This window comes from Aythya marila (assembly GCF_965140915.1).
Source record: "Aythya marila genome assembly, chromosome: Z".
Classification (NCBI taxonomy): Eukaryota; Metazoa; Chordata; class Aves; order Anseriformes; family Anatidae; genus Aythya; species Aythya marila.
Window position 1 is genome coordinate 29,651,601 of NC_139080.1, and position 143,197 is coordinate 29,794,797.

At 49.0% G+C, this 143,197-nt stretch overlaps 1 protein-coding gene across 1 annotated transcript; it reads left to right on the plus strand.

Annotated features, from left to right (window-relative positions):
- The first annotated feature begins 4,485 nt into the window (after positions 1 to 4,485).
- On the plus strand, positions 4,486 to 67,030 carry SLC1A1 (solute carrier family 1 member 1). Its single transcript, XM_082782487.1, has 12 exons — positions 4,486 to 4,666; positions 21,359 to 21,499; positions 41,472 to 41,564; positions 42,832 to 42,946; positions 44,942 to 44,984; positions 46,332 to 46,439; positions 47,752 to 47,936; positions 49,913 to 50,020; positions 57,973 to 58,095; positions 58,626 to 58,820; positions 59,363 to 59,497; positions 63,472 to 67,030. Exons 1-12 carry the CDS (start codon positions 4,576 to 4,578, stop codon positions 63,716 to 63,718), a joined length of 1,584 nt encoding a protein of 527 aa, XP_082638613.1. The 5' UTR covers positions 4,486 to 4,575; the 3' UTR covers positions 63,719 to 67,030.
- Positions 67,031 to 143,197: the final 76,167 nt, after the last annotated feature.

Sequence of the window (143,197 nt, forward strand, 5' to 3'; positions counted from 1 at the left end):
ATATCCCTGTTTGTGAGGTGACAATCCTCATCAAGTATTGGACTATCGGATCAATGTTTGCTCTGGTCCTCCTTTTTCATTAACATACTTAAAAAAAACCATTTTTTATTGTCCCACAAACTTCTGGCCAGCTTCAACCCTAAATGAGTTTTGGCAGCCTGGATTCTCTCTCTACAAATGTGAGCAGCATCCCTGTAGTCCTCCCATGTCACCCAACCTTGCTTCCAGCAGCCATACGCTTTCTCTTTCCACCTAAGCTCTTGAAGAAGATCCCTGCTCAGCCAAGCCAGACTTTTTCCTCTCCTGCTTGACTTCTGATACTTGGGAATTGCCTGATCCTGTGCTCTTAGGAGGTGGTGCTTAAAAACTGACCAGCACTGATGGACCCCAATATCTTTAAAAGCAGTTTTCCAGGGAACCATACTAACTAGTTCCTTGAGCAGTCTGAAGTCAGCTCTCCCCAAATCCAGGGCTGAAGTTTTGGTGGCAGTTTTCCTCCTATCACCAAAGATTTTGAATTCAACTACCTCATGGTTGCTATGGCCAGGGCAGCCACTTATCACCACTTCACCCATCACCCTGATAAGGTTTAGTGTATGTTTGGAAAATATTAGAAAAAAATATGTAAATGGAAGATAAAGCAGCTACTGGCAATCTTGCTGGAAGTTATAAGTAGATAACATGGACCGTTCTGTGTATTCAGAACCAGCTACACCAATAGGAGATTTGGTACCTCAGATATAACCTGCATTGGATTAAACAAGTTCTCTGTGTGCAAAGATAGTAGTGCCATGAAACCTGTACCCTAAAAAAAAACAACCAACCAACCAAAAAAAAAAACAACAGCTCTGGAGCAGCTCTGCCCCTGGCTACAGTCAAAGCATCTGTCAAAGAAGTCTTGTTTATCTACCTATTTTAAAGGTCAGCTCAGCACCAGAATTATTTTGGCTGATCCAGCTATATTAAATAGTAAACATGGCAGTTAAGCTTTGAGGCCAGATGTCATGAGGTGCAGATGCCAAGATATAAGGAAAGATCCTGCAATGTTGAGCGCTTAGTTATAGTAAAGCATTCTTAAACATGTAAGGTAAAGCTTTGTGCACTTCCTGGAGCCTCATTTGGCTCTTCCCTGAACTTTGTCCAGTAACACACTTTTCATTTCTATCTGTAATTACAGCCTTTGCATCTGGCTAGAAAGCTAAAGAATGGAACCAAAGCAAGGCAACTTTGTCAGTAGCCCAATTCTGGACTTTGGAGAAAAAGCACTATGCTTGGTGGATTATGCTTAGCTAACTGCACAAAGATCATAGCCTTCAAGTTATTGTATTTCAAAGACAAAAGAATTTCAGTTACTCTAATGATAAAAGAAGGTAGTGCAGCAAGTTGGTCCAGTGCCATAGGATGACAACCGGACATGTTTATGGTACTTATAAATATCATCCTTTTAATTGCATAATTTTCTTATTAAGACTATATGTATTAGACAAAAAACAATTAGTCTGTTATTTTGAAATTTCCTATGTGCTCCCTGGCTTTATGGTATTAAAAAAGCAGTTGCAAACTTTCCATCTGGTGGGTTTGTCCCAAGTTAAAACAAAAACAAAAACAAAAACAACCAACCAACCAAACCAACAAACAAACAGAAAACAACCCAGTTAGACTACCTGCACTCTACATAGAATATTAGCACTGATTTTTAGAATTCTTTGCTAAATATTTTTGTTATATCAATGCATTTGAAAAATGCAATACAAACAACAGTGAAAGGGCTCCCCATAAATTCAGCATTTTTTCATTACGCAATTTCATATATGTAATTTCTAAGGTGTATGTAGAGGCAATCTTGCTATGCTGTGCATTACATTGTGCTCTATATGTTTATGTAGGACCTCCCTGCCTTTCCCAGAACCGGAACTTTCAAATGCCTCAAAATGTTGAAAATATTCCTAGCCATGAAATTACTTGTGTTCCTAAGTAATTCACTTAAGATGCTGTTCAGACAGTTTTACAGATTGGAAATGAATGCTGAGACCCAGAGATAAATACATACCAGGTCAACACAAGTGGTAATAACCGATGAAATAACAGCTATTCATGCACTTCTGTATGATCCTAGGTCTACAACAAAGTAACCTGGATTAGTTTAACCATCAAGAATCACACATGCAACTCCCAGAAAGAGGCTGTAATTTCCAGGTCTTATTCCTCTGTACCTTCCATCAGAAAAAAAATAAAAAAATAAAAAAAAAAATAAATAAAATAAAATAAAATAATACAAAAACCAAAACCATATTGTCAATCATACAGATTTACCCACAGTATACTCTGAGGACTTTGTAACAGCAATCTAGTTAAAGACTATATTCTATCATCTACATTCTTGAAGTGCATTGACATTTTTTCACACGTATATCCTACCCACTTCATAGTTATTGCATATGAAGTATTGCATAGTTATATGCCTTGAAATAATAAAATGCTAAAAAACATTTAAATTAGATTTTTTTTTTTTTGCTACTGTAGTATGCTCAGTAACTATATGAACAGCTAGTCTCACAAAGTCTCACATAACTTCAACATTTCAAGAGTGATCCATGCGCTTGGGTACATTTGATTCTTTTCCATTTTATTGGGACATTTTTATTAGTTTTTTTTTTTTTTAGCTTCCCATACTTAAACTGCCAACTTGACTCTATATCCAGGATCAAAGCCAATGTCTGTCATTTTATAATAGGAAGCATCAAGTAAAAAACAGTTTGCACATCAGAATGTTTTAAAAAAAAACTTTGCTTCACCTATTTTTATTTTTATAATGTTTCTTCCAGTTTCTTCAGAGTTATCAGCTCCTTTTCTTCAAGGTCATGTTCAAACCAAAAAAATATGGACTGTGTGGCACTGAGGACCAGGACCACAGCTCTTCTGCACTGGGTTAGCCTGGCCCTACTCACCCTGAAACCAGATGCCTTTTTCTTCCTACGTTTCATTGATGCCAGTAATACTTTGCTACATTTCTTTACTGCATTCTAGGTGCCAACACGCTATTTCTTACTGTTTCCTTGCATTAATTATTTTTGTTTCACTCTTTCTTTTTCTTTGTATCATGGTAATATGCCAGCTTTTCTTTTAAGTGGTCTTCAACCTTTTATGATTTAATTAAGCTAAAATGATACTTAATCATCTGCTTCCTTCTACCTCTAGGCTTCCTTTTACTTTTTTAATTAAATTTGCCTAATAGTGACAGAAGCAGACAAATTACTGCAGGTGCTCAACACATTAGAAAAATAAGGCCACCTTTTTAGAAGTCTTAATAGAAATGTATGCAGCTGACTCTAGGTTTTATTACTTGGAACAGCTGATGGCACTTGCTTCTCAGCCAGGTGGATTTCAGTGCTCTTCCTTGTCTCAGCAGGGTCTTTCCCCAGGCTGTCACTCAGAACCACCAGATCCATGTGAAGAGGCAACGTGCAGGCATTTCAATAGCATTTTCTGTCGACCTCCCTCAGGCTGTAGTTACCAAGTCATCACAAACAGAAATCTCACAAGCTTCACTTGCATGTTTTTTGGAATGTGTAGTGTCAAGTGTAATAAAGATAAATTAAACTTTCTTTCTCCACTAGCCTTCTACTTATTAGCCCCTCACATAATTTCTGTAAGACAACGGCAGTCTTACAGCCTTTTTGTTTTTTTCCGTTTTTTTCCTGTTGGCTTTTATTTACCAATTGATTTTAATGCTCGAAAATTAGAATCCACACGTATATAAAGAAGTATTGAAAACCCTGCTATAACCCCACAGGGAACTGGTCCCACTATAATATAAGCTTTGGTAGTTCTTACAGGGTGAGGGGAAAGGATGTCATTGCCAAGAAGCTACATGGAGAAATTAATGCTTCTCTGCATGTAAGATACTTAAACTCACCGGGGAAAATCCCAGTGGGAAAGCCTGTGAAGCATTTCTCTAATCCCTTCCCTCGATTTTCCCACCAGGAGTACAGGGCAGAATATTCCACCTGGATATTTAATCAGAGGCTATCCCCGGTGCAAGTGCTGCTGGCTTGCCAGCAGCCACCAACACCCTGCACCACCTCTTCTGCCCTGAGATGCAGGGCCTCTTCCAGCTCCCTTGCAGAGCTCCAAGCCGTGCCGCGAGACAACCTCCCCTCTGCCGGGGGGTCTGCCACGAAACGCGGGGGCCACCTCGCTCCTCTCTTTACCCTTTCCTCACCTCGCCTAGCCCTGCGAGGCTTGGGAGGGTGTCAGAGGGGAGAACCCAGCCCTCCCCGCACCCCAGGCCGCCAGGAGGGGGCTGCAAGCCGAGGGGGCAGCGCGGGGGGGGGGCCGCGGTGCGGTCGGGGCGGCTCGGTTCGGCAAGGGGCGGGCAGAGGAGCTGGGAAGGCTCGGGGCGGGCGGAGGGCCGGGCTTTCCCGTTGCCAGGTGAGCGCCCCGGCTGCGCCGCCCCTCTGAAAGCGCGCAGCGGCGCGGAGCGCACGGAGGCAGGCGAGCGGGCGGGCGGGCGAGCGAGCAGGCAGCGCCCCTCGGCTCGGCGCTTCTCGGCGCACCCCAGGCCCCTCCGCTGCTATGGCGAAAGCGGGCAGGAAGGGATGCAGCTGCCCAGGCTTCCTGAGGAAGAACTGGCTGCTGCTCAGCACGGTGGCCGCCGTGCTGCTGGGTGAGTGAGGGAGAGAGGGAAAACGGGAAAAAGGGAGGGAGCGCGGCGCTGTCGCCCCCCGCCCGGCACGGCACGGCCCTGCCTGCCTTAGGGCTACTGCAGGGCCAGGCCGGCGCCCGATCAGCGCCAGCGAGGAGGTGGGGAGGGGGACGGTGGGGCCGGGGTGCGGCGCAGCCCCGGCTGCCGAGAGCGGGTCTGCAGGGACAGGGCGCCGCGGCGGCAGGCTTCGGGGCTTGGCCCGGCCCGGCCCCGCGCCGCCACCTGTCGTCGTTAGCGCTTGTCACAACGAGGGGATCATTAGCGGGGTAAAGCCGCCGTAGGAGAGAATCTGCGGGAGCACCGCGCCGCCGGACAAACGGGAGCCCTTGGTGCAGGGCGCCCTGGTCAGCCCAGGGCTGCCTTTGCGCAGCTCGGGGGGCACGGCGTGCTCGACCGGGGTCCCCACGGGGACCCAGCCGGGGTCCTGGTGCCTGCTCTTAGGCTGAAGGTGGGAGCCTGGTTGCGGCTGAGGCCGCTGCAGGAGAGCGTTGTAGCAGCTCTGGGGTGCTTGCAGTGGCCTAGGAGACCAGGAAAGTTTGGCAGTGGCACGCCTCTTTCAGTGAGGGTTTCTGGGGTGCCATTTTAAAGATGAGATTGCTCCACTGCTTGCTGGGCAAGTTCCTGAGGAATGAATGAGTTAAATGCCATCTGATGAACAGGGGGGCAGAATGGCCAAGAGAAGCTGTTAAATGACTCGGCCAGAGACACTTTTCCGTAGAACATAATTTTCATCCTAGCCACACACCTTCTTTGTTTCCTTCTGGAGATTATTTTCACACTAAGCAAAGAGACCTTCCTTTGCATCATTGCTTCTGTAGGGAAGGGCTGCTTGCACGGCTTCATTAGTGGCATTTGCTGTTTGATACTTCTCTTTCAGGTGACATTTCTTCTGATTTGCATTGTGGTTGGAATGTATCCATTTCCGCGCATGCTTGTTCAGGAGAGAATTAGCCTTTAGGAATTCTACTCAGCTATTTATAAGCTGTGATCAGAGGTATACATATGTATACATGTTCAGTATTTGAAAGACTTCTTTTCCACCTCTGTAATGTGTGGAAAGATTTCTCTGAGTGCTGTATACCAATTGCCAAGAGCTAACATTGAAAATCTGTTCATCACAACTGGAGGACTGTGTATTTGTGTCCCTGTTTATCTGTGTACAGTCACTTTCTCAGGTACACTTCTTCAAGCTGTCAAACTTATTTCCCAATTATAGAAGCGGACAAAAAAGTTCCCTTTCACCATTTTCAATGAATGTTGGTAGAACTGAAATGTGTGGTATGATCCTACAGGCTGATCATACTGAAATGTGATTTCCCTAACTGAGTACCACAGAGCCAGAGCCTGGCAATGTGTGAACTATGGGAACAATTTTCCCTTAGTTCCCTTAATACCCAATGGGCTTGCACCTTGAGAGAGTGTGACAGACACACAGATCCCTCTGGTGTCTTTGAACTTCTCTGCCTGCTATACTATAATTAACAGTCGTGAACTCAGGGGAGCTCTATAATATGACAGAATTAGTCTCTATAAATAATCCTTGATTTTTGGACCAAATGACATGCAACAAGCTATGTGTCAGTTGTATTTTCAATATGTCTAGAAGGTGAAATAAATTATACAAGGAGAATAGTGAAACACCTGTTAGGATGGCTTTAATTACGTTGCATGTCATCTTTTACAGGTTTGGGAATATTTCTAAGATACCTGGAGTCCACAAATACTTTGTAATCAAACTCATGTATTTATTCTTTTTTAATATACTCTCAAAAATTGCTTTGAGGCTTATTTATTGACTTAGTCTGGAGGATCAACATTCATAAGCAGAAGAATATCACATGATTTTGAAGGCAGAAAATATGTTCAGACAATTCTTAAAAAGTATGCATGAGTGAGGACTGGAAATACCAAAAGAAGCATGTTGTAGAAACCTAATGTAAAAGTTGTCCAGCTGTATTGGAAAGTATCTGATATTCCATCACTATCATGAAATCAGGAGTTTTGCTTATTACTATCAAAGCTGTAGTCAGCATCCTAGCAAGGTATGCCTGTCTTTGCTCATAGCCTTGTTATGCTGAAATTTTTTCCTGATTGCTTTTTGTGCTCATCTCTGAAGAGGCAGGGAGACCCCCTCAGAACTTCAAGCACTTCTTCCTTTGAGGGTAATTACTTTGTGTGTTGCATTTGAAGCTTTCAACTGTATGTTGCCGTTTACATTTTTGAAAACATTGGACTTTCTTTTACAAAGCAGTCGACAGTGGGGGAATGATTTAAAGTCTGTACAGAAAGTATCTTAACAATGCAATGTCTTTTTGGTGAAAATACCTGTTTATGTATAATTCTCAAAGAAAACACCACTTGATACTTGAAAGCTTATGTCATACCTTCACAGAGATTCTGTTTCAGACCACCAAACTGATGCAGAGAAACCTCTGAACTCAGATTTGGAGTCTAAAATTAACTGAATTTCAGATTTGGGGCTAATTCTGAGACTTAGGGATTGTATAAATACAGTGAGAGATTTGGCAGAATATTTGGTCTCGGAAGTTCATTGTTCATTAGTTCTTAGCACATACTGGAGGCATGCACTGGATCCTCTGTGCAGACCACTGACTCAGAGATGAGGGTTGGATGCATCTGTGCCTCCTCTGACTCACTGCGCTTTTCTAGGAAGCAGAAGAAGAGGTGCAGGACAGTAGCAGCCTCGTGTAGATAACTGCAGGAGGGATGTCTTACATCTTCTTGCTCCACTGACCTTATTGAACCCAAAGCAGCTGAGCTAACAAAAGCAATTTAGAAGTCAGCTTACTTCAAGTGTTCCTTCTGCCTTTAATAAAGAAAGTTATATTGCTTTGAGTTTGCACAATCAAGTCACGGTAAACCAGAAATATCCCTGAAAGTTACTCACCCTGAAACAGGTTTCCAAAGGACAATTGAAAAGAGAGGGTTTAAGTCACACTTCATAGGATTCTCAGAGAGCATCTATTTTTAATCATTACTTCATCTCTGAGAGGCCACTGCTGCAATACCGCCAAACCAGTCATGAAGGTAAACAGCTGGTGATGTGTAAATACTTACTCATTGATTAGTCTGTGGGTCATAGCCTAATAGCATGTATTCCTGAACAATTCTTCTGCAGAACAGGTTTTCTTTTCTTATAGTGAAAAGTGTAAGTGATTGAGTGGATGTGGTAGTAGACCTTGAGTTGCAATAGCAATCTGCAAAGGTCTTTCTCCATACTCCGAACTAAAACACAAATAGGTTCACAAATAGGTTGCTTGTTCTTTTTTTTTCTTTTTTTTTTTTTTCTTTTTTTTTTCCCTAATGCAAGTATTAATCATATCTGCTAGGACAGTATCTTTTTGCAATACTTCTTCGGTTGGAAAATATGACTGAGGCATTTGGCTTTCATAAATTTGCTTTTTGTATGTGTGTGGTGAGTGTGGCTTTTGAAACAAATTTGGATCTTGAGGTACCTGTGAGCTTGCCTATAGCTGAAGGTTTATTTTCAACAGCATGTATGGGCTAAGAAATTCTTCAAATAATCCTAAAACAGATACAGTAAATACAATATCTAGTTTGCTAGATCCATTAATCAAGAGGAGCTGTGAATGACAGGTATCCTTTCTACAGCCAGTCAAAGAATCATGTTTATCAAAGGTGTTTAAGAGCTATTTATGTTGAAGGCAACAAAAAATCTTTTTGTACTCTGCCATTAACTTCCTCCTTTGTTTTTCTTTGTTCTTCTGTTCATATATATATATATATAGCTCGCAGCAGTCATACTTCATGCTTCAGATTTTAAGAAAAAACAGGATTTTTTGTCATTGCTATGTGGAGGGAGACGTGTGGTGCTGATGGGAGGGAGGACGACAGAGCTGTGGCTGATGCAGGAGAGCTCTAGGAGCTGTCCAAGGTGGCTAATGGGCACAGCCCTGGGGAAGGGGCAGCCAGAGAATGGGTGAAATGCAGAGCTAAAGAAATTAGGAATTTTGAAACATTGGCATCAGGTAGAGATGAGGTGCCTGAGAGAGGAAGGAGGTGTATAAAATATACATAGTTCCCATCTGCAACATAAGTGTTGCAGAAAATTTGAGCAGTGCAACTGTACATTTTTTTTCAGGATTTGATGAATGCAGCATCCGTCAGAGCTTTTCTTATGTGCTTTATGATATCACCATAGCAGTCTATATGCTAAAAACTTGCTCTTTTTAATTTTAATTAAAATTGTTGTATTCTTTTACAGTACTGAGTTGTAGCATCTTCCTATAGTAATATTTTTGGTCCTTCAAAGGTCTCTGTTTAAAATAAAAAAATAAATTCTGGTGTATTCAACTGTAGCTAGAAAAGCTTAGCTCCTCCTACAATCAGATACAAGAGAATGTGACTGCTTCCTTTAAAAGCAGTGGTTCTTTTAAAATTCACCCATATCAGAGCAGGGTCTGCACATACTGGCATTACTGGAAGTGCATTCTTACAAGGATGAATGCCTTCTTACAAGGATGAATGCCTTACAGGTTGAAGACAACAAGGGAAACAGTAACATATGACTGTTGATGACGTCTTGCAGGTGAGAGACTGCCTTGAGTCCAGGGACCACAACATACTTCTCAGGGTGAAAAGTTTCTTGTACAAATGTAGCCCAGAATCTCAACCTCATAAACCTGTAATATTTTTCAGGTTCTTCCCATAAGTTATTTCTGTCCCTGACAGGAGCAATTTAAAAATTAAGAGCCCATTCTGAAAATAGATTAATGCTTCACTCATTCTATTTCCACCCCCTCATACCTTTACAAAAAAAGTGGCTCCTGTAGCATTTGTCTTTGCTTAAATAATACAGTGTCAGTGTTATAAACAATGAAGCAGATTAATTGACCCTTGAAGTACACTAGCTCATTGGGCTCTTTTATTCATAGCAGAAAAAAAAATGGTATTTACTAAAACAAGAGAATTATTATCCTGGTGATTTCCGAGGAGTATGAGCGTACTGCAAATATCTGTTTTCTTTCTTGAATTCTGAAGCATAGCATTTTATTAATTCGAATTGAATAACAGGTGAGGATGACATCCAGTATCAACTGTGGTAGCATGAAAATTCAGAAGACTGCTTTCCTGCTGTGATTTCATATAATCATAGAATTGCTTGGGTTGTGAGGGACATTAAAGATCATATAATTCCAGCACTCCTGCCATGGGGATGGATGCCTTCCACTAGGCCAGGTTGCTCAAAGCACCATCCAACCTAGCTTTGAACACTTACAGGAATGGGGCATCCACAGCTTCTCTGGACAACCTGTTCCAGTGCCCCACCACCCTCATAGTAAGAAATTTCCTCCTTATATCTAATCTAAACCTAACCTATTTTAGTTTAAAGCCATTACTCCTTGTCCTCTCACTACACTCCCTGACAAAAAGTCCCTCTCCAGCTTTCCTGTAAATCCCCTTTAGGTATGGGAAGGCTGCTATAAGGCGTCCCTGGAGCCTTCTCTTCTCCAGGCTGAACAACCCCAACTTTTTCAGCCTGTCTTTGTAGGAGAGGTGCTCCAGCCCCTTGATCATTTTTGTGGCTCTATCAACTGGACTTAATTCTAATACATCCGTGTCCTTCTTATACTGAAGGCCCCAGAGCTGAATGCATTATTCCAGGTGAGGTCTCAGGAGAGCAAAGGGGGAGAATCACCTCCTTCAACCTTCTGGCCACGCTGCTTCTGATGCAGCCCAGCATATGGTTGGCTTTCTGGGCTGCATGCGCACATTGATGGCTCATGTTAAGCTTCTTGTTGAGCAACACCTCCAGATCCTTCTCACTGGCTACTCTCCATCCATTCTCCCCCCCAGCGTGTATCTGTATTTGGGATTGCCCTGACCCAGACCCTTGCACTTGGCCTTGTTGAACCTCCTGAGGTTTGCAGAGGCCTACCTCTTAGGCTTGTCCAGGTCCCCCCGGATGGCATCTCTTCCCTCCAGTGTATTGACTACAGCTTGGTGTCATTGGCAAAATTGTTGAGGGTGCACTCAATCTCACTCTCTGTGTCACCAACAAAGATGTTAAATAGTGCTGGTCCCATTACTGACCCCTGAGGAACAACACTCATCAATAATCTCCACCTGGACATTGAGCCATTGACCACAACTTTTTGTGTGCAACCATCCAGCCAAAGCCTTACCCACCAAGTGGTCCATCTGTCAAAGCCATGTCTCTCCAATTTAGAAACAAGGATATTATGGGGGACAGTGTCAAATGCTTTGTGCAAGTCCAGGTAGATGATGTCAGTTGCTCTTCCCGTATCCACCAACACTGTAACCCCATTGTAGAAGGCCACCAGCTTTGTCAGGCACAATCTGCCCTTAGTGAAGCCATGCTGGGTGTAACCAATCATGTCCTTATTTTCCATGTGTTTTAGCATAGCTTCTAGGAGGATCTGCTTTAATGCTTTTTTAATGCCTGTTCTTCTCTATCACACTTTGTAGTTTGACACAGGACGGGTTCTGCTCAGAAATGTGAGAAGCCCTCCAACTCTGAAAGAATGTCTGACTTCAGTATAGAAAGTAAAATGCAGAATAGCCAGTGGCTTCATCTGAGTTTCACATATTTCTGATGATCAAAATGTGCTGAGACCAGAAAATCAGTTAACAAATACAAGAAAGCTGAAGCAATGCATTGTCCCTTCTGTAAACTAATAACTCTTGAACTGCTTTTAAGCAAATTAAATCCAACATTTTTTCCTTCTTTTAGCATATAAGGTGTTTTCCTCTTGTCCATGGGTTTTGTGTCCCTTTTTTTTCTTTAACGTAGAAAAATATGTGTTTTAACATAAAACTTATTTTTCCCTTTATGTGAGTGAAATGAAACAGTCACTAAAATCTGAGCCTTTAAACAAATGAAGCTTTAGAAGGAGTTAGCTTCTGGGTTCTTTGCACTTAGCCAGTAAAGCTAACAAATAAGTGAAATACACCGTCCTATTTGAAACAATAACACCATTACTAATATCAGCTAAATATTTCAGTTTCTGTTGTGTTTTTTTTTTTAATATTATTTAAGGGAAAATACTGAGATGTACATACAAAAATATTTTTTGTTTTCCATTACATCTTAATTAAGTATAAAGACACTTTTTCGTAATACATTCTAAATACAGGCAATGTTGAGGTTGAGATTACTCACAGACAATATATGTACTGTTTATAAATCTTATAGAAGCCTCTGAGAGCCTGTGGAAGGGTTTCTTCCTCCTCCCCCCCCCCCCCCTCCCCCAGTCAGTATCTCATGCTGTGAGCATACATATTTGTTTGTCTATAGTGTTTAGAAGTGCTGAAGACCATCACTGTATCATATATTAAGGTGAAGATCTGGGCTGTATTGGACTTGATGTTCCAGATTCATTTTTCTGTCTACCTTCCAAGTATTGCACATTCCATGAGAACCTGATAGCATGTTAGATTAAATGTGACATATGATGAAAATTTTCCAGGGTTATAGGTAATCTAACACTATTCTCACAATATGTTTCAAAATAGCCATTCTTGTTCCTTTAATGCTTTTGGAATGACAACCAACCTGGCCTTGCTTAATCTGAACTAATTTTCTAGGTCGTATCTCTGATTTCTTAACATTGTGATGTCTAAATTAGTTTCAGAATAACGATGTTTCTGCATGTCACTATCAATCTCTCTTTAGATACCACTAAATTGCCTTTCGGGCTGCTTATCTCAATTTATTACAGTCAGAATCTTTCCACTGTCCTTCCAGCAAGGGGACAGCTAGAACAGTCTGTCCTGTTTACTGTCCTTTCCTCTCATCATAGTTTAAAACAGAAGCTGTAACAAGGGGCAGAATCTGGCGAGTCTTTCCAATTACTAGCCTTTCACCTTTCTCATACCACGGCTAACCATTTAGTTTCTTGTGTGTTTCAGTGGTCTTAACTGAAGATAAGTTTTTTCTGATGTGTTCTATTGAGCTAATAAACCAGATATATGAAGGTGCTGAAACAGTTTTAGCAGAGTATGTAAATATTATAGAAAGAGAACAGATGATCACTGGGTTTTTACAGGAAGGAGTGAGGATTTGTAATTTATTAGGTGGTATTGGAATGATATTGTTTGCAGGGTAATATGCTAGGACACATAAGCAATGTGTTAGGCACCAGGAATGCCAGAAGTGAGTACATGACAATGTCTGAAATGAGTTGTAGAAGGGGTCCAAGTGAAACACATAGCACTGCTATATGAAATTGTGGATTTGGATACATTGAGGAAGAAAGAAGATCTGGATGTTTCTAGATGACTGCAGAAGAGAGAGTCCATAGTCAAAGAGGGCTCCCAAATTATAGATGGCTGGGGTGGAGGAGAATGGTATTGTTTTTTGAAGTGACAGTTAAAAAGAGTCATGGGGAAGGTCTGCAGAAGAAGAAGAGCAAGTTACCATTGTCACATTGCATTTCACTTTTACAGTAAACATGGGAATGTGAGACTGAAAGATACCTCTTGCGTTACCACATCTTGTCTGCTGCTGCTTCAGGTCACATCATTTTTTATAGACTTTCTACTCCATATCATACTCTACTTTAAAGATGGATGGGTTTCCTGGTGCTGCATTTAGTTTTGGGAAGATAGGTTTGTCATCTGATTGTTGCAATTTCGAGCTTAAAAAATGTATTGAGGTTCAATATGTACACATTAAGTGTAGATCTGTATTTTCACAGTATTCGCCAACAGAACAGTACCTTCACCAAAATACATCCAAGCGCATTAGGAAATGTAGGTTGTATAGCTGCTGGGAAACAATTGTATTTCTTCCCCAGATCAATTAATTTATAACATAATCTTTATAGTATGATATTTATTATGCTAGATTTGTGAGTCTTATACTTCAGTCTTATACTGAGTTTCTGGAAAAACTATGAAAGAGCCAAATTGTATATCTGATGCAGCTTCACTTATCTGAAGAGAGTTAAGGACTAACTGAGGAATGGATTATTCACACTTCTCTGTATTTCTTCAGTATTTTAATGGACCGTGTAGTTAAGTTCTGTAAGGCAGTTCTTACTAGAGCACTGATATGTATATAGAGATAAAACACTAAAGTTTTTTTCTTCAACTATTCTTTTATTATGACTTTCTCAGATAGAAACTACATCTGCGTACTGAAAACATTTGGAACATACTTATCCATGAAGTTCACCTACAGTACACAGAAATAAAATGAAAGAAACTTAGACTCCAATAGGAAAGATTTTTAGGTTATCATACTGTTTTTCAGTTTGTGCATTGCAGTTCTTTGGGATCACTGGTTCTGCATAACTGTGATCAGTTGAAATTGCAGAAGACAAGACTACCTGTTATTTCCCTTTTCCTGGCTGAGTGAAATACATTCTTAATATAACCACCCTTGGTTTGACTACAGGTGGAGTGGCTCTTGTGCAGGGCTTCAGTGAGAGTGGCTGGTCCACCTAATCAATGACACTGCCGCAGGCTCCTGCAACACAGAAAGTAGAAATTACACGATTTTAATGGTTGCAAAACCCTTCATACCTGCTGTGAGCAGTTGGGGGGATATGCCACACTGGAGAAGCTGGTTATTCTCCTCTGGCCAGTACTCCACCTTGCCTTCATTCCTACAGGTCCATCACAGGGAGTCATTGCCCACCTGAACTTTCTTCACTCTGCAATCAGTTGACATTGTGTTGCTTGTGTAAAGGAATTTACAACCCACAGCAGGTTAATCACCAAGAAGACCCAGGGGGTCTCACCGCAGGTGAGGAATGAGCATACCTTCCTCAGTACATTCCGGCTAAACATTTTTCAGTAGACCATGGTCTGACTTAGGGACTGTATTCTTCTGGAAGGTTTTGCGAGAGGACTTTTCTTTACTCATCTTTGCAATTAAGACGATAGCCTGGGCAACACCAGCATATGAAGAGTTAAGCTCTGTTGCCATACAATTAAACCTGGTAACTCTAAATCCTACCTTAGTAGTTGCCTACAGTTTTCTAAGAATCTTGTTTTTTCTTCAGCCAACATCACTTTGTTTTTTAGAAAGAATATTAACTGTCAAGTAAAATGTGAAACGGTGTGAAACGCATAATGTTACAAAGGGTTAAAATTAATCCAAAGAGTTACATTAATAGTTTTACTGTAATATTCTACACCCTCCATTTGACTGTTTTGAGGTTAGGTACTTTGTACTCCTTTGTAGTTAAGAAACAGCCAGTAATATTACAGTAACTTTAGAGAGAGCAGAAACAAAACAGATATTATAAAATATTGCTAAAAGACTCTGTCAGTATCACAGATTCCAAATATATTGCGCTGCAATTTGTCATGTTTATATTGAATGTTTTGTATTGTGTTTCAGACTAAGTCAGTGAACTTTGTTTGCCAGCTTTATCTGTCTTGTGAATCATCTGCTATAAAGATAACACAATTAAGACCCACAAGTATTTTAGTCTGTCATGTGAACAGCATATGAAAATATAAAGAGTTTTATCACTTTGTTGCTACAGTACAATTAAATAATATCAGAATTGAACCACACCCACATTTTTTAATCTTTCTTTTAACCATTGTCAGAGTTGAATAATTCTCCCACTGTCTATCAGCATCAGACAGAATCTCTATCTCTGCTCCATTGAAAAAGAGTTTCTACATGCCGAAATTACAGGCAAACAGGAAAAAGAAGTACCATGTTGTGTTTTTTTTTTCAGAGAGGGGCATGGTGTAATTCAGTCATTTACAAAATGACTGGTTGTTCTCCAGAAATATACACTGGATTTATTTATTTATTCCCTCATCTTCTTCATAGCTCATTCTTAAGGATCCTTCCAATGATAACGCAGTGAGAGTTGGAGATGATTTGCAGTTTCTGTGGTGTCATGCACACTGGTGGAGTGAGAAATCCTCTCAATTAACATCATGCAGCCCTGTGTCAGTGTTGTCATCCGTAAGTGCAAATAACATAATAGGGAGTCCTACCTGTTAAGTATTGAATTTTGGCTTATGTTCTCTTCCAATCAGATGTAGAACCAGGCATGTCTTTGCATGGGCTTTGCTTACTTATTTCTAAATTCTGAGTTTTTGGCCTGTGAGTGAAAGTAAAGAAAGTCAAGCCACAAAATGTCTTGTCATCTTGTTCTCCAAGATACCATGTTCTTCAGAGTGTTTAAGCCACAATGATAATAACATAAAACAGTTAACTACAGTCACTTCATACTGCATGTCCTGACTGAATTCAACTACTCTAGTGGTTCTGAGTTTTTAAATTTGAGATCTGACTTGTGTTGAATCCCAAGTTGTTATGGCTAAGTCCTTAAGTTTTTTTCTGTATCACTGTCTACGATACAGAAAAAATTGCAAGTAGTCTCTACATGCAGTGGCTCACATGGCTGCTGAGGACAGCATGTTTTGGCAAGTTTACAGTAACTGTAGTATTATCTGTGACATTCCCCATGTAAGCTAGTACAGATAAGCCCAGAGATTATGAAATTTGTTTAAACAAGGGGGTGTTTCTTTTCTTACTCATTTCCAAATCTATGTCATGAACTGCAGCATACTACTATAAGAGAAATGTAATAATTCTGTAGTCATTCCCATGCAAATAATATGCCATTTTCCATAGAGAAAGTTTCAGGGAAGGAAAAAACAAAACCAAACAAAAACCACAGCAATATGGAAAAAGACATACTTTTACTAGTTAGGTGCTGATTAATGATTTTTCACCAGATGCCCAAACGTCACAGGTACCTTTGCAGCTCTGCAGAACCTACAACTTAGTAGTCTCCCAGGACACATTTTGACTGATTTCTGTGGTTTACACACTACATAGGCGTACGCAAGGCTGACTGGTTCTGTCATGTTCTCATATAGCCATCATCTTTCAGGTTCTGAAAAGCTTAAGGGCTGGTAGGTGTGATCGATTGACCAAGTGCTACCTGCAGTGCAGTCAGCTCCAGGTACTGCTCCCCTTTTCTTTGGTAACACAACAGAAGAATTGGGTCATCCGACAAAGAAAAGTATATTCCCTCTAGATTTTTATGCTGTAACTCATGGGACTGTCTGGAAGATGGGTAGTAACAGATTTCTTTTGGTGTACTCAGTTTTTGTGGTTTTCTTCAGATCCTTTTTTCTTCCTCACCCCTATCTTCTCTTAGTTTGCATTTTTAACCCTTTTTGAATATTTTTCTGTCTGTTACCAAGTTTGCTGAAAGACTCTGCTACTTGGGTGAGTAATGCCAGGGCATTTGTTGTTGCTTATGGGGTCAGACAGATGTGGCCTTCTCTGGCTGCTTCATGCTTTGCAGTCACGAGGACGCAAACTACAGCTTTCACTTTCTGCGTTAGTATTTTCTGGGAGGGAAAGTGTAGATACCATGTTATACAGTATGTAGTGTTGATGCACAGTTGAAAGGGTAAATTTTCCTCAGAAAATTAAAGCCATGGGATTGTACTGTTTACGCACCTTCATTCCCTTATGCCTGCTGTTGCAGAAGTCTGGACCCTAAACGGTGTGTGCAATTAAGCAGTAAGTAGAGGATTACTATTACAGTAATAATCTTAACCTAAGTTAGCCACATGTGCAAGAAGGAAAAGCAAGGAGAGAAGGTAGAAAGGAAATAAAAACAGTTTATTGTGGAGAAGAAGAGTGGCTGAAACTGAGGAAGGAGGAAGAGGGAAATTGGGGAAAAATGATGTTCAGCACTTTAGAAAGGAAGAAGTAAAATATTACATAAATGTTAAACAGATAAAAAGACAGGAAAAAACAAATAGTAGAGGCATTGCCTACTGTAGAGTTTGTAGTTTTGAGATGTAATTACACATGTAAGAATTATTTTCACAAATAGTGGAGTATGAGTAGCATTCATATAGAGAAAATAACATTTTACAAGACTTTCATTTATACTTGTTCAGGGTTGCTGTAATTGGTGTGATGTTAATAACAGTAGTGACCACGTGAAGTATATTCCTGCTGGGTCACACTTCTTTTTGTGTGTTAGAATTCCCAGGAAGAAAATTCCAGCGAGTTGGTTATTGAGATGAGGATCAAAAAGTTCTATAATCATCCAGTTCCAGTACGTAAGCAAATTTATTCTGCTTACTAACCAACTCTTGTTACTGCTACCAAAAAAAATTCTTCCTGTTTTCCCATGCTAAATTCTAACAGCAGATGGTAGGTGCTATTTCCACTTAAATGGTAGCTGCATTTTACTGTGTTTTGTTATTGTGCAGAAGTTAATATGGATATGGTTGCCGTGTCTGATAAAAAATAATAGTGTGAACATGGAAGTGAAAGCAACAATGCAATTATTGTCACTAGATAAGTAATACCCTCAACAAAACAATACAAACAAAACAACAAACAACAACAACAACAACAAAAAACACTATTACAGGTATACAAGCAAAAAAGCATAAGGAAACTCTGGTAAATTTTTGAGAGGACCTGAAAGGTTTTCGTAGTAAAATTCAAAGAAGTAGAAAAGCGACCTCTGAAGAATGAACATGAGGGTGAATCGTTCTACCTTATAGTAATCCTACTAAATGTATAATGATCAAACTTTCCAGCTGGTCCAATATTACAGTTGCCACTTGGCACGTAGTTACAAAATGTCTTGGTCACTCCTGATCAGGAGAAGGAGGCAAAATATGTTTTCATCAACTTTATTTCAAAATGCAGTGGATCACAAGTATCCCCCTTTCTTTGTATCATAATTATCTTTTGTTTTTTTTTTTTTTTCCTTTAAAACATCTAGGGTATAACCTGAAGATAGACACAACTCAGAATCACCTGAGTTAGTGCTAGACATCTTCAGTGTGCGCATCTGCACAGCGCTTGTGATATTCCTTCCTGTAGGCTAACGCTTCATTTGAAGGCACATTTCTGACTACTCTGGGCAAGGTTTGCCTGTTTCTGTCACGGATAATACATTGTGTATGTCCATCTTTATTAAGACTCTGTGAGGAATATGTCTAGCATCAAGAGCCATTTGCAACACCAGCTTGGTAGGATCAGAGCAGGAGTGGGGGAGTCTGGTTAAAATGGAGGTTGCTACAGGTACATGTCTGTAATCTTGTTTGGCATGGGAATACTCTTTACCTTGTGTCAAGGTATGCAAAAGGAAGATGTCTTCCACTGTGCTGTGTGATGAAGAAGGGAGCAGCATCTAGGGAAAGGCACATACTTCCTCACTGTTGTAAATCTCTTGCAAGCTTCAGAAATGCAGAATCAGCTGTACATCAACCTGACAGCTGTATCCAGTATGTAAAGTAGAATGCCCCGTATCTTATCATAAAATGTAATTGAACAACTTCTTATAATAATACAATTTAGTATTGCTGCAATTTAAGCATATGTCTGTCTTAATTGTGTGAATAGTCTGAAGTCAGGGAGAATACTTATATGCTTATGTTCAGCTGTTTACACTGGTATTTGCAGGATCAAAATCTTAGTAACTTACTTCAAAACATGTAACCATTTTACAAGCTGAGTAATCTTTCTTGGGCTTATCTCAGAGTGCTGATTAATCATTTTCAACACTTTTAGCTTAGCACTAGGTTAGAAGTAGAGAGCATTGTGTCTTATCGTTCGTAGATCAAGGGCATTTACATAATATTGCAAATATCTTCAAGACTATTAAGACTCAATGTGTTGCAAGGAGTTTAAGCTGTCTTTGTTCACTGGAAAAGAACACACCAATCAAAAATCTTAATAGTTGCTCCCATTTGCCTGGAAACATGTTAACATGTTCATTTTCCTTATTAGCAGTAAAGACTTGGTTGGAATTTATAATCTGCTTCTATTTTCCTTCATTTTGCTTCTGCAAGTGCAGAACAGAGGACAGTTCATTGTCTTTCTGTGCTATCAGAGGAAAATTCTGTGAAAGTAGCTAGTTTACATTTTTGTGTCAACTAACATCCAGTTAGACAACAGAACTATCACAAACCACCCCCATGGTGAATCTTTAGGGAAGATTTTTTTCAAAATTTCCTGCTTTCTATATGAGAACATTAATGAGTTTCTACTATAGTACACTACTGAATATGGGATCCCTATCTATTTTTTTCAGTACCAACAGTACAGACCAGTTGTCTGTGGATTTGCCTAAATCTGTTTTTGAACCTGCTGGTGTTGTTTGCGTCTACAGTTTCAATCACTTAAAATGAGGGGCCTGTCTTATCAGCCTCTTTAGTCATGTTACAATATCTAACTTAAATGCCTTGTGTACCATCAAAAATAAAACTGAGGGAAGAGGCAAGTTTGGCTTGGGCCCTACTAGCTTTCCTGGGATGCTGCAAGTTTACATGAGTCAATGAGGATGGTAAAAGTAAGCTGGATGCACCTTTTTTTGCTTTTGTGTTGCAAAATATACATCACTGACGTCACCAAAACCCAAAGGGATTTAAGCAATTCCATTAACTTCAGTGAGTCTGTTAATAACTTCATTGAGGCTATTAATATGAAAAAAACCTTTCACCACTCAATGGGTAGTGAAAGCTTTTGAGTGGCCTTGTCTCATATCAAATCTAGTTAGAATTTGGGTCTCTCAATGTTCCAACTAGCCAGGACTAATACAGTTCAAAGTTCATGTATGATAATGATGTTTCCTTTTAAAACAATGTCTGTAGTAGAGATGGTATTTAAGACACTTATGGGAAACACTTGTGTAATGTTTTACTTATTTCTGTGAACCCAGACTGGGAAAATGAAAAGAAAGGATAAAGAGTAAGCAAGTAAAATATAATTTATGAAAGTGCAACGCAAAATAATGAATTCAAGAGTATATTCAAATTATGAGTCTGCAGTTGCTTAAGAAAACAACATTTGTACTGCTTTCTGAAAACACTGATGAACACATTTCCTATACCAGTGATTTTCACTTTTTACCTCATGTTAAAATAGAAAATGAGCATAATGCACATCAAAATGAAGAAATTTGTCTTTCAGCCTATGATTTATTTTGTTCAGAAGCTAGAATTATTTAATAATTCATTGAATCCAAAGATAATAAGAATACAAAGTGCTTTGCATCATGGCTGAATTACTGATTATACTCGTAGTCTAATATTTTGTAGATTGGTCATGTAGAAGAATGAGCGTGAAATATGCAGAATATTATTTTATTTGATCAGTTTCCTTGAAATCATTAAATTAATTTAGTAGTTATTAATTGTAGTCATGCTCTTTTCTGGTTATGTACAGTGGTAAATACTGAAACTATTGCTGCTGCATAGATATATTTTCAACAATGCATCCAAAGTACTCTATCATACCACTTCCTTTTTAATGTGCGACAGTGCTTATTTATTATATTAATTTATTAATGACAGCTTGGGATCTTCAGATGCTAGTGTAAACAGGTAAAAAGTCACCACTGGACTGGACTGATAATCAGAAGGCATAATCAAGATATTTCCAAAGACACATCTAAGAAATCTTCCAAATTCACAATTATTTGTGGTGTTTATTACTGTTACTATCACAATATATAGAACAGAAAAGGAATACCTAAAGGATTTGTTTTAGAAGTTCCACCACAGTGATAAAAATGTGTTTAATGTTCACTTTTTTGATTTATTTACCTTCTCTTTTTCTTCCTTCTTCTCCACATCTCCCTTATAAATTACAGCTAAGTCATGTTGCATTTTTAATATGTCTTTTAGGTATTGGAGTTGGCATGCTGGTACGGGAATACGGCAAGCTGTCTAACTTGGATAAATTCTACTTTTCCTTTCCTGGGGAGGTGCTGATGAGAATGCTCAAACTCATCATTCTGCCATTAATCATATCAAGTATGATCACAGGTATGTATGACTGGAACTGTGCAGTTTGCTGTTGTGATTTTCAGTGTGGTTTAGCTTTTCTTTCTAAAAGAAATAACCTTCAAAAACAACTTGATGGAACTATATCATAAAAAATACAGATGCATACATTTAGATTACAATTTTCTATTTACAATGAGAATGAGTTTGGAAGGATTATCACTGATATTTAGTAATGAAGTTATAAAAAGCCATGAGATAATAACTTCCATGTGTATAGATTCCTTCCCAACTGTTTAACCAAACAGTTGCAAATTGCAAGCTCAAAGCTGCAACTGAATATTCTCAAGAGTTAACTATTATAAATAGTCTCATGCCACTATTTTGTAAGAAAAGGAGAGGTGATTTCATATTTTACTGTCAAAGAAAGGTGATTCCTTACCTAACTTACCCTAGTCTCTGCAAACTCCTATGAGGTTCCTTGCATGAGGTTTGGTGCAATTTGGCATTTGCTGAATCCCTCTGTGGAGCCATTTAATTTACTCACCTGGCAGAATGCTATAAATTAGCACATACACACGCACAAAAAAAAAAAAATGAATAAAATATTTTTTTCTGTTTGGTATGTGTTATTCAAAGGAATTTTGCAGAAGTGCAAGAGAGTAAGCAAGCTCTTGTTTGGAACCCAAGCCTTGGCATGGTAGAATTTGCTAACAGCTCGCTCATTAGGAGATATTTGGAAAGATCAGGAGCAAACCCAAAGCAAAGAGATAGAACTGGAAGTCAAGTAATCTTTCTGACAAGGTAAAGGAAGCCAGACATTTGTCGCTACCCTGTTTTCTTTTGTTTCCACAAATCCTGTACTTTAGGACTGCATTCATGCCTTGGTGTTTGTCATTTAGTTGGATGGTCATGGAAATATATCAGATATTTGACTGTGGAAAGCTTGTTATGGTCAGGGAATGGAAGGGGAATTTAGATCCTTCTGTGAAACTGTTGTTGGTTTAAGAAAAGGAGTGAAGAACAGAGGAGGCATAAAAAGGGCTTGGTGTTATAATCAATAGAAAGGGTAGCAGCATTTTTACAGAGAGGAAGGAATGACACAGAAAGCAAAGGAAAACTAAGCTCTACTTTTATCATACTGAAATTGAGTCTGTGTCAGGAGACCTAGGAAAAAATGCTAAAAGACTAACACATTTCATTTTTCAAACAAATGTTGATTTGTGGGTAAAGTTGGGCCTGTGTTTTCAGAAGTAAATGATATAATTAGGATAACAATGAAATGATCGATCCCTGTCCAGCACTTCTGGGGGGAAACAGGAATCATGCTGTTAAAAATATTATGCAGCTATTTGATGCTTGGCATTCAAGTAGGAGTAAACTGCATTTTTAACTACTAGCATTAACTTGGATTTTAAAGATTGCAGATTACTAGAATTGAACTCATATAAAATGATGACAGTGAGACACTTTACTTCTGACCTTAGCATATACATAGAAAAGCGGAGCTTATTTTTTACACTTACATGTTAAGGTTTTAGGCAAGGAAGAAGAGGTAAAATTGATAAATTTTCTTGATTAAAAGAAGGCTGTGTATAGTCATAAAGCACAGTAGTCATTATTTGTCTTTCATATAGAACCTCACAGAATGGTTGAGGTTTCAAGGGAACTTTTGACACCATCTAGTCCATGCCCCTTGCTCAAAACAGGGTCAACTAGAGCAAGTTGTCTTGGACTATGTCTGACTATGTTATGAATATCTTACAGGATGGAAAGTCTACAACCCCTTTGGACAACCTGTTTGACCATCTGCCCAGTAAAACAGTGTTTTCTTGTGTTCAGATGAAATCTCATGTTTCTTAACTCATGCCCTGTTACCTTTTGCCCTGTCTTTGGGCACCCCTGAGAAGAGCCTAGCTCTGTCTTTTTCATTCCCTCCCATCAGGTATGTTCATATTCATATTCATATTGTGCATGTGAATAAGATATCCCTAAGCCTTCTATCCACCAGGCTGAATAGCCCAAGCTCTCAGCTTCTCCCCATGTGAGAGATGTTCCAGTCCCATTGTTGCCTTTACAGCCCTTTCCTGCATTGGTTCAAGTAAGTCCCTAGCTTTTTTCTACTGGGGAACCCAGAGCTGGACACATTACTCCAGGTGTGTCCTCATCAGTGCTGAGTAAAGATCAGCTCCCTCCATATGCTTTCAGTGGGCTTGCTAATGCAGCCCAGAAGGCTGTTGGCAACTTTGGTCATGAAGTTACATTGCTGGCTCATGGGCAGCTTGTTGTCCAACACGGTCTTCAGATTCTTCTTTGCAGAGCTGTTCTCCAGCCAGCTGGCCTCCAGAATGTAGTGGTGCCTGGCTTTATTCCTCCCCAGATGCAGCATTTTGCATTTCTCATTGTTCGTCTTCATGAGATGTCTCTCAGACAAATTCTCCAGCTTATTCAGGTATCTATGAATGTCAACACAACCAGCTTGTCTGTCACTTCTCCCAGTTTTGTATCATCTCTGAACTTACTGATGATGCATTCTGCCTCCTCATCTGGCTTAGCAATGAAAACAACAAAAAGTATCTGTCCCCATTTTTACCCTGGGGTGACTAGCATCCAACTAGATTTTTGCAAGTGGTTGTAACCCTCTGAGCCTAGCCATTGAGCCAGTGTTCACTACACTTCACTGTGCACTCATCTAACCTCTATTCTGTAAGCTTGTCTTCAAGGTTTTTATGAGGCACTGTGTGAAAAAATAAATAAAGTAAAGGTAGACAACATGACCTCTTTGCAGTTCAGAATTTTAGTGCCAAAGCAAGATTCACACTTTCAAAACATGCTGTATGGAATAGAACAAGGAGAGGAATAAAAATTTAAAGGAAGATGCAGGGTCTATCTTCAGCTATATCTGTAAACAAGGTAGTGTCAAGTTAATGTCAACAGCACATCTCTCTGCATTTGGCTGTGAACCTTCCTTGGAATGAGACACAAAAGTATTTTCTTTAGAAGGAATTTCATAATTATTGACTAAGCACAGAATATACAACCTGCAAGTTGGCTGTCATTGCTGGGATCAGAGGTCATCTGAGTACATCCACTTCTTCAGGATCTGTGTATTTTTCAGGATAGAGAATGTCAGTTTTCAGACCCCTGTAGAGTGTATATCTGATGTTCACAGCTGTCAGATCTATGTACATGTTCATGTGCTCAGTGGCAGACATTTAGGGACCCGAAACAAGAAGCTACTGCAGTAAAAACTAGTGATATTGATTGAGTCTGAATGCCAGCCTTCTGTACACACATTTCTAGCTCACAAGCTAAGAGGATTCCAGTTAGCTCACCATGACAGGAGGTTAAATGTTATCGTGATGTTATGCCTCTGCAGCAGGTTAAAAGTGCGCACAGAAACAATTGCAGTGGCACATTTGGTGCATATTTGTTACCAGACCACATAGGTGGGTCCAGAGGCATCTAGAAAGTTTTGATGCCTAAAATAGCAGAAATGTATTTTGTGAATATAAATCATTTCAAAATACAGGATTTTGATGACCAGTAACATATATATGTATATTATTATTATTTTTTTTTTTCAGAAAATGTTACTGAAAAGGTAATCCAGAGTTTTATATTTTTAAAAAATTATAATGTCATAGTTTGATAGTTTCACATCCTGACGAACATCACTTTATACATATGCTTTTGAGATAGAGAGCTACATATAACTGCAGAGACCAGATTTCTGTCCATTTGGACATAATGATGTAAATCAAGTGTAGAGCAAAGACAGTGATGGAAATTATTCCTTACTGATATTTCAGGAATTTCTGCAAAATTTAAAGTATTAGTAACTTTAACATGTTAGAGCAATTCCTGTCTTAGTGGAAAAAGCTCTCACAGACTTCTTCAGTTAGAGCAAGAACGCACAGTCTCTTTTCAAACTGAAGGCAAAATTCTCCCTCTTGTGGTTAAATAGAGAGCTTTACACAAAGTGATTTTCCTTCACAAATTCAGTTCCTCAGAGTGTAAAAAAGGGAAAAGATACTTGCATATTTATTTTGCATAGTGTGCAATCTGAAACTTATGGATTTTTTCCACTTAACTGCCTGGAGGCTGAACCGTGGGCTAATAAAAAACTGACATAAACAATAAGCATTTATTTACTGGAAAAAAGTGAAAATAATAAGAGGCAGATGAGTCTGAGTAATGCTATGTTCTTTTAAATTAGTTAGCCTCAGAGACCAGCTTGTAATAATTATCTTCTTCTCATAATTATTTTAGTGAATACTCTGATCCATAAGCCCACCACTAATAATAAAGTCCCAAGTACTTAGTTCTTTTTAATCTCCCTAGACTGCTGTTATTCAAAGTCATTATTTGTACAATAATGCACCATACATGTGAAGGAATTGTTTGTCTTTAATATTTCCTCCTGTATTGTCATAGGAAAATTTGAAAACAAAAATCAGAAGCCTAACCTGTTACTTAACGACAGTTGCTATGACATACAGAACCATGTATGTCATAGTAACATACCATGTATGTTGAATGTAACACTCAACAAGCCAAATCAGCTTCTTTAAAGTACTGCTCTAAAAGAAGACATGTTTTGACAAGTACCAAAAATAGATTATTTTAGGTACCCTGTATGGAGAAGGAGTAGGGGAAATTTCTGGCATGCTTCCTGGGAGTTTGGGGCTTAAATCTAAATCTAAGTAACTGTGCAGTACTTCAAAGCCTGTAAACTATCTTTGCAAGTAATGGAAACTCACAATTCTGATTTTGAGAGAATGAAAATTCTTTAGAATTTTGCAGAATATCTCATCATACATGTATGTCTGCACACTGAGCAGACTAGCCCCTTTAATCACTTTTAGCTTTCTTTTTCATGGATTGAGGTTCACTGTGTAAGCTGTTCCCCAGTATAATGGCAGTAACTGTTTGCAAATCTATTTCCTGTCAGGATCACAACAGAGCTTAGGGTGGAGACAACTGTCCAGTTTTCTGGGCTGTTATGCTCCATGTTTGGGTACAAGTTCAGTGAACTTACATGACCAAGCCTGTAACTAGCTAATCAGCACAAGGTTTCTGGCCTTCTTTCTTGCACATGTCATGTGTTAGTAGCCAGCGTAACCAACAACTCCAGCCCTTCAGGTACTAAAATGGGCTTTGATTCCCATCCCTCTTCAGTCAGTCCTTCTAAGTTGGTGATACTTCAGTCTGCCTGCCTCATTGACTTTCAAACTACAAACCGTTATGTGAATGCCTTTCTTTAGGGATAGACTGTTCTCTAACAGTAACTTCCTCTAAAAACTGGAATCACATGTCTGATAAATGACTTTTAATTAAATTTTCAGGGTCATTCATAAATGCCAGTAATCTTAGCTCTGTCACAATAGTGCCTGTTCTGTTTTCCATATCATGTGTTGGGTTAAAAATTGCAACACACAACACACCAGGTACATGTCACAGATCTCAATCTTGAGGACATGATTTTATCAGCTATTCAACATCTGTTTTAATGCCTGAAATAGTCTTTCCATCATTTCTCCTATTTTCTGCCTAGTAAAACATTATTAAAACTTTTCTGTGTGTTTCTGGCCCTCCCTGCATTTCCAGTCCTCATAGGCAGCTCCAAAGAGGCTAGGACACATGCATGGGAGTTTCCCAGCTCTGAAACTGAACTTGTTATAGAGTATTTGTTATGAGGAAAACTAAAATTTCTCAGAAAAACTGATGTGGTGTGTAGCCTACACGCAGCAAACCTCAGAAACAATGAAAAAAAGTATGAACCGCCTTTCTGAGGGCAGCTCTGTGTGAGCTGTAAATAAAATATCTGCCTTACTGTGAGTCTGGTGAGGCTCCAATCCGCTAGGTTTCCATGACTATAGAAATAAATTCTTCCTGCTTGAGGGCCTGTGTTGGTTATTGCTGCAGTACTGTCTGAAGCATCCTGCTAGTTTCACCTTTCCCAGTACCAACTGCACACTTTTTTCTTTGCACTTCTTTGTCATAGTATAAAGATTATTTTACTCAAGTCTATCTGACTAGGATTTTACAGCTATGTGACGGAGAAATATGTCCCAGTGAAGTATGGAGGCCAATGAGTTTTCCCATTTGTGGAGACCGTTGTTTTCCCTATGGGAAGAGGATCTTGATTCATGGCTGATGGAAGGGTATCTCAAATTATTTGTTCTTTCCCATTGTTCAAAACTAAAGAGGCAGTTTCCTTCCTTGGTCTACTTTGGGGAATTTACTAAATTGCTGTATCACAAAACCATATTTTGTGGCAAAGAATACAAAATGGGAGACAAAAGACTCGGAATGCAATGCGAAAAATCAGAGTATTAATCAGGTTGTTCTTATTTCTCATGTAGTTTATCTTCAAAATTCAGAAGAGCTCAGACAAACAACTCCCCCCCCACTGTATTAATAATTACAGTTAGAACACACAGCCGAATGCACTGTGTCTATGCTTAGGAGTAGATCTACTAGCTCTATCAGGTATAAAAAGTCCACAAATTTAAAGTACTGTGAATGGGCATAGGAAGGTGATAGAACAAAACTATTTTGTTTTCTCTAAATGTATAGAATCCTAAAATATCCCGAGTTGGAAGGGACCCATCATTAAGTCCAACTTCTGGCTTCACACAGGACCACCTGAAAATCAGACCGTATGTCTGAGAGCATTGTCCAAATGCTTCTTGTCCTCTGACAGGCTTGGTATCATGACTGCTTACCTGGGGAGCCTGTTCCATTGCCCGACCACCCACTCAGTGAAGAACCTTTTCCCAACATCCAGCCCGAATCTCCTGAAAGCTTCAAAATAACTTTTCTTTTGGTATCAGCATTCCTGACGTGGGTAATAGCTGCATCAACAGTTTCCATTCCTGCATTCTCTATTGAGAGATGCTCTGCTATCGAGGCGTTGTTAACAGGCCCTGTGCATCATGAACAAGTGCACTAGTTTCCACCCACTGGATAAGCCCTGATCTGGCTTAACATACTCAGAGACTCTCTCTTGCAATATTTGCACTCTCCAGTTGCATTTCTATGTTTCAGATGTCACAAGAACCAGCAAGAAAGCAAATCCATAGTACAGCAGTAATAACATTGTTACCAGAGCTCAGGCAGGGAATTCACCTTGTCCCTTTCTATCATGTACATTGGACAAAGGGCGAGAACTGGTAGACTGCTGTTAATGAGTTTTACCTTCAGTTGTACTGAGGGATACTGAAGGTCCTGTCCCACTGTCCATGTGCAGTCATTGAGGCAGGGAAGACTGCGTAGTCATGGGCTACTGGACAAAGTTTTGTGCTCATCCCCATTGGATTACTCCTATAACAATCATTTTCTTCTTACCCATCAATATTAGTGATCTCATGCAACTGAGACAGCCCCTATATTATTTAAGGCTTTAAATTACAGTAATAAAACTTTGAAATGGACTTCTGGTTCATGGAGCATGATTACCACCAGCTCTCAAGGGCAAAGAGCCCCAGTACAGCAGCTGTTCTGCAGCATTGGCAGCCACTGCCTCCCATCCCAGCCATATCACTGTGGGTCTGCTGGTGACACCAGTGTGTGTGGATGTGAAGTGAGTTGGTGTCCTCAGCTCTTCTGTTCTGGAGCTCAGCACGTAAAGCAACAATTCCACTAAGTAAAACCAACTGCATTCACTTTTTTACTCCATTTCTGTATCTGTGGACTTCATGATCAATTAAAAAATATGTCGTGTTAAAGTTTTCTTTATGACAATCTGGAAGCTAAAACTTGTACACCTATACCTTCTACCACCTGTAATTCTGGAGTAATTCAGCTAGTTTCAGTACTCTTGAGTTTTCTGTATTCCCTCCATACATATTTCTCCTGCAACAATGCAGAAGCTGTTTCTGCTGTATTCATGAACCGAATGTGATTTCTCCTATGCATTTTCCTAGCCTGTCCAGCTTGGCAGATTGATGTCATCTTCATTCCTTGTAGGCTCTTATTATATTCCACCCAAGGAACATTGAATCTTCTGAAAAGGTGCTAACATGTTTTTGTAGCCTCTAAAAGCTTTCTAGAGGAAAAACACGTTTTTTTGTACAAGTGATACTATTTGCAAATAAGACGAATGAAAGTCAGTACTAATATCTTCTTTCTATGCATGTAGTCCAATCAGGTCTATAGGGAAAGATCATAATACAACACTGCAATGGTGATTTTGCCAACTGCTCACAGACCAGCACAGCAACCTGTTAATGAACTGACATCTGGGGTCAGACATTTTTCTGGACATGTTACCTGAACCGTACCATTTTATAATGATTTAATCGCTTTGATTTCCATAAACTATTAATCTCCCATTTATTTATCCCTTTCTATCTGGTATTTAGAAGGTTTGTAACAATTACTTTTTCAAAAGCTTCCTGAATCATCCAGGACACTCCCTGTCAGTATTGAGTATTCTTTGTAACTCTTAATACATTCCATGCTCTATTCTGTTTCTTCAGAAAAAAAAAAAAAAAAAATCTGCTTTTTTCAGTGCCTCTTCAAAGTCAGAAGACCAGTATTTATCTTGCTAACCCAGTGTTAGTCTCATTAGATCATATAAGTAGGATTTGAAAATTTTCTGTTTTAAAATGTTTTTGTGGTATTTAAATAGAACTAACAGATGCTTATTCATCACATTTGCCCCCTTTCCTCCTTCCCAACCACTAATTTGCAAGCTTTCATCAACTCATTTGTAAGACCTTCTTATGTTGCATTTACAGAACTGTACTAGTAGAAGAATAAACATTTTCTTCAAAGAAAAGGAGATGCTATCAAGTTTACTGAAACCATAATAGCTACAAGCTGTTATATGCTTTTCCTTTTCAGCAACAATGAAATCTGAACAGATAGGAAAACTGCCGCTATGGAGGGACTGACAGAATACGAATTGAAGACTTTTGGTAACAAACACTAAAGACAGAGATGGTAGGTCACCAAAAATGTGGTTCGAGTGATTACATACCACAGTGACCGGGTCTTCTGTTTGCCATGGCAAATCTTCATTACCTGATCTTCTCAGGCAACATCTGGGTGAGAACTGTCCTCCTAACATGACTTAGCTATATATGTCATTCAGTTAGCTACTGGAAGGGTAGACACAAAGAGGAATGCAGAGCCCCATGACATAGTAAACACAGGGAAGAAACAAAATTTCTTGGAGTTGCATATCAAGTGAAAGATTGTTGAGAAAAGATCTATGGTTAATACAGATAACAGCATCTGAGTCCTGTGTCTTAGCTGAATGATTAATTAGTGAATAGAATCGTGCAGTCTGAAGTGTCAGACTTAATGTCACTGACTTAATGCCTATGTATTTGAATAGACACGTGAATTGCTTGTTTGGTCCTGACAGTCTTGTTCATTTGCAAGGGATGCTATACTACATTTCCTAGAGAATTCCAGAGAGCAAAGTGAAAAAGAGCAGAAGACAGACTGTTTAGCCCTTGGAAGGAAAGAACAGTAATTCCTTTTGAACCTAATTAGTAAACTTACAGCTCAGGGGGAATATGGAGAAAATGAGCTTTCAGGAGATTTATTAAAGTCAGGGTAAACTTGTACTAAAAGTTCATTCCAACTAAATGGGCAGAAAAGGCGAGAAAAGACTCAGAAACTCCCTTGAAAAGAGGGAAAATGACAAGTGAGTCAAGGATGGCTTCAGTAAAGTGTAAGCTCTGATTTCACTGCTGATATGGTGATTTCTCCTGCAGCTGTTACTGCCTGAAGTTCATATAATAGGGCCTTCCATTCAAAAGGTCACCATGTGAAATACTATGCCAAGGGCAAAAGGACAGAGGACAGATGTCTTTGGCACCCTTGTTTTCAGAAGATCGGAGGAGAACATTCTTTATACAGGAAATGAAGAGGCCTTGCAAAAACAAGGATACAGAGCTTCATCAGGAAGAGACTGGCTGGGTGAAAAAAACCTTCAGATTAGTTGACAAATTTAACATTTAGTCTCTTTATACCCCTTCTGAGTCTCAGGAAGTGTGACTCCAACATGTGTCCCTGTGAAGGAAGAATCACTGTGATCTGCTTAGTCACAAGGGAGATTGTGCACATAATGCCAGGCAATTTGGACTCAAAGATCTCTCCAAACCTGACTTCATGTTTAGGACAACAGAGAAGACCTTTCACTGATGTGAGACTTTCCCACTTAACATACGTGAACCAACTATCAAATGATAATAAAATTTACATGGAAATAAGATAAAATCTTTGCTTACATATATGAGATTTCTTTCTTTCCTGGAATTTGCGATTTTTGAGCTGATTACAACTGGCAGTGAGCTATGGAGTAAGAACTCAAATTTGGATTCTCTTAGACACATAAAGGGATAAGAAAATAAGCAATAAGCTTGCTATAAAAGTCAACAGTAGAGCTAGAATTTGGTGCGTGGTTCCTCAAGCAAAAATACTTTCTCAATTCTGAAGATACAGGCCAAATGCTGGTTTTATGTGTTTTCTCTTGCAAAAGAAGGAAAGGCAGCTAACTCAAAATGCTTACATGCCTCTAAGAAAGATTGTGATTGTGACTTAACCACTGCTTCTGTGAAGATTAGAGAATTAAGTGAGAACAGTCAGTAGGAGGTAAATGGCATTCTGAAAAACAAACCAGACGGAGAGATCAGGTCATACCACATCAGGTGCAGTTGAAATATTGATGCATATTGATACTGTTCGTGTCTTATATTAAGAATACTCCCAGTTCCATCTTTTAAAGTCAAGTAACTTCATGCATTTCAGACAGATCTCCATTTATCAAGGGGGCTGTTTCTGCATTCCTTCATTCTTTTATTTTTTTCCTAGTATTTTTCTAAGAGTAATTTTTTTCAATAACATATAGCATAGCACACCCATTGGAATGAAACAACACTGCTTTTTTTGTATAAACCATTATGGTTCCTTTAGAAGGATTGCTTACTGAAATACTGTATATGCATTTTAAGAATCCCCCATGTTTTTCCTATTTTCTTATGTTGGTTGCAATATCCTATGAAAAAGTTTTAAACATGACAATGCTAGATGTTCGTAGTATCATTCCTATGACTTAGTGCATGCGCATTGCAGCCAGAATAGCCAAAATGGAAGGTAAGGGCAGGAGGAGGGGGAGAATTAAAAGTGGAAGCTTTGAAGATGTTAAAAATTCTTTAATGATTCCTCTAGAATCTACTGAATTTTCTCAATTAAAGCTGTAAGACTGATGGCAGTTTGGAGCAGTTTCAGAACTGCGTTTTGTTCTTCAGTCAACATCTGAGTCATGTATGAGAAGGTGTAAAAGCCATAGTATTCTATTCATTAGGAACATTTGATGCTATATTTTTGTCACAATTGTGAATTAAATATCAGAAAACTAAGAGAATTGTTGATGTGTGCTGATTTACAGTTATTTCTCCACAAAAATGTAATTAGCTACGAAAGAGAAAAATTGTAAGTGTCAAGGAAGAAGCTATGTTGTGGATGGCAATTGTTTGAATGTGGAAAGCCCTTGAACTGGACTTTTCCCTCTGCCACGTATGGACATGTAAGGAAAAAAGCCAACCACCAGTGCTATGGAGCTGGATAAGTGGCATCAATCTCTACAGAGAAAACTTACATCGTGATCCTCAAGTGTCATGCTGTTGGCAAAGGCAGGTAAACAGCCCAGCCTCTTGCTGATTACACCATTATATCATTTGCAGATGAATTTAGATGATGGAAGGAAAAGATCCTGTTAGCTTCTTCTGAACTTAATTTGATTTCTTCTGGTATTATTACAAGCTTTGAGAACAGATAAGAAGTACTGCAGGAGATGATGCACTTGATGACACTAGAATTTGCAGAGCAGCAAAAAAAAATGCTGAAGGGTCTAGGTGTGATTGCTGCTGCTAGACAATCACAACACCAAATTAAAGATTCAGTTTCTTATGATGTATAGGAAAAGAATACCTGGAAACATAAACCCTTGTGCTCAGTTAGGACAACTCTGTAGAATGGTATGGCAAACTCTGTGGATATAGGTGTTGTCCACTAGGCAGCTGCTAAGATATGATCACTAGAAGCCACATCCTTGTGACTGTTTCTACTCTTTAATGCAACCCTTTTCACTCCTAGATCTCACAGATACCACAATATTAATGAAGCACAGTGAATAACTCTGGAACAACAGTGTTATACCTAATACCAAAGCCATTTGGATACATTTGCATTTCATATATGCCTCCAAAGTAAACACTGATACAAACCACACAAAAACATTGTGCAATACCATCTTCTATGGAGATCATTTTGTTTACTTGACTTTTAAGCATGTCAGGCACTGATTTGCTTGTTTCCATTTAAAATATTTATCTAAACTGTACACAAAATCTATAAATCATGAATTACGCAGTTTCATTTTTTTACCAGTGTTGGCACTCATAGCACAGAGGAAGTGCTCTGCCCAGAGAGTAGATCCCTCTTGTGTTGATAATTTTTTGGTTATGATAGCAACTTAGTCAATTACTTGGTGATCAACTACAGACTATACAAAATGTAGTTATATAATGTTTTTTTTATAAGGTTGCCAAATGTTAATACTGGCATAAAATTTCTATTTTAAGTGGGCAGTGTAGAAGGTCATTCCAACATGAAGGAACAACATGGAAGGACTAGTGGGGTCCAATATTTTTGGAGGTTTCGTTAATCACAGAATGGATTGGGTTGAAAGGGACCTTATAGATCATATAGTTCCAACTATTTGTAAATGTACTATACAAGGTTGCCTCTCTTAAAAACACATTTTTATTCCAACCAAAATAATAAGTACAATGAGAATATTAATGAATATTTAATTTGTGTGATTTTATGGGTTAGTCACAGGGGGCAAGGCTGGTTTGTCTACCAACTGCATTAATTTGTCTGAATAATTTTCCTGAGTACAAAACTTGCAGTTATTATTAATTATATATATACATTATATATTATAATATAATAATATTAATAATAAACATTATTAATCGTTATATTAAATATTTATTATATAATATATTTATGTATGACACTATATAGTATTTGTATAAGTATACATATTTATATATAATGGAGTATATATTAATATATATTTAAATTATGGTCGTGGTTTAACCCGGCCGGCAGCTAAACACCACGCAGCCATTCGCTCACCCTCCCCCCTCCCTCTCTGGGACGGGGGAGAGAAATGGAAAGTGAAGCCCGTGAGTTGAGATAAAGACAGTTTAATAAGACAGGAAAATAATAATAACAATAACAATAACAATAACAATAACAATAACAATAATAATAATAATAATACAATGATGATAATAGTACTACTACTAATAATATGTACAAACAAGTGATGCACAATGCAATTGCTCACCACCCGCTGACCGATGCCCAGCCTAACCCCGAGCAGTCCGGCCCCCTCCCCCGGATAGCCACCCCTATATATTGTTTAGCATGACATCAGGTGGTATGGAATACCCCTTTGGCTAGTTTGGGTCACCTGTCCTGGGTCTGTCCCCTCCCAGCTCTTACTGCACCCCCAGCCTGCCTGTTGGCAGGACAGAGCAAGAAGCTGAGATGTCCTTGGCTTGGTATAAGCACTGCTCTGCAACAATTAAAACATCCGGGTGTTATCAGCACTCTTTTCATCCTAAGCCAAAACACAGCAATCTACCAGCCACTAGGAAGAAAATCAACTCTGTTCTAACTGAAACCAGGACAATTATATATTTATATTCCTTATGTATTATGTTATACGTTATTAAATAATAATAATAACAATAATTTTTATTAGGTGATTGGTTTCTTTTACATGAAAGATTGGAAAGTGTCCTAATTGCCCCAGAGTCTTGTTATTCCAAACAAGTCTACAAACAATTGGCCTCCCTTCTCTACTTCATTTTATATCTGGTAATGACAGAATGTGCCTGTCACCCACACCTGCTTAGATAAGTTGTCTACAGGACAGGTCTTTCAGATTGTAATTTCACAGAGTTCCTCTGGATCTGGATAGAAATAAAGCAACTGCATAGGCAGGTCAGCAAGGTGGCGCAGTAGTGATTCTGTGCTGCCATGAGCATCACTTTGTCATATATTTTACTGGATACTGTTGTCCAGTGGGACTTCTTGAGATGGGTATCTGCTGACCCTGCCTTTTGCCAATTTTGACTCCCTGAAACTGTGCTGTTGAAGATGGGGTGTCTTGCACTGTCATTGCTGAGTGCCTGCTGGGAGTCTCTGGCCCTTTTCAGAGCTTCACCTCAGCACTGCGCATGATCCTGGTGGTACCAACATGGGATAGGATGGGCTGCAGTGTCAAGGTATATCACCTCAAACTGTAATCCCCATGCAGGACTGCCGCACTCTCTGATCTTTTTTTTTTTTTTTCCTGGAGACCCAGCAAATTTCTAGCAACCAGGGATAGGACCCAAGAGAATGGCATGAGGCTATTTCAGGAAATATATTATTGGATATAATATTGGATATACATATTGGACCCAAGAGAATGGCACAACGCTGTTTCAGGGAATGTATTATTGGATATAATATTGGATATACATATTGGATATTAGGAAAAAGTTCTTCACTAAGAAGAAGGTGGTTAGGCAATGATACAGGTTCTTCAGGGAAGTGGTTGTGACACCACGTGTGCTGTAATTCAAGAAGTGTTTGGACAGCACTGTCAGACATATGGTTTGGTTTTTGGGTAGTCCCATGTGGAGACAGAAGTTGGACTTGGTGATCCTTGTGGGTCCCTTCTAACTTGGGGTACTCTGTGATTCTGATTGTATGATTAAGCTTTATTTTTATTCTGAAAAATCTAAGTAACTCTTTTTGAAAACTGAAAAAGAAGTACAGAAATAATTGAGAATCTTGATGCATTTACTAAGAAACAGTAAGAAAGCTGTAGACCAACCTTCAGGCTTCAGAAGAGGTTGACTCTGTTGGCAGCTGAGCAGAGGCACTCCTATGTTTACTGGGAGTGGAATCGTCATCAGCTGATGGAAAAAACAAGAAAATGTAAGAACTGTTTTCAGTTCATAGTGTTCCAAAACAACCTTTCTAAGCAGCAAGGCAAACAAAGAGAAGTGTTACAAAAAATGCAGAAAATAATTGGGTTTCTCAAGAGTCTTTCTGTGTTGTCACTACTATTGAAGCATTCAATTCAATGATTTTTCAAGCCTTAATTACAACTTTTCCAGAACTTTCAAAGTTCAGTTTTGTTTAGGAATGTTCTCTGTTCCTGTGACATCAAAAAAGGGAAAAAAAAAACACCAACAGTCTATTCAGAGAGAAAGTAGTAAATATTAGTAAATATTGGTCTTAATCGAAGTTGCAATCTTATGTTACACTAATGTGTAATTTTCCCTAAGTCAGAAACTAAAATCACAGAATCACAGAACTGTAGGGGTCGGAAGGGACCTCGAAAGATCATCGGTCCAACCCCACTGCCAAAGCAGGCTCCTCAGAGCAGGCTGCCCAGCTAGGCGTCCAGACAGGCCTTAAATATCTCCAGAGAAGGAGACTCCACAATCTCCCTGGGCAGCCTGTTCCAGTGCTCCGTCACCCTCACCGTGAAGAAGTTCTTTCGCATGTTGGTGCATAACTTCCAGTGCTCTGTCTTGTGACCATTACTCCCTGTCCTGTCCCTGCAAACCACTGAGAAGAGGTTGGCTACATGCGTCTGGCCCCCATCCTTCAGATATTTATATACACTGAGAAGATCCCCTCTCAGTCTTCTCCAGGCTGAACAGACCCAGGTCTCTCAGCCGTTTTTCATAGGGAAGATGCTCCAGGCCCCGTATCATCTTTGTGGCCCTCCGCCCGACTCTTTCGAGGAGATCCCTGTCTTTTTTGTACCAGGGAGCCCAGAACTGGACACAGTACTCCAGGTGAGGCCTGACCAGGGCAGAATAGATGGGGAGGGTCACCTCCCTTGACCTGCTGGCCACGCTCCTTTTAATGCATGCCAGGATCCCGTTGGCCCTCTTGGCCATGAGGGCACAGTCCTGGCTCATGGTCAACCTGTCGTCCACCAGGACCTCCAGATCCTTCTCGTCAGAGCTCCTCTCCAGCAGGTCATCCCCCAGCCTGTACTGATACATGTGGTTGTTCCTTCCCAGGTGCAGGACTCTACACTTGGTCTTATTAAACCTCATTTGGTTTCTTCCTACCCATCTCTCCAGCCAGTCCAGGTCTCGCTTAATGGCAGCACAGACTTCTGGCATGTCAGTCACTCCTCACAGCTTTGTGTCATCGGCATACTTGCTGCGGGCAGACACTATTCCCTCATCAAGGTCATCGATGAAGATGTTGAACAAGACTGGACCCAGCACTTACCCCTGGGGAACACCGCTCCCCATAAAAGAATGATTTGTACTTCCATCAGTGGCTACCAGTAAAAATTTCAGAAACATGTGTACTGTTTAGGTCCATCTTTTCCTAAATCACACTATGCCTTTTTGTAAGGAGCTTTCTTTATACATGAACATTTTAGGAAAGCAGTTCTAAATATATACAGGATTTCCTAAGAAATTTCAAATGGACTTCAGAAATTGCAGATGAATATCATTCAGTTATAATACAACTCTTAGTTTGATGCATTTCACCATGTAGACAGGGCTTCTAAAGAGAGTTGGAGAGCTGTGTTTCTTTTCTCTAACTTAGGCAACATGGCATATTCCAAGTGCAAAAATCAGTAGCAGAGCACAACATAGGACAAAAACAGACAGGTTTAATCACCTGTAATAATTCAGTTTTACCATTCTTGATTTTTGCAAGTTTCATATTGTACCCCTTTTGGTTCATTTTTCTTTTTGGTTCCTTTTTCAAAATGGAAAGTCCTGAAAATCCTCTGGTAATAAAGCAAAAATATCAGCTTTGAAAATGAAAGAAAATTAAATTGAAAGGCTTCCTGGCACAGCACCAACCAAAATATTCAAATAAAAAAGGACCAGATACAGAAGCATATCTTACGCCAAAGTGTGTGTCTGTGCTGTTCTTTTGAGGTTCTGTGTCTGTGATTCATTTAGAATATCACTTGAAAAAAAATCTAAGGGACTAATTTGAAATACATGAATTTTGAAATGTGAAATGCTCAAGTATGGAGGAGAATCCATCATGCCTAATAAAATTCTATAAGCTTCATTTGCAGTCAATCTGCTTAAACATGTTCAAACAGTATAAAACTTGGGATTTGGTCAATGGAGGGAAAGTGCAAATAAACTAGATGTAGTGGCAATCCACAGGAGATACACAAGTTTAACTACAGTGTTTTTCTGTTCTTATCTTTATTTACAACATTGCAGGCTTTCTGTTTTGAGTAGCATATGTGCCATCTTAGTTTGAGAAACAAATTTTCTTATGAGCTAGAGTAAGCTGTATGCTTTGTTTAGTGCATCTTCCATTAAATCTTTCAGTTGTGTGCAAAGAAATTACAGACTTGTGGTGTTATTTCAGTGGAAATTTTTTTCTCAGTTGGCTTGAGAAGCCCATAGCTTTCAATTATAAAATACTATGACTTACTCACTGATGACAGTGGGATGTATCAGGAAAAAAAAAAAAAACCTACTTTTATATATAGTGTTTTCCTACATATCACAATATAGACCTGTGTAAACCTATCTGTGGAACTTCTAGTGGATGCTACTTCATTCTCAAAAGGAAGCATAATCCTGAATCCAATTTTGTTTCAGAGTACAGCTGTTTTCAGGAAAACAAACAAACAAACAAACAAACACAAAAAAAAACGCTTGTCATGGGTCATGCTAGAGCATACTTGTACTTACTTAATCATGTCTGCCTGACTTATTTGCAAGTTGTTACAGTTCCTAGGAAAGCAGCACCAACATTGCAGTAGAAGCACAATCTAGATTCTGGCACAGCTCACTCTTTAACAGGATCATTATTCAGTTTAAAAATGCAAGGGCAAAGTTTGCCTTTTATTATGCCCCTATAACTTTAGTGAACATAGCAGTTTGGAAAGGGATTTTATTTGGAGCCAGCAGAATTGCTGTCATAGGAATTTTGTGTCATACTAATTGTAGAATCTTTATAACTGAGTACTCTGTGGAAATAACCTTGCATGTGTATTGAGCTGTATGGTGGCTCAGCAAGACTGTCAAGCAAAAAAAGATCATAAAACAAGTTTTGTGAAGAACTCCATCCCATGAGAATGTTACCATCCTATCTTACCTCCACTGGCCATCTGACTGCTATTGACAGTCTATAAAGCAAGCTTCATTATATAATTCAGTGATTTATAATTTTTATGAACTTTTTGCTAAAAAATATGGAACTTTGGTAATACCAGTTCACTTTAAAAAAAAAAAAAAAAAAAAAGTGATGTTAAATCTTCCAAGTCAGTATGGCAGGTGTGTAAGTTTTAGCACTGACAGCCACTGAAACGGAGTCTTCCATTGTCCACAGAAGCCATTACTTATTATTGTCCATCTCAGGAGTTCTTACTGCCATAGTTGCCACAGTTTATCCTACAGCATTGCAAACAGGCTCCTTTCCACTGTGTTTTACCCAGTTGCCAAGGCGAGAAATGAAAATCATAGCCCAGATTCTATGTCCATTCTCTTGTTTGCTCCTCAAACAACCACCTCAGTGCTGCAAGCCTCCTGTAATTACTGTGGCACTGTTTTTTTTTTTTTCTGTGCATGTCTCTACTACCTTGCAATATGGAGAGATTTTTATTACCATTATTTGCTGTAAAGTGAAATAGTCTTTATGTAATGATTTCTGCATTTGTATATAGTTCTTCTGCAATCGATCTGATAATATGCTGTTTTGTGGAAGACCCCAATGTAATCGAATAGATGATGAAATAAAATAACCTTCATTCTCCCCTAACAGGGTTGTTTGCATTTTGAATAACAATTAACAGAGCAAGTAAGGCATTATGTGAATACTCTAGGCACAAGTTGTTACTGCTGTTAGAGTATCTTCTGAAAGAAGATACTTGGTTAAACACTTGGTCAACACCTGGTTAAAGTATGCTTGCTACATTCCTTACTGAGCTCAAAGATCAGTAAGTTCAGTAGTGTCAGAAATCTTTGATTTTTTTTCCTTTGTTTTTGAAACAATTCTTTCTGCAAAATCACGTTTCTCTGGGCCTAAATATCCTCATGGTAAGGGAATCTGGCCAGACTTTGATAATCTGACTCAGCAAACATAAAAATATAAACGGATCACAAATGTATAATAGATAACAGTGAATTGTTAACCAGTGTCGTTATAGACAGTCAAGTTTTACAGTCACAATGCTCATTTTATCCTGGTTACTGAATTGTATGCCTATAGACACAACTGTAAATATTTTAAACAATTACAAAACACTTCCTGATGAGTTTGATATTATGTTGCTGCCAGATGCTAAGTTAACCACAGAACAACACATTCCTCAGAACTTTCCCCACCTCTTTGACAAAAGCAGCCCTCAGTTTCTGGTAATGACAGATACAGGCAGAGTAATGGGTACAACCCAGCCCCTGCAGAATAGCTTTCATCCAAAACAAAACAACAACAACAACAACAAAACTTGTTAACAAAAGCAAGCCTGCTAGGAATGAGCCTGGCTTGTCTGTGTATGCCTTTGAGCAACCTGGGATAAAAGACCTGAGTAACTCCCTTCCCACTGTCCTTACTTTTAAAACCAAAATGTTATAGATCTGATGAAAGTGAAGTGGTTAAGTGATTATAGGAATAGATTCTAACATGCTTTCATTGAACGCAAGAAGTCTAATTTATCACCTACACCAAGAAATCAGAAAGAGATCAATTACTTTTTTTACTAGAAAAACCCAGGTGAAACAGTGTAAAGAAGAAAAAGCAAATACATTGGTCTGCTACAGAAATTTTTTGGAAGTGCAACTGCTAATGAAGATTTTAGAAATATCTAGAATAATGAAGTATTTCCTGCATAGAGTTAAGCCTCTACAAAAATATCTAGTTTCTTTAAAGACTATTTTTTAGCATTTTGTTTTTGTGGTTCTTTTTGCAGGTGTTGCTGCTTTGGATTCCAGCGTTTCTGGGAAGATTGGTTTGCGAGCAGTCATATATTATTTCTGCACTACAGTCATTGCCGTAATACTAGGTACTCTGTAAAAAGTTAAAATGCTATTAAAATCCATATCATTGCCTAATTAGAAGTACATGTATACAGCACTATGGCAATACTAATTTGCCAAGAAAGTATGGAGAGGAGATTCAGGAATCATACAAACACCATTATACACACTTGTAGCTAGATGCAGGGGAAAGTTAGTCCTGCTATTCAATAGTACGATGATAAATTCTCAGATGCAAGAATGTATTACCTATTTCACCTGAAAGAGTGGGAGAAAACATGGCTTTCTGTGTCATCCAGTTCCCTTCCTGTAAGTTTTATATCCCTTATGACACTACCAGGCTCCACTCCTGCTACTCAGAAGTTCACATCTCCTCTTGCAGAAAGTTCATTCCCTACAAACAGCGTTGAAATCTCACGTATTTGCTTGAACAGAAATCTTCAGTCTGTGTTCTTAAAGAGAAATAAAATTACGCCCTGTGCTGTCAGCTGTCATGTCATTTGTGGATTGCCTTTGTGTTTTGTTGAGTTCAAGTTAATACAAAGTACAGGTATCACCCACTAAAAATAAACTATTATATATTTATTTGAAGTCTGAAATGTGCATTGTATGTAGCCTACTTATAAACCAAAGCAATATTTAACAATAAAGTATCACATACAGACATATGAGGCTAGAGTCATTCCTAGAGGTTGCATTATGGAGAGTAATAATGTATCACTGCAGTTACGCTGTGTAGGATAACATCTCATCTGTCTGGGAATTTTCAATGAATACACAGTGAGGAAGACTTAATAAAAACTGACATATTTTATCTGGATCCAGCTTTGAAATTGTCCCTGTCCTAAAAGAGGGATTAAACCAGAGAACCCCCAGAGGTTAATCTAAGAGGTTAATATAAGATGTTGCATGATACTATGATATTTCTTGTTTCATTGTGCAGTTACATAAATGCAGTTTGGATTTTGAAAATCAAAAGTGTATATTTGGAAAGGGCTAGCATTTCTGTGTAATATTAAAAATGCCTAAAATGAAGCCACTAAAGTCAGTGGAAAATTAGCTACTGATTTCAGTAGTCACAAGTTTAGACCTAACATTTCCTGCCCCCAGATTTTTATTTGTTTCTGACGGTACTTATGTTGCTTTATTGCTGTAAGCTAGTTTTACCAAAGCAAAGAACATTTGATGAGTTTAGCTCATGAAGATTTTAATTACACAAGATGCATTACACAGACAGGATGTGCAATACCTCTGCTTGCACTGTGAACTGTTTTCCTGGTTCTCCTTCTTAAGGGATTGTCTTAGTTGTGACTATTAAACCTGGAGTACCTCAAACAGCAGATGAGATTGACAGAGTGGGCAGCACCCCAGAAGTCAGTACTGTTGATGCCATGCTGGATCTGATCAGGTGAGATTTTTTTTGTTGTTTCCATTCTCTTTTTGCAGAATAAATTCTGAAAATAATAAAACTGTAATATGTAATACAATGAAAACACTTTCCAATATTTTTGGAATCAACAAGTAGAAAGTAATATGTATTCCAAGAGGCTAGACATTTTTTAGCGTATTCCAAGTGGTTTCCTTAAAAATATTGCATCAATGTTTTGGAAGACAGCCTTATCATGAGTCTATCTCCAATAGCATCCTGGTAAATGATAGGTATGTAAAGTGGCTAGAAGAAAGCAGCCCCTGCAAAGTCTGCAAAAGACTTGAGTGGGTTTTCAGAATTGATAGGAATTGAATAAATTTTGACATGTTTAGGAATTAGGCAAAATCCAGAAAAACAAGGCTGCATTTCCAATAGTAGCTAAATAGTTCCCTCACAAATGTTTCTGCGTATTTTTTTTCTTCAGCTGCAGTTAGTCTCTGTTCCATATCATTGTTCATGGCCACTGGTTTTTTTTCCTAGAAGTTTTACTTAATCTATCATGTAAGATTCAACTATGTATCTAAAAGTGGCTTTCTCAGCATTCTTCATTTCATGAAATGTGACTGACATTTGCAGATGTAACTCCAGATCCACAGTTCTTTGCCATTTATTTAATATACATATATATATATATAATGTATGTATGTATCTGCATATGTATCCTATTTAATAGCAAATGTCTGTTGTCATCTGGCACATCTCTGCCCCAGCCCAGATCAAGGTAGCCCTCTTTGGTGTGAACAGTCCTCAACCCCACAACCTCACATTCAACAATCCACAGCTGTTCTTTCCTGCTTGTGCATGACCAAAATGGCAGCTCTGTGGAGTATTCATCTCATTACACATGGTTGCTTGCCCCAGGTATAAACAGCAGGGCACCGTGATAAGCCACATAATAAAAATAGTGCATTTACCACTAACTTCCACATGAATATGTACATACATATTCACACAGATGATGAAACTCCATGTACAAAACCTTTTTTTTTTAATATAATAAGAACCATAATTTCGACTACTCTGGGTTTTACGCTTCATGGCTCAATTTCTTGTAAACAAATATAAGTCTGTAAATTAGGAATTACAGTTGAGGTCTGAAACTCTGATTTAAAAGATTTATTGTCACTTTTTTCTGTGTATTCATCAGATTTATGATCCAAATCCAGACAGTCTTGTAAAGAGTAGTGCAAATCCCAGGCTTCTACAAACTACTCTTGTCTTAAATGAAATTTTGCTTTAAAAACTTGAAAAATAATGACAGAAGTGTGTACAAGATATGGAAGGGACATAACAAATTCTGCTTCATTATAGAAACTATCTTTCTCTAGAAAATAGGTTGAATATTCAATAAATACTTAATTAATGCTGTTTTGTGGAATTGTTTGATTGTGAAATTGGCCATAGGAAAGGAGAGACACAACTGGATTGTACTTCTTCTGACCTAATTTCCTAATTTTTCAGTTCATGAAAGCAGCCCTTTACCCTGGAATAACACAGGCGAATCTTCCATAAGCCAAGATTAATTTAATATTTCAGAACTGCAATAGAACATACCACATATCTGGTGCTTCCAGCAGGGTGTTTGTAAGAGTTATTCTTTATTTCCAGCATATATTTTAGAAGTTCTGTAAAAGACCAGACTGTCTCCTGTACTCCTTGTACTCCTGTACTTTCCTTCCAAGGAAATGATGCAGTAGGAAAAACAAAACAAAACAAACAAAAAACTTTAGTAGCTAACAAGCAAATACTGAAAAATAAGCCCAAGGATTCTACCTTATGGGGACAGTGTACTGGACCTTAGGAGTCCCGAACCTTTGATTTTTCTGGACTTCAGCTCTGTCAGTGCTAACCACATTGTTCTCTGGGTAAAGGAACACAAACTGATCTATTTTTTAAGAAGTGAATTTTATCATTTTATTCAGATAAACAATTTGTTCTTAGTATAGTGTTGAAATGCCTCTACTTCTTTAACAGGAATATGTTCCCAGAAAACCTTGTCCAAGCCTGTTTTCAACAGGTGAGTTTGAACACCCTTCTTTGTTACTGTAGTTTTCATTGCTAACTACAAATTATTGTTACTTTATTACCCCTAAACTATGTCATTTTAGAATAATTTCATAGAAGCTCCTGAGTATTTTATTCCCCCATAAAAAGACTTCTTTTAAGGCATTTTGGTTTTGTTTCCATTATGAAAAATACTTTGTTGTCAGCTTTTGATCATCCCTTGCAAAAAGACTCTGTTTAGAAGCTGGATGTAGAAATCAAGCAATGTATTAATATTTAAGTTTTTCACTTTTGGGACAGGCAGTGTTACAAGGAAAATGTCATGAGGATGTACTCCCACATTCTTTAAATCCCTCCATGTCTAATGAAGTTTGCATACCTCAGCCTTCACCCCGCTATGTCTCACATCAAATGTCCATTACCAGTGATGCTGGTTCATCTTTAGGAAAAGGTAGCCAGATGTTAGAGTCTATTTGAGACATCTCTTTTCAGAAGCAGTGACATTTGGAAGTTGAAAAAAGAACCCCCTGTCTCAGTCTTACTTCAGATTCAGTCATCTTTATCCATAAATATATCAAACTGTATTTTGTGATGGTCTCTCCCTTTTTATCTCCTTCAGTGGCTGCCTACCAGTTGCTCTGAAGTTTTTTAATGGGGTAGTTTACTATTCCCATTAGAAAATGATGTTAACTGTCCTGCTGTGTAGAACACTGAACATATTTCCAGTTTATAAAACTTCTCCCTGTAGATTTTTTTCATCTGTCATTGACTTCAGAGGCAACTCTTCTGCCTTGTGGGAAGTATACAGTCCTGTACTAAACTTCATAGAAAGAATGAAGGTAGACAAGTCCCTCTTTTTGTGGGCCATATAAAACAATATTGATGTAATTATCCTTAGAGCAGGATGCTACAGCATCCTCTGTAGATGATGAGACTGACACACCTTCTCCAACAGTGTAGCATGTTCAAGCATTCTGTTTGTATCAAGTGCATTGGCACAACAGACCTCTCCTGGGGTGTCTGTTGGTGATTCTCTCTAGACTGTTCCAGTAAAAAAAAATCCCTTTGCCTTTGTCAGGAGCAATATCTCATCCACTGCAAGACTGCACCCAGGTCCGCAAAGTACCTGGGAGTCTGGAGAGCAGAATTCATAGTACATTACCTCTGAATCACTTGTTTGAATTACAGTTATCTGAAGAACAGAGCAATGTTGGCTCATTTTAATTGGGAAATAATGTGTTTGTGTATCAGATCGGTTTATTTTCCTGTTATTTTTAGGGGGCGTTTATGCCTTTGTTCATTCTTCAGTTTCCCCATATTTCTAAATAAGATGTTCTGTGTTTTTTTAAAACTTTTTCAGTATAAAACCAAACGTGAAAAAGTGGAAGCTACAACTGTCATGGATAAAAATAGCTCCGTATTTACAGAAGAATCTGTTACATCTGCTACGACACCAGAGGTTTCAGAGGTGCGACCTTTATTGTTATATTCCATTATAATATATGAAGTGCGAAGGAAGAACATAGATTAAATTTGATTTAGTTGACGCTGCACTTAATGATTGAGAGAAATATGGAAATGGTACATATATATAATTTAGGGAGGCCACAAAAATTTAATAAATGCTAGAGCTGATTATGAGGATTTTCAGGTAAGTTTAAGAAAACCTCATGGCTCTAGTGCTATAAACAGTACAAAGATTATAGATTGTGTAGGAAAATAATGAATTCATATACTCCAGTAAATGTGTATGCGAGTGAATTGTCAATTAGAAATAGAAAATTGTTGTTTTTTTTTGTTTTGTTTTGTTTTTTGAAGTGGAAAACAAATAATAAAAAGTATTTGTTACTTAATAGTTTGTTATTCTGTAAAAAAATGTTAAGAGACCAAAGTAAAGATGTTTAACAAACCTCTGAGTAGAGGTCTGGAAAGCTTATGGGTATTGACAGTGTGTTAAGTCTATAATTACACTGGAGAATAGTAAGAAAGGAATTAATTAGTCAATGAACACAAAACTATGAACAGTAAAAGTTCAATATTCCTTTTACTGTACTCCTTCCAAATTTCATCACATAATAATGAGAGCATGGGAATATGAGCTATGTGCAAGGGCATGAATTAAATCCTGAAGCAGGATTCAGTGAGGAAATGCACCCATCATATATTAATACTGTACAAACCCAGAGGAATGTGTGAATAACTACCTACTTAGTAGGATTTTTATTTGATGTGCTTCAAACTCTAGTATAAATTATGCAATTTCACTGACTTCAGCTGAAAAGTAGATTTTTAAATGGGGGCAAAATTGAACAGCATCATCCCAGCTCTTACACAATGGAGTATATATCTTATATCTGAACAAAAGCTCTTGAGCTGCTTAGAAATGACCACAGGGATTCTATATCACCTGAGATTTGTTCACCACAGTAGGGAGTAAGTATTGAGTACAATGAAGGCATGACTGAGGATACCTGGACCTTGCCATTCTTTGTGTCAGAAGTCTGTAAAGGCCAACATAAATTAAGGGGTGCTTTACTCTCCCCTAGGATGTGATCAAATCATTGCATAGCCTTAAAATGCAAAGCTTTTAAAGGCAGTTTTAATTCTATCTTCATTCCTGACCTTGCCCATGCAGCAATGCCCAAAAGGAAATGGAGTATCTGGGGAAGAGCTCCATATCTTTCCAAAGAAAGATATAATTATGCTTTCATTTTAGAACTCATTAAAGTAAACTCTGTGTTTTCAGATTGTAACTTTTTTCCCTTGACTCTGATCTATAGAACAAAACCCAAGAATACAAGATCGTGGGCTCGTATTCTGATGGCATCAATGTGCTTGGGTTGATCGTCTTTTGTCTTGTTTTTGGAATGGTTATTGGGAAAATGGGAGAGAAAGGCCAAGTGCTTGTGGATTTTTTCAATGCACTGAATGAAGCTACAATGAGAATAGTTCAGATAATTATGTGGTAAGTCCAAGGGTATACTGGCATTTTCTAATTAATTCTTTAACAGGGTTTTGTCATTGAAAAAGTAAGAGCAGACTCAGACTCACACTGACTCAGATGTTTGCTTTTGTATGTGTGCTCTTCAGCAAACAGCTTTAAAGGAAGGCTTGTAAACAGTTTCATTTATACAGAATTTGATCACTTAGAGGAAACTGGAGACAAGGCTTCCACTTACTACAAACTAAAGGAACAATCCCATTGGTACGTAAGAATCTTGATTTTTTCAGACATTGTCACTAGAAGTTTATATCAAACCAGTACAACTGTGCTAGTGATTTGAGGACTGTAGAAGAATCACCCACATACCTTTCTCAGTCTTGAACACTATTCCCTGATAGCCGTTATGTTCACAGGGTAGCTGTCCTAGGAGCTGAGTTCCTTTAGTAATAAAATTTAATATACCAGCCACAATATAGAGCAAAATCCAAAATGATATGCAAGATACAACTTGGCATCATTTTCCTTGTGCTAATAGGCTTTGTGAGATACCATCCTCACAATATTCTCACATAATATTCCCAGATGGGAAAAAAATAGAAAGTAGTAACACATTTGGTGGTGTTTAGTTGGACTTCGGAGCTATTCACAAAGCTTGTGTCTGTGCAGTCAGTAGTTGTGCAGATTGCAATTACAGGATCAGCACTACAAGCACATCCAATATTTTCCAGAGTTTGATCCTACATGGAGAATGCATTGTGCCATTTGCTGTGTACTCTGCCTGTATCCACCTTGCTTGTTTCACACTAACAGTAGCTTAGCAGATCCTTCCCTTCCATTTATTTTCCCTCCATTTCAGCACACTGAGATGTCTGCAAACCAGTAAACCTGTCCAGGGCTTAGCTGCACGCTTCTTGCTGCCTTAGAGATACCTTAGTCTCTGCAGTTTGTACTGTGCTAGACACTACAAATCTGGTGCCTAACTGAGTTAAAGTCCCATGGAATACATGTAGGCTGCATCACTTTGCAGCAAGTTACCACTAAAGAGACCCCAGAATTAGCATGTGCTACAAATACAGGATCCTACCCATAAGCTACCCTTTGTTTTGCATGTGCCTGAGTCTGGCTTCTGGCTCCTTGTATCTCTAGAGATGTGGGAGCTGTTGCTTTGTATAAGGTAAAGATGGACACTGGCAGTATGAGGAATTAGTTTTCCTTTCGCCAAGTTCAGCATTCAGCAGGAACTAGGACCCTCTACTTTGCACCAGAGGAAAGTACTACTGTGTTTGTGAGATAACACACACACATTTTTATAAGTTAATATTTTAAAATGTATAAATTTCATAAACTCACAAATTTATAAATGAATCTATATAACATTTATCAAAGCTGAAAATTGGCATCTTGTCTGTGTCACAGCCTGTTCTGTGGTAGTAAAAGGAATGCAGAGGAACTGGTGCTAGCATAAGCCCTGAATTTTGCCTTGAATTTGTCTGCTGTAGGCAGCAGCCAATGCAGCTATTTGGATGGGGACCCTTCCATCAAACAACGAACTGATGACTGTGCTATCCCAACATTAAAATGACTCTTTTGTGTAGGTGATTCACATACAGTTCCCAGTGCTACAGGGCAGTTCCTGAAAGTGCAGGAGACCTTTCCCATCTCTGTGTGATCAGAGCACAAAATCTTGGTCTCATCCCTTCAAATTTCCACCTTCAAGTAAGGTTATAGCCACTCATAAACATTTACTGCAGCAGGGCAAAACCCACACCCATTCCCAAATTCTGTGTTAAAGTTAAAATTTATTCTTATTTCCTAGTCTTTTTTTTTTACCTGTAATGTAACCTTGCTGCAAGTGAGTACGATCAATTATGTAACAGAACATCAAAGCAAATCATTCAATCTGTTGCAAAAACCTTTACTGTACAAGAAATTGTGACTTGTTGAGCATGCAGTATTTTGGAGAATTCCTTTTTAATTGCTTTACTTTTGCTTTCTAGGTATATGCCAATCGGTATTGTGTTTTTAATTGCTGGGAAGATAATAGAAGTTGAGGATTGGGAAATCTTTCGTAAACTGGGTCTTTATATGGCTACAGTGTTAAGTGGGTATGTCAAATTGTAAAGATTAAATTAAATGTAATCAATTTTGGTGCTTAGTTGATTACAACGTAATTATCTACAGCAACCAGTGTCTCCTAGGTCAGAGACAAAAAATCCTGTCAATGCAAATTGTATGAGAATGTTTTGAATACACGTTTTGTTGAATGTATGATTTGTTTTAAAATCTAAGTGCCTTGAATTCTTAGGAAAAAAAAAAAAGGCTGTTCTTGTATTCACTATTTCATCTTCTCAACGTGATGCTGAAACAGATAATATCACTGTATTTGAGGGCTACGAAGATGGTGACTGGCCTAGAGGGGAAGACATACGAGGAGCAGCTGAGGTCACTTGGCCTGCTAAGCCTGGAAAAGAGGAGACTGAGGGGAGACCTCATCGCGGTCTACAGCTTCCTCACAAGACGGAGTGGAGGGGAAGGCACTGATCTATTCTCTTTAGTCACTAATGATAGAACCTGGGGGAATGGTGTCAAGCTGAGGCAGGAGAGGTTTAGGCTAGACATCAGGAAGAGGTTCTTCACCAAGAAGTTTCAGTGGTCGCACACTGGAACAGGCTCCCCAGCACCAAGCCTGTCTGAATTTAAGAAGGGTTTGGACTGTGCACTTAGTCATATGGTCTACAGTTTTGGGTAGACCTGTGTGGTGCCAGGAGTTGGAGTTGATGATCCTCATGGGTCCCTTCCAACTCGGGATATTCTATGATTCTATGATTTTTGAAAGTCACATTGCTTCTTTTAAAAACTAGAAAAAATTGGAAAAGGGTAAGGGTAAGGTGAATCATGACTTAGAGGGCATTTCCAGGCCAATGAACATACATGAGCATCTGTATAAAGCTGAAAATATCTATGGGACCTCTGGGACCAATTTATATCAGTTGCACTGCCCAATACAAATGCAAAGTAAATGCACTACATGAGAAATGATGCCAGAGAGGAAATCAATCCTATCCCACTCCAACACAGAGAAGGCAGCTAACACTGAGAGTAGCTCTGGGGATCACACTGTTCCATCAGCACAAAAATAGCTGGTAAAGCTGGAAAAGTAGCAGTTGCTATCTGCATAACATAAACAAGCACCAAAACATTTTTGCTATTTTTTTTGTATACGCTTGACTGTGTAGAACAGTCTGAGGCTGAAGCAGTTACACCTGCAGAAATTCTTTTGCAGGTATAGAACCTTAGAAAGGGCAACTTAACTGCTTCAAATGGTATTTGTCGTAATACTAGATCATTATACATCTCTGAAGAAAATTATTACAAAGAAACCTTTGGAAAGATAAAAAGATTTTATGGTCCTAATACATTAAATGCATTTAAATTTATATTTCCATTTCAGTGAAACATAACTTCTAGGCTGTCTTGGTTCATTGCTTCATTCATTCATTCACTCCTATAATTCCTTCAGTATGCTATGGATTTATTCATATTTTGTCTAGAGGCTAGATCCAAAGTTGTTCAAGAGCTTCTTTCCCACTGCTTTATACATATCCGTGATATTTTCTTCAAATGTTATTCACACGCTTTCTGACTAACAAGCAAAGAGTAGGGTAATATTTTAGTCTTAATTGCAAAATTCTTTATAAAGAATCAGGAAGGATCTCTTTTTTGCATGATTTTTTTCTAGATAATATTTATTTCAGAGTTTTTGTGTTGTTTTGTGTATAAGCCAGCACGTTTGGACTAGCTGTTCAAAACTTATTTGAGAAGTAATGACTTTCGAAATAAAAATTACAGCTGCAGAAATAGCAGTGAATTATCACTTTCAAAAATGGTATAGAGATGAGTGATAGTTGTGTTTGTCTAATACATAAAGTTTTTTTCTTATTTTCTGCGCTGGTTCTTTCTTATTTTCTGTTTCATCTTGGAAAATAAATCTAATTTTTAAAGGATGCACACGTTGATGTTTACCAGGAGACTATAAATCATGAGTCTAATACTTTCTTTATAAACTATAAATGAGATCGTGACCAGAAATTAGCCAGAAGTCATTTATAGAATGACACTGTATAACTTCTGCAGGTTTTCTATGTTATTAAAGCCTGTTAATTCAGAGGAGGAATATGTTAGATGGATTTTGACTACCATTCGGCTTCAATTTTAGATCAGATAGCAAACTTTATGGTTGCTTACCTATTAATTGTTACTGTTTGCACTGTAACAGGACATGTCTTCCTTAGGATGTGCGTGAAGACACAGTACCTTCTCCAGATACTTTGCTAAGTATCACCACATAAAGACACCTGTTTACCTGGTAACAACCAAGCAACAACGCATGCAGCAAGGGTGCCCACCATTATATCCTTGGCAAGAAAAAGTATGTGTTCCACTGAACTCCATTACGCAGGTCACAGTTTTCCCTGATGGCTGCTAGTACAGCATTTCTGTCTCTTATGGGAAGGCCTACAGAGGTTGATAATCAGGGTGTTGTAGAGAATGGCAAACATTCCCTGCAAAACTGACCAGCAAGAAGGGTATATTAAATCATAGAAGCAAAGATGACTCTGTACTCACAAGGTTGTAGGCTGCAGGAAAAAGGTGCCTGTCCTATCTGCCAAGCCTCATACAGCATAAGGACTATTATCCACTGCTGCTGTTTCACGTGGGCACCAATGATGCAGCCAAGAGCAGTCTGAGGAGTGTCAAGAGGGATTGCAGAACCCTGGGAGCAGCAGTAAAAGACACAGGAATGCAGGTAGTTTTTTTCATCAGCCCTGCTGGTCAAAGGCAAGGGGACTGATAGGGCCAATGGATTCTGGCAAATCAAGAGATGGTTGTAGGACTGGTGCCACAGACAGGGGTTTGGCTACTTAGACTGTGGGACTCATTTTGAGAAACCTTGTCTGCTGGGGGCTGATGGGATCCACCTCTCAGAGAAGGGGAAGAGCATCTTTGGTCATAGACTTTCCAAGCTGGTGAAGAAGGCTTCAAACTACAGTTGCCAGGTGACAGGAACCTCGAACCTGCTTCTCCCAGTTTGTTGCCAGTGTCAGCAATAGATGTCCAGAGCCTGAAGAAGGATCATGGGTCAGCAGGAAAGCACCTGAAGAGCAGCACAAAGTAATTCCAGCCACTCTAGCCAGTAAGTTAGTTTCATCAGGGGCCCAACTCAAATATCTCTATACTAACACACATAGCATGGGAAATAAACAAGAGAAGTTAGGGGTGTTTGCATACCTGCAGTGCTATGATCTTATTGACATTACAGAGACATGGTGGGATGGCTCCCAGGACTGGAGTGTTAGGATGGAAGGATATAGGCAAGGGAGGTGAGGAGGCGGTGTTGCCCTTTCTGTCAATGAGCAGCTGGAGTGCATAGAACTCTGCCAGGGGATGGGAGAGGAGCTGACAGAGAGCATATGGGTCAGGATTAAAGGGAGGGCAGGGGCAGGGGACATCCTAGTGGGGGTCTGCTACAAGCCACCTGATCAGGGAGACCAAGCGGATGAAGCTCACTATAGACAGATAAAAGCAGCCTCACATTCACAAGCCCTGATTCTCATGGGGGACTTTAACAACCCCGATATCTGTTGGAGTGACAACACAATAGGGCAGAGGCAAACCAAGAGGTTCCTGGAATACATTGATGACAACTTCCTTCTCCAAATGACAGAAGAGCCAAAGAAGAGAGGTGCAGTGCTGGATCTCATTCTCATCAACAGGCAGGATCTGGTAGGGAATGTGAAACTCAAGGGCAGCCTTGGCTGCAGTGATCGTGAAATGGTGCAGTTTTGCATTCAGAGGGCAGCGAGGAGGGAGCACAGCAAACTCTCTATCCTGGACTTTGTGAGAGCAGACTTTGCTCTGTTCAGGAATCTGCTTGGTAGAGTACCATGGGACAAAGCCCTGGAGGGAAGAGGAACTCAAGAAAGCTGGTTAATATTCAAGTACCACCGCCTTCAAATTCAGGAGCAATGCATCCCGACAAAGAGGAAATTGGGCAAAAATGCCAGGATAGCTGCATGGATGAACAAGGAGCTCCTGACCAAGCTCAAAAAGAAGGCCTACAGAGAGTGGAAACAAGTATAAATAACCTGGGAGGGATACAGAGACCTTGAGCAGCCAGGGATAAGGTTAGGAATGCCAAAGCTCTTTTAGAATTAAATTTGGCTAGAGACATCAAGGGCAATAAGAAAGGGTTCTGTAGATGAAGTGGTGATAAAAGGAAGATGAGGGAAATTGTGGGCCCTCTCCAGGAGGAAACAGGAGACCTGGTCAGCCAGGATATGGAGAAGGCTAAGCTACTTAATGAATATTTTGTCTCAGTCTTCACAGACAAGAGCACCAGGCACAAGGCCTAGGCCCCAGAAGGCAAAGGCAGAGACAGGAAGTATGATGAGCCACCCAGTGTTGGAGAAGATCTGGTTTAAGACCATCTATGGAACTGTAAGGTGTACAAGCCTATGGAATCTGATGAGATGCGTCCAAGGGTCCTGAGGGAACTGGCAGATGCAGCTGCTAAGCCTCTCCCCATCATATATGAGAAGTCGTGGCACTTTCAAAAAGGGAAAAAAGGAGGACCTGGAGAACTACAGGCCAGTCAGTCTCACTTCTGTGTCCAGCAAGATCATGGAGAAGATCCTCCTGGAAACTATGCTAAGACACATGGAAAATAAGGACATGATTGGTTACACCCAGCATGGCTTCACTAAGGGCAGATTGTGCCTGACAAATCTGATGACCTTATAAGAGGGGCTTACAGTATTGGTGGATACGGGAAGAGCAACTGACATCATCTACCTGGACTTGCGCAAAGTATCCCCCATGATATCCTTGTCTCTAAATTGGAGAGACATGGCTTTGACAGATGGACCACTTGGTGGGTAAGGCTTTGGCTGGATGGTTGCACACAAAAAGTTGTGGTTAATGGCTCAATGTCCAGGTGGAGATCATTGATGAGTGTTGTTCCTCAGGGGTCAGTAATGGGACCAGCACTATTTAACATCTTTGTTGGTGACACAGAGAGTGAGATTGAGTGCACCCTCAACAATTTTGCCAATGACACCAAGCTGTAGTCAATACACTGGAGGGAAGAGATGCCATCCGGGGGGACCTGGACAAGCCTAAGAGGTAGGCCTGTGCGAACCTCAGGAGGTTCAACAAGGCCAAGTGCAAGGTTCTGTGTCTGGGTCAGGGCAATCCCAAATACAAATACAGGCTGGGGGGAGAATGGATCGAGAACAGCTCTGATGAGAATGATCTAGGGGTACTGGTTGACAAGAAGCTTGACATGAGCCATCAGTGTGCGCTTACAGCCTAGAAAGCCAACCATATGCTGGGCTGCATCAAAAGCAGCGTGGCCAGCAAGTTGAAGGAGGTGATTCTGCCCCTTTAGTCTGCTCTCCTGAGACTCCAGTTGGAATACTGCATTCAGCTTTGGGGTCCCCAACACAAGGAGGGCATGGATGTATTAAAAGGAGTTGAGAGGATAGAGTCACAAACATGATCAAGAGGCTGGAGCACCTTTTCTATGAAGACAGGCTGAAAAAGTTGGGGTTATTCAGCCTGGAGAAGAGAAGGCTCCAGGAAAACCTTATACCAACCTTCCCATACCTAAAGGGGATCTACAGGAAAGCTGGAGAGGGACTCTTTGTCAGGGAGTGTAGTGAGAGGACAAGGAGTAATGGCTTTAACCTAACAGAGGTTAAGTTTAGATTATATAAGGAGGACATTTTTTCCCGTGAGGGTGGTGGGGCACTGGAACAGGTTGCTGAGAGAAGTTGTGGATGCCCCATCCCTGGAAGTGTTCAAAGCCAGATTGGATGGGGCTTCAAGCAACCTATTTTAGTGTGAGGTTGTGTGTTGGCAGGGGTGTTGGAATTATATGATCTTTAAGGTCCCTCCAGTCTAAGCCATTCTATATTTTCTGGCCTTCAGGAATGCCCTTTTTTCCATCGCTCTTCAAACCGTAGGAGTTGTGCTTTTTCTTTGTTTTGGATTCTCTTCCCACCATCATTTTAGGTTTCATCATTATTTGCCTCATGTTTGTGTTTTTTTCTGTTCATGTACATCTTTTGTAGCCATTTCTCTATTATCCTTCCTTTAAGGTAACTCTTAAGAGTTACAGGATGTCTCAAACATACTCCTTGTTTTCACTAGCAAGAAAAGTGTGCAAGATCACAAGAGCTTGTATGTCTTATCCTCTTCTTCCTTTCCGTTTTCTTCCCTCTCCAACTCATTATACACCTCACTTTCTTCCCAACTTTCTTATTCATGACCTTTTACATCCTTGACCCTACCAGCTCTTTCCCACCATTGTCTGCGACATATCTCAGCCTCTATTTAGGTCAACACAAAGCAATAATCTTCCCCTAATACCTCTGCTCCAGTTGCCCAGAAAATATCTTCATCCCATCACTTTTTAGAGCAGCAGTGTCAGGATTAGGATATGTTAGCAGATACAGAGGAGAAAAATCAAAATAGGAGGCATAATGCAATTACCAGAGAACTCTCAGCCTAAAAGAGAAAGGAAGCTGCAGCAAGCCGTCTGGCCATGTCTTTGCCTTTGTCTATTCTGAAAGCAGCAAGACAGTTACATGAATGCTGAAAGAATGCTATTTTGAGAAATAAAAATTGCTGCTTGTTATGTGTTGTGTTTAATACATGCAAATAAATATTTCTTCAAATTTGTTTCATGAAAATCAGTAGTAACAAAATAGATATGCACAAATGCTATTTTGGATAATGCCATGTTTATGCTGCAAAGTGCAGATCTAAAATTTTCAAAATAACTTTATTTGGAAGTCATTATGTTTGTAGATGTAGACATTACTTGAAAAGTTTACTCGCATCAACACTTTGGTTAAGACACCCAACAATATCCAAGTTTTTATATTTTTTCTACATGTTCTGCGTAATTCAGTTTGTTCTCAGGCACTGTTTTATAAATTTTTATGTTTCTTTCTAGAGTTCTTTATAGATTTTTTTTTGATACATGTTGTGTGCTCTCTTTTACATTCCAATAAATAAAACATTTTTCACATTAAGAGTGAAAACTTAATTCCCATTGTCTTTAACAAGATCATTTTTCCAAGGAAACAAGTAGCTAGATGTCAGGGCCTTTTTACTGGTTTTGTAAATTTCTGTGCTGTGGCTCTTGCTCTTAATTGCCTGGCTTTGGCGGAACAAATGGCACTATGATTTATTGTCATCTTTATCAAGTACTCTAAATCATGAAGCACTGTTACAGCACAGTAACATTTGCAAGAATATCTTGTGAGGACAGAATAAAAATACCAAGGTCATATATGCAACACTTCTGGGTTTTGTGTTTCCATGCTGTGATAATTTCTTTTCAAAAAAGCTGACGTTGCCATGATGGCTTTTGATTTTGGAATATAGGAAATATTTCACAGACTATTCACATATATTTAATTTCAAATATACCCATAGTAGACTGTTTGCCTATAATCTTAATGGCCACAAAACTCTACAGCATATGCATTCAGGATTAATGCACAATGTTCGAAGGATGACTATGTCCCTGAAACACACTCAAATATCCAAACAAAGATACCTGAGCAGTGTGTAAAGTCAGGACAATTTCATCATTGCATGTCTACACACTTAATTTTAAAAAGTAATAGTTTCAAAACACAGTATTTCAGCACCTTACAACATGAAAGATATACGTAAGACTACATATGTGGCATTTGTACAGTCTGAAATATCTCAGTTTAATATATAGAATCAATGTAAAATAGCCATGTTTGAATTGTAGACGTCTGAATTGTAGACCTCGGCTTACACAATTTTCCACAAAATAGATGTGGACTTTTAAATAGAATATTGTTCTCTAAATATTAAAGATAGATGTAACTAAAGTCTCTGAGAGTTTCACAATTGTATTTGAAGACAGAATTAGATGTCATTTATGACCGTCTTATCATTGAAACAAGGCAATGAAATCTATCCATCAATTTAACTATTCCATTTTCTTTTGCAGCCTTGCAATCCATTCCACTGTAATTCTGCCACTGATCTACTTAATAATAGTAAGGAAAAATCCTTTTCGTTTTGCCATGGGGATGGCTCAGGCACTTCTGACAGCCCTCATGATTTCTTCCAGGTAAACAAAAGTAACATTTATTTTCTGTAATGTTTATAGTAGTAATTGCATTGTTTGTGCTCTGATTTTATTGTCACTTTGTTACATATCTGTTTCACCTGGACAATTGTAAATACCTTGGAGGGTTGAAATATTACTTTTGAGGTTATTTCTGCAGTACCCAAAAGGGAAGTATAGATTGTAGTGAAGCTGTGCTGGCCTTTCTCCAAAGTAGAGTCTGGTCTTCCAGATACAAATTCAGGAAACATTTTTTTGCCATTCAGTTAATTACTCATGGACTTGTTAGAGTATAGGCTGTTTCAGTGTTATATACATTCTGAAAATTTTAATGTGTATTTTTGAGGATAACCAAGACTTTGTTATCTCTTCCTGTAATTTGAAGAAAGAGCAAAGATAGTTTTGGTTTAAAACCCAACTCTTCACTTTCATATTGCAGCCTTCCTGTCTGCAAATCAGGCTGTAAGGGAAAGGAAAGATAAAGGAAATGGTATATCACCTGTGCTTACTTTCTGTGTCTATCTGTGTGCCAGTTCAGCAACTTTGCCTGTCACCTTCCGCTGTGCAGAAGAAAAAAACTTCATTGATAAAAGAATTACCAGGTTTGTACTTCCAGTTGGAGCTACCATCAACATGGATGGCACAGCTCTCTACGAAGCAGTAGCAGCTGTATTTATTGCACAACTGAATGACTTGGAACTGGACATCGGCCAAATAGTTACCATTAGGTAAGACTAAAGCCAAGACACGCATTTTGTTGGTGTTTTTCTTAATGAATGATTTTACTTTGAATACCTTATGGGAGAGTTGAAGCTATCATTCACAGCACAGAAGAAAACAGAATAATTCTCATATCTTGTTCCAGAGCCTATTTATCCAGGTGAGAAGGTGGGCTAGGCCAAGGTATATTGGGAAATTGCTGTTATCATCTCACAGTAAGCACTTGCAAACCCAACTCAACATCTTCATATGATCTAAGTTGTATGTTGGACATGCATTTATCTATTTATTCTGCATTGTAATCCTAACAGTTGTTTGCTTGCTCAAGGAGCCATGGACTCTGCTTCAAGTGTTAGGAACTGTGATGGCACTGTTTCAAACTTGTCCAATTGACTTGTCCCCACATGCTGAGTAGATACTACTCAACAGGAAAACTGGAACATTTGGATTTCTTCCTTGCAGTGAAATACGCCCATTTGTGCCAGAAAATAGAGCTACTGTGAGCAGAATGTATCCTGAATGCATTTTTCTGTCTTTATTTGGGATTTAGTGTCACAGCTACAGCAGCCAGCATTGGAGCTGCTGGTGTCCCCCAAGCTGGACTAGTCACCATGGTGATTGTACTGAGTGCTGTTGGCCTGCCAGCCGAAGATGTTACTCTGATCATTGCAGTTGACTGGCTCCTGTAAGTTTAAGGCACTTGATATTTATTTATTTATTATTATGTTTAATTCTTACACAAGCTTTTCAGCAACATGTGGGCCTGTGAAAGAACAAAATCATGCAGGAATGCTGCAGGAATTGGGCAAAGATTCTTTTTGTGGCCGGCCTTGTTCAATATAGAATTGGATGTAGCCATGGCTATAATTCTATGAGAAGTCCTACAGTGTGGGATGGAAGTTAATAACCTCACATCCAGAGATTCTGTTCAGCCAGTGGGCACAACATTGTTAAATTGTTAGTGTAACGCTCAGGAAAGGCATGTTTCACAGTACTAAGGAGCACCTTTGGAGTTTCTCAACTGCTACCATATTTTACTAAATAGATACACCATTCACAAAAATCAAATGCAGCCACAAGCAGAATCATCTCAGCTGATTTTAACAAAGTACATAAATGCCATACGCTGGTGAAGATGGAGTGCAGCACATGAACTAAGCAAAGTTGGACCTTGATTCTATATGCACACACATGACAGGCTCTACAAGGGTACATTCTGCCAGCATCAGTTTGCTTGAGCTGCTTTTCAGTGAGACAGTTTCTTAAGGATACAGCCCCATGACCAGCAAGCACGCATGCAAATTCAGAAAGCACTACTTATCCCTGATTCCAACCACTTCACCTTAGAGCACATAAAAACCTCAGTCCCATTAAGCATCACCTTCTGGAAAGAAGCACTTAACAAGAAGTCTTCTGTTCAAACAAGACATTTCTAAGAAACTTCTGCAACAACCCCAAAGAATGACATCATGTATTCTGGAGTTCAAAAAGGAATAGGTGTTCAGTTTTGTCCCATGATTCACTGGGAAAGGATAACAAGATTCCCAAGTAAAGGAGTATAACTTTAGTTTATAATACAGCTTTTTTCTGCCTCCTAAAGTGTCCAAGCTCAGACTGGACACTTAGCTTATCAGACTGGGCACTCAGCTTGTCATGCTCAGACTGAGGTCTTAATCACCAGCATTAACTCATCATGGGTGATATTTTATTGGTACCAATCCACAGATACTAATCATTTCATAGACTCTGCATTTCATTTTCTTAGGCTTATATTTACCCTCGAAATAAGTTCATTCCTTTTCCTTGCCCACCTTTTTCAATGATTTTCTTGAAGGATTTCTTGGCAGCAACCTATGTATTTCACAGATACACTTAATTTATTTGATTATTTAACTCAATTTTTCTATCTGTAGAGAAACTGTTCTTCAGAAAAGCAAGGCCATTGAATGGATCCAAGAATCAATTAAATTTCAGTATAAACATCATACCTTCAAAAAAAACCATCACCAAACAGTGTACATTTCCCCCATCAGCTGTCTGCAACAGTGTCTAATAGGTTTGTTTGCTGTGCTCCACAACCATTTTGTTTTCTCCAGCTATTTTACCAGTGCTCATTTAGTTTTGTTAAGGGTGGTGAAGATCTGTCCAAATCATTGTCTCAGAGCAGGTATCTAAAGAAGAATGTAAGAGCAAAACAAATGTATATTGTTACTTTTCCCAAAGTGCTTTCTTAGCCTTCAGGAAGTGGCAACTCAAAAAGTTCCCACATTAGAAGTGATTTTTGTTTTAACAGTGCTCAACAGATTTCTTCTGACATGAACTTGCCTCGTTTCTTTTGGAACCCATATCAACTTCTAGCATCCAGATGTCCTGTGAAAAGGAATTCCACAACCTAACAATGTGCTGCACAAAATACTTTTTTTTTAACCCATCTCATAATCCTTTTACTTGATTTCCTCTAATTTCTTCATGAGAATGAGACAGAAAGAGAACAGTCATTCTGTACTTACTATGGTAATCATAATTTAATGCACTCTATCATAGAATCATAAAATCATCAAGGTTGGAAAAGACCTCCACGATCATCTGGTCCAACTATTCCCCCACCTCCAATATCACCCACTAAACCATGTCTCCAAGCACCCCATGCTACCTTTCCTTAAACACCTCCAGGGATGGTGACTCCACCACTTCTCTGGGCAACCTGTTCCAGTGCCTAATTACTCTATCTGAGAAGAAATTTCTCCTAATTTCCAACGTCAACCACACCTGGTACAACTTCAGGACATTCCCTCTAATCCTATCTCTACTTTTCTGTGAGAAGAGGCTGACCTCCAGCTCCCCACAACTTCCTTTCAGGTAGTTGTAGAGAGCAATAAGGTCTCCCCTGAGCCTCCTCTTCTCCAGACTAAAAAACAAGAAATAAAAATAAAAAAATAAAAAATAAAAAAAGTTCTTTCAGCCATTCCTCATAGGACTTGTGTTCCAGACCCTTCACCAGCTTTGTAGCCCTTCTCTGGACATGTTTCAGGGCCTCGATGTCCTTCTCGAGGGGCCCAAAACTGAACATAGTACTCAAAGTGTGGTCTCACTAGAGCAAAGTACAGGGGAACGATCACCTCCCTGGTCCTGCTGGCCGCACTATTCCTGATACAAGCCAGGACGCTGTTGGCCTTCTTGGCCATATAGGCACACTGCTGGCTCATGTTCAGGCAAGCATCGACCAACACCCTCGGATCCTTTTCCTCTGCCCAGCATTTGAGCCTCTCTGCCCCAAGTGTGTAGCGCTCCACGGGATTGCGACCAAAACGCTGGAGCCAGCACTTAGCCGTGTTGAACCTCGTCCCGTTGGCCTCAGCCCATTGACCCAACCAGTTCCCTCTGCAGGGCCTTTCTGTCTTTTCTTCAATCTGCAATTTAGGTGATTCTTAGGCACAATAATAGTACATAGAAGATACCTGTTCCACCATGAAACAGAGAACTGTCTTTGATTCTAATTGACATATGTTTCAGATGAAGGTGTCTTGCTGTGTAAAGAAAATTAAAGATTAATTTCATGAACAAGGGATCATTGGCAGTGCATTTTGCACTTCAGCAGATGGGATGCACATCATGATGACATGTAGATTAACATTTTTGCCTTTTGTACTTACTGCCTAAAATGTATTATTTTGTAACCTGCTAGTTGTGCTTATTAACAATCTTCTAGTTAATTCTGAACTCATCAAGGTTTTCTTTTTTTTTTTTTATGTAGGCTTGAGGAGATTTTCCATGTTCATAATTAAGAAGTAGAATATGATTATTATGAAAAATGAGTTTAATGTGTGATTCACTCATTCTACTGATCATACTGGACATTTACTACATCCTTCCCTCTTCCTTTTCCTACCCCTCCCACATGAAGAATCCATAGCCACATGTTCATGCTAGAGTTCAGCAGCTGTTGTAGAATTATGTTTGGGAACTGATTCACTGCATTATTGTTTTTGAAGTCTCCCATGCCAGTTTTCACGTTTTGCATGGTATTCCTGCTTTTCTGCCAAGCAGTGGCATATTTTTAAGGCCTGCAGGTCACATTTCTCTTGGGAGAAAAATTTGCAGCACAGAAGCATCGTGTTTCTTAATGTGACTTAACACAACTTTGTACATCAATTCTTTAACAAGAGTTTAGGCCAAAATACTGGGCTAGGCACTTCTATAGTTGAGGAAATAACTATCAAAAAGGCAAAAGGCAAACACTTATGCTGTGCCCCACAGTCTCTCCTCCCACTCCTCCAAAAGTGGTCTCATCGCAAAGAAAGCCAGCTGTGTAGCATACTCCAGGGCCTGAGAAGTGCTCTCCATAAGACTTCTTAAAGTCTCTGCACAGCAGTTTGATTTCTGCTGTTAACTGACCAGTTATGTGACTTAGAGCTTCATTCATTCAGTACAAAGGCATTCATTTTGGAAGTCACACTAGGTTTGTTCAAATTCACACGGGAAAAATTCTCCCCTTTGATCCCTTGTCCTCCCGCACTTTTGCCTTTAAGGCCAGAATGGCCTAGAATCCACACTGGGAAAAAAAACATGAGCTCACCATTTGGTGACATCACTTATGTTTACTAAAAAGATTTTCTAGGTAACATATTGAATGATTTCTCTGACATTTTTATTCCACAGGGATCGATTCAGAACAATGGTTAATGTCTTGGGAGATGCCTTTGGTACAGGGATAGTGGAGAAGCTCTCTAAAAAGGAGCTGGAGCAGATGGATGTCAATTCTGAAGTTAATATAGTCAACCCTTTTGCCTTGGAAACAACAACACTTGATAATGATGAAACAGAGACCAAGAAATCGTATGTCAATGGAGGCTTTGCTGTGGATAAGTCTGACACCATATCCTTCACGCAGACATCTCAGTTCTAAAGCCAGTAAGTAGCTTTCAGATGAAACAGGAGCACTAAAGGACGTGGCCATATGCATTCTTAAAAAGTTAAAGGGTAACTGAAAATGAATTACATCTCACATATATTTGATTTACTGCACAGACTGATTCTCTTCACTGGTTCTGGCCCCTACTAATCACCTCTGTCAACAATTTGAACTCACCACTTTTGCTCCTTGCTGATATGTTGAAGAAAAAGACATTTGTAAAATACTTGGTGGTATACACGCTTGGTGAGGCTATGAATTGCCTCTCTGGAATCAGCTTGCTCATATATGGGGATCAATAGCTGGAACAGCCAAACGTGTTTTTCTCAGGAGTAGCACAGCATTCCACATCTCACCTGCATTACAAAACACCTTTACAAAATCTCTTTTAACATCTTTGCCTTCTAAACACATTGCACTGTACCAGAAACCTACTGTAACTTGATCATGTGCCAAAATACTCCTTTCTGCAGCTGAGAGATCACCTCTAGGGCAAATTGAGTCAGAAAGGAACAGAACAAGGCCTTGTAGTAAATATTCTAGTGTGAATGGGGTTTCATTTTTCTTTAATTGTGAAATAATTGGGCATGGAAGAGCTGCCATTGCTTACATTGCTAGACTTCCCCTTGTGTTCCCTGTGAATGCCAGCTGCTGGCCTTCCAATGTGAAACACATTGCTGTGGATTTTGGCTTCTGGCATTTGAAGAGTTTTGATAAAGTGAAACTTCACCAGTTTTGGTCCACTTCAGTGGCATCCTGATACATAGACAGCAGACGGAGAAATGGTACTTTACTCTTGTCCACCCTTGATTCTAACCAAATATTAATCAGCCCATAAGTAGCCAGAGGTCAGGAAGATGAAAACAGGCTATAAAGCAACACATAATGCAAACTAAAACTTTCCTCCTTAGAACAAAAACAGGTATGGTATGAAGAGTAGGAGGCATGCCTCTTTGTAGACAGATGCCACTGTCACTAAGCTCTTTGCACAGACTGGCTGTGTAAGCATGCAAGTTTGTAGCTGTGACACCACTTAGAGTGCCAACATATATTATCAGCTACATTGTATCTCATGAAGCATTTCTGGACCCAGAAAGTCATGTATTCTGTTGGCTTGCTGTAGGATAAGAAGCAACAAGAATTTCCTAATAAGAAATCTCCATTGTCTAAAACATTTTATACAAGATTTTTGTGGTGCGAAATCACTCTCCCCAGGGAGGGATTGCTGTAAATTTTTTTTTTCCCTTGCATTTTGCCATTCATTAGCCATTTTACTTGTAAACTGAAATTCATATAGAGTTGTTTGTAAGTAAGATTATAGGAAACCTAAAATTGCACTCATATGTTAACAAAAAACCCTGCAGATTCTGCTGTTCGTGGCAGTGTACTATACTTGAGTCAGGCCTACACTTTTTTATTTAAATAAACCAGAAGCGTGCCAAAGAACAACAATTAAGAAGAACATATTTACTGTAGAATTTGATAAATTGCACCTTAAACCAACAAGTCAATGAAACATAATACCATGTTTAAATTAAACATTGTAACATATGTGATAATGTTAATCCAAATATAATTATGTTTATCCATAATAAGGAAAATGTACAGATTGAATAAGTCAATCTTTTACCTGTGCTGAAATAGTATGAAACATTTTTATGGCTTTGCTTATGAAACGAAAAAAAACAAAAACAAAAACAAAACAAACAAACAAAAAAACCCACCAGTTTCCCATAATTAGCGTATGATCTATGTCTTGTCTTTCCTTTGCTTTTTTTTTTTCGTTACCTATTTACCATTACCCCATTATGTAACCACCCTACTATGATGTACTGTGAATAATGTTCCTAATATATTCTAAATAAATAAATTCTCTCCTTAGTTCTTGTTGTAGCTTCCCATCCTCTCCTCACTGTAGAATATTGAGTTCCATTAGCTATGGCAGGAAAAGCAAAACTGTGTGAGTTTATGATTTAGGTTCCCTTCACTATTGATCTAGCTGTAGCTTTGGCAAGAATTAATCTGTTCTTACAATAAAATAAAAATATTGCTCTCACAATAATATGGCAGTGAGACTACAATAAAACCCTTTAAATATGGAGGATTTGGGTTGGTGGTATACTTTTAAACACATGCTAAGTAGCAGATTATTTATTTATATTGATCGGATTCAGGGTTGATGGTGCTGTGTTGACATCCACCTACCACCAAGACACCCAACCACAAGGTTGCTTCAGTCCAAGGATGTTGGTTGCTTCAGTCCAAGGATGCTTTTCCTGACATCCCGTTCAAACTATTTATATTCTGCATAGGTGGAAACATTGTACATAAGCAAAGCGTTCTCTTCTCCACAGCCTGCTACTCTGGCAGCCTTGGAGATTTTTTTTAGAGAATGTGCCACTGGAATATGCCCTGCAGATTCTGGGTCTTTGAGCCCTGTTGTTAGGTTGCTATACACTCTTTGAGGCTGTGGAAGCTCACGCAAGTTTGGCTCTGAATCTACAGTATTATGTGTGTAACTGTACACTGTATATACATGTATGTATCTGTAGCAGCCCCACAAGAGTTTAAACCACAGAAACACAGCCACTATATGCAGGTCACCTGTTCTCTCATCTTCTCTGTCAAGAACAGGAACAATCCTTATTACACTCAAAAAAAAAAAAAAATGATGGCTAGACCCTCTCCTTCTCCTTGAATTTACAATTTCAGGCCTGTTTGACTACACATGATGTGCAGCAGAGTACCTGCTGACACCACATGGCCGGTAAAATGCCAAGCACCACAACAGGTGCAACTGCTGCCACTGCTGTTGCTCCGCAGAGCCACGCCTCCAGCCTGTGGCTCTACCAAGCCACCAGATGGCAGTGCTGGGCAGACCACCTGCTGGGGTGGGGAAAGGGCCACGGGTGAAGGGCAGGGCTACATGGCCCATAGGCCTGCCTGCAGCTGCGATTGGCCAGGACAGGAAATCCCATCTCAGGTGTCTAACTGATTGGCTGTCCATTTCCTTAAGCTGAGCAAGTGCTTACATGTAAGAACACATATGTTTCTATACAACTGTATTGCATTTAGATGCTGAGATGCTGCTATGAGAAACGGCCCTGCAAAAGATGAGATGTAAGAGTAGTAGTAGCAAAAGCTAGAGGACGAGCAAGAAGGTTAAGAGGAGGTGCTGTAGGTACCATAGAATAGATTCCCCTGCAGCACAAACCCTGGAGGGGACCATGACATTGCAGGTGAATGTGTCCAAAGGGAAGCTGCAGCTTTAAGGGAGCCTGCAGTAGAGCAGGGGAGAAGTCTGAGGAGGAAAGAGTTTCCAAGCGGAGCAGTGATAGGGTGACTGCAAACTCCCAGGCCTGTGAGACAGTTTGGGGTGGAGGGAAATTGAAGAGTCATGGATGAAGGAGTGTAACTGAGTTTGAGATGAAGAGATGAGGGGAGAAGTTGGGGGAGGGAGGGGCTGGACTGGGAAAGTGTACGTTTTTACTTTGCAATAAAATAAATTAACTTTAACCACGTTGAGTCTGATTTGCCTGTGACTTCCCCCCCTTTTTTTTTTTTTTTTTTTTTTTTTTTTTTTTTTTTTTTTTTTTTGTCATCTTGCTGAGGACAGAGGGAGAGTGGTTGGGTGCACATTGGCTACTGTCCAAGGTTAGACAGTCACAACTATATATACAATTTATATATACTAGAAATATAGAAAGGACTCTATAAGTGTTCTGTCTTTCCGTTGCTTAAGTTGCCCTTTTACTATCACCCATACCCATTTATGTACTCACCCTGTTTTGATGCACTCTGACTTGTGTTCCTAACATGCTCTATATCAGAAATTTCTCTCCTTTGCTCTTGCTGTAGCCTCCTTTACCCGCTGTGTTCCTTTAGCTATAGTGAGAAAAACTGGATGAGATTATAATTTAATTAACTGTCTTGGGTGTATGTGGAAAGGGTTTGGTAGCAGAAGAGCTGCAGGGGTGGCTTCTGTGAGAAGACTCCAGAAGCTGCCCCATGTGAGATAGGAGTCAGTTAAAAAGGGACCCGCTGATGGCCAGAGCCAAGCCACTGAGCGATGCTGGTTCCACCTCTGTGAGAGCATATTTAAGAAAGAGAAAATTCTGCTGTGCACCAGCAGCAGGGAGAGAGAGGAGTCAGAAGCAACCCAGGTTAGTGAAGAATGATGGGGAAGAGGTGTGCCAGGCACTGGAGCAGAAGTTCCCCCACAGCCTGTGGAGAGGCCCATGGTGGAGCAGGCTGTCCCTGTACAGCCCATGGGTGCCACGGCAGAGCAGATCGCCGTGATGCAGCCCATGGAGGAGCCCCCAGTGGAGCAGTTGGATGTGGCCTGGAGGAGTATGCAGCCCATGGAGAGCCCCTGCAGGATTATAAGGCTAAAACCAGGATAGCAACCCTGGACTTTTGGAGAGCCAACTTCGACCTCTTCCGGGAACTACTTGGGAGTATCTCATGGGCTATGTTGCTAGAAGGCAAGTGTGCATGTGACAGCTGGGCTACATTTAAACAGCACTGCTTCCAAGCTCAGTATCTGTGCATCACTAAGAGTAGGAAATTGGGGAAGAGGGGCAGGAAACCTGCGTGGATGAGCAAGGAGCTCATCAATAAGATCAAAAGGAAGAGGAAGGTTTATGAAATGTGGAAAAAGGGCCTGTCCTCTTGCAAGGAAGTGTTGTCAGGGTCTGCAGGGACGCGACAAGGAAGGCTAAAGCCCACCTAGAGATGAGGCTTGCAAAAGAGATCAAACATAATAAGAAGGGTGTTTTTTTCTTAAAGTATGTAAACAGTAAAAGGAAGACTAGGGATAATGTGGGTCCTTTGCTGAACAAGGGGGGTTTCCTGGTAATGGGAGATGCTGAGACGACAGAGATACTGAATGCTTTCTTTGCTTCAGTCTTTGCTTGAAGGACTTCCCCCCCAGGACTCCTCGATCCTGGAGGGAGAAGAAAGAGTCTGGGAAGTGGAGATCTCCCCCCTTGTTGACAAGGGAGTGGTTCAGGGGCATCTGAGTGGGCTCAATGCACTCAAATCCATGGGTCCTGATGGGATGCATCTGCATGTGCTAAGGGCAGAGGTGATTGCTGAACCACTCTCTATCATCTTTGAAAGGTCCTGGAGAACAGGAGAGGTGCCTGAAGATTGGAGGATAGCCTATGTCACTCCGGTCTTCAAGAAGGGCAAGAATGAAAATCCAGGAAACTACAGGCCAGTCAGAGGTGACTGTCCCTGGAAAGGTGTTGGAACAGCTTGTTCTGGATGCCATCTCCAAGCAATTGGAAGAGAAGAAGGTTATGAGGAGTAGTCAGCATGGATTCAGCAAGGGAAAGTTGTGCTCAACCAACCTTGTTGCCTTCTATAATGGTATCACCAGCTGGGTAGATAAGGAGAGAGCAATGGATGTCAGCTACCTTGACTTTAGCAAGGCTTTTGATACTTTCTCCCATGACATTCTGATAGCAAAGCTGAGAAAGTGTGGGATAGAGGAGTGGACAGTAAGGTGAATTGAGAACTCGCTGACTAGCTGAGCTCAGAGGATGGTGATCGGCAGCGCAGAGTCCAGCTGGAGACCTGTGACTAGCGGTGTTCCCCAGGGGTTGGTGCTGGGTCCAGTCTTGTTCAACATCTTCATCGACGACCTTGATGAGGGAATAGTGTCTGCCTGCAGCAAGTACGCTGATGACACAAAGCTGGGAGGAGTGACTGACATGCCAGAAGGCTGTGCTGCCATTCAACAAGACCAGGACAGGCTAGAGAGATGGGTAAGAAGAAACCAAATGAGGTTTAATAAGACCAAGTGTAGAGAGTCCTGCACCTGGGAAGGAACAACCACATGTATCAGTACAGGCTGGGGGATGACCTGCTGGAGAGGAGCTCTGACGAGAAGGATCTGGAGGTCCTGGTGGACGACAGGTTGACCATGAGCCAGGACTGTGCCCTCATGGCCAAGAGGGCCAACGGGATCCTGGCATGCATTAAAAGGAGCGTGGCCAGCAGGTCAAGGGAGGTGATCCTCCCCCTCTATTCTGCCCTGGTCAGGCCTCACCTGGAGTACTGTGTCCAGTTCTGGGCTCCCTGGTACAAAAAAGACAGGGTTCTCCTCGAAAGAGTCAGGTGGAGGGCCACAAAAATGATATGGGGCCTGGAGCATCTTCCTTAGGAGAAAAGGCTGAGAGACCTGGGTCTGTTCAGCCTGAAGAAAAGAAGACTGAGAGGGAATTTCATCAATGTGTATAAAAACCTGAAGTGTGGGAGACAGAAGGATGTAGCCAACCTCTTTTCAGTGGTTTGCGGGGACAGGACAAGGAGTAATGGTTACAAGATAGAGCACAGGAAGTTCCACATTAACATGTGAAAGAACTTCTTCACGGTGAGGATGACGGAGCACTGGAACAGGCTGCCCAGGGAGGTTGTGGAGTCTCCTTCTCTGGAGATATTTAAGGCCCATCTGGATGCGTAGCTGGGCAGCCTGCTCTAAAGAACCTGCTGTGGTGGGGGATTGGATTCGATGATCTTTCGAAGTCACTTACAACCCCTTCAATTCTGTGATTCTATGATTATACCCCAGGCCGAGTCTGCAGACTGTGGAGAAGAAGCCACTCAGGAGCAGAGGATCTGTCAAGAGCTGCCACCCATGGGGGACCAATGCTGGAGCAGTCTGCTCCTGGTGGATGGACCCCATGGTACAGACCCACACTAGAGCAGTTGTTGAAGAGCTGCTGTGTGTGGGAAGCCTGTATAGGATCACTTCAGGAATGATGACATCCTTTGGGAGAGGCCTCATCCTGGAGGAGGGGAAGACAGTGACTACGGACAAGTGGTGGAGACAAAGAATTATGGACAGAGCACAACCCCCATTTCCTATTCTTCTGTGCTGCTTGAGGGGCAGACATAGAAGATGATGGGGCAGACACAGAAGATGATGGGTGGGATGGAAGATGTTTTTAGTATGGTTTTAGTTTATCACTGTTCTAGTACACTACTAATAGGCAATAAATTATATTAATCTACCTATTTTGAGACTTTCTGACCAAGAACGATAAGTGGTGAACAAATCTGCTGTCCTTATCTCAACCCTTGGGCCACTTCCATCATGTTTTCTCCCACTTTTCCTTGGAGGAGGGGGAAAGAGATGGCTACGATGAAGATCATCTTCCCAACACAGTAAACCACCAAAGTTATCATCATCATAGAATCATAGAATATCTTCAGATGGAAGGGAAACAAGGATCACCAAGTCCAACTCCTGTCACCGCACAGGTCTGCCCAAAAGTTTAGACCATGTGACTAAGTGCATAGTCCAATTGCTTTTAAAATTCACACAGGTTTGGTGCAGTGACTACAACCCTGGGGAGCCTGTTCCAGTGTGCAACCAGCTCTCAGTGAAGAACCTCTTCCTGATGTCAAGCCTAAACTTCCCCTGACTCAGCTTAACACCATTCCCACGGATCCTATCACTGGTGTTTAGAGAATAGGTCACCTGCCACCTTGCGGGAGGTTGTAGACCACAGTAAGGTCCCCCCTCAATCTCCTCTTCTCCAGGCTAAACAGGCCAAGTGTCCTCAGCCGATCCTCATACGTCTACCCCTCTAGGTCCCTCACCATATTCATCACACTCCTCTGGACACCTCCAACAGTTTAATGTCCTATTTCTACTGTGGTGCCAAGAACTGCACACAGTACTCGAGGTGACGCCAGACCAGCACAGAGTAGGACTCTATTATATTCATAATGTAGCCAGTTGTATATTTGGAAAGAATTAAAATCTTTTAAGAGATAGACTAATTAATTTAGAGATAATTTTCACTAACACTCTAGGCATTGAAACATTAGGTTGCGAGCACTGCAGCAGGAAAAGGTGCCGCTTCTCCTGCTAGCACAGCTCCACAGCGCCACGGCGCCGGTATCGGCCCTATGCATTGTGACAATGCCGGTTCTAGCGGCACTGCCGCAGGACAGGGCAGAGCCTGGCAGCCAGGAAGGCGGTGCCTTAGGAGAAAGCATGCTTGGAAAGGACCGCCAAACAGGGCAACATGCTGCTCAGCAGTGGGGAGTGAGGAGGAGAAAGTGTGAGAAACAGCTGTGCAAAGGCCAAGGTGAGAGTCGGAGCGGGAGTAAGGAGGGGGAGGAAGGCTTTGGGGGGTCAGGACGAGCAAGAGGAGGAGCAGGAGGAGGAACGGGAGGAGGAGCAGGAGGAGGAGGAAGAGCAGGGGGTGGTTCTGGCGCCAGAATCAAAATTCTAATGCAGCGCAACCCTTGCAAGAGAGCACGCCAGCGCGGGTCGATGTGTGCTGAGGGAAGCTGCAGGCCCCAGAGAGCACGCACAAGAGCCTGCAGGGCACCGTGCATGGGTAAAGCAAGCCGTCTTCAACTGCCTGCAGTTCTGGCAGCTTTGGAGTTTCTTTCTAGCAAATGTCCCATCGGAAGAGCCCCTGCAGAGTCGGGGCCTTTGAGCCCTGTTGTTAGGTTGCTGCACGCTCTCTGATGCTGTGGACGCTTGCGCAAGTTTGGCCCGGCATCTTCAGTATTCTGTGTGGCTTTAAGGCACGGAAGGCAAGGCAACGCCTCCCGCATCCCTGCTGACATACTTGCAAACTCGCAGCTGACTTGTATCCCTCACCGAGTAAAGAAGGCGCATGTGAAGCAGCATGCACGAGCCATCAGTGCCCCACAGCTTCATACCCCATAAGCACAGTCACGATGCGCAGGCCACCTCTTCTCTCACATTCCCTGCGAAGAGCAGGAACAGTCCGCCTGGTTGTCTTGAAATGCGCACACACCCCGTCCCCAAAACTGACACCTAAAGCCTTTCCACACCCCAAATTCACAGTTGCAGGACCCTTTGCTTCTGCGTGGTGTCCTGTGCAGCACCTGCTACCACCTGGCCTGTCAGATGGCGAGCACTGCAGCAGGCACAGGTGCCGCTTCTGCTGCTAGCACAGCTCCACAGCGCCACGGCTGCAGCCTGAAGCTCTTCCCGGCCACCAGCTGGAGGCGCTGGGCATACACCGCATGGCAGGGCGGGGAAAGGGCCATTTATCAAGGGCAGGACTACGCTGCTGAGTGGCCCTCCTGGATTTGGGATGGGCCAGGACAGGCAATCCCTCCCACCACCCTGCAGTGGCGGGCACCATTTTGTTTCATGCCGCATTCTACAGTGAGGAGCCGCCATTTTGTGAAAGCGCCCAGCCCACCTGTTGCCGCGCCGCTCCCTGATTGGCTTAGCCAGCTTTGTTTATAAAACCCTGTCATCTTCTCATTCCTCCCTCTGATTGCCTGCCTGCTTCCAGACCGGGAAGGTCTCACGTGTAGGAAATGTTTATGTTTCTCTAGAGCCGTGCTGGTTTCTTTGCCCACGTGCTGGCACCAAGGGCAGCTGGTGGCCTCTGAGAAGAAGCCGGTATCGGCCCCATGCATTGTGACAATGCCGGTTCTAGCGGCACTGCCGCAGGACAGGGCAGAGCCTGGCAGCCAGGAAGGCGGTGCCTTAGGAGAAAGCATGTTTGGAAAGGACCGCCAAGCAGGGCAACATGCTGCTCAGCAGTGGGGAGTGAGGAGGAGAAAGTGTGAGAAACAGCTGTGCAAAGGCCAAGGTGAGAGTCGGAGCGGGAGTAAGGAGGGGGAGGAAGGCTTTGGGGGGTCAGGATGAGCAAGAGGAGGAGCAGGAGGAGGAACGGGAGGAGGAGCAGGAGGAGGAGGAAGAGCAGGGGGTGGTTCTGGCGCCAGAATCAAAATTCTAATGCAGCGCAACCCTTGCAAGAGAGCACGCCGGCGCGGGTCGATGTGTGCTGAGGGAAGCTGCAGGCCCCAGAGAGCACGCACAAGAGCCTGCAGGGCACCGTGCATGGGTAAAGCAAGCCGTCTTCAACTGCCTGCAGTTCTGGCAGCTTTGGAGTTTCTTTCTAGCAAATGTCCCATCGGAAGAGCCCCTGCAGAGTCGGGGCCTTTGAGCCCTGTTGTTAGGTTGCTGCACGCTCTCTGATGCTGTGGACGCTTGCGCAAGTTTGGCCCGGCATCTTCAGTATTCTGTGTGGCTTTAAGGCACGGAAGGCAAGGCAACGCCTCCCGCATCCCTGCTGACATACTTGCAAACTCGCAGCTGACTTGTATCCCTCACCGAGTAAAGAAGGCGCATGTGAAGCAGCATGCACGAGCCATCAGTGCCCCACAGCTTCATACCCCATAAGCACAGTCACGATGCGCAGGCCACCTCTTCTCTCACATTCCCTGCGAAGAGCAGGAACAGTCCGCCTGGTTGTCTTGAAATGCGCACACACCCCGTCCCCAAAACTGACACCTAAAGCCTTTCCACACCCCAAATTCACAGTTGCAGGACCCTTTGCTTCTGCGTGGTGTCCTGTGCAGCACCTGCTACCACCTGGCCTGTCAGATGGCGAGCACTGCAGCAGGCACAGGTGCCGCTTCTGCTGCTAGCACAGCTCCACAGCGCCACGGCTGCAGCCTGAAGCTCTTCCCGGCCACCAGCTGGAGGCGCTGGGCATACACCGCATGGCAGGGCGGGGAAAGGGCCATTTATCAAGGGCAGGACTACGCTGCTGAGTGGCCCTCCTGGATTTGGGATGGGCCAGGACAGGCAATCCCTCCCCCCACCCTGCAGTGGCGGGCACCATTTTGTTTCATGCCGCATTCTACAGTGAGGAGCCGCCATTTTGTGAAAGCGCCCAGCCCACCTGTTGCCGTGCCGCTCCCTGATTGGCTTAGCCAGCTTTGTTTATAAAACCCTGTCATCTTCTCATTCCTCCCTCTGATTGGCTGCCTGCTTCCAGACCGGGAAGGTCTCACGTGTAGGAAATGTTTATGTTTCTCTAGAGCCGTGCTGGTTTCTTTGCCCACGTGCTGGCACCAAGGGCAGCTGGTGGCCTCTGAGAAGAAGCCGGTATCGGCCCCATGCATTGTGACAATGCCGGTTCTAGCGGCACTGCCGCAGGACAGGGCAGAGCCTGGCAGCCAGGAAGGCGGTGCCTTAGGAGAAAGCATGCTTGGAAAGGACCGCCAAACAGGGCAACATGCTGCTCAGCAGTGGGGAGTGAGGAGGAGAAAGTGTGAGAAACAGCTGTGCAAAGGCCAAGGTGAGAGTCGGAGCGGGAGTAAGGAGGGGGAGGAAGGCTTTGGGGGGTCAGGACGAGCAAGAGGAGGAGCAGGAGGAGGAACGGGAGGAGGAGCAGGAGGAGGAGGAAGAGCAGGGGGTGGTTCTGGCGCCAGAATCAAAATTCTAATGCAGCGCAACCCTTGCAAGAGAGCATGCCGGCGCGGGTCGATGTGTGCTGAGGGAAGCTGCAGGCCCCAGAGAGCACGCACAAGAGCCTGCAGGGCACCGTGCATGGGTAAAGCAAGCCGTCTTCAACTGCCTGCAGTTCTGGCAGCTTTGGAGTTTCTTTCTAGCAAATGTCCCATCGGAAGAGCCCCTGCAGAGTCGGGGCCTTTGAGCCCTGTTGTTAGGTTGCTGCACGCTCTCTGATGCTGTGGACGCTTGCGCAAGTTTGGCCCGGCATCTTAAGTATTCTGTGTGGCTTTAAGGCACGGAAGGCAAGGCAACGCCTCCCGCATCCCTGCTGACATACTTGCAAACTCGCAGCTGACTTGTATCCCTCACCGAGTAAAGAAGGCGCATGTGAAGCAGCATGCACGAGCCATCAGTGCCCCACAGCTTCATACCCCATAAGCACAGTCACGATGCGCAGGCCACCTCTTCTCTCACATTCCCTGCGAAGAGCAGGAACAGTCCGCCTGGTTGTCTTGAAATGCGCACACACCCCGTCCCCAAAACTGACACCTAAAGCCTTTCCACACCCCAAATTCACAGTTGCAGGACCCTTTGCTTCTGCGTGGTGTCCTGTGCAGCACCTGCTACCACCTGGCCTGTCAGATGGCGAGCACTGCAGCAGGCACAGGTGCCGCTTCTGCTGCTAGCACAGCTCCACAGCGCCACGGCTGCAGCCTGAAGCTCTTCCCGGCCACCAGCTGGAGGCGCTGGGCATACACCGCATGGCAGGGCGGGGAAAGGGCCATTTATCAAGGGCAGGACTACGCTGCTGAGTGGCCCTCCTGGATTTGGGATGGGCCAGGACAGGCAATCCCTCCCACCACCCTGCAGTGGCGGGCACCATTTTGTTTCATGCCGCATTCTACAGTGAGGAGCCGCCATTTTGTGAAAGCGCCCAGCCCACCTGTTGCCGTGCCGCTCCCTGATTGGCTTAGCCAGCTTTGTTTATAAAACCCTGTCATCTTCTCATTCCTCCCTCTGATTGGCTGCCTGCTTCCAGACCGGGAAGGTCTCACGTGTAGGAAATGTTTATGTTTCTCTAGAGCCGTGCTGGTTTCTTTGCCCACGTGCTGGCACCAAGGGCAGCTGGTGGCCTCTGAGAAGAAGCCGGTATCGGCCCCATGCATTGTGACAATGCCGGTTCTAGCGGCACTGCCGCAGGACAGGGCAGAGCCTGGCAGCCAGGAAGGCGGTGCCTTAGGAGAAAGCATGCTTGGAAAGGACCGCCAAACAGGGCAACATGCTGCTCAGCAGTGGGGAGTGAGGAGGAGAAAGTGTGAGAAACAGCTGTGCAAAGGCCAAGGTGAGAGTCGGAGCGGGAGTAAGGAGGGGGAGGAAGGCTTTGGGGGGTCAGGACGAGCAAGAGGAGGAGCAGGAGGAGGAACGGGAGGAGGAGCAGGAGGAGGAGGAAGAGCAGGGGGTGGTTCTGGCGCCAGAATCAAAATTCTAATGCAGCGCAACCCTTGCAAGAGAGCACGCCGGCGCGGGTCGATGTGTGCTGAGGGAAGCTGCAGGCCCCAGAGAGCACGCACAAGAGCCTGCAGGGCACCGTGCATGGGTAAAGCAAGCCGTCTTCAACTGCCTGCAGTTCTGGCAGCTTTGGAGTTTCTTTCTAGCAAATGTCCCATCGGAAGAGCCCCTGCAGAGTCGGGGCCTTTGAGCCCTGTTGTTAGGTTGCTGCACGCTCTCTGATGCTGTGGACGCTTGCGCAAGTTTGGCCCGGCATCTTAAGTATTCTGTGTGGCTTTAAGGCACGGAAGGCAAGGCAACGCCTCCCGCATCCCTGCTGACATACTTGCAAACTCGCAGCTGACTTGTATCCCTCACCGAGTAAAGAAGGCGCATGTGAAGCAGCATGCACGAGCCATCAGTGCCCCACAGCTTCATACCCCATAAGCACAGTCACGATGCGCAGGCCACCTCTTCTCTCACATTCCCTGCGAAGAGCAGGAACAGTCCGCCTGGTTGTCTTGAAATGCGCACACACCCCGTCCCCAAAACTGACACCTAAAGCCTTTCCACACCCCAAATTCACAGTTGCAGGACCCTTTGCTTCTGCGTGGTGTCCTGTGCAGCACCTGCTACCACCTGGCCTGTCAGATGGCGAGCACTGCAGCAGGCACAGGTGCCGCTTCTGCTGCTAGCACAGCTCCACAGCGCCACGGCTGCAGCCTGAAGCTCTTCCCGGCCACCAGCTGGAGGCGCTGGGCATACACCGCATGGCAGGGCGGGGAAAGGGCCATTTATCAAGGGCAGGACTACGCTGCTGAGTGGCCCTCCTGGATTTGGGATGGGCCAGGACAGGCAATCCCTCCCACCACCCTACAGTGGCGGGCACCATTTTGTTTCATGCCGCATTCTACAGTGAGGAGCCGCCATTTTGTGAAAGCGCCCAGCCCACCTGTTGCCGCGCCGCTCCCTGATTGGCTTAGCCAGCTTTGTTTATAAAACCCTGTCATCTTCTCATTCCTCCCTCTGATTGGCTGCCTGCTTCAAGACCGGGAAGGTCTCACGTGTAGGAAATGTTTATGTTTCTCTAGAGCCGTGCTGGTTTCTTTGCCCACGTGCTGGCACCAAGGGCAGCTGGTGGCCTCTGAGAAGAAGCCGGTATCGGCCCCATGCATTGTGACAATGCCGGTTCTAGCGGCACTGCCGCAGGACAGGGCAGAGCCTGGCAGCCAGGAAGGCGGTGCCTTAGGAGAAAGCATGCTTGGAAAGGACCGCCAAGCAGGGCAACATGCTGCTCAGCAGTGGGGAGTGAGGAGGAGAAAGTGTGAGAAACAGCTGTGCAAAGGCCAAGGTGAGAGTCGGAGCGGGAGTAAGGAGGGGGAGGAAGGCTTTGGGGGGTCAGGACGAGCAAGAGGAGGAGCAGGAGGAGGAACGGGAGGAGGAGCAGGAGGAGGAGGAAGAGCAGGGGGTGGTTCTGGCGCCAGAATCAAAATTCTAATGCAGCGCAACCCTTGCAAGAGAGCACGCCGGCGCGGGTCGATGTGTGCTGAGGGAAGCTGCAGGCCCCAGAGAGCACGCACAAGAGCCTGCAGGGCACCGTGCATGGGTAAAGCAAGCCGTCTTCAACTGCCTGCAGTTCTGGCAGCTTTGGAGTTTCTTTCTAGCAAATGTCCCATCGGAAGAGCCCCTGCAGAGTCGGGGCCTTTGAGCCCTGTTGTTAGGTTGCTGCACGCTCTCTGATGCTGTGGACGCTTGCGCAAGTTTGGCCCGGCATCTTAAGTATTCTGTGTGGCTTTAAGGCACGGAAGGCAAGGCAACGCCTCCCGCATCCCTGCTGACATACTTGCAAACTCGCAGCTGACTTGTATCCCTCACCGAGTAAAGAAGGCGCATGTGAAGCAGCATGCACGAGCCATCAGTGCCCCACAGCTTCATACCCCATAAGCACAGTCACGATGCGCAGGCCACCTCTTCTCTCACATTCCCTGCGAAGAGCAGGAACAGTCCGCCTGGTTGTCTTGAAATGCGCACACACCCCGTCCCCAAAACTGACACCTAAAGCCTTTCCACACCCCAAATTCACAGTTGCAGGACCCTTTGCTTCTGCGTGGTGTCCTGTGCAGCACCTGCTACCACCTGGCCTGTCAGATGGCGAGCACTGCAGCAGGCACAGGTGCCGCTTCTGCTGCTAGCACAGCTCCACAGCGCCACGGCTGCAGCCTGAAGCTCTTCCCGGCCACCAGCTGGAGGCGCTGGGCATACACCGCATGGCAGGGCGGGGAAAGGGCCATTTATCAAGGGCAGGACTACGCTGCTGAGTGGCCCTCCTGGATTTGGGATGGGCCAGGACAGGCAATCCCTCCCACCACCCTACAGTGGCGGGCACCATTTTGTTTCATGCCGCATTCTACAGTGAGGAGCCGCCATTTTGTGAAAGCGCCCAGCCCACCTGTTGCCGCGCCGCTCCCTGATTGGCTTAGCCAGCTTTGTTTATAAAACCCTGTCATCTTCTCATTCCTCCCTCTGATTGGCTGCCTGCTTCCAGACCGGGAAGGTCTCACGTGTAGGAAATGTTTATGTTTCTCTAGAGCCGTGCTGGTTTCTTTGCCCACGTGCTGGCACCAAGGGCAGCTGGTGGCCTCTGAGAAGAAGCCGGTATCGGCCCCATGCATTGTGACAATGCCGGTTCTAGCGGCACTGCCGCAGGACAGGGCAGAGCCTGGCAGCCAGGAAGGCGGTGCCTTAGGAGAAAGCATGCTTGGAAAGGACCGCCAAGCAGGGCAACATGCTGCTCAGCAGTGGGGAGTGAGGAGGAGAAAGTGTGAGAAACAGCTGTGCAAAGGCCAAGGTGAGAGTCGGAGCGGGAGTAAGGAGGGGGAGGAAGGCTTTGGGGGGTCAGGACGAGCAAGAGGAGGAGCAGGAGGAGGAACGGGAGGAGGAGCAGGAGGAGGAGGAAGAGCAGGGGGTGGTTCTGGCGCCAGAATCAAAATTCTAATGCAGCGCAACCCTTGCAAGAGAGCACGCCGGCGCGGGTCGATGTGTGCTGAGGGAAGCTGCAGGCCCCAGAGAGCACGCACAAGAGCCTGCAGGGCACCGTGCATGGGTAAAGCAAGCCGTCTTCAACTGCCTGCAGTTCTGGCAGCTTTGGAGTTTCTTTCTAGCAAATGTCCCATCGGAAGAGCCCCTGCAGAGTCGGGGCCTTTGAGCCCTGTTGTTAGGTTGCTGCACGCTCTCTGATGCTGTGGACGCTTGCGCAAGTTTGGCCCGGCATCTTCAGTATTCTGTGTGGCTTTAAGGCACGGAAGGCAAGGCAACGCCTCCCGCATCCCTGCTGACATACTTGCAAACTCGCAGCTGACTTGTATCCCTCACCGAGTAAAGAAGGCGCATGTGAAGAAGCATGCACAAGCCATCAGTGCCCCACAGCTTCATACCCCATAAGCACAGTCACGATGCGCAGGCCACCTCTTCTCTCACATTCCCTGCGAAGAGCAGGAACAGTCCGCCTGGTTGTCTTGAAATGCGCACACACCCCGTCCCCAAAACTGACACCTAAAGCCTTTCCACACCCCAAATTCACAGTTGCAGGACCCTTTGCTTCTGCGTGGTGTCCTGTGCAGCACCTGCTACCACCTGGCCTGTCAGATGGCGAGCACTGCAGCAGGCACAGGTGCCGCTTCTGCTGCTAGCACAGCTCCACAGCGCCACGGCTGCAGCCTGAAGCTCTTCCCGGCCACCAGCTGGAGGCGCTGGGCATACACCGCATGGCAGGGCGGGGAAAGGGCCATTTATCAAGGGCAGGACTACGCTGCTGAGTGGCCCTCCTGGATTTGGGATGGGCCAGGACAGGCAATCCCTCCCCCCACCCTGCAGTGGCGGGCACCATTTTGTTTCATGCCGCATTCTACAGTGAGGAGCCGCCATTTTGTGAAAGCGCCCAGCCCACCTGTTGCCGCGCCGCTCCCTGATTGGCTTAGCCAGCTTTGTTTATAAAACCCTGTCATCTTCTCATTCCTCCCTCTGATTGGCTGCCTGCTTCCAGACCGGGAAGGTCTCACGTGTAGGAAATGTTTATGTTTCTCTAGAGCCGTGCTGGTTTCTTTGCCCACGTGCTGGCACCAAGGGCAGCTGGTGGCCTCTGAGAAGAAGCCGGTATCGGCCCCATGCATTGTGACAATGCCGGTTCTAGCGGCACTGCCGCAGGACAGGGCAGAGCCTGGCAGCCAGGAAGGCGGTGCCTTAGGAGAAAGCATGCTTGGAAAGGACCGCCAAACAGGGCAACATGCTGCTCAGCAGTGGGGAGTGAGGAGGAGAAAGTGTGAGAAACAGCTGTGCAAAGGCCAAGGTGAGAGTCGGAGCGGGAGTAAGGAGGGGGAGGAAGGCTTTGGGGGGTCAGGACGAGCAAGAGGAGGAGCAGGAGGAGGAACGGGAGGAGGAGCAGGAGGAGGAGGAAGAGCAGGGGGTGGTTCTGGCGCCAGAATCAAAATTCTAATGCAGCGCAACCCTTGCAAGAGAGCACGCCGGCGCGGGTCGATGTGTGCTGAGGGAAGCTGCAGGCCCCAGAGAGCACGCACAAGAGCCTGCAGGGCACCGTGCATGGGTAAAGCAAGCCGTCTTCAACTGCCTGCAGTTCTGGCAGCTTTGGAGTTTCTTTCTAGCAAATGTCCCATCGGAAGAGCCCCTGCAGAGTCGGGGCCTTTGAGCCCTGTTGTTAGGTTGCTGCACGCTCTCTGATGCTGTGGACGCTTGCGCAAGTTTGGCCCGGCATCTTAAGTATTCTGTGTGGCTTTAAGGCACGGAAGGCAAGGCAACGCCTCCCGCATCCCTGCTGACATACTTGCAAACTCGCAGCTGACTTGTATCCCTCACCGAGTAAAGAAGGCGCATGTGAAGCAGCATGCACGAGCCATCAGTGCCCCACAGCTTCATACCCCATAAGCACAGTCACGATGCGCAGGCCACCTCTTCTCTCACATTCCCTGCGAAGAGCAGGAACAGTCCGCCTGGTTGTCTTGAAATGCGCACACACCCCGTCCCCAAAACTGACACCTAAAGCCTTTCCACACCCCAAATTCACAGTTGCAGGACCCTTTGCTTCTGCGTGGTGTCCTGTGCAGCACCTGCTACCACCTGGCCTGTCAGATGGCGAGCACTGCAGCAGGCACAGGTGCCGCTTCTGCTGCTAGCACAGCTCCACAGCGCCACGGCTGCAGCCTGAAGCTCTTCCCGGCCACCAGCTGGAGGCGCTGGGCATACACCGCATGGCAGGGCGGGGAAAGGGCCATTTATCAAGGGCAGGACTACGCTGCTGAGTGGCCCTCCTGGATTTGGGATGGGCCAGGACAGGCAATCCCTCCCCCCACCCTGCAGTGGCGGGCACCATTTTGTTTCATGCCGCATTCTACAGTGAGGAGCCGCCATTTTGTGAAAGCGCCCAGCCCACCTGTTGCCGCGCCGCTCCCTGATTGGCTTAGCCAGCTTTGTTTATAAAACCCTGTCATCTTCTCATTCCTCCCTCTGATTGGCTGCCTGCTTCCAGACCGGGAAGGTCTCACGTGTAGGAAATGTTTATGTTTCTCTAGAGCCGTGCTGGTTTCTTTGCCCACGTGCTGGCACCAAGGGCAGCTGGTGGCCTCTGAGAAGAAGCCGGTATCGGCCCCATGCATTGTGACAATGCCGGTTCTAGCGGCACTGCCGCAGGACAGGGCAGAGCCTGGCAGCCAGGAAGGCGGTGCCTTAGGAGAAAGCATGCTTGGAAAGGACCGCCAAGCAGGGCAACATGCTGCTCAGCAGTGGGGAGTGAGGAGGAGAAAGTGTGAGAAACAGCTGTGCAAAGGCCAAGGTGAGAGTCGGAGCGGGAGTAAGGAGGGGGAGGAAGGCTTTGGGGGGTCAGGACGAGCAAGAGGAGGAGCAGGAGGAGGAACGGGAGGAGGAGCAGGAGGAGGAGGAAGAGCAGGGGGTGGTTCTGGCGCCAGAATCAAAATTCTAATGCAGCGCAACCCTTGGAAGAGAGCACGCCGGCGCGGGTCGATGTGTGCTGAGGGAAGCTGCAGGCCCCAGAGAGCACGCACAAGAGCCTGCAGGGCACCGTGCATGGGTAAAGCAAGCCGTCTTCAACTGCCTGCAGTTCTGGCAGCTTTGGAGTTTCTTTCTAGCAAATGTCCCATCGGAAGAGCCCCTGCAGAGTCGGGGCCTTTGAGCCCTGTTGTTAGGTTGCTGCACGCTCTCTGATGCTGTGGACGCTTGCGCAAGTTTGGCCCGGCATCTTCAGTATTCTGTGTGGCTTTAAGGCACGGAAGGCAAGGCAACGCCTCCCGCATCCCTGCTGACATACTTGCAAACTCGCAGCTGACTTGTATCCCTCACCGAGAAAAGAAGGCGCATGTGAAGAAGCATGCACAAGCCATCAGTGCCCCACAGCTTCATACCCCATAAGCACAGTCACGATGCGCAGGCCACCTCTTCTCTCACATTCCCTGCGAAGAGCAGGAACAGTCCGCCTGGTTGTCTTGAAATGCGCACACACCCCGTCCCCAAAACTGACACCTAAAGCCTTTCCACACCCCAAATTCACAGTTGCAGGACCCTTTGCTTCTGCGTGGTGTCCTGTGCAGCACCTGCTACCACCTGGCCTGTCAGATGGCGAGCACTGCAGCAGGCACAGGTGCCGCTTCTGCTGCTAGCACAGCTCCACAGCGCCACGGCTGCAGCCTGAAGCTCTTCCCGGCCACCAGCTGGAGGCGCTGGGCATACACCGCATGGCAGGGCGGGGAAAGGGCCATTTATCAAGGGCAGGACTACGCTGCTGAGTGGCCCTCCTGGATTTGGGATGGGCCAGGACAGGCAATCCCTCCCACCACCCTGCAGTGGCGGGCACCATTTTGTTTCATGCCGCATTCTACAGTGAGGAGCCGCCATTTTGTGAAAGCGCCCAGCCCACCTGTTGCCGTGCCGCTCCCTGATTGGCTTAGCCAGCTTTGTTTATAAAACCCTGTCATCTTCTCATTCCTCCCTCTGATTGGCTGCCTGCTTCCAGACCGGGAAGGTCTCACGTGTAGGAAATGTTTATGTTTCTCTAGAGCCGTGCTGGTTTCTTTGCCCACGTGCTGGCACCAAGGGCAGCTGGTGGCCTCTGAGAAGAAGCCGGTATCGGCCCCATGCATTGTGACAATGCCGGTTCTAGCGGCACTGCCGCAGGACAGGGCAGAGCCTGGCAGCCAGGAAGGCGGTGCCTTAGGAGAAAGCATGCTTGGAAAGGACCGCCAAACAGGGCAACATGCTGCTCAGCAGTGGGGAGTGAGGAGGAGAAAGTGTGAGAAACAGCTGTGCAAAGGCCAAGGTGAGAGTCGGAGCGGGAGTAAGGAGGGGGAGGAAGGCTTTGGGGGGTCAGGACGAGCAAGAGGAGGAGCAGGAGGAGGAACGGGAGGAGGAGCAGGAGGAGGAGGAAGAGCAGGGGGTGGTTCTGGCGCCAGAATCAAAATTCTAATGCAGCGCAACCCTTGCAAGAGAGCACGCCGGCGCGGGTCGATGTGTGCTGAGGGAAGCTGCAGGCCCCAGAGAGCACGCACAAGAGCCTGCGGGGCACCGTGCATGGGTAAAGCAAGCCGTCTTCAACTGCCTGCAGTTCTGGCAGCTTTGGAGTTTCTTTCTAGCAAATGTCCCATCGGAAGAGCCCCTGCAGAGTCGGGGCCTTTGAGCCCTGTTGTTAGGTTGCTGCACGCTCTCTGATGCTGTGGACGCTTGCGCAAGTTTGGCCCGGCATCTTCAGTATTCTGTGTGGCTTTAAGGCACGGAAGGCAAGGCAACGCCTCCCGCATCCCTGCTGACATACTTGCAAACTCGCAGCTGACTTGTATCCCTCACCGAGTAAAGAAGGCGCATGTGAAGCAGCATGCACGAGCCATCAGTGCCCCACAGCTTCATACCCCATAAGCACAGTCACGATGCGCAGGCCACCTCTTCTCTCACATTCCCTGCGAAGAGCAGGAACAGTCCGCCTGGTTGTCTTGAAATGCGCACACACCCCGTCCCCAAAACTGACACCTAAAGCCTTTCCACACCCCAAATTCACAGTTGCAGGACCCTTTGCTTCTGCGTGGTGTCCTGTGCAGCACCTGCTACCACCTGGCCTGTCAGATGGCGAGCACTGCAGCAGGCACAGGTGCCGCTTCTGCTGCTAGCACAGCTCCACAGCGCCACGGCTGCAGCCTGAAGCTCTTCCCGGCCACCAGCTGGAGGCGCTGGGCATACACCGCATGGCAGGGCGGGGAAAGGGCCATTTATCAAGGGCAGGACTACGCTGCTGAGTGGCCCTCCTGGATTTGGGATGGGCCAGGACAGGCAATCCCTCCCACCACCCTGCAGTGGCGGGCACCATTTTGTTTCATGCCGCATTCTACAGTGAGGAGCCGCCATTTTGTGAAAGCGCCCAGCCCACCTGTTGCCGCGCCGCTCCCTGATTGGCTTAGCCAGCTTTGTTTATAAAACCCTGTCATCTTCTCATTCCTCCCTCTGATTGGCTGCCTGCTTCCAGACCGGGAAGGTCTCACGTGTAGGAAATGTTTATGTTTCTCTAGAGCCGTGCTGGTTTCTTTGCCCACGTGCTGGCACCAAGGGCAGCTGGTGGCCTCTGAGAAGAAGCCGGTATCGGCCCCATGCATTGTGACAATGCCGGTTCTAGCGGCACTGCCGCAGGACAGGGCAGAGCCTGGCAGCCAGGAAGGCGGTGCCTTAGGAGAAAGCATGCTTGGAAAGGACCGCCAAACAGGGCAACATGCTGCTCAGCAGTGGGGAGTGAGGAGGAGAAAGTGTGAGAAACAGCTGTACAAAGGCCAAGGTGAGAGTCGGAGCGGGAGTAAGGAGGGGGAGGAAGGCTTTGGGGGGTCAGGACGAGCAAGAGGAGGAGCAGGAGGAGGAACGGGAGGAGGAGCAGGAGGAGGAGGAAGAGCAGGGGGTGGTTCTGGCGCCAGAATCAAAATTCTAATGCAGCGCAACCCTTGCAAGAGAGCACGCCGGCGCGGGTCGATGTGTGCTGAGGGAAGCTGCAGGCCCCAGAGAGCACGCACAAGAGCCTGCAGGGCACCGTGCATGGGTAAAGCAAGCCGTCTTCAACTGCCTGCAGTTCTGGCAGCTTTGGAGTTTCTTTCTAGCAAATGTCCCATCGGAAGAGCCCCTGCAGAGTCGGGGCCTTTGAGCCCTGTTGTTAGGTTGCTGCACGCTCTCTGATGCTGTGGACGCTTGCGCAAGTTTGGCCCGGCATCTTCAGTATTCTGTGTGGCTTTAAGGCACGGAAGGCAAGGCAACGCCTCCCGCATCCCTGCTGACATACTTGCAAACTCGCAGCTGACTTGTATCCCTCACCGAGTAAAGAAGGCGCATGTGAAGCAGCATGCACGAGCCATCAGTGCCCCACAGCTTCATACCCCATAAGCACAGTCACGATGCGCAGGCCACCTCTTCTCTCACATTCCCTGCGAAGAGCAGGAACAGTCCGCCTGGTTGTCTTGAAATGCGCACACACCCCGTCCCCAAAACTGACACCTAAAGCCTTTCCACACCCCAAATTCACAGTTGCAGGACCCTTTGCTTCTGCGTGGTGTCCTGTGCAGCACCTGCTACCACCTGGCCTGTCAGATGGCGAGCACTGCAGCAGGCACAGGTGCCGCTTCTGCTGCTAGCACAGCTCCACAGCGCCACGGCTGCAGCCTGAAGCTCTTCCCGGCCACCAGCTGGAGGCGCTGGGCATACACCGCATGGCAGGGCGGGGAAAGGGCCATTTATCAAGGGCAGGACTACGCTGCTGAGTGGCCCTCCTGGATTTGGGATGGGCCAGGACAGGCAATCCCTCCCACCACCCTGCAGTGGCGGGCACCATTTTGTTTCATGCCGCATTCTACAGTGAGGAGCCGCCATTTTGTGAAAGCGCCCAGCCCACCTGTTGCCGCGCCGCTCCCTGATTGGCTTAGCCAGCTTTGTTTATAAAACCCTGTCATCTTCTCATTCCTCCCTCTGATTGGCTGCCTGCTTCCAGACCGGGAAGGTCTCACGTGTAGGAAATGTTTATGTTTCTCTAGAGCCGTGCTGGTTTCTTTGCCCACGTGCTGGCACCAAGGGCAGCTGGTGGCCTCTGAGAAGAAGCCGGTATCGGCCCCATGCATTGTGACAATGCCGGTTCTAGCGGCACTGCCGCAGGACAGGGCAGAGCCTGGCAGCCAGGAAGGCGGTGCCTTAGGAGAAAGCATGCTTGGAAAGGACCGCCAAACAGGGCAACATGCTGCTCAGCAGTGGGGAGTGAGGAGGAGAAAGTGTGAGAAACAGCTGTACAAAGGCCAAGGTGAGAGTCGGAGCGGGAGTAAGGAGGGGGAGGAAGGCTTTGGGGGGTCAGGACGAGCAAGAGGAGGAGCAGGAGGAGGAACGGGAGGAGGAGCAGGAGGAGGAGGAAGAGCAGGGGGTGGTTCTGGCGCCAGAATCAAAATTCTAATGCAGCGCAACCCTTGCAAGAGAGCACGCCGGCGCGGGTCGATGTGTGCTGAGGGAAGCTGCAGGCCCCAGAGAGCACGCACAAGAGCCTGCAGGGCACCGTGCATGGGTAAAGCAAGCCGTCTTCAACTGCCTGCAGTTCTGGCAGCTTTGGAGTTTCTTTCTAGCAAATGTCCCATCGGAAGAGCCCCTGCAGAGTCGGGGCCTTTGAGCCCTGTTGTTAGGTTGCTGCACGCTCTCTGATGCTGTGGACGCTTGCGCAAGTTTGGCCCGGCATCTTCAGTATTCTGTGTGGCTTTAAGGCACGGAAGGCAAGGCAACGCCTCCCGCATCCCTGCTGACATACTTGCAAACTCGCAGCTGACTTGTATCCCTCACCGAGAAAAGAAGGCGCATGTGAAGCAGCATGCACGAGCCATCAGTGCCCCACAGCTTCATACCCCATAAGCACAGTCACGATGCGCAGGCCACCTCTTCTCTCACATTCCCTGCGAAGAGCAGGAACAGTCCGCCTGGTTGTCTTGAAATGCGCACACACCCCGTCCCCAAAACTGACACCTAAAGCCTTTCCACACCCCAAATTCACAGTTGCAGGACCCTTTGCTTCTGCGTGGTGTCCTGTGCAGCACCTGCTACCACCTGGCCTGTCAGATGGCGAGCACTGCAGCAGGCACAGGTGCCGCTTCTGCTGCTAGCACAGCTCCACAGCGCCACGGCTGCAGCCTGAAGCTCTTCCCGGCCACCAGCTGGAGGCGCTGGGCATACACCGCATGGCAGGGCGGGGAAAGGGCCATTTATCAAGGGCAGGACTACGCTGCTGAGTGGCCCTCCTGGATTTGGGATGGGCCAGGACAGGCAATCCCTCCCACCACCCTGCAGTGGCGGGCACCATTTTGTTTCATGCCGCATTCTACAGTGAGGAGCCGCCATTTTGTGAAAGCGCCCAGCCCACCTGTTGCCGTGCCGCTCCCTGATTGGCTTAGCCAGCTTTGTTTATAAAACCCTGTCATCTTCTCATTCCTCCCTCTGATTGGCTGCCTGCTTCCAGACCGGGAAGGTCTCACGTGTAGGAAATGTTTATGTTTCTCTAGAGCCGTGCTGGTTTCTTTGCCCACGTGCTGGCACCAAGGGCAGCTGGTGGCCTCTGAGAAGAAGCCGGTATCGGCCCCATGCATTGTGACAATGCCGGTTCTAGCGGCACTGCCGCAGGACAGGGCAGAGCCTGGCAGCCAGGAAGGCGGTGCCTTAGGAGAAAGCATGCTTGGAAAGGACCGCCAAACAGGGCAACATGCTGCTCAGCAGTGGGGAGTGAGGAGGAGAAAGTGTGAGAAACAGCTGTGCAAAGGCCAAGGTGAGAGTCGGAGCGGGAGTAAGGAGGGGGAGGAAGGCTTTGGGGGGTCAGGACGAGCAAGAGGAGGAGCAGGAGGAGGAACGGGAGGAGGAGCAGGAGGAGGAGGAAGAGCAGGGGGTGGTTCTGGCGCCAGAATCAAAATTCTAATGCAGCGCAACCCTTGCAAGAGAGCACGCCGGCGCGGGTCGATGTGTGCTGAGGGAAGCTGCAGGCCCCAGAGAGCACGCACAAGAGCCTGCAGGGCACCGTGCATGGGTAAAGCAAGCCGTCTTCAACTGCCTGCAGTTCTGGCAGCTTTGGAGTTTCTTTCTAGCAAATGTCCCATTGGAAGAGCCCCTGCAGAGTCGGGGCCTTTGAGCCCTGTTGTTAGGTTGCTGCACGCTCTCTGATGCTGTGGACGCTTGCGCAAGTTTGGCCCGGCATCTTCAGTATTCTGTGTGGCTTTAAGGCACGGAATGCAAGGCAACGCCTCCCGCATCCCTGCTGACATACTTGCAAACTCGCAGCTGACTTGTATCCCTCACCGAGAAAAGAAGGCGCATGTGAAGCAGCATGCACAAGCCATCAGTGCCCCACAGCTTCATACCCCATAAGCACAGTCACGATGCGCAGGCCACCTCTTCTCTCACATTCCCTGCGAAGAGCAGGAACAGTCCGCCTGGTTGTCTTGAAATGCGCACACACCCCGTCCCCAAAACTGACACCTAAAGCCTTTCCACACCCCAAATTCACAGTTGCAGGACCCTTTGCTTCTGCGTGGTGTCCTGTGCAGCACCTGCTACCACCTGGCCTGTCAGATGGCGAGCACTGCAGCAGGCACAGGTGCCGCTTCTGCTGCTAGCACAGCTCCACAGCGCCACGGCTGCAGCCTGAAGCTCTTCCCGGCCACCAGCTGGAGGCGCTGGGCATACACCGCATGGCAGGGCGGGGAAAGGGCCATTTATCAAGGGCAGGACTACGCTGCTGAGTGGCCCTCCTGGATTTGGGATGGGCCAGGACAGGCAATCCCTCCCACCACCCTGCAGTGGCGGGCACCATTTTGTTTCATGCCGCATTCTACAGTGAGGAGCCGCCATTTTGTGAAAGCGCCCAGCCCACCTGTTGCCGTGCCGCTCCCTGATTGGCTTAGCCAGCTTTGTTTATAAAACCCTGTCATCTTCTCATTCCTCCCTCTGATTGGCTGCCTGCTTCCAGACCGGGAAGGTCTCACGTGTAGGAAATGTTTATGTTTCTCTAGAGCCGTGCTGGTTTCTTTGCCCACGTGCTGGCACCAAGGGCAGCTGGTGGCCTCTGAGAAGAAGCCGGTATCGGCCCCATGCATTGTGACAATGCCGGTTCTAGCGGCACTGCCGCAGGACAGGGCAGAGCCTGGCAGCCAGGAAGGCGGTGCCTTAGGAGAAAGCATGCTTGGAAAGGACCGCCAAACAGGGCAACATGCTGCTCAGCAGTGGGGAGTGAGGAGGAGAAAGTGTGAGAAACAGCTGTGCAAAGGCCAAGGTGAGAGTCGGAGCGGGAGTAAGGAGGGGGAGGAAGGCTTTGGGGGGTCAGGACGAGCAAGAGGAGGAGCAGGAGGAGGAACGGGAGGAGGAGCAGGAGGAGGAGGAAGAGCAGGGGGTGGTTCTGGCGCCAGAATCAAAATTCTAATGCAGCGCAACCCTTGCAAGAGAGCACGCCGGCGCGGGTCGATGTGTGCTGAGGGAAGCTGCAGGCCCCAGAGAGCACGCACAAGAGCCTGCAGGGCACCGTGCATGGGTAAAGCAAGCCGTCTTCAACTGCCTGCAGTTCTGGCAGCTTTGGAGTTTCTTTCTAGCAAATGTCCCATCGGAAGAGCCCCTGCAGAGTCGGGGCCTTTGAGCCCTGTTGTTAGGTTGCTGCACGCTCTCTGATGCTGTGGACGCTTGCGCAAGTTTGGCCCGGCATCTTCAGTATTCTGTGTGGCTTTAAGGCACGGAAGGCAAGGCAACGCCTCCCGCATCCCTGCTGACATACTTGCAAACTCGCAGCTGACTTGTATCCCTCACCGAGTAAAGAAGGCGCATGTGAAGCAGCATGCACGAGCCATCAGTGCCCCACAGCTTCATACCCCATAAGCACAGTCACGATGCGCAGGCCACCTCTTCTCTCACATTCCCTGCGAAGAGCAGGAACAGTCCGCCTGGTTGTCTTGAAATGCGCACACACCCCGTCCCCAAAACTGACACCTAAAGCCTTTCCACACCCCAAATTCACAGTTGCAGGACCCTTTGCTTCTGCGTGGTGTCCTGTGCAGCACCTGCTACCACCTGGCCTGTCAGATGGCGAGCACTGCAGCAGGCACAGGTGCCGCTTCTGCTGCTAGCACAGCTCCACAGCGCCACGGCTGCAGCCTGAAGCTCTTCCCGGCCACCAGCTGGAGGCGCTGGGCATACACCGCATGGCAGGGCGGGGAAAGGGCCATTTATCAAGGGCAGGACTACGCTGCTGAGTGGCCCTCCTGGATTTGGGATGGGCCAGGACAGGCAATCCCTCCCCCCACCCTGCAGTGGCGGGCACCATTTTGTTTCATGCCGCATTCTACAGTGAGGAGCCGCCATTTTGTGAAAGCGCCCAGCCCACCTGTTGCCGTGCCGCTCCCTGATTGGCTTAGCCAGCTTTGTTTATAAAACCCTGTCATCTTCTCATTCCTCCCTCTGATTGGCTGCCTGCTTCCAGACCGGGAAGGTCTCACGTGTAGGAAATGTTTATGTTTCTCTAGAGCCGTGCTGGTTTCTTTGCCCACGTGCTGGCACCAAGGGCAGCTGGTGGCCTCTGAGAAGAAGCCGGTATCGGCCCCATGCATTGTGACAATGCCGGTTCTAGCGGCACTGCCGCAGGACAGGGCAGAGCCTGGCAGCCAGGAAGGCGGTGCCTTAGGAGAAAGCATGCTTGGAAAGGACCGCCAAGCAGGGCAACATGCTGCTCAGCAGTGGGGAGTGAGGAGGAGAAAGTGTGAGAAACAGCTGTGCAAAGGCCAAGGTGAGAGTCGGAGCGGGAGTAAGGAGGGGGAGGAAGGCTTTGGGGGGTCAGGACGAGCAAGAGGAGGAGCAGGAGGAGGAACGGGAGGAGGAGCAGGAGGAGGAGGAAGAGCAGGGGGTGGTTCTGGCGCCAGAATCAAAATTCTAATGCAGCGCAACCCTTGCAAGAGAGCACGCCGGCGCGGGTCGATGTGTGCTGAGGGAAGCTGCAGGCCCCAGAGAGCACGCACAAGAGCCTGCAGGGCACCGTGCATGGGTAAAGCAAGCCGTCTTCAACTGCCTGCAGTTCTGGCAGCTTTGGAGTTTCTTTCTAGCAAATGTCCCATCGGAAGAGCCCCTGCAGAGTCGGGGCCTTTGAGCCCTGTTGTTAGGTTGCTGCACGCTCTCTGATGCTGTGGACGCTTGCGCAAGTTTGGCCCGGCATCTTCAGTATTCTGTGTGGCTTTAAGGCACGGAAGGCAAGGCAACGCCTCCCGCATCCCTGCTGACATACTTGCAAACTCGCAGCTGACTTGTATCCCTCACCGAGTAAAGAAGGCGCATGTGAAGCAGCATGCACGAGCCATCAGTGCCCCACAGCTTCATACCCCATAAGCACAGTCACGATGCGCAGGCCACCTCTTCTCTCACATTCCCTGCGAAGAGCAGGAACAGTCCGCCTGGTTGTCTTGAAATGCGCACACACCCCGTCCCCAAAACTGACACCTAAAGCCTTTCCACACCCCAAATTCACAGTTGCAGGACCCTTTGCTTCTGCGTGGTGTCCTGTGCAGCACCTGCTACCACCTGGCCTGTCAGATGGCGAGCACTGCAGCAGGCACAGGTGCCGCTTCTGCTGCTAGCCCAGCTCCACAGCGCCACGGCTGCAGCCTGAAGCTCTTCCCGGCCACCAGCTGGAGGCGCTGGGCATACACCGCATGGCAGGGCGGGGAAAGGGCCATTTATCAAGGGCAGGACTACGCTGCTGAGTGGCCCTCCTGGATTTGGGATGGGCCAGGACAGGCAATCCCTCCCACCACCCTGCAGTGGCGGGCACCATTTTGTTTCATGCCGCATTCTACAGTGAGGAGCCGCCATTTTGTGAAAGCGCCCAGCCCACCTGTTGCCGCGCCGCTCCCTGATTGGCTTAGCCAGCTTTGTTTATAAAACCCTGTCATCTTCTCATTCCTCCCTCTGATTGGCTGCCTGCTTCCAGACCGGGAAGGTCTCAGGTGTAGGAAATGTTTATGTTTCTCTAGAGCCGTGCTGGTTTCTTTGCCCACGTGCTGGCACCAAGGGCAGCTGGTGGCCTCTGAGAAGAAGCCGGTATCGGCCCCATGCGTTGTGACAATGCCGGTTCTAGCGGCACTGCCGCAGGACAGGGCAGAGCCTGGCAGCCAGGAAGGCGGTGCCTTAGGAGAAAGCATGCTTGGAAAGGACCGCCAAACAGGGCAACATGCTGCTCAGCAGTGGGGAGTGAGGAGGAGAAAGTGTGAGAAACAGCTGTACAAAGGCCAAGGTGAGAGTCGGAGCGGGAGTAAGGAGGGGGAGGAAGGCTTTGGGGGGTCAGGACGAGCAAGAGGAGGAGCAGGAGGAGGAACGGGAGGAGGAGCAGGAGGAGGAGGAAGAGCAGGGGGTGGTTCTGGCGCCAGAATCAAAATTCTAATGCAGCGCAACCCTTGCAAGAGAGCATGCCGGCGCGGGTCGATGTGTGCTGAGGGAAGCTGCAGGCCCCAGAGAGCACGCACAAGAGCCTGCAGGGCACCGTGCATGGGTAAAGCAAGCCGTCTTCAACTGCCTGCAGTTCTGGCAGCTTTGGAGTTTCTTTCTAGCAAATGTCCCATCGGAAGAGCCCCTGCAGAGTCGGGGCCTTTGAGCCCTGTTGTTAGGTTGCTGCACGCTCTCTGATGCTGTGGACGCTTGCGCAAGTTTGGCCCGGCATCTTCAGTATTCTGTGTGGCTTTAAGGCACGGAAGGCAAGGCAACGCCTCCCGCATCCCTGCTGACATACTTGCAAACTCGCAGCTGACTTGTATCCCTCACCGAGTAAAGAAGGCGCATGTGAAGCAGCATGCACGAGCCATCAGTGCCCCACAGCTTCATACCCCATAAGCACAGTCACGATGCGCAGGCCACCTCTTCTCTCACATTCCCTGCGAAGAGCAGGAACAGTCCGCCTGGTTGTCTTGAAATGCGCACACACCCCGTCCCCAAAACTGACACCTAAAGCCTTTCCACACCCCAAATTCACAGTTGCAGGACCCTTTGCTTCTGCGTGGTGTCCTGTGCAGCACCTGCTACCACCTGGCCTGTCAGATGGCGAGCACTGCAGCAGGCACAGGTGCCGCTTCTGCTGCTAGCCCAGCTCCACAGCGCCACGGCTGCAGCCTGAAGCTCTTCCCGGCCACCAGCTGGAGGCGCTGGGCATACACCGCATGGCAGGGCGGGGAAAGGGCCATTTATCAAGGGCAGGACTACGCTGCTGAGTGGCCCTCCTGGATTTGGGATGGGCCAGGACAGGCAATCCCTCCCACCACCCTGCAGTGGCGGGCACCATTTTGTTTCATGCCGCATTCTACAGTGAGGAGCCGCCATTTTGTGAAAGCGCCCAGCCCACCTGTTGCCGCGCCGCTCCCTGATTGGCTTAGCCAGCTTTGTTTATAAAACCCTGTCATCTTCTCATTCCTCCCTCTGATTGGCTGCCTGCTTCCAGACCGGGAAGGTCTCACGTGTAGGAAATGTTTATGTTTCTCTAGAGCCGTGCTGGTTTCTTTGCCCACGTGCTGGCACCAAGGGCAGCTGGTGGCCTCTGAGAAGAAGCCGGTATCGGCCCCATGCGTTGTGACAATGCCGGTTCTAGCGGCACTGCCGCAGGACAGGGCAGAGCCTGGCAGCCAGGAAGGCGGTGCCTTAGGAGAAAGCATGCTTGGAAAGGACCGCCAAACAGGGCAACATGCTGCTCAGCAGTGGGGAGTGAGGAGGAGAAAGTGTGAGAAACAGCTGTACAAAGGCCAAGGTGAGAGTCGGAGCGGGAGTAAGGAGGGGGAGGAAGGCTTTGGGGGGTCAGGACGAGCAAGAGGAGGAGCAGGAGGAGGAACGGGAGGAGGAGCAGGAGGAGGAGGAAGAGCAGGGGGTGGTTCTGGCGCCAGAATCAAAATTCTAATGCAGCGCAACCCTTGCAAGAGAGCACGCCGGCGCGGGTCGATGTGTGCTGAGGGAAGCTGCAGGCCCCAGAGAGCACGCACAAGAGCCTGCAGGGCACCGTGCATGGGTAAAGCAAGCCGTCTTCAACTGCCTGCAGTTCTGGCAGCTTTGGAGTTTCTTTTTAGCAAATGTCCCATCGGAAGAGCCCCTGCAGAGTCGGGGCCTTTGAGCCCTGTTGTTAGGTTGCTGCACGCTCTCTGATGCTGTGGACGCTTGCGCAAGTTTGGCCCGGCATCTTCAGTATTCTGTGTGGCTTTAAGGCACGGAAGGCAAGGCAACGCCTCCCGCATCCCTGCTGACATACTTGCAAACTCGCAGCTGACTTGTATCCCTCACCGAGAAAAGAAGGCGCATGTGAAGAAGCATGCACAAGCCATCAGTGCCCCACAGCTTCATACCCCATAAGCACAGTCACGATGCGCAGGCCACCTCTTCTCTCACATTCCCTGCGAAGAGCAGGAACAGTCCGCCTGGTTGTCTTGAAATGCGCACACACCCCGTCCCCAAAACTGACACCTAAAGCCTTTCCACACCCCAAATTCACAGTTGCAGGACCCTTTGCTTCTGCGTGGTGTCCTGTGCAGCACCTGCTACCACCTGGCCTGTCAGATGGCGAGCACTGCAGCAGGCACAGGTGCCGCTTCTGCTGCTAGCCCAGCTCCACAGCGCCACGGCTGCAGCCTGAAGCTCTTCCCGGCCACCAGCTGGAGGCGCTGGGCATACACCGCATGGCAGGGCGGGGAAAGGGCCATTTATCAAGGGCAGGACTACGCTGCTGAGTGGCCCTCCTGGATTTGGGATGGGCCAGGACAGGCAATCCCTCCCACCACCCTGCAGTGGCGGGCACCATTTTGTTTCATGCCGCATTCTACAGTGAGGAGCCGCCATTTTGTGAAAGCGCCCAGCCCACCTGTTGCCGTGCCGCTCCCTGATTGGCTTAGCCAGCTTTGTTTATAAAACCCTGTCATCTTCTCATTCCTCCCTCTGATTGGCTGCCTGCTTCCAGACCGGGAAGGTCTCACGTGTAGGAAATGTTTATGTTTCTCTAGAGCCGTGCTGGTTTCTTTGCCCACGTGCTGGCACCAAGGGCAGCTGGTGGCCTCTGAGAAGAAGCCGGTATCGGCCCCATGCATTGTGACAATGCCGGTTCTAGCGGCACTGCCGCAGGACAGGGCAGAGCCTGGCAGCCAGGAAGGCGGTGCCTTAGGAGAAAGCATGCTTGGAAAGGACCGCCAAGCAGGGCAACATGCTGCTCAGCAGTGGGGAGTGAGGAGGAGAAAGTGTGAGAAACAGCTGTGCAAAGGCCAAGGTGAGAGTCGGAGCGGGAGTAAGGAGGGGGAGGAAGGCTTTGGGGGGTCAGGACGAGCAAGAGGAGGAGCAGGAGGAGGAGGAAGAGCAGGGGGTGGTTCTGGCGCCAGAATCAAAATTCTAATGCAGCGCAACCCTTGGAAGAGAGCACGCCGGCGCGGGTCGATGTGTGCTGAGGGAAGCTGCAGGCCCCAGAGAGCACGCACAAGAGCCTGCAGGGCACCGTGCATGGGTAAAGCAAGCCGTCTTCAACTGCCTGCAGTTCTGGCAGCTTTGGAGTTTCTTTCTAGCAAATGTCCCATCGGAAGAGCCCCTGCAGAGTCGGGGCCTTTGAGCCCTGTTGTTAGGTTGCTGCACGCTCTCTGATGCTGTGGACGCTTGCGCAAGTTTGGCCCGGCATCTTCAGTATTCTGTGTGGCTTTAAGGCAATGAAGGCAAGGCAACGCCTCCCGCATCCCTGCTGACATACTTGCAAACTCGCAGCTGACTTGTATCCCTCACCGAGTAAAGAAGGCGCATGTGAAGCAGCATGCACGAGCCATCAGTGCCCCACAGCTTCATACCCCATAAGCACAGTCACGATGCGCAGGCCACCTCTTCTCTCACATTCCCTGCGAAGAGCAGGAACAGTCCGCCTGGTTGTCTTGAAATGCGCACACACCCCGTCCCCAAAACTGACACCTAAAGCCTTTCCACACCCCAAATTCACAGTTGCAGGACCCTTTGCTTCTGCGTGGTGTCCTGTGCAGCACCTGCTACCACCTGGCCTGTCAGATGGCGAGCACTGCAGCAGGCACAGGTGCCGCTTCTGCTGCTAGCCCAGCTCCACAGCGCCACGGCTGCAGCCTGAAGCTCTTCCCGGCCACCAGCTGGAGGCGCTGGGCATACACCGCATGGCAGGGCGGGGAAAGGGCCATTTATCAAGGGCAGGACTACGCTGCTGAGTGGCCCTGCTGGATTTGGGATGGGCCAGGACAGGCAATCCCTCCCACCACCCTGCAGTGGCGGGCACCATTTTGTTTCATGCCGCATTCTACAGTGAGGAGCCGCCATTTTGTGAAAGCGCCCAGCCCACCTGTTGCCGCGCCGCTCCCTGATTGGCTTAGCCAGCTTTGTTTATAAAACCCTGTCATCTTCTCATTCCTCCCTCTGATTGGCTGCCTGCTTCCAGACCGGGAAGGTCTCACGTGTAGGAAATGTTTATGTTTCTCTAGAGCCGTGCTGGTTTCTTTGCCCACGTGCTGGCACCAAGGGCAGCTGGTGGCCTCTGAGAAGAAGCCGGTATCGGCCCCATGCATTGTGACAATGCCGGTTCTAGCGGCACTGCCGCAGGACAGGGCAGAGCCTGGCAGCCAGGAAGGCGGTGCCTTAGGAGAAAGCATGCTTGGAAAGGACCGCCAAACAGGGCAACATGCTGCTCAGCAGTGGGGAGTGAGGAGGAGAAAGTGTGAGAAACAGCTATGCAAAGGCCAAGGTGAGAGTCGGAGCGGGAGTAAGGAGGGGGAGGAAGGCTTTGGGGGGTCAGGACGAGCAAGAGGAGGAGCAGGAGGAGGAACGGGAGGAGGAGCAGGAGGAGGAGGAAGAGCAGGGGGTGGTTCTGGCGCCAGAATCAAAATTCTAATGCAGCGCAACCCTTGCAAGAGAGCACGCCGGCGCGGGTCGATGTGTGCTGAGGGAAGCTGCAGGCCCCAGAGAGCACGCACAAGAGCCTGCAGGGCACCGTGCATGGGTAAAGCAAGCCGTCTTCAACTGCCTGCAGTTCTGGCAGCTTTGGAGTTTCTTTTTAGCAAATGTCCCATCGGAAGAGCCCCTGCAGAGTCGGGGCCTTTGAGCCCTGTTGTTAGGTTGCTGCACGCTCTCTGATGCTGTGGACGCTTGCGCAAGTTTGGCCCGGCATCTTCAGTATTCTGTGTGGCTTTAAGGCACGGAAGGCAAGGCAACGCCTCCCGCATCCCTGCTGACATACTTGCAAACTCGCAGCTGACTTGTATCCCTCACCGAGTAAAGAAGGCGCATGTGAAGCAGCATGCACGAGCCATCAGTGCCCCACAGCTTCATACCCCATAAGCACAGTCACGATGCGCAGGCCACCTCTTCTCTCACATTCCCTGCGAAGAGCAGGAACAGTCCGCCTGGTTGTCTTGAAATGCGCACACACCCCGTCCCCAAAACTGACACCTAAAGCCTTTCCACACCCCAAATTCACAGTTGCAGGACCCTTTGCTTCTGCGTGGTGTCCTGTGCAGCACCTGCTACCACCTGGCCTGTCAGATGGCGAGCACTGCAGCAGGCACAGGTGCCGCTTCTGCTGCTAGCCCAGCTCCACAGCGCCACGGCTGCAGCCTGAAGCTCTTCCCGGCCACCAGCTGGAGGCGCTGGGCATACACCGCATGGCAGGGCGGGGAAAGGGCCATTTATCAAGGGCAGGACTACGCTGCTGAGTGGCCCTCCTGGATTTGGGATGGGCCAGGACAGGCAATCCCTCCCACCACCCTGCAGTGGCGGGCACCATTTTGTTTCATGCCGCATTCTACAGTGAGGAGCCGCCATTTTGTGAAAGCGCCCAGCCCACCTGTTGCCGCGCCGCTCCCTGATTGGCTTAGCCAGCTTTGTTTATAAAACCCTGTCATCTTCTCATTCCTCCCTCTGATTGGCTGCCTGCTTCCAGACCGGGAAGGTCTCACGTGTAGGAAATGTTTATGTTTCTCTAGAGCCGTGCTGGTTTCTTTGCCCACGTGCTGGCACCAAGGGCAGCTGGTGGCCTCTGAGAAGAAGCCGGTATCGGCCCCATGCGTTGTGACAATGCCGGTTCTAGCGGCACTGCCGCAGGACAGGGCAGAGCCTGGCAGCCAGGAAGGCGGTGCCTTAGGAGAAAGCATGCTTGGAAAGGACCGCCAAACAGGGCAACATGCTGCTCAGCAGTGGGGAGTGAGGAGGAGAAAGTGTGAGAAACAGCTGTACAAAGGCCAAGGTGAGAGTCGGAGCGGGAGTAAGGAGGGGGAGGAAGGCTTTGGGGGGTCAGGACGAGCAAGAGGAGGAGCAGGAGGAGGAACGGGAGGAGGAGCAGGAGGAGGAGGAAGAGCAGGGGGTGGTTCTGGCGCCAGAATCAAAATTCTAATGCAGCGCAACCCTTGCAAGAGAGCACGCCGGCGCGGGTCGATGTGTGCTGAGGGAAGCTGCAGGCCCCAGAGAGCACGCACAAGAGCCTGCAGGGCACCGTGCATGGGTAAAGCAAGCCGTCTTCAACTGCCTGCAGTTCTGGCAGCTTTGGAGTTTCTTTTTAGCAAATGTCCCATCGGAAGAGCCCCTGCAGAGTCGGGGCCTTTGAGCCCTGTTGTTAGGTTGCTGCACGCTCTCTGATGCTGTGGACGCTTGCGCAAGTTTGGCCCGGCATCTTCAGTATTCTGTGTGGCTTTAAGGCACGGAAGGCAAGGCAACGCCTCCCGCATCCCTGCTGACATACTTGCAAACTCGCAGCTGACTTGTATCCCTCACCGAGAAAAGAAGGCGCATGTGAAGAAGCATGCACAAGCCATCAGTGCCCCACAGCTTCATACCCCATAAGCACAGTCACGATGCGCAGGCCACCTCTTCTCTCACATTCCCTGCGAAGAGCAGGAACAGTCCGCCTGGTTGTCTTGAAATGCGCACACACCCCGTCCCCAAAACTGACACCTAAAGCCTTTCCACACCCCAAATTCACAGTTGCAGGACCCTTTGCTTCTGCGTGGTGTCCTGTGCAGCACCTGCTACCACCTGGCCTGTCAGATGGCGAGCACTGCAGCAGGCACAGGTGCCGCTTCTGCTGCTAGCCCAGCTCCACAGCGCCACGGCTGCAGCCTGAAGCTCTTCCCGGCCACCAGCTGGAGGCGCTGGGCATACACCGCATGGCAGGGCGGGGAAAGGGCCATTTATCAAGGGCAGGACTACGCTGCTGAGTGGCCCTCCTGGATTTGGGATGGGCCAGGACAGGCAATCCCTCCCACCACCCTGCAGTGGCGGGCACCATTTTGTTTCATGCCGCATTCTACAGTGAGGAGCCGCCATTTTGTGAAAGCGCCCAGCCCACCTGTTGCCGTGCCGCTCCCTGATTGGCTTAGCCAGCTTTGTTTATAAAACCCTGTCATCTTCTCATTCCTCCCTCTGATTGGCTGCCTGCTTCCAGACCGGGAAGGTCTCACGTGTAGGAAATGTTTATGTTTCTCTAGAGCCGTGCTGGTTTCTTTGCCCACGTGCTGGCACCAAGGGCAGCTGGTGGCCTCTGAGAAGAAGCCGGTATCGGCCCCATGCATTGTGACAATGCCGGTTCTAGCGGCACTGCCGCAGGACAGGGCAGAGCCTGGCAGCCAGGAAGGCGGTGCCTTAGGAGAAAGCATGCTTGGAAAGGACCGCCAAACAGGGCAACATGCTGCTCAGCAGTGGGGAGTGAGGAGGAGAAAGTGTGAGAAACAGCTGTGCAAAGGCCAAGGTGAGAGTCGGAGCGGGAGTAAGGAGGGGGAGGAAGGCTTTGGGGGGTCAGGACGAGCAAGAGGAGGAGCAGGAGGAGGAGGAAGAGCAGGGGGTGGTTCTGGCGCCAGAATCAAAATTCTAATGCAGCGCAACCCTTGGAAGAGAGCACGCCGGCGCGGGTCGATGTGTGCTGAGGGAAGCTGCAGGCCCCAGAGAGCACGCACAAGAGCCTGCAGGGCACCGTGCATGGGTAAAGCAAGCCGTCTTCAACTGCCTGCAGTTCTGGCAGCTTTGGAGTTTCTTTCTAGCAAATGTCCCATCGGAAGAGCCCCTGCAGAGTCGGGGCCTTTGAGCCCTGTTGTTAGGTTGCTGCACGCTCTCTGATGCTGTGGACGCTTGCGCAAGTTTGGCCCGGCATCTTCAGTATTCTGTGTGGCTTTAAGGCAATGAAGGCAAGGCAACGCCTCCCGCATCCCTGCTGACATACTTGCAAACTCGCAGCTGACTTGTATCCCTCACCGAGTAAAGAAGGCGCATGTGAAGCAGCATGCACGAGCCATCAGTGCCCCACAGCTTCATACCCCATAAGCACAGTCACGATGCGCAGGCCACCTCTTCTCTCACATTCCCTGCGAAGAGCAGGAACAGTCCGCCTGGTTGTCTTGAAATGCGCACACACCCCGTCCCCAAAACTGACACCTAAAGCCTTTCCACACCCCAAATTCACAGTTGCAGGACCCTTTGCTTCTGCGTGGTGTCCTGTGCAGCACCTGCTACCACCTGGCCTGTCAGATGGCGAGCACTGCAGCAGGCACAGGTGCCGCTTCTGCTGCTAGCCCAGCTCCACAGCGCCACGGCTGCAGCCTGAAGCTCTTCCCGGCCACCAGCTGGAGGCGCTGGGCATACACCGCATGGCAGGGCGGGGAAAGGGCCATTTATCAAGGGCAGGACTACGCTGCTGAGTGGCCCTCCTGGATTTGGGATGGGCCAGGACAGGCAATCCCTCCCACCACCCTGCAGTGGCGGGCACCATTTTGTTTCATGCCGCATTCTACAGTGAGGAGCCGCCATTTTGTGAAAGCGCCCAGCCCACCTGTTGCCGCGCCGCTCCCTGATTGGCTTAGCCAGCTTTGTTTATAAAACCCTGTCATCTTCTCATTCCTCCCTCTGATTGGCTGCCTGCTTCCAGACCGGGAAGGTCTCACGTGTAGGAAATGTTTATGTTTCTCTAGAGCCGTGCTGGTTTCTTTGCCCACGTGCTGGCACCAAGGGCAGCTGGTGGCCTCTGAGAAGAAGCCGGTATCGGCCCCATGCATTGTGACAATGCCGGTTCTAGCGGCACTGCCGCAGGACAGGGCAGAGCCTGGCAGCCAGGAAGGCGGTGCCTTAGGAGAAAGCATGCTTGGAAAGGACCGCCAAACAGGGCAACATGCTGCTCAGCAGTGGGGAGTGAGGAGGAGAAAGTGTGAGAAACAGCTATGCAAAGGCCAAGGTGAGAGTCGGAGCGGGAGTAAGGAGGGGGAGGAAGGCTTTGGGGGGTCAGGACGAGCAAGAGGAGGAGCAGGAGGAGGAACGGGAGGAGGAGCAGGAGGAGGAGGAAGAGCAGGGGGTGGTTCTGGCGCCAGAATCAAAATTCTAATGCAGCGCAACCCTTGGAAGAGAGCACGCCGGCGCGGGTCGATGTGTGCTGAGGGAAGCTGCAGGCCCCAGAGAGCACGCACAAGAGCCTGCAGGGCACCGTGCATGGGTAAAGCAAGCCGTCTTCAACTGCCTGCAGTTCTGGCAGCTTTGGAGTTTCTTTTTAGCAAATGTCCCATCGGAAGAGCCCCTGCAGAGTCGGGGCCTTTGAGCCCTGTTGTTAGGTTGCTGCACGCTCTCTGATGCTGTGGACGCTTGCGCAAGTTTGGCCCGGCATCTTCAGTATTCTGTGTGGCTTTAAGGCACGGAAGGCAAGGCAACGCCTCCCGCATCCCTGCTGACATACTTGCAAACTCGCAGCTGACTTGTATCCCTCACCGAGTAAAGAAGGCGCATGTGAAGCAGCATGCACGAGCCATCAGTGCCCCACAGCTTCATACCCCATAAGCACAGTCACGATGCGCAGGCCACCTCTTCTCTCACATTCCCTGCGAAGAGCAGGAACAGTCCGCCTGGTTGTCTTGAAATGCGCACACACCCCGTCCCCAAAACTGACACCTAAAGCCTTTCCACACCCCAAATTCACAGTTGCAGGACCCTTTGCTTCTGCGTGGTGTCCTGTGCAGCACCTGCTACCACCTGGCCTGTCAGATGGCGAGCACTGCAGCAGGCACAGGTGCCGCTTCTGCTGCTAGCCCAGCTCCACAGCGCCACGGCTGCAGCCTGAAGCTCTTCCCGGCCACCAGCTGGAGGCGCTGGGCATACACCGCATGGCAGGGCGGGGAAAGGGCCATTTATCAAGGGCAGGACTACGCTGCTGAGTGGCCCTCCTGGATTTGGGATGGGCCAGGACAGGCAATCCCTCCCACCACCCTGCAGTGGCGGGCACCATTTTGTTTCATGCCGCATTCTACAGTGAGGAGCCGCCATTTTGTGAAAGCGCCCAGCCCACCTGTTGCCGCGCCGCTCCCTGATTGGCTTAGCCAGCTTTGTTTATAAAACCCTGTCATCTTCTCATTCCTCCCTCTGATTGGCTGCCTGCTTCCAGACCGGGAAGGTCTCACGTGTAGGAAATGTTTATGTTTCTCTAGAGCCGTGCTGGTTTCTTTGCCCACGTGCTGGCACCAAGGGCAGCTGGTGGCCTCTGAGAAGAAGCCGGTATCGGCCCCATGCGTTGTGACAATGCCGGTTCTAGCGGCACTGCCGCAGGACAGGGCAGAGCCTGGCAGCCAGGAAGGCGGTGCCTTAGGAGAAAGCATGCTTGGAAAGGACCGCCAAACAGGGCAACATGCTGCTCAGCAGTGGGGAGTGAGGAGGAGAAAGTGTGAGAAACAGCTGTACAAAGGCCAAGGTGAGAGTCGGAGCGGGAGTAAGGAGGGGGAGGAAGGCTTTGGGGGGTCAGGACGAGCAAGAGGAGGAGCAGGAGGAGGAACGGGAGGAGGAGCAGGAGGAGGAGGAAGAGCAGGGGGTGGTTCTGGCGCCAGAATCAAAATTCTAATGCAGCGCAACCCTTGCAAGAGAGCACGCCGGCGCGGGTCGATGTGTGCTGAGGGAAGCTGCAGGCCCCAGAGAGCACGCACAAGAGCCTGCAGGGCACCGTGCATGGGTAAAGCAAGCCGTCTTCAACTGCCAGCAGTTCTGGCAGCTTTGGAGTTTCTTTTTAGCAAATGTCCCATCGGAAGAGCCCCTGCAGAGTCGGGGCCTTTGAGCCCTGTTGTTAGGTTGCTGCACGCTCTCTGATGCTGTGGACGCTTGCGCAAGTTTGGCCCGGCATCTTCAGTATTCTGTGTGGCTTTAAGGCACGGAAGGCAAGGCAATGCCTCCCGCATCCCTGCTGACATACTTGCAAACTCGCAGCTGACTTGTATCCCTCACCGAGAAAAGAAGGCGCATGTGAAGAAGCATGCACAAGCCATCAGTGCCCCACAGCTTCATACCCCATAAGCACAGTCACGATGCGCAGGCCACCTCTTCTCTCACATTCCCTGCGAAGAGCAGGAACAGTCCGCCTGGTTGTCTTGAAATGCGCACACACCCCGTCCCCAAAACTGACACCTAAAGCCTTTCCACACCCCAAATTCACAGTTGCAGGACCCTTTGCTTCTGCGTGGTGTCCTGTGCAGCACCTGCTACCACCTGGCCTGTCAGATGGCGAGCACTGCAGCAGGCACAGGTGCCGCTTCTGCTGCTAGCCCAGCTCCACAGCGCCACGGCTGCAGCCTGAAGCTCTTCCCGGCCACCAGCTGGAGGCGCTGGGCATACACCGCATGGCAGGGCGGGGAAAGGGCCATTTATCAAGGGCAGGACTACGCTGCTGAGTGGCCCTCCTGGATTTGGGATGGGCCAGGACAGGCAATCCCTCCCCCCACCCTGCAGTGGCGGGCACCATTTTGTTTCATGCCGCATTCTACAGTGAGGAGCCGCCATTTTGTGAAAGCGCCCAGCCCACCTGTTGCCGTGCCGCTCCCTGATTGGCTTAGCCAGCTTTGTTTATAAAACCCTGTCATCTTCTCATTCCTCCCTCTGATTGGCTGCCTGCTTCCAGACCGGGAAGGTCTCACGTGTAGGAAATGTTTATGTTTCTCTAGAGCCGTGCTGGTTTCTTTGCCCACGTGCTGGCACCAAGGGCAGCTGGTGGCCTCTGAGAAGAAGCCGGTATCGGCCCCATGCATTGTGACAATGCCGGTTCTAGCGGCACTGCCGCAGGACAGGGCAGAGCCTGGCAGCCAGGAAGGCGGTGCCTTAGGAGAAAGCATGCTTGGAAAGGACCGCCAAACAGGGCAACATGCTGCTCAGCAGTGGGGAGTGAGGAGGAGAAAGTGTGAGAAACAGCTGTGCAAAGGCCAAGGTGAGAGTCGGAGCGGGAGTAAGGAGGGGGAGGAAGGCTTTGGGGGGTCAGGACGAGCAAGAGGAGGAGCAGGAGGAGGAGGAAGAGCAGGGGGTGGTTCTGGCGCCAGAATCAAAATTCTAATGCAGCGCAACCCTTGGAAGAGAGCACGCCGGCGCGGGTCGATGTGTGCTGAGGGAAGCTGCAGGCCCCAGAGAGCACGCACAAGAGCCTGCAGGGCACCGTGCATGGGTAAAGCAAGCCGTCTTCAACTGCCTGCAGTTCTGGCAGCTTTGGAGTTTCTTTCTAGCAAATGTCCCATCGGAAGAGCCCCTGCAGAGTCGGGGCCTTTGAGCCCTGTTGTTAGGTTGCTGCACGCTCTCTGATGCTGTGGACGCTTGCGCAAGTTTGGCCCGGCATCTTCAGTATTCTGTGTGGCTTTAAGGCAATGAAGGCAAGGCAACGCCTCCCGCATCCCTGCTGACATACTTGCAAACTCGCAGCTGACTTGTATCCCTCACCGAGTAAAGAAGGCGCATGTGAAGCAGCATGCACGAGCCATCAGTGCCCCACAGCTTCATACCCCATAAGCACAGTCACGATGCGCAGGCCACCTCTTCTCTCACATTCCCTGCGAAGAGCAGGAACAGTCCGCCTGGTTGTCTTGAAATGCGCACACACCCCGTCCCCAAAACTGACACCTAAAGCCTTTCCACACCCCAAATTCACAGTTGCAGGACCCTTTGCTTCTGCGTGGTGTCCTGTGCAGCACCTGCTACCACCTGGCCTGTCAGATGGCGAGCACTGCAGCAGGCACAGGTGCCGCTTCTGCTGCTAGCCCAGCTCCACAGCGCCACGGCTGCAGCCTGAAGCTCTTCCCGGCCACCAGCTGGAGGCGCTGGGCATACACCGCATGGCAGGGCGGGGAAAGGGCCATTTATCAAGGGCAGGACTACGCTGCTGAGTGGCCCTGCTGGATTTGGGATGGGCCAGGACAGGCAATTCCTCCCACCACCCTGCAGTGGCGGGCACCATTTTGTTTCATGCCGCATTCTACAGTGAGGAGCCGCCATTTTGTGAAAGCGCCCAGCCCACCTGTTGCCGCGCCGCTCCCTGATTGGCTTAGCCAGCTTTGTTTATAAAACCCTGTCATCTTCTCATTCCTCCCTCTGATTGGCTGCCTGCTTCCAGACCGGGAAGGTCTCACGTGTAGGAAATGTTTATGTTTCTCTAGAGCCGTGCTGGTTTCTTTGCCCACGTGCTGGCACCAAGGGCAGCTGGTGGCCTCTGAGAAGAAGCCGGTATCGGCCCCATGCATTGTGACAATGCCGGTTCTAGCGGCACTGCCGCAGGACAGGGCAGAGCCTGGCAGCCAGGAAGGCGGTGCCTTAGGAGAAAGCATGCTTGGAAAGGACCGCCAAACAGGGCAACATGCTGCTCAGCAGTGGGGAGTGAGGAGGAGAAAGTGTGAGAAACAGCTATGCAAAGGCCAAGGTGAGAGTCGGAGCGGGAGTAAGGAGGGGGAGGAAGGCTTTGGGGGGTCAGGACGAGCAAGAGGAGGAGCAGGAGGAGGAACGGGAGGAGGAGCAGGAGGAGGAGGAAGAGCAGGGGGTGGTTCTGGCGCCAGAATCAAAATTCTAATGCAGCGCAACCCTTGCAAGAGAGCACGCCGGCGCGGGTCGATGTGTGCTGAGGGAAGCTGCAGGCCCCAGAGAGCACGCACAAGAGCCTGCAGGGCACCGTGCATGGGTAAAGCAAGCCGTCTTCAACTGCCTGCAGTTCTGGCAGCTTTGGAGTTTCTTTTTAGCAAATGTCCCATCGGAAGAGCCCCTGCAGAGTCGGGGCCTTTGAGCCCTGTTGTTAGGTTGCTGCACGCTCTCTGATGCTGTGGACGCTTGCGCAAGTTTGGCCCGGCATCTTCAGTATTCTGTGTGGCTTTAAGGCACGGAAGGCAAGGCAACGCCTCCCGCATCCCTGCTGACATACTTGCAAACTCGCAGCTGACTTGTATCCCTCACCGAGAAAAGAAGGCGCATGTGAAGAAGCATGCACAAGCCATCAGTGCCCCACAGCTTCATACCCCATAAGCACAGTCACGATGCGCAGGCCACCTCTTCTCTCACATTCCCTGCGAAGAGCAGGAACAGTCCGCCTGGTTGTCTTGAAATGCGCACACACCCCGTCCCCAAAACTGACACCTAAAGCCTTTCCACACCCCAAATTCACAGTTGCAGGACCCTTTGCTTCTGCGTGGTGTCCTGTGCAGCACCTGCTACCACCTGGCCTGTCAGATGGCGAGCACTGCAGCAGGCACAGGTGCCGCTTCTGCTGCTAGCCCAGCTCCACAGCGCCACGGCTGCAGCCTGAAGCTCTTCCCGGCCACCAGCTGGAGGCGCTGGGCATACACCGCATGGCAGGGCGGGGAAAGGGCCATTTATCAAGGGCAGGACTACGCTGCTGAGTGGCCCTCCTGGATTTGGGATGGGCCAGGACAGGCAATCCCTCCCCCCACCCTGCAGTGGCGGGCACCATTTTGTTTCATGCCGCATTCTACAGTGAGGAGCCGCCATTTTGTGAAAGCGCCCAGCCCACCTGTTGCCGCGCCGCTCCCTGATTGGCTTAGCCAGCTTTGTTTATAAAACCCTGTCATCTTCTCATTCCTCCCTCTGATTGGCTGCCTGCTTCCAGACCGGGAAGGTCTCACGTGTAGGAAATGTTTATGTTTCTCTAGAGCCGTGCTGGTTTCTTTGCCCACGTGCTGGCACCAAGGGCAGCTGGTGGCCTCTGAGAAGAAGCCGGTATCGGCCCCATGCATTGTGACAATGCCGGTTCTAGCGGCACTGCCGCAGGACAGGGCAGAGCCTGGCAGCCAGGAAGGCGGTGCCTTAGGAGAAAGCATGCTTGGAAAGGACCGCCAAACAGGGCAACATGCTGCTCAGCAGTGGGGAGTGAGGAGGAGAAAGTGTGAGAAACAGCTGTGCAAAGGCCAAGGTGAGAGTCGGAGCGGGAGTAAGGAGGGGGAGGAAGGCTTTGGGGGGTCAGGACGAGCAAGAGGAGGAGCAGGAGGAGGAACGGGAGGAGGAGCAGGAGGAGGAGGAAGAGCAGGGGGTGGTTCTGGCGCCAGAATCAAAATTCTAATGCAGCGCAACCCTTGGAAGAGAGCACGCCGGCGCGGGTCGATGTGTGCTGAGGGAAGCTGCAGGCCCCAGAGAGCACGCACAAGAGCCTGCAGGGCACCGTGCATGGGTAAAGCAAGCCGTCTTCAACTGCCTGCAGTTCTGGCAGCTTTGGAGTTTCTTTTTAGCAAATGTCCCATCGGAAGAGCCCCTGCAGAGTCGGGGCCTTTGAGCCCTGTTGTTAGGTTGCTGCACGCTCTCTGATGCTGTGGACGCTTGCGCAAGTTTGGCCCGGCATCTTCAGTATTCTGTGTGGCTTTAAGGCACGGAAGGCAAGGCAACGCCTCCCGCATCCCTGCTGACATACTTGCAAACTCGCAGCTGACTTGTATCCCTCACCGAGAAAAGAAGGCGCATGTGAAGAAGCATGCACAAGCCATCAGTGCCCCACAGCTTCATACCCCATAAGCACAGTCACGATGCGCAGGCCACCTCTTCTCTCACATTCCCTGCGAAGAGCAGGAACAGTCCGCCTGGTTGTCTTGAAATGCGCACACACCCCGTCCCCAAAACTGACACCTAAAGCCTTTCCACACCCCAAATTCACAGTTGCAGGACCCTTTGCTTCTGCGTGGTGTCCTGTGCAGCACCTGCTACCACCTGGCCTGTCAGATGGCGAGCACTGCAGCAGGCACAGGTGCCGCTTCTGCTGCTAGCCCAGCTCCACAGCGCCACGGCTGCAGCCTGAAGCTCTTCCCGGCCACCAGCTGGAGGCGCTGGGCATACACCGCATGGCAGGGCGGGGAAAGGGCCATTTATCAAGGGCAGGACTACGCTGCTGAGTGGCCCTCCTGGATTTGGGATGGGCCAGGACAGGCAATCCCTCCCACCACCCTGCAGTGGCGGGCACCATTTTGTTTCATGCCGCATTCTACAGTGAGGAGCCGCCATTTTGTGAAAGCGCCCAGCCCACCTGTTGCCGCGCCGCTCCCTGATTGGCTTAGCCAGCTTTGTTTATAAAACCCTGTCATCTTCTCATTCCTCCCTCTGATTGGCTGCCTGCTTCCAGACCGGGAAGGTCTCACGTGTAGGAAATGTTTATGTTTCTCTAGAGCCGTGCTGGTTTCTTTGCCCACGTGCTGGCACCAAGGGCAGCTGGTGGCCTCTGAGAAGAAGCCGGTATCGGCCCCATGCATTGTGACAATGCCGGTTCTAGCGGCACTGCCGCAGGACAGGGCAGAGCCTGGCAGCCAGGAAGGCGGTGCCTTAGGAGAAAGCATGCTTGGAAAGGACCGCCAAACAGGGCAACATGCTGCTCAGCAGTGGGGAGTGAGGAGGAGAAAGTGTGAGAAACAGCTGTGCAAAGGCCAAGGTGAGAGTCGGAGCGGGAGTAAGGAGGGGGAGGAAGGCTTTGGGGGGTCAGGACGAGCAAGAGGAGGAGCAGGAGGAGGAACGGGAGGAGGAGCAGGAGGAGGAGGAAGAGCAGGGGGTGGTTCTGGCGCCAGAATCAAAATTCTAATGCAGCGCAACCCTTGCAAGAGAGCACGCCGGCGCGGGTCGATGTGTGCTGAGGGAAGCTGCAGGCCCCAGAGAGCACGCACAAGAGCCTGCAGGGCACCGTGCATGGGTAAAGCAAGCCGTCTTCAACTGCCTGCAGTTCTGGCAGCTTTGGAGTTTCTTTTTAGCAAATGTCCCATCGGAAGAGCCCCTGCAGAGTCGGGGCCTTTGAGCCCTGTTGTTAGGTTGCTGCACGCTCTCTGATGCTGTGGACGCTTGCGCAAGTTTGGCCCGGCATCTTCAGTATTCTGTGTGGCTTTAAGGCACGGAAGGCAAGGCAACGCCTCCCGCATCCCTGCTGACATACTTGCAAACTCGCAGCTGACTTGTATCCCTCACCGAGAAAAGAAGGCGCATGTGAAGAAGCATGCACGAGCCATCAGTGCCCCACAGCTTCATACCCCATAAGCACAGTCACGATGCGCAGGCCACCTCTTCTCTCACATTCCCGGCGAAGAGCAGGAACAGTCCGCCTGGTTGTCTTGAAATGCGCACACACCCCGTCCCCAAAACTGACACCTAAAGCCTTTCCACACCCCAAATTCACAGTTGCAGGACCCTTTGCTTCTGCGTGGTGTCCTGTGCAGCACCTGCTACCACCTGGCCTGTCAGATGGCGAGCACTGCAGCAGGCACAGGTGCCGCTTCTGCTGCTAGCCCAGCTCCACAGCGCCACGGCTGCAGCCTGAAGCTCTTCCCGGCCACCAGCTGGAGGCGCTGGGCATACACCACATGGCAGGGCGGGGAAAGGGCCATTTATCAAGGGCAGGACTACGCTGCTGAGTGGCCCTCCTGGATTTGGGATGGGCCAGGACAGGCAATCCCTCCCCCCACCCTGCAGTGGCGGGCACCATTTTGTTTCATGCCGCATTCTACAGTGAGGAGCCGCCATTTTGTGAAAGCGCCCAGCCCACCTGTTGCCGTGCCGCTCCCTGATTGGCTTAGCCAGCTTTGTTTATAAAACCCTGTCATCTTCTCATTCCTCCCTCTGATTGGCTGCCTGCTTCCAGACCGGGAAGGTCTCACGTGTAGGAAATGTTTATGTTTCTCTAGAGCCGTGCTGGTTTCTTTGCCCACGTGCTGGCACCAAGGGCAGCTGGTGGCCTCTGAGAAGAAGCCGGTATCGGCCCCATGCATTGTGACAATGCCGGTTCTAGCGGCACTGCCGCAGGACAGGGCAGAGCCTGGCAGCCAGGAAGGCGGTGCCTTAGGAGAAAGCATGCTTGGAAAGGACCGCCAAACAGGGCAACATGCTGCTCAGCAGTGGGGAGTGAGGAGGAGAAAGTGTGAGAAACAGCTATGCAAAGGCCAAGGTGAGAGTCGGAGCGGGAGTAAGGAGGGGGAGGAAGGCTTTGGGGGGTCAGGACGAGCAAGAGGAGGAGCAGGAGGAGGAACGGGAGGAGGAGCAGGAGGAGGAGGAAGAGCAGGGGGTGGTTCTGGCGCCAGAATCAAAATTCTAATGCAGCGCAACCCTTGCAAGAGAGCACGCCGGCGCGGGTCGATGTGTGCTGAGGGAAGCTGCAGGCCCCAGAGAGCACGCACAAGAGCCTGCAGGGCACCGTGCATGGGTAAAGCAAGCCGTCTTCAACTGCCTGCAGTTCTGGCAGCTTTGGAGTTTCTTTTTAGCAAATGTCCCATCGGAAGAGCCCCTGCAGAGTCGGGGCCTTTGAGCCCTGTTGTTAGGTTGCTGCACGCTCTCTGATGCTGTGGACGCTTGCGCAAGTTTGGCCCGGCATCTTCAGTATTCTGTGTGGCTTTAAGGCATGGAAGGCAAGGCAACGCCTCCCGCATCCCTGCTGACATACTTGCAAACTCGCAGCTGACTTGTATCCCTCACCGAGAAAAGAAGGCGCATGTGAAGAAGCATGCACAAGCCATCAGTGCCCCACAGCTTCATACCCCATAAGCACAGTCACGATGCGCAGGCCACCTCTTCTCTCACATTCCCTGCGAAGAGCAGGAACAGTCCGCCTGGTTGTCTTGAAATGCGCACACACCCCGTCCCCAAAACTGACACCTAAAGCCTTTCCACACCCCAAATTCACAGTTGCAGGACCCTTTGCTTCTGCGTGGTGTCCTGTGCAGCACCTGCTACCACCTGGCCTGTCAGATGGCGAGCACTGCAGCAGGCACAGGTGCCGCTTCTGCTGCTAGCACAGCTCCACAGCGCCACGGCTGCAGCCTGAAGCTCTTCCCGGCCACCAGCTGGAGGCGCTGGGCATACACCGCATGGCAGGGCGGGGAAAGGGCCATTTATCAAGGGCAGGACTACGCTGCTGAGTGGCCCTCCTGGATTTGGGATGGGCCAGGACAGGCAATCCCTCCCCCCACCCTGCAGTGGCGGGCACCATTTTGTTTCATGCCGCATTCTACAGTGAGGAGCCGCCATTTTGTGAAAGCGCCCAGCCCACCTGTTGCCGTGCCGCTCCCTGATTGGCTTAGCCAGCTTTGTTTATAAAACCCTGTCATCTTCTCATTCCTCCCTCTGATTGGCTGCCTGCTTCCAGACCGGGAAGGTCTCACGTGTAGGAAATGTTTATGTTTCTCTAGAGCCGTGCTGGTTTCTTTGCCCACGTGCTGGCACCAAGGGCAGCTGGTGGCCTCTGAGAAGAAGCCGGTATCGGCCCCATGCATTGTGACAATGCCGGTTCTAGCGGCACTGCCGCAGGACAGGGCAGAGCCTGGCAGCCAGGAAGGCGGTGCCTTAGGAGAAAGCATGCTTGGAAAGGACCGCCAAGCAGGGCAACATGCTGCTCAGCAGTGGGGAGTGAGGAGGAGAAAGTGTGAGAAACAGCTGTGCAAAGGCCAAGGTGAGAGTCGGAGCGGGAGTAAGGAGGGGGAGGAAGGCTTTGGGGGGTCAGGACGAGCAAGAGGAGGAGCAGGAGGAGGAACGGGAGGAGGAGCAGGAGGAGGAGGAAGAGCAGGGGGTGGTTCTGGCGCCAGAATCAAAATTCTAATGCAGCGCAACCCTTGCAAGAGAGCACGCCGGCGCGGGTCGATGTGTGCTGAGGGAAGCTGCAGGCCCCAGAGAGCACGCACAAGAGCCTGCAGGGCACCGTGCATGGGTAAAGCAAGCCGTCTTCAACTGCCTGCAGTTCTGGCAGCTTTGGAGTTTCTTTCTAGCAAATGTCCCATCGGAAGAGCCCCTGCAGAGTCGGGGCCTTTGAGCCCTGTTGTTAGGTTGCTGCACGCTCTCTGATGCTGTGGACGCTTGCGCAAGTTTGGCCCGGCATCTTCAGTATTCTGTGTGGCTTTAAGGCACGGAAGGCAAGGCAACGCCTCCCGCATCCCTGCTGACATACTTGCAAACTCGCAGCTGACTTGTATCCCTCACCGAGTAAAGAAGGCGCATGTGAAGCAGCATGCACGAGCCATCAGTGCCCCACAGCTTCATACCCCATAAGCACAGTCACGATGCGCAGGCCACCTCTTCTCTCACATTCCCTGCGAAGAGCAGGAACAGTCCGCCTGGTTGTCTTGAAATGCGCACACACCCCGTCCCCAAAACTGACACCTAAAGCCTTTCCACACCCCAAATTCACAGTTGCAGGACCCTTTGCTTCTGCGTGGTGTCCTGTGCAGCACCTGCTACCACCTGGCCTGTCAGATGGCGAGCACTGCAGCAGGCACAGGTGCCGCTTCTGCTGCTAGCACAGCTCCACAGCGCCACGGCTGCAGCCTGAAGCTCTTCCCGGCCACCAGCTGGAGGCGCTGGGCATACACCGCATGGCAGGGCGGGGAAAGGGCCATTTATCAAGGGCAGGACTACGCTGCTGAGTGGCCCTCCTGGATTTGGGATGGGCCAGGACAGGCAATCCCTCCCCCCACCCTGCAGTGGCGGGCACCATTTTGTTTCATGCCGCATTCTACAGTGAGGAGCCGCCATTTTGTGAAAGCGCCCAGCCCACCTGTTGCCGTGCCGCTCCCTGATTGGCTTAGCCAGCTTTGTTTATAAAACCCTGTCATCTTCTCATTCCTCCCTCTGATTGGCTGCCTGCTTCCAGACCGGGAAGGTCTCACGTGTAGGAAATGTTTATGTTTCTCTAGAGCCGTGCTGGTTTCTTTGCCCACGTGCTGGCACCAAGGGCAGCTGGTGGCCTCTGAGAAGAAGCCGGTATCGGCCCCATGCATTGTGACAATGCCGGTTCTAGCGGCACTGCCGCAGGACAGGGCAGAGCCTGGCAGCCAGGAAGGCGGTGCCTTAGGAGAAAGCATGCTTGGAAAGGACCGCCAAGCAGGGCAACATGCTGCTCAGCAGTGGGGAGTGAGGAGGAGAAAGTGTGAGAAACAGCTGTGCAAAGGCCAAGGTGAGAGTCGGAGCGGGAGTAAGGAGGGGGAGGAAGGCTTTGGGGGGTCAGGACGAGCAAGAGGAGGAGCAGGAGGAGGAACGGGAGGAGGAGCAGGAGGAGGAGGAAGAGCAGGGGGTGGTTCTGGCGCCAGAATCAAAATTCTAATGCAGCGCAACCCTTGCAAGAGAGCACGCCGGCGCGGGTCGATGTGTGCTGAGGGAAGCTGCAGGCCCCAGAGAGCACGCACAAGAGCCTGCAGGGCACCGTGCATGGGTAAAGCAAGCCGTCTTCAACTGCCTGCAGTTCTGGCAGCTTTGGAGTTTCTTTCTAGCAAATGTCCCATCGGAAGAGCCCCTGCAGAGTCGGGGCCTTTGAGCCCTGTTGTTAGGTTGCTGCACGCTCTCTGATGCTGTGGACGCTTGCGCAAGTTTGGCCCGGCATCTTCAGTATTCTGTGTGGCTTTAAGGCACGGAAGGCAAGGCAACGCCTCCCGCATCCCTGCTGACATACTTGCAAACTCGCAGCTGACTTGTATCCCTCACCGAGTAAAGAAGGCGCATGTGAAGCAGCATGCACGAGCCATCAGTGCCCCACAGCTTCATACCCCATAAGCACAGTCACGATGCGCAGGCCACCTCTTCTCTCACATTCCCTGCGAAGAGCAGGAACAGTCCGCCTGGTTGTCTTGAAATGCGCACACACCCCGTCCCCAAAACTGACACCTAAAGCCTTTCCACACCCCAAATTCACAGTTGCAGGACCCTTTGCTTCTGCGTGGTGTCCTGTGCAGCACCTGCTACCACCTGGCCTGTCAGATGGCGAGCACTGCAGCAGGCACAGGTGCCGCTTCTGCTGCTAGCCCAGCTCCACAGCGCCACGGCTGCAGCCTGAAGCTCTTCCCGGCCACCAGCTGGAGGCGCTGGGCATACACCGCATGGCAGGGCGGGGAAAGGGCCATTTATCAAGGGCAGGACTACGCTGCTGAGTGGCCCTCCTGGATTTGGGATGGGCCAGGACAGGCAATCCCTCCCACCACCCTGCAGTGGCGGGCACCATTTTGTTTCATGCCGCATTCTACAGTGAGGAGCCGCCATTTTGTGAAAGCGCCCAGCCCACCTGTTGCCGCGCCGCTCCCTGATTGGCTTAGCCAGCTTTGTTTATAAAACCCTGTCATCTTCTCATTCCTCCCTCTGATTGGCTGCCTGCTTCCAGACCGGGAAGGTCTCAGGTGTAGGAAATGTTTATGTTTCTCTAGAGCCGTGCTGGTTTCTTTGCCCACGTGCTGGCACCAAGGGCAGCTGGTGGCCTCTGAGAAGAAGCCGGTATCGGCCCCATGCGTTGTGACAATGCCGGTTCTAGCGGCACTGCCGCAGGACAGGGCAGAGCCTGGCAGCCAGGAAGGCGGTGCCTTAGGAGAAAGCATGCTTGGAAAGGACCGCCAAACAGGGCAACATGCTGCTCAGCAGTGGGGAGTGAGGAGGAGAAAGTGTGAGAAACAGCTGTACAAAGGCCAAGGTGAGAGTCGGAGCGGGAGTAAGGAGGGGGAGGAAGGCTTTGGGGGGTCAGGACGAGCAAGAGGAGGAGCAGGAGGAGGAACGGGAGGAGGAGCAGGAGGAGGAGGAAGAGCAGGGGGTGGTTCTGGCGCCAGAATCAAAATTCTAATGCAGCGCAACCCTTGCAAGAGAGCATGCCGGCACGGGTCGATGTGTGCTGAGGGAAGCTGCAGGCCCCAGAGAGCACGCACAAGAGCCTGCAGGGCACCGTGCATGGGTAAAGCAAGCCGTCTTCAACTGCCTGCAGTTCTGGCAGCTTTGGAGTTTCTTTCTAGCAAATGTCCCATCGGAAGAGCCCCTGCAGAGTCGGGGCCTTTGAGCCCTGTTGTTAGGTTGCTGCACGCTCTCTGATGCTGTGGACGCTTGCGCAAGTTTGGCCCGGCATCTTCAGTATTCTGTGTGGCTTTAAGGCACGGAAGGCAAGGCAACGCCTCCCGCATCCCTGCTGACATACTTGCAAACTCGCAGCTGACTTGTATCCCTCACCGAGTAAAGAAGGCGCATGTGAAGCAGCATGCACGAGCCATCAGTGCCCCACAGCTTCATACCCCATAAGCACAGTCACGATGCGCAGGCCACCTCTTCTCTCACATTCCCTGCGAAGAGCAGGAACAGTCCGCCTGGTTGTCTTGAAATGCGCACACACCCCGTCCCCAAAACTGACACCTAAAGCCTTTCCACACCCCAAATTCACAGTTGCAGGACCCTTTGCTTCTGCGTGGTGTCCTGTGCAGCACCTGCTACCACCTGGCCTGTCAGATGGCGAGCACTGCAGCAGGCACAGGTGCCGCTTCTGCTGCTAGCCCAGCTCCACAGCGCCACGGCTGCAGCCTGAAGCTCTTCCCGGCCACCAGCTGGAGGCGCTGGGCATACACCGCATGGCAGGGCGGGGAAAGGGCCATTTATCAAGGGCAGGACTACGCTGCTGAGTGGCCCTCCTGGATTTGGGATGGGCCAGGACAGGCAATCCCTCCCACCACCCTGCAGTGGCGGGCACCATTTTGTTTCATGCCGCATTCTACAGTGAGGAGCCGCCATTTTGTGAAAGCGCCCAGCCCACCTGTTGCCGCGCCGCTCCCTGATTGGCTTAGCCAGCTTTGTTTATAAAACCCTGTCATCTTCTCATTCCTCCCTCTGATTGGCTGCCTGCTTCCAGACCGGGAAGGTCTCACGTGTAGGAAATGTTTATGTTTCTCTAGAGCCGTGCTGGTTTCTTTGCCCACGTGCTGGCACCAAGGGCAGCTGGTGGCCTCTGAGAAGAAGCCGGTATCGGCCCCATGCGTTGTGACAATGCCGGTTCTAGCGGCACTGCCGCAGGACAGGGCAGAGCCTGGCAGCCAGGAAGGCGGTGCCTTAGGAGAAAGCATGCTTGGAAAGGACCGCCAAACAGGGCAACATGCTGCTCAGCAGTGGGGAGTGAGGAGGAGAAAGTGTGAGAAACAGCTGTACAAAGGCCAAGGTGAGAGTCGGAGCGGGAGTAAGGAGGGGGAGGAAGGCTTTGGGGGGTCAGGACGAGCAAGAGGAGGAGCAGGAGGAGGAACGGGAGGAGGAGCAGGAGGAGGAGGAAGAGCAGGGGGTGGTTCTGGCGCCAGAATCAAAATTCTAATGCAGCGCAACCCTTGCAAGAGAGCACGCCGGCGCGGGTCGATGTGTGCTGAGGGAAGCTGCAGGCCCCAGAGAGCACGCACAAGAGCCTGCAGGGCACCGTGCATGGGTAAAGCAAGCCGTCTTCAACTGCCTGCAGTTCTGGCAGCTTTGGAGTTTCTTTTTAGCAAATGTCCCATCGGAAGAGCCCCTGCAGAGTCGGGGCCTTTGAGCCCTGTTGTTAGGTTGCTGCACGCTCTCTGATGCTGTGGACGCTTGCGCAAGTTTGGCCCGGCATCTTCAGTATTCTGTGTGGCTTTAAGGCACGGAAGGCAAGGCAACGCCTCCCGCATCCCTGCTGACATACTTGCAAACTCGCAGCTGACTTGTATCCCTCACCGAGAAAAGAAGGCGCATGTGAAGAAGCATGCACAAGCCATCAGTGCCCCACAGCTTCATACCCCATAAGCACAGTCACGATGCGCAGGCCACCTCTTCTCTCACATTCCCTGCGAAGAGCAGGAACAGTCCGCCTGGTTGTCTTGAAATGCGCACACACCCCGTCCCCAAAACTGACACCTAAAGCCTTTCCACACCCCAAATTCACAGTTGCAGGACCCTTTGCTTCTGCGTGGTGTCCTGTGCAGCACCTGCTACCACCTGGCCTGTCAGATGGCGAGCACTGCAGCAGGCACAGGTGCCGCTTCTGCTGCTAGCCCAGCTCCACAGCGCCACGGCTGCAGCCTGAAGCTCTTCCCGGCCACCAGCTGGAGGCGCTGGGCATACACCGCATGGCAGGGCGGGGAAAGGGCCATTTATCAAGGGCAGGACTACGCTGCTGAGTGGCCCTCCTGGATTTGGGATGGGCCAGGACAGGCAATCCCTCCCACCACCCTGCAGTGGCGGGCACCATTTTGTTTCATGCCGCATTCTACAGTGAGGAGCCGCCATTTTGTGAAAGCGCCCAGCCCACCTGTTGCCGTGCCGCTCCCTGATTGGCTTAGCCAGCTTTGTTTATAAAACCCTGTCATCTTCTCATTCCTCCCTCTGATTGGCTGCCTGCTTCCAGACCGGGAAGGTCTCAGGTGTAGGAAATGTTTATGTTTCTCTAGAGCCGTGCTGGTTTCTTTGCCCACGTGCTGGCACCAAGGGCAGCTGGTGGCCTCTGAGAAGAAGCCGGTATCGGCCCCATGCATTGTGACAATGCCGGTTCTAGCGGCACTGCCGCAGGACAGGGCAGAGCCTGGCAGCCAGGAAGGCGGTGCCTTAGGAGAAAGCATGCTTGGAAAGGACCGCCAAGCAGGGCAACATGCTGCTCAGCAGTGGGGAGTGAGGAGGAGAAAGTGTGAGAAACAGCTGTGCAAAGGCCAAGGTGAGAGTCGGAGCGGGAGTAAGGAGGGGGAGGAAGGCTTTGGGGGGTCAGGACGAGCAAGAGGAGGAGCAGGAGGAGGAGGAAGAGCAGGGGGTGGTTCTGGCGCCAGAATCAAAATTCTAATGCAGCGCAACCCTTGGAAGAGAGCACGCCGGCGCGGGTCGATGTGTGCTGAGGGAAGCTGCAGGCCCCAGAGAGCACGCACAAGAGCCTGCAGGGCACCGTGCATGGGTAAAGCAAGCCGTCTTCAACTGCCTGCAGTTCTGGCAGCTTTGGAGTTTCTTTCTAGCAAATGTCCCATCGGAAGTGCCCCTGCAGAGTCGGGGCCTTTGAGCCCTGTTGTTAGGTTGCTGCACGCTCTCTGATGCTGTGGACGCTTGCGCAAGTTTGGCCCGGCATCTTCAGTATTCTGTGTGGCTTTAAGGCAATGAAGGCAAGGCAACGCCTCCCGCATCCCTGCTGACATACTTGCAAACTCGCAGCTGACTTGTATCCCTCACCGAGTAAAGAAGGCGCATGTGAAGCAGCATGCACGAGCCATCAGTGCCCCACAGCTTCATACCCCATAAGCACAGTCACGATGCGCAGGCCACCTCTTCTCTCACATTCCCTGCGAAGAGCAGGAACAGTCCGCCTGGTTGTCTTGAAATGCGCACACACCCCGTCCCCAAAACTGACACCTAAAGCCTTTCCACACCCCAAATTCACAGTTGCAGGACCCTTTGCTTCTGCGTGGTGTCCTGTGCAGCACCTGCTACCACCTGGCCTGTCAGATGGCGAGCACTGCAGCAGGCACAGGTGCCGCTTCTGCTGCTAGCCCAGCTCCACAGCGCCACGGCTGCAGCCTGAAGCTCTTCCCGGCCACCAGCTGGAGGCGCTGGGCATACACCGCATGGCAGGGCGGGGAAAGGGCCATTTATCAAGGGCAGGACTACGCTGCTGAGTGGCCCTGCTGGATTTGGGATGGGCCAGGACAGGCAATCCCTCCCACCACCCTGCAGTGGCGGGCACCATTTTGTTTCATGCCGCATTCTACAGTGAGGAGCCGCCATTTTGTGAAAGCGCCCAGCCCACCTGTTGCCGCGCCGCTCCCTGATTGGCTTAGCCAGCTTTGTTTATAAAACCCTGTCATCTTCTCATTCCTCCCTCTGATTGGCTGCCTGCTTCCAGACCGGGAAGGTCTCACGTGTAGGAAATGTTTATGTTTCTCTAGAGCCGTGCTGGTTTCTTTGCCCACGTGCTGGCACCAAGGGCAGCTGGTGGCCTCTGAGAAGAAGCCGGTATCGGCCCCATGCATTGTGACAATGCCGGTTCTAGCGGCACTGCCGCAGGACAGGGCAGAGCCTGGCAGCCAGGAAGGCGGTGCCTTAGGAGAAAGCATGCTTGGAAAGGACCGCCAAACAGGGCAACATGCTGCTCAGCAGTGGGGAGTGAGGAGGAGAAAGTGTGAGAAACAGCTATGCAAAGGCCAAGGTGAGAGTCGGAGCGGGAGTAAGGAGGGGGAGGAAGGCTTTGGGGGGTCAGGACGAGCAAGAGGAGGAGCAGGAGGAGGAACGGGAGGAGGAGCAGGAGGAGGAGGAAGAGCAGGGGGTGGTTCTGGCGCCAGAATCAAAATTCTAATGCAGCGCAACCCTTGCAAGAGAGCACGCCGGCGCGGGTCGATGTGTGCTGAGGGAAGCTGCAGGCCCCAGAGAGCACGCACAAGAGCCTGCAGGGCACCGTGCATGGGTAAAGCAAGCCGTCTTCAACTGCCTGCAGTTCTGGCAGCTTTGGAGTTTCTTTTTAGCAAATGTCCCATCGGAAGAGCCCCTGCAGAGTCGGGGCCTTTGAGCCCTGTTGTTAGGTTGCTGCACGCTCTCTGATGCTGTGGACGCTTGCGCAAGTTTGGCCCGGCATCTTCAGTATTCTGTGTGGCTTTAAGGCACGGAAGGCAAGGCAACGCCTCCCGCATCCCTGCTGACATACTTGCAAACTCGCAGCTGACTTGTATCCCTCACCGAGTAAAGAAGGCGCATGTGAAGCAGCATGCACGAGCCATCAGTGCCCCACAGCTTCATACCCCATAAGCACAGTCACGATGCGCAGGCCACCTCTTCTCTCACATTCCCTGCGAAGAGCAGGAACAGTCCGCCTGGTTGTCTTGAAATGCGCACACACCCCGTCCCCAAAACTGACACCTAAAGCCTTTCCACACCCCAAATTCACAGTTGCAGGACCCTTTGCTTCTGCGTGGTGTCCTGTGCAGCACCTGCTACCACCTGGCCTGTCAGATGGCGAGCACTGCAGCAGGCACAGGTGCCGCTTCTGCTGCTAGCCCAGCTCCACAGCGCCACGGCTGCAGCCTGAAGCTCTTCCCGGCCACCAGCTGGAGGCGCTGGGCATACACCGCATGGCAGGGCGGGGAAAGGGCCATTTATCAAGGGCAGGACTACGCTGCTGAGTGGCCCTCCTGGATTTGGGATGGGCCAGGACAGGCAATCCCTCCCACCACCCTGCAGTGGCGGGCACCATTTTGTTTCATGCCGCATTCTACAGTGAGGAGCCGCCATTTTGTGAAAGCGCCCAGCCCACCTGTTGCCGCGCCGCTCCCTGATTGGCTTAGCCAGCTTTGTTTATAAAACCCTGTCATCTTCTCATTCCTCCCTCTGATTGGCTGCCTGCTTCCAGACCGGGAAGGTCTCACGTGTAGGAAATGTTTATGTTTCTCTAGAGCCGTGCTGGTTTCTTTGCCCACGTGCTGGCACCAAGGGCAGCTGGTGGCCTCTGAGAAGAAGCCGGTATCGGCCCCATGCGTTGTGACAATGCCGGTTCTAGCGGCACTGCCGCAGGACAGGGCAGAGCCTGGCAGCCAGGAAGGCGGTGCCTTAGGAGAAAGCATGCTTGGAAAGGACCGCCAAACAGGGCAACATGCTGCTCAGCAGTGGGGAGTGAGGAGGAGAAAGTGTGAGAAACAGCTGTACAAAGGCCAAGGTGAGAGTCGGAGCGGGAGTAAGGAGGGGGAGGAAGGCTTTGGGGGGTCAGGACGAGCAAGAGGAGGAGCAGGAGGAGGAACGGGAGGAGGAGCAGGAGGAGGAGGAAGAGCAGGGGGTGGTTCTGGCGCCAGAATCAAAATTCTAATGCAGCGCAACCCTTGCAAGAGAGCACGCCGGCGCGGGTCGATGTGTGCTGAGGGAAGCTGCAGGCCCCAGAGAGCACGCACAAGAGCCTGCAGGGCACCGTGCATGGGTAAAGCAAGCCGTCTTCAACTGCCTGCAGTTCTGGCAGCTTTGGAGTTTCTTTTTAGCAAATGTCCCATCGGAAGAGCCCCTGCAGAGTCGGGGCCTTTGAGCCCTGTTGTTAGGTTGCTGCACGCTCTCTGATGCTGTGGACGCTTGCGCAAGTTTGGCCCGGCATCTTCAGTATTCTGTGTGGCTTTAAGGCACGGAAGGCAAGGCAACGCCTCCCGCATCCCTGCTGACATACTTGCAAACTCGCAGCTGACTTGTATCCCTCACCGAGAAAAGAAGGCGCATGTGAAGAAGCATGCACAAGCCATCAGTGCCCCACAGCTTCATACCCCATAAGCACAGTCACGATGCGCAGGCCACCTCTTCTCTCACATTCCCTGCGAAGAGCAGGAACAGTCCGCCTGGTTGTCTTGAAATGCGCACACACCCCGTCCCCAAAACTGACACCTAAAGCCTTTCCACACCCCAAATTCACAGTTGCAGGACCCTTTGCTTCTGCGTGGTGTCCTGTGCAGCACCTGCTACCACCTGGCCTGTCAGATGGCGAGCACTGCAGCAGGCACAGGTGCCGCTTCTGCTGCTAGCCCAGCTCCACAGCGCCACGGCTGCAGCCTGAAGCTCTTCCCGGCCACCAGCTGGAGGCGCTGGGCATACACCGCATGGCAGGGCGGGGAAAGGGCCATTTATCAAGGGCAGGACTACGCTGCTGAGTGGCCCTCCTGGATTTGGGATGGGCCAGGACAGGCAATCCCTCCCACCACCCTGCAGTGGCGGGCACCATTTTGTTTCATGCCGCATTCTACAGTGAGGAGCCGCCATTTTGTGAAAGCGCCCAGCCCACCTGTTGCCGTGCCGCTCCCTGATTGGCTTAGCCAGCTTTGTTTATAAAACCCTGTCATCTTCTCATTCCTCCCTCTGATTGGCTGCCTGCTTCCAGACCGGGAAGGTCTCACGTGTAGGAAATGTTTATGTTTCTCTAGAGCCGTGCTGGTTTCTTTGCCCACGTGCTGGCACCAAGGGCAGCTGGTGGCCTCTGAGAAGAAGCCGGTATCGGCCCCATGCATTGTGACAATGCCGGTTCTAGCGGCACTGCCGCAGGACAGGGCAGAGCCTGGCAGCCAGGAAGGCGGTGCCTTAGGAGAAAGCATGCTTGGAAAGGACCGCCAAACAGGGCAACATGCTGCTCAGCAGTGGGGAGTGAGGAGGAGAAAGTGTGAGAAACAGCTGTGCAAAGGCCAAGGTGAGAGTCGGAGCGGGAGTAAGGAGGGGGAGGAAGGCTTTGGGGGGTCAGGACGAGCAAGAGGAGGAGCAGGAGGAGGAGGAAGAGCAGGGGGTGGTTCTGGCGCCAGAATCAAAATTCTAATGCAGCGCAACCCTTGCAAGAGAGCACGCCGGCGCGGGTCGATGTGTGCTGAGGGAAGCTGCAGGCCCCAGAGAGCACGCACAAGAGCCTGCAGGGCACCGTGCATGGGTAAAGCAAGCCGTCTTCAACTGCCTGCAGTTCTGGCAGCTTTGGAGTTTCTTTCTAGCAAATGTCCCATCGGAAGAGCCCCTGCAGAGTCGGGGCCTTTGAGCCCTGTTGTTAGGTTGCTGCACGCTCTCTGATGCTGTGGACGCTTGCGCAAGTTTGGCCCGGCATCTTCAGTATTCTGTGTGGCTTTAAGGCAATGAAGGCAAGGCAACGCCTCCCGCATCCCTGCTGACATACTTGCAAACTCGCAGCTGACTTGTATCCCTCACCGAGTAAAGAAGGCGCATGTGAAGCAGCATGCACGAGCCATCAGTGCCCCACAGCTTCATACCCCATAAGCACAGTCACGATGCGCAGGCCACCTCTTCTCTCACATTCCCTGCGAAGAGCAGGAACAGTCCGCCTGGTTGTCTTGAAATGCGCACACACCCCGTCCCCAAAACTGACACCTAAAGCCTTTCCACACCCCAAATTCACAGTTGCAGGACCCTTTGCTTCTGCGTGGTGTCCTGTGCAGCACCTGCTACCACCTGGCCTGTCAGATGGCGAGCACTGCAGCAGGCACAGGTGCCGCTTCTGCTGCTAGCCCAGCTCCACAGCGCCACGGCTGCAGCCTGAAGCTCTTCCCGGCCACCAGCTGGAGGCGCTGGGCATACACCGCATGGCAGGGCGGGGAAAGGGCCATTTATCAAGGGCAGGACTACGCTGCTGAGTGGCCCTCCTGGATTTGGGATGGGCCAGGACAGGCAATCCCTCCCACCACCCTGCAGTGGCGGGCACCATTTTGTTTCATGCCGCATTCTACAGTGAGGAGCCGCCATTTTGTGAAAGCGCCCAGCCCACCTGTTGCCGCGCCGCTCCCTGATTGGCTTAGCCAGCTTTGTTTATAAAACCCTGTCATCTTCTCATTCCTCCCTCTGATTGGCTGCCTGCTTCCAGACCGGGAAGGTCTCACGTGTAGGAAATGTTTATGTTTCTCTAGAGCCGTGCTGGTTTCTTTGCCCACGTGCTGGCACCAAGGGCAGCTGGTGGCCTCTGAGAAGAAGCCGGTATCGGCCCCATGCATTGTGACAATGCCGGTTCTAGCGGCACTGCCGCAGGACAGGGCAGAGCCTGGCAGCCAGGAAGGCGGTGCCTTAGGAGAAAGCATGCTTGGAAAGGACCGCCAAACAGGGCAACATGCTGCTCAGCAGTGGGGAGTGAGGAGGAGAAAGTGTGAGAAACAGCTATGCAAAGGCCAAGGTGAGAGTCGGAGCGGGAGTAAGGAGGGGGAGGAAGGCTTTGGGGGGTCAGGACGAGCAAGAGGAGGAGCAGGAGGAGGAACGGGAGGAGGAGCAGGAGGAGGAGGAAGAGCAGGGGGTGGTTCTGGCGCCAGAATCAAAATTCTAATGCAGCGCAACCCTTGGAAGAGAGCACGCCGGCGCGGGTCGATGTGTGCTGAGGGAAGCTGCAGGCCCCAGAGAGCACGCACAAGAGCCTGCAGGGCACCGTGCATGGGTAAAGCAAGCCGTCTTCAACTGCCTGCAGTTCTGGCAGCTTTGGAGTTTCTTTTTAGCAAATGTCCCATCGGAAGAGCCCCTGCAGAGTCGGGGCCTTTGAGCCCTGTTGTTAGGTTGCTGCACGCTCTCTGATGCTGTGGACGCTTGCGCAAGTTTGGCCCGGCATCTTCAGTATTCTGTGTGGCTTTAAGGCACGGAAGGCAAGGCAACGCCTCCCGCATCCCTGCTGACATACTTGCAAACTCGCAGCTGACTTGTATCCCTCACCGAGTAAAGAAGGCGCATGTGAAGCAGCATGCACGAGCCATCAGTGCCCCACAGCTTCATACCCCATAAGCACAGTCACGATGCGCAGGCCACCTCTTCTCTCACATTCCCTGCGAAGAGCAGGAACAGTCCGCCTGGTTGTCTTGAAATGCGCACACACCCCGTCCCCAAAACTGACACCTAAAGCCTTTCCACACCCCAAATTCACAGTTGCAGGACCCTTTGCTTCTGCGTGGTGTCCTGTGCAGCACCTGCTACCACCTGGCCTGTCAGATGGCGAGCACTGCAGCAGGCACAGGTGCCGCTTCTGCTGCTAGCCCAGCTCCACAGCGCCACGGCTGCAGCCTGAAGCTCTTCCCGGCCACCAGCTGGAGGCGCTGGGCATACACCGCATGGCAGGGCGGGGAAAGGGCCATTTATCAAGGGCAGGACTACGCTGCTGAGTGGCCCTCCTGGATTTGGGATGGGCCAGGACAGGCAATCCCTCCCACCACCCTGCAGTGGCGGGCACCATTTTGTTTCATGCCGCATTCTACAGTGAGGAGCCGCCATTTTGTGAAAGCGCCCAGCCCACCTGTTGCCGCGCCGCTCCCTGATTGGCTTAGCCAGCTTTGTTTATAAAACCCTGTCATCTTCTCATTCCTCCCTCTGATTGGCTGCCTGCTTCCAGACCGGGAAGGTCTCACGTGTAGGAAATGTTTATGTTTCTCTAGAGCCGTGCTGGTTTCTTTGCCCACGTGCTGGCACCAAGGGCAGCTGGTGGCCTCTGAGAAGAAGCCGGTATCGGCCCCATGCGTTGTGACAATGCCGGTTCTAGCGGCACTGCCGCAGGACAGGGCAGAGCCTGGCAGCCAGGAAGGCGGTGCCTTAGGAGAAAGCATGCTTGGAAAGGACCGCCAAACAGGGCAACATGCTGCTCAGCAGTGGGGAGTGAGGAGGAGAAAGTGTGAGAAACAGCTGTACAAAGGCCAAGGTGAGAGTCGGAGCGGGAGTAAGGAGGGGGAGGAAGGCTTTGGGGGGTCAGGACGAGCAAGAGGAGGAGCAGGAGGAGGAACGGGAGGAGGAGCAGGAGGAGGAGGAAGAGCAGGGGGTGGTTCTGGCGCCAGAATCAAAATTCTAATGCAGCGCAACCCTTGCAAGAGAGCACGCCGGCGCGGGTCGATGTGTGCTGAGGGAAGCTGCAGGCCCCAGAGAGCACGCACAAGAGCCTGCAGGGCACCGTGCATGGGTAAAGCAAGCCGTCTTCAACTGCCTGCAGTTCTGGCAGCTTTGGAGTTTCTTTTTAGCAAATGTCCCATCGGAAGAGCCCCTGCAGAGTCGGGGCCTTTGAGCCCTGTTGTTAGGTTGCTGCACGCTCTCTGATGCTGTGGACGCTTGCGCAAGTTTGGCCCGGCATCTTCAGTATTCTGTGTGGCTTTAAGGCACGGAAGGCAAGGCAACGCCTCCCGCATCCCTGCTGACATACTTGCAAACTCGCAGCTGACTTGTATCCCTCACCGAGAAAAGAAGGCGCATGTGAAGAAGCATGCACAAGCCATCAGTGCCCCACAGCTTCATACCCCATAAGCACAGTCACGATGCGCAGGCCACCTCTTCTCTCACATTCCCTGCGAAGAGCAGGAACAGTCCGCCTGGTTGTCTTGAAATGCGCACACACCCCGTCCCCAAAACTGACACCTAAAGCCTTTCCACACCCCAAATTCACAGTTGCAGGACCCTTTGCTTCTGCGTGGTGTCCTGTGCAGCACCTGCTACCACCTGGCCTGTCAGATGGCGAGCACTGCAGCAGGCACAGGTGCCGCTTCTGCTGCTAGCCCAGCTCCACAGCGCCACGGCTGCAGCCTGAAGCTCTTCCCGGCCACCAGCTGGAGGCGCTGGGCATACACCGCATGGCAGGGCGGGGAAAGGGCCATTTATCAAGGGCAGGACTACGCTGCTGAGTGGCCCTCCTGGATTTGGGATGGGCCAGGACAGGCAATCCCTCCCACCACCCTGCAGTGGCGGGCACCATTTTGTTTCATGCCGCATTCTACAGTGAGGAGCCGCCATTTTGTGAAAGCGCCCAGCCCACCTGTTGCCGTGCCGCTCCCTGATTGGCTTAGCCAGCTTTGTTTATAAAACCCTGTCATCTTCTCATTCCTCCCTCTGATTGGCTGCCTGCTTCCAGACCGGGAAGGTCTCACGTGTAGGAAATGTTTATGTTTCTCTAGAGCCGTGCTGGTTTCTTTGCCCACGTGCTGGCACCAAGGGCAGCTGGTGGCCTCTGAGAAGAAGCCGGTATCGGCCCCATGCATTGTGACAATGCCGGTTCTAGCGGCACTGCCGCAGGACAGGGCAGAGCCTGGCAGCCAGGAAGGCGGTGCCTTAGGAGAAAGCATGCTTGGAAAGGACCGCCAAACAGGGCAACATGCTGCTCAGCAGTGGGGAGTGAGGAGGAGAAAGTGTGAGAAACAGCTGTGCAAAGGCCAAGGTGAGAGTCGGAGCGGGAGTAAGGAGGGGGAGGAAGGCTTTGGGGGGTCAGGACGAGCAAGAGGAGGAGCAGGAGGAGGAGGAAGAGCAGGGGGTGGTTCTGGCGCCAGAATCAAAATTCTAATGCAGCGCAACCCTTGCAAGAGAGCACGCCGGCGCGGGTCGATGTGTGCTGAGGGAAGCTGCAGGCCCCAGAGAGCACGCACAAGAGCCTGCAGGGCACCGTGCATGGGTAAAGCAAGCCGTCTTCAACTGCCTGCAGTTCTGGCAGCTTTGGAGTTTCTTTCTAGCAAATGTCCCATCGGAAGAGCCCCTGCAGAGTCGGGGCCTTTGAGCCCTGTTGTTAGGTTGCTGCACGCTCTCTGATGCTGTGGACGCTTGCGCAAGTTTGGCCCGGCATCTTCAGTATTCTGTGTGGCTTTAAGGCAATGAAGGCAAGGCAACGCCTCCCGCATCCCTGCTGACATACTTGCAAACTCGCAGCTGACTTGTATCCCTCACCGAGTAAAGAAGGCGCATGTGAAGCAGCATGCACGAGCCATCAGTGCCCCACAGCTTCATACCCCATAAGCACAGTCACGATGCGCAGGCCACCTCTTCTCTCACATTCCCTGCGAAGAGCAGGAACAGTCCGCCTGGTTGTCTTGAAATGCGCACACACCCCGTCCCCAAAACTGACACCTAAAGCCTTTCCACACCCCAAATTCACAGTTGCAGGACCCTTTGCTTCTGCGTGGTGTCCTGTGCAGCACCTGCTACCACCTGGCCTGTCAGATGGCGAGCACTGCAGCAGGCACAGGTGCCGCTTCTGCTGCTAGCCCAGCTCCACAGCGCCACGGCTGCAGCCTGAAGCTCTTCCCGGCCACCAGCTGGAGGCGCTGGGCATACACCGCATGGCAGGGCGGGGAAAGGGCCATTTATCAAGGGCAGGACTACGCTGCTGAGTGGCCCTGCTGGATTTGGGATGGGCCAGGACAGGCAATCCCTCCCACCACCCTGCAGTGGCGGGCACCATTTTGTTTCATGCCGCATTCTACAGTGAGGAGCCGCCATTTTGTGAAAGCGCCCAGCCCACCTGTTGCCGCGCCGCTCCCTGATTGGCTTAGCCAGCTTTGTTTATAAAACCCTGTCATCTTCTCATTCCTCCCTCTGATTGGCTGCCTGCTTCCAGACCGGGAAGGTCTCACGTGTAGGAAATGTTTATGTTTCTCTAGAGCCGTGCTGGTTTCTTTGCCCACGTGCTGGCACCAAGGGCAGCTGGTGGCCTCTGAGAAGAAGCCGGTATCGGCCCCATGCATTGTGACAATGCCGGTTCTAGCGGCACTGCCGCAGGACAGGGCAGAGCCTGGCAGCCAGGAAGGCGGTGCCTTAGGAGAAAGCATGCTTGGAAAGGACCGCCAAACAGGGCAACATGCTGCTCAGCAGTGGGGAGTGAGGAGGAGAAAGTGTGAGAAACAGCTATGCAAAGGCCAAGGTGAGAGTCGGAGCGGGAGTAAGGAGGGGGAGGAAGGCTTTGGGGGGTCAGGACGAGCAAGAGGAGGAGCAGGAGGAGGAACGGGAGGAGGAGCAGGAGGAGGAGGAAGAGCAGGGGGTGGTTCTGGCGCCAGAATCAAAATTCTAATGCAGCGCAACCCTTGGAAGAGAGCACGCCGGCGCGGGTCGATGTGTGCTGAGGGAAGCTGCAGGCCCCAGAGAGCACGCACAAGAGCCTGCAGGGCACCGTGCATGGGTAAAGCAAGCCGTCTTCAACTGCCTGCAGTTCTGGCAGCTTTGGAGTTTCTTTTTAGCAAATGTCCCATCGGAAGAGCCCCTGCAGAGTCGGGGCCTTTGAGCCCTGTTGTTAGGTTGCTGCACGCTCTCTGATGCTGTGGACGCTTGCGCAAGTTTGGCCCGGCATCTTCAGTATTCTGTGTGGCTTTAAGGCACGGAAGGCAAGGCAACGCCTCCCGCATCCCTGCTGACATACTTGCAAACTCGCAGCTGACTTGTATCCCTCACCGAGAAAAGAAGGCGCATGTGAAGAAGCATGCACGAGCCATCAGTGCCCCACAGCTTCATACCCCATAAGCACAGTCACGATGCGCAGGCCACCTCTTCTCTCACATTCCCGGCGAAGAGCAGGAACAGTCCGCCTGGTTGTCTTGAAATGCGCACACACCCCGTCCCCAAAACTGACACCTAAAGCCTTTCCACACCCCAAATTCACAGTTGCAGGACCCTTTGCTTCTGCGTGGTGTCCTGTGCAGCACCTGCTACCACCTGGCCTGTCAGATGGCGAGCACTGCAGCAGGCACAGGTGCCGCTTCTGCTGCTAGCACAGCTCCACAGCGCCACGGCTGCAGCCTGAAGCTCTTCCCGGCCACCAGCTGGAGGCGCTGGGCATACACCACATGGCAGGGCGGGGAAAGGGCCATTTATCAAGGGCAGGACTACGCTGCTGAGTGGCCCTCCTGGATTTGGGATGGGCCAGGACAGGCAATCCCTCCCCCCACCCTGCAGTGGCGGGCACCATTTTGTTTCATGCCGCATTCTACAGTGAGGAGCCGCCATTTTGTGAAAGCGCCCAGCCCACCTGTTGCCGTGCCGCTCCCTGATTGGCTTAGCCAGCTTTGTTTATAAAACCCTGTCATCTTCTCATTCCTCCCTCTGATTGGCTGCCTGCTTCCAGACCGGGAAGGTCTCACGTGTAGGAAATGTTTATGTTTCTCTAGAGCCGTGCTGGTTTCTTTGCCCACGTGCTGGCACCAAGGGCAGCTGGTGGCCTCTGAGAAGAAGCCGGTATCGGCCCCATGCATTGTGACAATGCCGGTTCTAGCGGCACTGCCGCAGGACAGGGCAGAGCCTGGCAGCCAGGAAGGCGGTGCCTTAGGAGAAAGCATGCTTGGAAAGGACCGCCAAACAGGGCAACATGCTGCTCAGCAGTGGGGAGTGAGGAGGAGAAAGTGTGAGAAACAGCTATGCAAAGGCCAAGGTGAGAGTCGGAGCGGGAGTAAGGAGGGGGAGGAAGGCTTTGGGGGGTCAGGACGAGCAAGAGGAGGAGCAGGAGGAGGAACGGGAGGAGGAGCAGGAGGAGGAGGAAGAGCAGGGGGTGGTTCTGGCGCCAGAATCAAAATTCTAATGCAGCGCAACCCTTGCAAGAGAGCACGCCGGCGCGGGTCGATGTGTGCTGAGGGAAGCTGCAGGCCCCAGAGAGCACGCACAAGAGCCTGCAGGGCACCGTGCATGGGTAAAGCAAGCCGTCTTCAACTGCCTGCAGTTCTGGCAGCTTTGGAGTTTCTTTTTAGCAAATGTCCCATCGGAAGAGCCCCTGCAGAGTCGGGGCCTTTGAGCCCTGTTGTTAGGTTGCTGCACGCTCTCTGATGCTGTGGACGCTTGCGCAAGTTTGGCCCGGCATCTTCAGTATTCTGTGTGGCTTTAAGGCATGGAAGGCAAGGCAACGCCTCCCGCATCCCTGCTGACATACTTGCAAACTCGCAGCTGACTTGTATCCCTCACCGAGAAAAGAAGGCGCATGTGAAGAAGCATGCACAAGCCATCAGTGCCCCACAGCTTCATACCCCATAAGCACAGTCACGATGCGCAGGCCACCTCTTCTCTCACATTCCCTGCGAAGAGCAGGAACAGTCCGCCTGGTTGTCTTGAAATGCGCACACACCCCGTCCCCAAAACTGACACCTAAAGCCTTTCCACACCCCAAATTCACAGTTGCAGGACCCTTTGCTTCTGCGTGGTGTCCTGTGCAGCACCTGCTACCACCTGGCCTGTCAGATGGCGAGCACTGCAGCAGGCACAGGTGCCGCTTCTGCTGCTAGCACAGCTCCACAGCGCCACGGCTGCAGCCTGAAGCTCTTCCCGGCCACCAGCTGGAGGCGCTGGGCATACACCGCATGGCAGGGCGGGGAAAGGGCCATTTATCAAGGGCAGGACTACGCTGCTGAGTGGCCCTCCTGGATTTGGGATGGGCCAGGACAGGCAATCCCTCCCCCCACCCTGCAGTGGCGGGCACCATTTTGTTTCATGCCGCATTCTACAGTGAGGAGCCGCCATTTTGTGAAAGCGCCCAGCCCACCTGTTGCCGTGCCGCTCCCTGATTGGCTTAGCCAGCTTTGTTTATAAAACCCTGTCATCTTCTCATTCCTCCCTCTGATTGGCTGCCTGCTTCCAGACCGGGAAGGTCTCACGTGTAGGAAATGTTTATGTTTCTCTAGAGCCGTGCTGGTTTCTTTGCCCACGTGCTGGCACCAAGGGCAGCTGGTGGCCTCTGAGAAGAAGCCGGTATCGGCCCCATGCATTGTGACAATGCCGGTTCTAGCGGCACTGCCGCAGGACAGGGCAGAGCCTGGCAGCCAGGAAGGCGGTGCCTTAGGAGAAAGCATGCTTGGAAAGGACCGCCAAACAGGGCAACATGCTGCTCAGCAGTGGGGAGTGAGGAGGAGAAAGTGTGAGAAACAGCTATGCAAAGGCCAAGGTGAGAGTCGGAGCGGGAGTAAGGAGGGGGAGGAAGGCTTTGGGGGGTCAGGACGAGCAAGAGGAGGAGCAGGAGGAGGAACGGGAGGAGGAGCAGGAGGAGGAGGAAGAGCAGGGGGTGGTTCTGGCGCCAGAATCAAAATTCTAATGCAGCGCAACCCTTGGAAGAGAGCACGCCGGCGCGGGTCGATGTGTGCTGAGGGAAGCTGCAGGCCCCAGAGAGCACGCACAAGAGCCTGCAGGGCACCGTGCATGGGTAAAGCAAGCCGTCTTCAACTGCCTGCAGTTCTGGCAGCTTTGGAGTTTCTTTTTAGCAAATGTCCCATCGGAAGAGCCCCTGCAGAGTCGGGGCCTTTGAGCCCTGTTGTTAGGTTGCTGCACGCTCTCTGATGCTGTGGACGCTTGCGCAAGTTTGGCCCGGCATCTTCAGTATTCTGTGTGGCTTTAAGGCACGGAAGGCAAGGCAACGCCTCCCGCATCCCTGCTGACATACTTGCAAACTCGCAGCTGACTTGTATCCCTCACCGAGAAAAGAAGGCGCATGTGAAGAAGCATGCACGAGCCATCAGTGCCCCACAGCTTCATACCCCATAAGCACAGTCACGATGCGCAGGCCACCTCTTCTCTCACATTCCCGGCGAAGAGCAGGAACAGTCCGCCTGGTTGTCTTGAAATGCGCACACACCCCGTCCCCAAAACTGACACCTAAAGCCTTTCCACACCCCAAATTCACAGTTGCAGGACCCTTTGCTTCTGCGTGGTGTCCTGTGCAGCACCTGCTACCACCTGGCCTGTCAGATGGCGAGCACTGCAGCAGGCACAGGTGCCGCTTCTGCTGCTAGCACAGCTCCACAGCGCCACGGCTGCAGCCTGAAGCTCTTCCCGGCCACCAGCTGGAGGCGCTGGGCATACACCACATGGCAGGGCGGGGAAAGGGCCATTTATCAAGGGCAGGACTACGCTGCTGAGTGGCCCTCCTGGATTTGGGATGGGCCAGGACAGGCAATCCCTCCCACCACCCTGCAGTGGCGGGCACCATTTTGTTTCATGCCGCATTCTACAGTGAGGAGCCGCCATTTTGTGAAAGCGCCCAGCCCACCTGTTGCCGTGCCGCTCCCTGATTGGCTTAGCCAGCTTTGTTTATAAAACCCTGTCATCTTCTCATTCCTCCCTCTGATTGGCTGCCTGCTTCCAGGCCAGGAAGGTCTCACGTGTAGGAAATGTTTATGTTTCTCTAGAGCCGTGCTGGTTTCTTTGCCCACGTGCTGGCACCAAGGGCAGCTGGTGGCCTCTGAGAAGAAGCCGGTATCGGCCCCATGCATTGTGACAATGCCGGTTCTAGCGGCACTGCCGCAGGACAGGGCAGAGCCTGGCAGTCAGGAAGGCGGTGCCTTAGGAGAAAGCATGCTTGGAAAGGACCGCCAAACAGGGCAACATGCTGCTCAGCAGTGGGGAGTGAGGAGGAGAAAGTGTGAGAAACAGCTATGCAAAGGCCAAGGTGAGAGTCGGAGCGGGAGTAAGGAGGGGGAGGAAGGCTTTGGGGGGTCAGGACGAGCAAGAGGAGGAGCAGGAGGAGGAGGAAGAGCAGGGGGTGGTTCTGGCGCCAGAATCAAAATTCTAATGCAGCGCAACCCTTGCAAGAGAGCACGCCGGCGCGGGTCGATGTGTGCTGAGGGAAGCTGCAGGCCCCAGAGAGCACGCACAAGAGCCTGCAGGGCACCGTGCATGGGTAAAGCAAGCCGTCTTCAACTGCCTGCAGTTCTGGCAGCTTTGGAGTTTCTTTCTAGCAAATGTCCCATCGGAAGAGCCCCTGCAGAGTCGGGGCCTTTGAGCCCTGTTGTTAGGTTGCTGCACGCTCTCTGATGCTGTGGACGCTTGCGCAAGTTTGGCCCGGCATCTTCAGTATTCTGTGTGGCTTTAAGGCAATGAAGGCAAGGCAACGCCTCCCGCATCCCTGCTGACATACTTGCAAACTCGCAGCTGACTTGTATCCCTCACCGAGTAAAGAAGGCGCATGTGAAGCAGCATGCACGAGCCATCAGTGCCCCACAGCTTCATACCCCATAAGCACAGTCACGATGCGCAGGCCACCTCTTCTCTCACATTCCCTGCGAAGAGCAGGAACAGTCCGCCTGGTTGTCTTGAAATGCGCACACACCCCGTCCCCAAAACTGACACCTAAAGCCTTTCCACACCCCAAATTCACAGTTGCAGGACCCTTTGCTTCTGCGTGGTGTCCTGTGCAGCACCTGCTACCACCTGGCCTGTCAGATGGCGAGCACTGCAGCAGGCACAGGTGCCGCTTCTGCTGCTAGCCCAGCTCCACAGCGCCACGGCTGCAGCCTGAAGCTCTTCCCGGCCACCAGCTGGAGGCGCTGGGCATACACCGCATGGCAGGGCGGGGAAAGGGCCATTTATCAAGGGCAGGACTACGCTGCTGAGTGGCCCTCCTGGATTTGGGATGGGCCAGGACAGGCAATCCCTCCCACCACCCTGCAGTGGCGGGCACCATTTTGTTTCATGCCGCATTCTACAGTGAGGAGCCGCCATTTTGTGAAAGCGCCCAGCCCACCTGTTGCCGCGCCGCTCCCTGATTGGCTTAGCCAGCTTTGTTTATAAAACCCTGTCATCTTCTCATTCCTCCCTCTGATTGGCTGCCTGCTTCCAGACCGGGAAGGTCTCACGTGTAGGAAATGTTTATGTTTCTCTAGAGCCGTGCTGGTTTCTTTGCCCACGTGCTGGCACCAAGGGCAGCTGGTGGCCTCTGAGAAGAAGCCGGTATCGGCCCCATGCATTGTGACAATGCCGGTTCTAGCGGCACTGCCGCAGGACAGGGCAGAGCCTGGCAGCCAGGAAGGCGGTGCCTTAGGAGAAAGCATGCTTGGAAAGGACCGCCAAACAGGGCAACATGCTGCTCAGCAGTGGGGAGTGAGGAGGAGAAAGTGTGAGAAACAGCTATGCAAAGGCCAAGGTGAGAGTCGGAGCGGGAGTAAGGAGGGGGAGGAAGGCTTTGGGGGGTCAGGACGAGCAAGAGGAGGAGCAGGAGGAGGAACGGGAGGAGGAGCAGGAGGAGGAGGAAGAGCAGGGGGTGGTTCTGGCGCCAGAATCAAAATTCTAATGCAGCGCAACCCTTGGAAGAGAGCACGCCGGCGCGGGTCGATGTGTGCTGAGGGAAGCTGCAGGCCCCAGAGAGCACGCACAAGAGCCTGCAGGGCACCGTGCATGGGTAAAGCAAGCCGTCTTCAACTGCCTGCAGTTCTGGCAGCTTTGGAGTTTCTTTTTAGCAAATGTCCCATCGGAAGAGCCCCTGCAGAGTCGGGGCCTTTGAGCCCTGTTGTTAGGTTGCTGCACGCTCTCTGATGCTGTGGACGCTTGCGCAAGTTTGGCCCGGCATCTTCAGTATTCTGTGTGGCTTTAAGGCACGGAAGGCAAGGCAACGCCTCCCGCATCCCTGCTGACATACTTGCAAACTCGCAGCTGACTTGTATCCCTCACCGAGTAAAGAAGGCGCATGTGAAGCAGCATGCACGAGCCATCAGTGCCCCACAGCTTCATACCCCATAAGCACAGTCACGATGCGCAGGCCACCTCTTCTCTCACATTCCCTGCGAAGAGCAGGAACAGTCCGCCTGGTTGTCTTGAAATGCGCACACACCCCGTCCCCAAAACTGACACCTAAAGCCTTTCCACACCCCAAATTCACAGTTGCAGGACCCTTTGCTTCTGCGTGGTGTCCTGTGCAGCACCTGCTACCACCTGGCCTGTCAGATGGCGAGCACTGCAGCAGGCACAGGTGCCGCTTCTGCTGCTAGCCCAGCTCCACAGCGCCACGGCTGCAGCCTGAAGCTCTTCCCGGCCACCAGCTGGAGGCGCTGGGCATACACCGCATGGCAGGGCGGGGAAAGGGCCATTTATCAAGGGCAGGACTACGCTGCTGAGTGGCCCTCCTGGATTTGGGATGGGCCAGGACAGGCAATCCCTCCCACCACCCTGCAGTGGCGGGCACCATTTTGTTTCATGCCGCATTCTACAGTGAGGAGCCGCCATTTTGTGAAAGCGCCCAGCCCACCTGTTGCCGCGCCGCTCCCTGATTGGCTTAGCCAGCTTTGTTTATAAAACCCTGTCATCTTCTCATTCCTCCCTCTGATTGGCTGCCTGCTTCCAGACCGGGAAGGTCTCACGTGTAGGAAATGTTTATGTTTCTCTAGAGCCGTGCTGGTTTCTTTGCCCACGTGCTGGCACCAAGGGCAGCTGGTGGCCTCTGAGAAGAAGCCGGTATCGGCCCCATGCGTTGTGACAATGCCGGTTCTAGCGGCACTGCCGCAGGACAGGGCAGAGCCTGGCAGCCAGGAAGGCGGTGCCTTAGGAGAAAGCATGCTTGGAAAGGACCGCCAAACAGGGCAACATGCTGCTCAGCAGTGGGGAGTGAGGAGGAGAAAGTGTGAGAAACAGCTGTACAAAGGCCAAGGTGAGAGTCGGAGCGGGAGTAAGGAGGGGGAGGAAGGCTTTGGGGGGTCAGGACGAGCAAGAGGAGGAGCAGGAGGAGGAACGGGAGGAGGAGCAGGAGGAGGAGGAAGAGCAGGGGGTGGTTCTGGCGCCAGAATCAAAATTCTAATGCAGCGCAACCCTTGCAAGAGAGCACGCCGGCGCGGGTCGATGTGTGCTGAGGGAAGCTGCAGGCCCCAGAGAGCACGCACAAGAGCCTGCAGGGCACCGTGCATGGGTAAAGCAAGCCGTCTTCAACTGCCTGCAGTTCTGGCAGCTTTGGAGTTTCTTTTTAGCAAATGTCCCATCGGAAGAGCCCCTGCAGAGTCGGGGCCTTTGAGCCCTGTTGTTAGGTTGCTGCACGCTCTCTGATGCTGTGGACGCTTGCGCAAGTTTGGCCCGGCATCTTCAGTATTCTGTGTGGCTTTAAGGCACGGAAGGCAAGGCAACGCCTCCCGCATCCCTGCTGACATACTTGCAAACTCGCAGCTGACTTGTATCCCTCACCGAGAAAAGAAGGCGCATGTGAAGAAGCATGCACAAGCCATCAGTGCCCCACAGCTTCATACCCCATAAGCACAGTCACGATGCGCAGGCCACCTCTTCTCTCACATTCCCTGCGAAGAGCAGGAACAGTCCGCCTGGTTGTCTTGAAATGCGCACACACCCCGTCCCCAAAACTGACACCTAAAGCCTTTCCACACCCCAAATTCACAGTTGCAGGACCCTTTGCTTCTGCGTGGTGTCCTGTGCAGCACCTGCTACCACCTGGCCTGTCAGATGGCGAGCACTGCAGCAGGCACAGGTGCCGCTTCTGCTGCTAGCCCAGCTCCACAGCGCCACGGCTGCAGCCTGAAGCTCTTCCCGGCCACCAGCTGGAGGCGCTGGGCATACACCGCATGGCAGGGCGGGGAAAGGGCCATTTATCAAGGGCAGGACTACGCTGCTGAGTGGCCCTCCTGGATTTGGGATGGGCCAGGACAGGCAATCCCTCCCACCACCCTGCAGTGGCGGGCACCATTTTGTTTCATGCCGCATTCTACAGTGAGGAGCCGCCATTTTGTGAAAGCGCCCAGCCCACCTGTTGCCGTGCCGCTCCCTGATTGGCTTAGCCAGCTTTGTTTATAAAACCCTGTCATCTTCTCATTCCTCCCTCTGATTGGCTGCCTGCTTCCAGACCGGGAAGGTCTCACGTGTAGGAAATGTTTATGTTTCTCTAGAGCCGTGCTGGTTTCTTTGCCCACGTGCTGGCACCAAGGGCAGCTGGTGGCCTCTGAGAAGAAGCCGGTATCGGCCCCATGCATTGTGACAATGCCGGTTCTAGCGGCACTGCCGCAGGACAGGGCAGAGCCTGGCAGCCAGGAAGGCGGTGCCTTAGGAGAAAGCATGCTTGGAAAGGACCGCCAAACAGGGCAACATGCTGCTCAGCAGTGGGGAGTGAGGAGGAGAAAGTGTGAGAAACAGCTGTGCAAAGGCCAAGGTGAGAGTCGGAGCGGGAGTAAGGAGGGGGAGGAAGGCTTTGGGGGGTCAGGACGAGCAAGAGGAGGAGCAGGAGGAGGAGGAAGAGCAGGGGGTGGTTCTGGCGCCAGAATCAAAATTCTAATGCAGCGCAACCCTTGCAAGAGAGCACGCCGGCGCGGGTCGATGTGTGCTGAGGGAAGCTGCAGGCCCCAGAGAGCACGCACAAGAGCCTGCAGGGCACCGTGCATGGGTAAAGCAAGCCGTCTTCAACTGCCTGCAGTTCTGGCAGCTTTGGAGTTTCTTTCTAGCAAATGTCCCATCGGAAGAGCCCCTGCAGAGTCGGGGCCTTTGAGCCCTGTTGTTAGGTTGCTGCACGCTCTCTGATGCTGTGGACGCTTGCGCAAGTTTGGCCCGGCATCTTCAGTATTCTGTGTGGCTTTAAGGCAATGAAGGCAAGGCAACGCCTCCCGCATCCCTGCTGACATACTTGCAAACTCGCAGCTGACTTGTATCCCTCACCGAGTAAAGAAGGCGCATGTGAAGCAGCATGCACGAGCCATCAGTGCCCCACAGCTTCATACCCCATAAGCACAGTCACGATGCGCAGGCCACCTCTTCTCTCACATTCCCTGCGAAGAGCAGGAACAGTCCGCCTGGTTGTCTTGAAATGCGCACACACCCCGTCCCCAAAACTGACACCTAAAGCCTTTCCACACCCCAAATTCACAGTTGCAGGACCCTTTGCTTCTGCGTGGTGTCCTGTGCAGCACCTGCTACCACCTGGCCTGTCAGATGGCGAGCACTGCAGCAGGCACAGGTGCCGCTTCTGCTGCTAGCCCAGCTCCACAGCGCCACGGCTGCAGCCTGAAGCTCTTCCCGGCCACCAGCTGGAGGCGCTGGGCATACACCGCATGGCAGGGCGGGGAAAGGGCCATTTATCAAGGGCAGGACTACGCTGCTGAGTGGCCCTGCTGGATTTGGGATGGGCCAGGACAGGCAATCCCTCCCACCACCCTGCAGTGGCGGGCACCATTTTGTTTCATGCCGCATTCTACAGTGAGGAGCCGCCATTTTGTGAAAGCGCCCAGCCCACCTGTTGCCGCGCCGCTCCCTGATTGGCTTAGCCAGCTTTGTTTATAAAACCCTGTCATCTTCTCATTCCTCCCTCTGATTGGCTGCCTGCTTCCAGACCGGGAAGGTCTCACGTGTAGGAAATGTTTATGTTTCTCTAGAGCCGTGCTGGTTTCTTTGCCCACGTGCTGGCACCAAGGGCAGCTGGTGGCCTCTGAGAAGAAGCCGGTATCGGCCCCATGCATTGTGACAATGCCGGTTCTAGCGGCACTGCCGCAGGACAGGGCAGAGCCTGGCAGCCAGGAAGGCGGTGCCTTAGGAGAAAGCATGCTTGGAAAGGACCGCCAAACAGGGCAACATGCTGCTCAGCAGTGGGGAGTGAGGAGGAGAAAGTGTGAGAAACAGCTATGCAAAGGCCAAGGTGAGAGTCGGAGCGGGAGTAAGGAGGGGGAGGAAGGCTTTGGGGGGTCAGGACGAGCAAGAGGAGGAGCAGGAGGAGGAACGGGAGGAGGAGCAGGAGGAGGAGGAAGAGCAGGGGGTGGTTCTGGCGCCAGAATCAAAATTCTAATGCAGCGCAACCCTTGCAAGAGAGCACGCCGGCGCGGGTCGATGTGTGCTGAGGGAAGCTGCAGGCCCCAGAGAGCACGCACAAGAGCCTGCAGGGCACCGTGCATGGGTAAAGCAAGCCGTCTTCAACTGCCTGCAGTTCTGGCAGCTTTGGAGTTTCTTTTTAGCAAATGTCCCATCGGAAGAGCCCCTGCAGAGTCGGGGCCTTTGAGCCCTGTTGTTAGGTTGCTGCACGCTCTCTGATGCTGTGGACGCTTGCGCAAGTTTGGCCCGGCATCTTCAGTATTCTGTGTGGCTTTAAGGCACGGAAGGCAAGGCAACGCCTCCCGCATCCCTGCTGACATACTTGCAAACTCGCAGCTGACTTGTATCCCTCACCGAGAAAAGAAGGCGCATGTGAAGAAGCATGCACGAGCCATCAGTGCCCCACAGCTTCATACCCCATAAGCACAGTCACGATGCGCAGGCCACCTCTTCTCTCACATTCCCGGCGAAGAGCAGGAACAGTCCGCCTGGTTGTCTTGAAATGCGCACACACCCCGTCCCCAAAACTGACACCTAAAGCCTTTCCACACCCCAAATTCACAGTTGCAGGACCCTTTGCTTCTGCGTGGTGTCCTGTGCAGCACCTGCTACCACCTGGCCTGTCAGATGGCGAGCACTGCAGCAGGCACAGGTGCCGCTTCTGCTGCTAGCACAGCTCCACAGCGCCACGGCTGCAGCCTGAAGCTCTTCCCGGCCACCAGCTGGAGGCGCTGGGCATACACCACATGGCAGGGCGGGGAAAGGGCCATTTATCAAGGGCAGGACTACGCTGCTGAGTGGCCCTCCTGGATTTGGGATGGGCCAGGACAGGCAATCCCTCCCCCCACCCTGCAGTGGCGGGCACCATTTTGTTTCATGCCGCATTCTACAGTGAGGAGCCGCCATTTTGTGAAAGCGCCCAGCCCACCTGTTGCCGTGCCGCTCCCTGATTGGCTTAGCCAGCTTTGTTTATAAAACCCTGTCATCTTCTCATTCCTCCCTCTGATTGGCTGCCTGCTTCCAGACCGGGAAGGTCTCACGTGTAGGAAATGTTTATGTTTCTCTAGAGCCGTGCTGGTTTCTTTGCCCACGTGCTGGCACCAAGGGCAGCTGGTGGCCTCTGAGAAGAAGCCGGTATCGGCCCCATGCATTGTGACAATGCCGGTTCTAGCGGCACTGCCGCAGGACAGGGCAGAGCCTGGCAGCCAGGAAGGCGGTGCCTTAGGAGAAAGCATGCTTGGAAAGGACCGCCAAACAGGGCAACATGCTGCTCAGCAGTGGGGAGTGAGGAGGAGAAAGTGTGAGAAACAGCTATGCAAAGGCCAAGGTGAGAGTCGGAGCGGGAGTAAGGAGGGGGAGGAAGGCTTTGGGGGGTCAGGACGAGCAAGAGGAGGAGCAGGAGGAGGAACGGGAGGAGGAGCAGGAGGAGGAGGAAGAGCAGGGGGTGGTTCTGGCGCCAGAATCAAAATTCTAATGCAGCGCAACCCTTGCAAGAGAGCACGCCGGCGCGGGTCGATGTGTGCTGAGGGAAGCTGCAGGCCCCAGAGAGCACGCACAAGAGCCTGCAGGGCACCGTGCATGGGTAAAGCAAGCCGTCTTCAACTGCCTGCAGTTCTGGCAGCTTTGGAGTTTCTTTTTAGCAAATGTCCCATCGGAAGAGCCCCTGCAGAGTCGGGGCCTTTGAGCCCTGTTGTTAGGTTGCTGCACGCTCTCTGATGCTGTGGACGCTTGCGCAAGTTTGGCCCGGCATCTTCAGTATTCTGTGTGGCTTTAAGGCATGGAAGGCAAGGCAACGCCTCCCGCATCCCTGCTGACATACTTGCAAACTCGCAGCTGACTTGTATCCCTCACCGAGAAAAGAAGGCGCATGTGAAGAAGCATGCACAAGCCATCAGTGCCCCACAGCTTCATACCCCATAAGCACAGTCACGATGCGCAGGCCACCTCTTCTCTCACATTCCCTGCGAAGAGCAGGAACAGTCCGCCTGGTTGTCTTGAAATGCGCACACACCCCGTCCCCAAAACTGACACCTAAAGCCTTTCCACACCCCAAATTCACAGTTGCAGGACCCTTTGCTTCTGCGTGGTGTCCTGTGCAGCACCTGCTACCACCTGGCCTGTCAGATGGCGAGCACTGCAGCAGGCACAGGTGCCGCTTCTGCTGCTAGCACAGCTCCACAGCGCCACGGCTGCAGCCTGAAGCTCTTCCCGGCCACCAGCTGGAGGCGCTGGGCATACACCGCATGGCAGGGCGGGGAAAGGGCCATTTATCAAGGGCAGGACTACGCTGCTGAGTGGCCCTCCTGGATTTGGGATGGGCCAGGACAGGCAATCCCTCCCCCCACCCTGCAGTGGCGGGCACCATTTTGTTTCATGCCGCATTCTACAGTGAGGAGCCGCCATTTTGTGAAAGCGCCCAGCCCACCTGTTGCCGTGCCGCTCCCTGATTGGCTTAGCCAGCTTTGTTTATAAAACCCTGTCATCTTCTCATTCCTCCCTCTGATTGGCTGCCTGCTTCCAGACCGGGAAGGTCTCACGTGTAGGAAATGTTTATGTTTCTCTAGAGCCGTGCTGGTTTCTTTGCCCACGTGCTGGCACCAAGGGCAGCTGGTGGCCTCTGAGAAGAAGCCGGTATCGGCCCCATGCATTGTGACAATGCCGGTTCTAGCGGCACTGCCGCAGGACAGGGCAGAGCCTGGCAGCCAGGAAGGCGGTGCCTTAGGAGAAAGCATGCTTGGAAAGGACCGCCAAACAGGGCAACATGCTGCTCAGCAGTGGGGAGTGAGGAGGAGAAAGTGTGAGAAACAGCTATGCAAAGGCCAAGGTGAGAGTCGGAGCGGGAGTAAGGAGGGGGAGGAAGGCTTTGGGGGGTCAGGACGAGCAAGAGGAGGAGCAGGAGGAGGAACGGGAGGAGGAGCAGGAGGAGGAGGAAGAGCAGGGGGTGGTTCTGGCGCCAGAATCAAAATTCTAATGCAGCGCAACCCTTGGAAGAGAGCACGCCGGCGCGGGTCGATGTGTGCTGAGGGAAGCTGCAGGCCCCAGAGAGCACGCACAAGAGCCTGCAGGGCACCGTGCATGGGTAAAGCAAGCCGTCTTCAACTGCCTGCAGTTCTGGCAGCTTTGGAGTTTCTTTTTAGCAAATGTCCCATCGGAAGAGCCCCTGCAGAGTCGGGGCCTTTGAGCCCTGTTGTTAGGTTGCTGCACGCTCTCTGATGCTGTGGACGCTTGCGCAAGTTTGGCCCGGCATCTTCAGTATTCTGTGTGGCTTTAAGGCACGGAAGGCAAGGCAACGCCTCCCGCATCCCTGCTGACATACTTGCAAACTCGCAGCTGACTTGTATCCCTCACCGAGAAAAGAAGGCGCATGTGAAGAAGCATGCACGAGCCATCAGTGCCCCACAGCTTCATACCCCATAAGCACAGTCACGATGCGCAGGCCACCTCTTCTCTCACATTCCCGGCGAAGAGCAGGAACAGTCCGCCTGGTTGTCTTGAAATGCGCACACACCCCGTCCCCAAAACTGACACCTAAAGCCTTTCCACACCCCAAATTCACAGTTGCAGGACCCTTTGCTTCTGCGTGGTGTCCTGTGCAGCACCTGCTACCACCTGGCCTGTCAGATGGCGAGCACTGCAGCAGGCACAGGTGCCGCTTCTGCTGCTAGCACAGCTCCACAGCGCCACGGCTGCAGCCTGAAGCTCTTCCCGGCCACCAGCTGGAGGCGCTGGGCATACACCACATGGCAGGGCGGGGAAAGGGCCATTTATCAAGGGCAGGACTACGCTGCTGAGTGGCCCTCCTGGATTTGGGATGGGCCAGGACAGGCAATCCCTCCCACCACCCTGCAGTGGCGGGCACCATTTTGTTTCATGCCGCATTCTACAGTGAGGAGCCGCCATTTTGTGAAAGCGCCCAGCCCACCTGTTGCCGTGCCGCTCCCTGATTGGCTTAGCCAGCTTTGTTTATAAAACCCTGTCATCTTCTCATTCCTCCCTCTGATTGGCTGCCTGCTTCCAGGCCAGGA

Coding starts and splice junctions, on each gene's coding strand:
- SLC1A1 (XM_082782487.1), top strand. CDS start 4,576: ATGGCGAAAGCGGGCAGGAAGGGATGCAGCTGCCCAGGCTTCCTGAGG. Junction 47,937..49,912: donor ATAGTTCAGATAATTATGTG/GTAAGTCCAAGG, acceptor TTTGCTTTCTAG/GTATATGCCAATCGGTATTG. Junction 58,096..58,625: donor GCCCTCATGATTTCTTCCAG/GTAAACAAAAGT, acceptor TCTGTGTGCCAG/TTCAGCAACTTTGCCTGTCA.